The sequence below is a fragment of the Emydura macquarii genome, unplaced genomic scaffold (genome assembly GCF_026122565.2).
Source record: "Emydura macquarii macquarii isolate MOO-44397 ecotype Brisbane River unplaced genomic scaffold, CSIRO-AGI_Emac_v2 contig_2207, whole genome shotgun sequence".
Lineage (NCBI taxonomy): Eukaryota > Metazoa > Chordata > Testudines > Chelidae > Emydura > Emydura macquarii.
Genome location: NW_027132344.1, coordinates 3220312 through 3364490, shown reverse-complemented (window position 1 = coordinate 3364490; position 144179 = coordinate 3220312). Strand labels below are relative to the sequence as shown.

The 144179-nt window shown below is 40.4% G+C and overlaps 1 protein-coding gene across 2 annotated transcripts; it reads left to right on the top strand.

Annotated features, from left to right (window-relative positions):
- Positions 1-74141: 74141 nt before the first annotated feature.
- Positions 74142-143924, top strand: INPP4A (inositol polyphosphate-4-phosphatase type I A). Of its 2 annotated transcripts, XM_067559995.1 has the most exons (24): positions 74142-74205; positions 76353-76570; positions 77586-77630; positions 79575-79693; positions 79809-79925; positions 81751-81830; positions 83838-83949; positions 85129-85219; positions 85859-86006; positions 92420-92550; positions 95914-96018; positions 97126-97234; positions 103208-103391; positions 104811-105029; positions 107548-107815; positions 113333-113365; positions 118606-118778; positions 121566-121689; positions 122535-122661; positions 124183-124323; positions 124898-124995; positions 126365-126477; positions 127108-127262; positions 140488-143924. In XM_067559995.1, the coding sequence occupies exons 2-24, from the start codon at positions 76465-76467 to the stop codon at positions 140618-140620; spliced, it is 2931 nt and encodes a 976-aa protein (XP_067416096.1). In that variant the 5' UTR covers positions 74142-74205; positions 76353-76464; the 3' UTR covers positions 140621-143924. The 2 variants fall into 2 exon arrangements, with proteins under 2 accessions (XP_067416096.1, XP_067416095.1); XM_067559994.1 differs by lacking the exon at positions 113333-113365.
- Positions 143925-144179: the final 255 nt, after the last annotated feature.

The window sequence follows — 144179 nt, the reverse complement described above, 5'->3', positions numbered from 1 at the left end:
CTATCTGTAAAATGGGAACAATAGCACTTCCCTGCATCACAGGGCTGTTGTGGTTAAAGATAGTGAGATGCTCAGACACAAAGGTAATGGGGACTGTGTAAGTACCAAAGATAAGTAGAATTCAGGGAAGATCCAACTAGTGTGACAGTGAATGAAAACCACAAATTGCCTCACTTTAAAGTGAAGGACTGTTGTAGGTATTCTCATTGGCCTGGGCAGGCGGAACTAAACCAAGTTTACAGGTAGAGCTATCCTCATGGTTTTACTGCAGAGTTAGAATGGTCTGATGGCTAAATGAATAGTAAGGAGCTTTTCAGCATTTCCTCTAACTTGCCTCATAGGATTGAATTGACAGAAAACCTAATGGATAAGGGCTATGTATAATAATGGCATTTAGAGGTGGAAAAGACTTTTAAAGTAACCTAATCCCAGCTCCTGCCAGGGTTGGATTGTTTCCCTGCACTGTATATTCTTACTGTTTTGTGTCATTCAACTGTAAGCATCCCAGATAATGAGGCCTCCATCATTTTGGGAAACAAAAATAAGGTAGTGATTGAGCCACTTACATACATTGTTTTAATCATGGGAAAATATTAAAATGGATTGTTTTAATGTGAAGTTTTTTAAATGGTTTGTCTTTACTCTGAAGTACTATCTTTTATTTATATTGCTATTTTCTTATCCTCCTGTTGTCTGATCTGTTTCAGTTGAGTGCTGAATGGCTGGGCCTAAAGTTGGCCTTCCTGTGGACAAATATACATGGCACCTGAGGATTTCTGGGAATCACATTAACAATGCAGAGGTGACACTTTTTGTCTAGTGAAGTCAGTGTTAGGGTTTTGTTTTTTTTTCCCTTAAAACTTGCCTAATTTTGGAAAAAATCCCAAATGATCTAAAGTCAATTATGTTTTGAATGTCAATCTTTAGATTAATCATAAAGAAATTAGTATTCTTTATTAACATTTTTAATAAGCTTTCCCTCCCCAGGCTTGTACAGGGCTGGATTTTGATACCCTCTTATCCAAACTGCATAGTCCCTTATTCTGTGAACAGAGCCCATTGATTTCAGTGGGACTGATTTGAGAAATAAGTTACTAACTACTCATAATGAGTAAGAATGGCAGATTCTGGTCCACTTTTAGTAACAGAAATTTTACCAAATGAACTGACTGAATCATGAATTTCTTTTTAAGAGGGGAACTAATAGACTTGAGAGATAGCGAGAGAGAGAAAAACCTGTTCTTTAATAATTTTGACTCATCGTTTTAAATTTTTTTACTAGCCAACACACATTTAGGGCCCAATCATGTCACCCTTTTCTCTCTTTAGTCAATGAGACTGCTTGCCTGGTAAGGTACTGACCAGTATGGGTAAGCGTAGCAGAACTGGACCCTTAAATATGTGTTAATAAGGTGTTATTAGGCAGATAGTAGCACAATTTAACCTGCCCTAAATTTACAACAGAATGCAAATAAGTTTGAATGGAATTGCTTATTGGAAAGAAAACTGGAAAGCCATTTATGTACTCTTTGAAAAATATTGTTTTTAAAAACAGGGCCTGGTATTCTGTGGTGTGTATTGTACAAATTTAAGTGTGGTGTTTTGGTTGATATTAATAAATATTTTTTTAAACTGTGATGGTGAACCAAAGAGACGAGTACGTTAGATACTACGTGACCCATGAAAAGACAAAGCAAAATATCATAACATTTGGTTCATTTTTTTCCAGTTTGATTGACACAATGCAGCAAGTGTACTTAAGGCGAACAAATGAGTATTTATGTATACCTTTTCTAGCATGAACAATGGTGCATTCTCTGGCATACGAAAAACCTACCAATCAATGTATAACACAAAATAGCATAAGATTTACAAGTCCTATATTGTGAGCACACAGGAAGCTTAACTCACAGAATGTATAGTGTTCACTGAATGAACAGAACTGGTGCATGTAAACAATTCACGAGAGCCTAGCATTGTTCAACAGTGCATGGAATTGTGATGTTCAAAACCCACAATAGCATGTCTTTGACTCAAAATGAATTCACTCTTGGGGTTGACTTTCACTTTTGTTAGGATTCACAGATGAATATAGCTTTTCAATTGAAATAGTTGTATAAGTGCTGAAGATTGGTCAGAAAAGATGCATTGGACACATCAGTCAGAGACAGAGGTAGAGAGACAATTGTAGATAAAAATAAACATGCTTTGTTTTGATCTTTGCGTGTATCACAAACACTTAAGGAAGTGTAATTTCATCTAAAGCAAGCTAGAACACAATTATTTATTCAAGGCAGCTGGGAAGATCAGGCATGGTTTTCAGAGATGCTGCCTCTGTTATTCAAAGCTACAATTTGAGGTTACCAACATCTCCAAATCCATTCTATTAAGTCTTTAGGATAGGGACAAAGTCTTTCCATTGGCTTTAATGGGAACTAGATCAGCCCTAACAGAGGAAATTAATAAAAAGGCAGATTTGGTATAGACACATTGTATGATGCTAATTGGAAAAGTTTCATAGTGTTTAATACATTATTAAGATCTTATTGACTGTCTAGACAAAACATGGATAGATATTAACATTAAAGAACATGGAAATGGGTAGATACATATGGGCCAAGCAGATGCCATATGGCCAGCACCTGTTAGACTTGCAATCAGGTATGTTCTGGGGAACTCTACCCCTCCTCTGGGCAATCTTCACACTCAGCTAATGCATTCATTGCCTTTCAACTCCATACACTGAAACTACAGCGGAGTCTGTCAGTTCATCTGGCTAATACTGTCTTTGTTGCCATGAGGTTTATTTTTGCTTGTCTTGATTTAGCTTAATTTTCAACTCTCAGTGACTGCCTCTCATAAATAAACTATTTGCTTCATCTGCTCAGAACAAAGCATAAGAAAAAAAAATCATCTTGCCAAAACCAAAATTATGAAATTTGAATGATAATTTAGGTTGCTAAGAAAAATATATCTAACAATTGTTACATTAGGTTCATGAACAGGTTTAAACATATTTCAGGGTTTACTTCAGCTTCAGAGGTTCTATTCTTATAACTGATGCTTGTTTTCAGCCAAATGCAGATTGAAAATTATTGTTGATGTTAGTAATAAAACATATTATGTTATGTTCCAGTAACACCTAAGGGCCCCGATTGGGGAACAGGGCTCCATTGTTAGGCACTCAACATACGCATATAATAATAATAATAATAATTCCAGAGGGGTAGCTGTGTTAGTCTGTATACAGCAAAGACAACGAGAGTTCTGTGGCACTTTAAAGACTAACAAATTTAATATTTGTAGACATAAGCTTTTGAGAGACTTAGCTCTCTTCTTCAGATGCAGTAATACAGAAAATAGGTAACACAGAGGTAACTTATAGGTATCCAGGTGCATTGAGAACAATGGGAGAGGTGGAGTCCGGTACTTAAGACCTAATGACGACCATAATAATAATAATAATAATAATTTTAATAGTATAATTAATAAAGACAGCGCCTTTCCCAAAAAACTTACTACCTACATGAGTGTACATTTAACATAAAATAATTAGTTTACAACTAAGGAATGAAAAAGCCCAATATACTTTGACTGTGCTTACCATGGACTAATGTAGGAATCCTAACAAGAGGAGAACCCATGCAGACAGCACCTGCTCTGGTAGGGTGGAAGTAGCAGACACTTGTTTCCACGACTGTTGTGTATCTATACTCAGTGTCTGGCTTGCATGGTGGGTGTAAGGAAGTTATTACTCTTCTTTGCTCCCTTGTGTGGGTGCGCAGCCCAAGTCACAATCTAACCCTTAGTATTAAAGTTCTTTTTAAAAGCACTTTTGACCAACAAGTTATGTGGACATTTTATAGGTCTGCCAAAGCCTTCTGGAAAGCTTTGAAAAATGTTATCTTTTTGTATCATTTAAAAATGTGCTGATAATTTACAAAGACAGGTAGGATGCCAGGGTATTTTAAACTTTTATGTTACAAAAATAGAGTTTAAAAAAACCTTTTCTTTACTCCTCTTCCACAGTTTTTGTTTCTTTTTATTACCAGAGGCCTGCATAGGAACAGGATTATTGAGTCTGACTCACTATTGAATTTTTAAAGGAGTACAATGAGTGGCAAAGGTACAAATGATACACGGGAGCTAAGTAGACAGAAAATATGTCAAGACTTGAAATGCAGCAAAGACAAAGCTATCTGTTCCTGCTGCTTATTGCCCGCTTAGAATCAGTGACTGTTTCACAGGAACAGGTTAGTTGTCACAGGATTGATTTTAGATAGGCAATGAGCTGCAGGAGCAAATAAGTTTTGTGTGAGATGCATTCCATGTCATGATATATTTTCTGTCCATACTGCACCCTTGTATCATTTGTATCTTTGTTACACACTATATATTCCTTTTACAATTCAGTGAAGTTGCTCTTGAAGTGGGATGGACTTTCCTGGTATGTTAATAGAGAGTATAAAAAGGAAATGGACGATTAGGTCACTTAAAGTACTTCTCTCTAAGATCTGTGTACAGTGTGTTCTGGCTTATTGTAACTGTTGTCTCTTTTCAGTGTAGCTTTGAATTCTTTTGGGGGAAAATATATTTAAAAGGTGAGTCATAGCAAGGAGACAACCCATGTAGCCCTGAAAGGTGACCCCTTCCTGGCAATGGATATCAGCCCTTTCTCAGTCCCCATAGCAGTCAGCCTCTTTGTAACTTTTAACAGAGTTGATCAGAAGGTGCTGCTGACACAGCTGTGTGACATACCTAAAATTAAATGGCACACCAGTACAATAACTCCAGTCATTTATCCCCATCAAGCCCCAAGGTGTGGTGATAGGTAACTACCGCTCTACCTCAAGAACGCTTACGTGAAGAGCTCCTCAAGGATCTGTCTGCAGCTCCTCCTTTTCAGTGTCTACAACTGATCACTTGGAGAGGTTAGATTCAACAGACTCCATAGCCAACAATACTCCCAGCTATATAATTAATTTTCCACAGAAGCAACACCATCACAAGTATATCACAGTGTCCACAAGGAACAATCACTTGAAGGAAAAGCACTTGACTGAAACTGAACCAAAGGACTGATGGTCTTGTTCCTAAGACACTGAATCTGGACGCTGGGAATCTGGTTTAAATGCCTGGCTTTTCTACATACTTCCTGTATGGCCTTGAGCAAGTCACTCAGAAACCTCTCAGTTTCTGAGTTCCCAGCCAGTTCCTTCTAGTTATTCTTTCTTCCTTTTAGTTATTCCCCAGTGAAAGCCTATTTTAAGCAGGGAGATGTGAAGAATAATCCATGTGTTCTGCTAGGGACTTCACTGTGCAGATTTCATTAGTTTAGTAACTGCGTAGATACTACAATGGTAGGTCATACTACAGAAGGTCATTAGATTGTGTAATTCTGAAAGATAAAAGGAGAAGGATAATTAACTCAGTCTATATTATGTGGAAGTGCCTTTTACACAAAATCTCTCATTGGAGGCAGCTCAGTTTTACTATGCCACTTGTAGATTCCATTTGAATTCATGTTTCATAGAGGCCTGGTAGTTACTTATCAGACTTCAATAGCTTGCGTTCCAGTGCAAACAGTATATCTGAGCGTGCTGTGCTGCATTGTCTAGACTCAAATGTGCCATTTCAGTTGGAAAAAGAAAGCCATCGAGCTGGCTATGGGCTCCCAGGGATTCACTTTCAGAATAAATCCAAAAAACAGGGCAGGGATTTACAGCTTTTCCAGGACTGTACTCATCCCTCAGGATAATAGTGGTTCTAGGGGGGGAAACCATTCCAAATCAAATTGTTTTTCATAAGGCATCAGCTGCTCTAAAACTCCTTGTTTATGCCAAGCTAATGGCCACACCTTCAAGAGTCCAATGACTCTTTAATGCGTATTGATATGGAGGCCACATGATTTATATCTATAGTGCCATAGAAATGTCCTTCCATGGAGTACTTGGTGCACTGTGCATCTGAAGGCATAAAGGAGAAAAGTATATAACATGGAGATCGTTAATGTTTGTGTCTATGGCACTGCAGTGAACAACTATATTGGAACACAAGTTACTTTGATTGTTGTGAGATACGCTAGAACTAAAGTGCCTGTGTATTCTGAGCTGTTTTAAACACATCCTTGTGTTTAGAGACTCCTGTGTCAGTCTAATTAGCATGTTGAACTTGTGATCTTTAAATCACTCTACAAGATAGGAGTTCTACTTTGTTACTAAGCAAACTTGTCTTGTGTTATCTGGGGGTGAGAGAGGGAGAAATTTCATCTTTGCAGGAGCATGTCTTGCCAGGAGATCTGAATGAAGGTCAGGGTTTTCAGCAGGACTGAAGGACCCTCCTCTCCTGTTACTGTGATTGTTGGCCAAAGAACTGGGAAGCAGTCCTGCAGGAAGAAGGGAGAGAGGATGAGCTTACTGTACTGTGGTCTGGCATCCAGGGGGGATATTAGATGTAACTTTTCTTCAAATGTCTCATCCAGCTAAGTAACTTCTGTGACAAAAGTGCTTTTCACTTGTCGAACTAAACAGTGAAAAACAATTGGCTTCTTAAGAGCAACCGCAACAGAGTTTCAGTGAAATAAATTTGATTTCTTTGTTTTGTTTCATCCTTTTTAACTTTTTGCTAGTGGTTCCATAAAATGATTCCCCTACAACCACACGTAAATCTGAGTTTTAATTCTAGCATTCATTAATTTGCACCCTAGCCTAACAGAAAGCAGAGGTGATGAGACCCATTCTGGGAGAGGGGAGTGTTTGTGCTATCCTATTAACCCCCACTGGCTGTTTTGATTGCGGCATCTTGAGGATGGTGTTAGGTCTGGTCTCTGCTGCTCACAGCTATGCCATGAGGGACAAAAGCATTGCTGTTGGAGATCTCTTGGTATTCTTTATTGAGAAGCAGTAATCTTAGTCGCAGGACAAGAGAACAAGTTTCAAGGGAGGGGAAAATATAGCTTGTAATGAACATGATAGGTCAACAATTCCTTCTGTGGTTTACTTGTAATTGTCAGAGGATGGGGAAGGGTAGCAGTGGACAAAGGCTCGTGTCATTTTCTTCTGTCCCCCCTCCCTTCCCCCCCAACTGTATGTTTAAAACAAAAAGGAGGAGAAAAGGGAACGCTTTCAGACACTATTTAAGCTTTCCTTATTTCCTTGACATAGTTCCCTCCTTCCTCCCCATCCCCATATTGTAGCATATGCTGCTCTCTTTAGGTGTTCAGATGCCCTATACTCAGATATGTTTGCAGTTACTCTGGGATAATCATAATCTATCTCATTCTGTACATTCAACATACAAAGCAAGTGTAATTGTAGATGCTCTTTCTGATCAAAGACCAGGTTTCCACAAAAGGGAGCCTGTGAAAACTAACACCACTGCTCGCTGCTACCAGATGTTCAAATAGCTACATTGGTGAAATGGGTTCGATTCAGTTCTTTGTGTGCATAGGGGGAGGATAGTAATAGTGAACTGAAATTCAGTGTATTAAACATGTTAGTGTGTTGATGTGGTTGAATGTCGTGTGTTTAGTGGAGTGTTGCTTATAGATGAGTATTGTGTTGGACGTTAATGTTTCTTTATTTCATGATTTCCTTGCTTTTTAGTGTTTTAGTGTTTATTGTAAGGAAATGCACTGTTTTCTTGGTCATACTAGCTCTTAGTCTTTGCTTGTGGTTTTTGCTCTTGAGTGTTGCTTCTTCAGTGAGTAGCCTCAGTGAAAGTCTATTTGTCTGGGTGATATCCAGTCAGATGTTTACTGAGTTTGGGGGAAGATCTCCTGATGTAAATGCTTTGACAGAAACCAAATGCCTTTTTTTCTAAACTGTCTAGGATGTTTATATAAAAGGACTGATACACAGGTCTGCAAATTTTAATGGCACCATTATCTTGTCCAGCAGGTTCTGCTTTAAAGAATAGTCATCCTACCAAGAAAAGATAAATCCAAAAATGAAAGGTTTTGATGACACTGTTCTAGTTGTCCCATAGTTATGTGTTACTTTATGCTATTGAGCTGCAGGCTTCCCAAAAGAACGTGTCTGTGTATGTTTTGAAGGAGGATTGTGGCAGTACGATGATGGCCCTGATGTAAAATGCCAGCTCAGATATAGAATAATAGAATATATGGATTGGAAGGGACTTCAGGAGGTCATCTAGTCCAACCCCCTGCTCATAGCAGAACCAACCCCAACTAAATCATCCCAGCCAGGGCTTTGTCAAGCTGCCCCTTAAAAACCTCCTAGGATGGAGATTCCACCACCTCCTTAGGTAACCCATTCCAGTGCTTCACCACCTTCCTAATGAAAAAGATTTTCCTAATATCCAGCCTAGACCTCCCCCACTGCAACTTGAGACTATTGCTCCTAGTTCTGTCATCTACTACCATTGAGAACAGCCTAGCTCCATCCTCCCTGGAACCCCCTTTCAGGTAGTTAAAGGCTGCTATCAAATCCCCCCTCATTCTTCTCTTCTGCAGACTAAACAAATCTGGTTCCTCAGCCTCTCCTCATAAGTCATGTGCTCCAGCCCCCTAATAATTTTTGTTGCCCTCCGCTGGACTCACTCCAGTTTGTCTACATCCTATCTGTAGTGGGGGAGCCCAGAACTGGACACAGTATTCCAAATGTGGCCTCACCAGTGCCAAATAGAGGGGAATAATCACTTCCCTCGATCTGCTGGCAGTGCAGCCCAATATGCCATTAGCCTTCTTGGCAATAAGGGCACACTGTTGACTCATATCCAGCTGCTTGTCTACTGTTACCCCGAGGTCCTTTTCTTCAGAGCTGCTGACTAGCTAGTTGGTCCCCAGTCTGTAGCTGTGCATGGGATTCTTCCATCCTAAGTGCAGGACTCTGCACTTGTCCTTGTTGAACCTCATCAGATTTTTTTGGCCCAATCCTCCAATTTGTCTAGGGCCTTGTCTATACTTGAAAAATAAGTTGACATATTTATGTCGACTTTCAGCCAGTAGCGGTGGCTGATGTCCACACGGCTCTCCTTGCGTCGATGGAGAGTGTTTTCACCAGGAGCGCTTCCACCGACCTAAGGGGCAGTGTGGGGGGAGCTGAGAGAACCATATCTCAGTTTTCTGCCAGGAGTCCACAGGCTCCCTGTGGGCTGTCCCCCAACCCCACTCCTGATCCCAGCCGGGAGCTAGGGCAGCGTGCGGAGACTTCTCCGCACCCTCACCCCCACTCTTGGGAGCTGGCTGCAGCCTTGTGTCCCGCTCGATCACGGCTCTGAGATGGGAGCGGGCTCCAGCAGCCCTTTTCTGGGTTCGCTGGTATGCCTGAGTCTCGGGCTTGCAGCCGGGGCGGCAGTTGCCGAGTGTCCCGGCTCGGAGTTGGGCGGCAGCAGTCCGTGCCCTGGCTCATAGCCGGGGGGGAAGTCTCCTGCGGCTTGCCCGCATCCTGACTCACAGCCGGGAGCCTGGTGGCTGCCGCTGGCAGCTTTCCAGTGTCCCGGCCTCCCAGTGGGGTGGCAGCAACCTGCGTCCTGTCTGTGGGGGCAGCCTTCCGGGCCCTAGCTTGGAGCCCGGCAGCAGCTCTCTAGGGGAACAGTGAAATTGACATGTATGACAGCCCCTACACCGCTCTAAGGGGACACAATGTCTATGTTGACACTGTGTCGCACTAGCTTTGCTGCCAAAAGTCCTACGCCTCTTGTAGAGATCATTTCATTCTGTCGGAAAAACAGGGCAGTTTCGTTGGCAGGGAGGTGCCTGTAGTGTGTACGCTAGCACTGTTTTGTCGACAAAAGCTGACTTTTGTTGACAAAACTCTCTACTGTAGATCATGCCTAGGTCACTCTGTATCCTATCCCTATCCTCCAGCGTATCTCCCACTCCCCCAGCTTAGAGTCATCTGCCGACTTGCTGAGGGGGCAATCCACCCCATCCTCCAGATTATTAATGAAGATGTTGAACAAAACCGGCTCCAGCACAGTAATAGATTGGTAGCTAAGGTGTAAAAGGGGAAGAGCAGTGTGTTTTGGAAATTTGGACCTCATTGTTATTTGTATGCAGCTGGTGCCTTTTTAAAAAAATGTACTTTCCAGGGCGAAATTCACCAGAGTAAGGCCCTCCTTGCTGCTTAAGTCCTGCATTGAGGCAGCGCAGGTGACGCACAGTTCAAGGGCCTCTGCTCTTCTAGAGTGCTGTGGAAAGTCTCTCTGTGCCAGCACCATGCAGAAAGCATGGAGGGCAGTGATGGGGGCAGGCCATAGCAGGGATCATGGGATTTGCCCATTCATGGATCCTGTCACCCCAACACCCATACAGATAGCCAGAGTGGCTGGAGTATAGGAGTGGGGGGTGCATGAGCAGCACCATAGCCCCATTTCTTGGTTCCAGGCTGGGGAGGAAAAATTGCCTATAGATTTTATGGTGATTGATGCATTAGAACAGTGCCCAACCTTTTTGGCTCGAGGACCACAGCTATTATTTTTACAATCCTGAAGGGGCACCAGTCTCCGCCAGCAGCCCCCCCTACCCCTGCAGCCAGATGAAAGGAGTTCAGTGAGGACCTCCTCACTGATCTCCCATCCCCCTGGCTGCAGCAGGGAAACCGCACATGTCCTGTAGCCCTGTGCACTCCACCTGGGTCCCTAGACAGTGGCTCCCTTCTACAGCCAGGGGGATGGGAGATCAGTGTTCCCTTCCCTCTGGCTCCAGTAGGGATCCAAGCAGAGCACTTTTGCTCTCTGCTGGAGCCAGTGGAGGGGAGCGCTGATCTCCCTTCTCTCTGGCTGCAGCACCTATGGACCCAGGTGGGGCACTTTGTTCCCTCCTACAGCCAGGGGAGGGGAGTGCTGATCTCCCATCCCCTTGACTGTAGCAAGGAGTCTGCACCGGTCTTGTAGCCCCGCGGGAACACGCTCCGCCTGGGTCTTTAGGCAGCGGCTCCCTTCTGCAGCCAGCAGGAGGGGGCGGCGGGCCACTTTGAAAGACCCCATGGACCACAGGTTGGGAACCACTGCATTAGAAATATATAGATAAATCCAATGATTTTCACACCCCCTAAATCTGCTTTCCCCTTGGCACCTTGCTATGTAGATACATGGTGGATTGGGCTTTATGTAGATGAGGGAAATTCACCCTAATTAAATTTTCTGTGTTTAGAAAATTCTTGTGGGCTACTTGAATTTTTACCCCCCATCTTCTCTGTTACTGGTCTGGCCTCACAGTTTTGTGTTGAGACTTTGCCAGGATTATACATTCAGTAGCTGTAGTATTGTTACTGTATGTATTGTGAATGTGTAGACGTTTGCACAGTTTGGCAAGGTTTGCACAACAATGTTTTGTATTCAAAATAAAGATAATGTTTCTGGTGAGGAAAGAAGTGGAATCATGAATTTGCAGTTAACTAACTCACTCTGCTGAATTGATGTAGTAAATGAATGCAGTGGGAATTGAAGCTGTTCACACATCTTGTGAAAGAAACAGCATAGAGCTAGGTCAGGCTGTGTGTGTGTATATGTGCTTGCATGTATGTGAGAAACACTGAAACTTAAACTCCTCCTGCAGCTCTGCATCTGCTGTGAGTCGCTGATATGACTCACGCTGTCCGTTTTCACATTAGCTACAATTCAGATGGAGCAGCTCTGGCAGTAAAAGAAGCAGGCTGATATTGATTACCTGCTGCAGGAGACAATTGTGCCAAGATATTTTTGCAGGCATGGCCGAAAGTCGGGAGGCTCTGCTGAGCAGGATCAGTTTGTGTTCGTAATTTTTTTTTAAAAAGGTAAGAATGCCTGTTGTTCATTAGAGGGAGAGAGATGGGAAAAGGGAGACGAAAGCTTGCGAAGGTTGAGTTTCATACGCATAGCTTTTCCTCAGAAGATGCTGATCCTTGCAGCCTTATTTGCAAAGCATTGTCTCTGTTGCTTGAAATGGCATAGAGAGAATCCTATGGCTAACGGGTGGTGCGTGCTCTGCAAAACAAAATAATGATACACTCATTCACTAGTGCATCCTATGTTATGTAATGCATGGCAGCCATGTTAAAGATAGAGGACCTCTTTCAAAGGAGCAGAGCTGTTATATATTAGGGCAGTGAGAGTTATTACAAAGTACTCTCTCCGTTATTTGGAAAGCACTACAGTTCAAGTTCATGCATTAAAACCAGATTTGCTGACTTCTGAATTCCTGCAGTTCCAGAATCAATAAAGGCCTTGCAAGGATCACTATAACAACTATTTACATTTCAGATCACATCATTAGTTTACCCTGCATGTTAAAGTTGTGCATATATGCTGCTGGGTGTGATCTGTACTTTACTGCCTCAATGTAAAGAGTGCTTAGATTAATTTAAAATAATATCACCAGCTGCTGCTTTTTCTCTTTCCCTTTTTTATACCCCCAAATAACACACATTTACCATATACACTGCTCTAATTGTGGTTATTTGCAAAGAATAGTGCATGTTATAGCTGAGGTTAGTCCTGCTTTGAGCAAGGGGTTGGACTAGATGACCTCCTGAGGTCCCTTCCAACTCTAATATTCTATGATTCTATGTGCTAGTCCTCAGCCTCAGAAGCTTGACTTTCTTTAGCTCAAATATGTCAGGTGATGAAAGTAGTGGGTTTTTTAAGTTGGCATTCATTATAAGGACTACAGTTTTTGTTTCATACCAAAATTGCTAATAATCCTCACGTGGAATCCTACTAAATCCTGAGTCTTGGCTGTACTCCTCATAACAGGTTACTGTATTTCATCAGTGTTGGTCTGAAATATAGTGTCCATCCTTTCAGAAGTCCTCCTGTTAATCTTTCCTTTTCAGCTACAGTCGTGTTCAACTTCGTTTTATGCTTTTGGCATATTTCTTTATATATTTTAGATTTAGAAGGCTGTTGTCTGTTAGGTTGCACTTTACAATGAAGTTGGTAATTGCTCTTGATAATCTACTGCAGCCTGATCATCTGTTGTGTTATGCTGTTAATCTCAGAAAGAAGATGGTTTAGAAAGATAGCCACTTGCTAGCTCACTTTTGACTACAGGAGAACTGCATTAATCTCCATACTTTATAATTTGTACAAAAGTGACACATGGTCCTAATTTCTCAAAGATTTACTAGCAGAGGAGGTGCCATAATGAGGTCTTACTCCACTAAGACACACTTATTTTTACAGATGATACCATGCCTTGTTTGCTTGTGTATTAGGAAATGTTACAATTAAAAACACCGTAAATTACAATTTTCAAAATTGTGCTACATTATCCTTGTTTCTTACTGATTGATTGCTTACTTTGCAAATTTACAAAATTTACTGATTCACGTTTTTCTGTCATTGCTGTGAATTAATGAGGTTCTAATTTGTTTTCTATCATTTTATGAAGGTGAACCTAACACATTTCTGACTGAAATAAGGAAAACATTCCTCAGACTTCTCCACATTTTTGGAGGGGGTATGTGCACGTATATATGTGCACTTAGTTTTGATGAGTATGTTAATGTGTATTCTATATAGTTCCAATCTGTAAACTAAGTAAGAAAAAAATGTAGTATCCTTTTTTAAGGACTTCAGTGGGAGTTGTACAGTATTTTCAATACTGCAACTGAGATTGAAATTATTAGCGGTTAACATTTTCAAAACAAATGTAATGTACATATTTAGTATAAATGACGATAGTGGCCCTGAATTGCAGCCTCTCTTCACCCTACTTTTCTTGCTTTCTGTGACCGTAGAAGAGCCCCTTTCCAGTGCCACAGAGTCCTATGTTAACTCTAGGGCTGTTGGTTATCTTGTGGCTCTCTCTAATGGATTTGTTTTAATACCCCTAAAAGGACATCGATTTAAAAAGAACGAAGCTTAAAAAAACCAAACAGCCGCCGCGCCCCGCCCCCCCCCCCCCCCCGGGGATACTTGGACAGTTTGGGCTGGATTCACAAAAGGATTTAGGTATCTAACTGCCACTTTAAGTGCCTATATCCCAGAATCAGACACCACTGGGATTTACAGTCCTTCTATTCAGCTATTGCTGAGCCCTCTAGGGACCTAAACACACTTGGGCTACGTTTACACTGACGGCGGCAAAATCGCTGCCACCAGATCGATCTTTCAGGATCGATTGAGCGGTCAGTGAGACCTGCTCAATCGATCAGGAAGTCGACTGAGTAAGTCCACCCCCTCAAGTAGCATAGCGCTGAGTCGACGGGAGCGCTGTTCCTGTCGGCTCAGCACAGTGAGAACAGCGCGCAGAAGGGAAGCTGAGCAGTCGACGTCAGTTACGCAAACTACTCTGCATAGTTTGCGTAACTCCCGTCGACTGCCACCAAATGGCGCGGTCAGTGTGAACCAGCCCTAGGTGTCTACATTTTTGCAGTAGAAGTTCCCTAGGTGTCCGTTCTGCCTCTGCACATGCTCGCTGCAGCCCAATACCAACACCAGGGCTTCAAATGTCTAATCCCCAGAGCGATTCACAAACCTCCTAACTGACGAGTGGGCACCAATCCAGTCAGCATGTTCAGAGCTCACCTGCTGCATTGGGCCCCCATAGGTGAGCTTACACACACTGGCTGGGCGTGTGTGTCAGAGGAAGAGGAGGTCCCACCTCCCTTGTAACTTTTAGCCAAGTGGTTAGGATACCTGGGAAGTGGGGGGACCCCCAGTTCAAGTTCCCCCTCTGCCTGAAGAGGAGAAAAGAAGCGATAGGTTACTGCTCAAATACTAAGTGAGTGCCTTAACTACTGAGCTATGGGATATTCTGAGCTGGGGCTCCCTCAGTATCGCCTGTTGAAGCTATTGCATTGTGGATAAGTAATTTGAAAAGTAATTGGAGCAGGGGGGAGTGGGTCCTGAGTCTCCCACTTCTCAGGTGAGTATTCTAACCACCATGCTAAAGAGTCATTTTCATGTGCATGTGCTCCCCCTCCACCCCACAACTCTTCAGTTATTTATTTCCAAGTGCTGCTTCTTCCCATCACTGGGGGGAAATACTTTGCACAGAAAACATGGGTGTTGCCTTGGGAGTAAACTGAAAAACCAGGAGAGGAGCAAGGAGAAAACACAAGCACCTCAAACCAAACTTAAATTCCTGAATTCTTCGACACCTGAAATTCTGAGAAGTGCTGTCTGTTTATCCCCTATACTAGCTCTCCCAGGTACTTTGGAACACCCATAATCATGCCCAGGCTTTCTAAAGAGACTGGTTCAGACCTTTGAGGAACATTAGCCCAGTTACTGAAATGAAATTACTATTCCCCTCCTCCCCCAAAATGGGGGGAAGTGATTGATGTGCTTTAGAAACACATTTTCTGTGATACATGACTTTTTGAAAACAGTGTCTCTGCAGTCACTAGATAAAACTAAAAATAGTCCTGTGGCTCAAAACAGCTGTGCTATTTTTGTTTTTAATTCAAAATTGTTGGTGTGTATGTGAGATGGGGGAGTTTGTTTAGTAGCTTTAGACACACTTTTTTTAGGAGGGGTGAGAGGGAAACAACTGGAAATTGGGTGTTCATAATGGAAATGAAATTCTTGGATTGAGCAGGCCAGCCTGTATGGTGCTGTTTGTAATTCTGAACCATTTCATTTGTAAAAATCTAATTTTCTTTCTAATTGACTAATTAGTCATGGTGCCAAACTGTAGAAAACCAAATTAACTGCTTTACAGTAACTTATTTTGTGGAGAGTCAGAAGTATTTGCTTTGTTTCTACAGTTTTTCCTGGTCTCCTGATAAAGCTGCCTGTTTGGATTAGAGCTGTTCCCTGGGCTTTAAAAGAAGGGGGAGGGGGGCAAAGAGCCAGTAAAGCTTGGTCTCCCTTTGCTCCCCTGGGGTATCCTGGTAGGTCATCACTGCCCTAAGGCTCCTTTGTGCTGGCATAGTGGAAAGGGACCATAAAACAGGTCATAAAACAGCAGCATAAGTTAGGGGCCTTTCTGCCACGTACTGAACTAGTTCTGCCATCTTTGTGCTTCCTCTCCATAAGTCCCCTGCGTAGGAGGTGTTCTGGAGGAGGGGGAGAAGGGGAAAGAGAAGGAAGTGGGGGGATGGAAGAAAGCATTGCTAGGGCAAAACCTATGCCTATTCCCTGACTGAACAAGGCTCACAGTGCCCTGGGAACAGGGAGTACAAGCTTGGTCACCTCTCAAGGACTGAGCTGCTGCTGACCTCGCCTTCCATAGCCACCTCAGAGCCAGCACAGGGATGAATTTGGCTCAGTGCACTCTCTTTAAGTGAGATTGGGACTTCAGTTCATGACTACTTGTTTCTGTGCTGAATGATCCCTACCGTCAGGTAGAATGCAGAAGTCTGGGATTCACTCAGTTTTCATTTTAGTTTTGCACTTCATCTTTTAAAGTAGCAGAGCACCTCTTGCGTTTGTTCTTCAGGCTTCAAAGGATGGCAGTGAAGTGGTAAAGTACAAAGTCATATCTCAGTGGTTCCCAACCTTTTCGTTTTGAGGGCCACACATATCATTTTTACAGCTCTGAAGGGCCACCAGTCTATCAACTCATAAAAAACGTATTGATGAATATATACCATAAAGGACTACAAATCGCTACATATTTAAAGTAAACATTTTGATGCTATTGTGCTCATTTTTACAGTCACTATTTTACACCTACAAATTACTCACAGTATGTCACACACTCACAGACAAAGCACTAGTGTAGATGAGTGACTGTCACTACACATTGAAACAAATGGCCTGGCAGCTAAGTTACAGTGGGTGGCCTGCTAAATGCAGGCCAAACCGTAAGGCACTACAGCTAGACAGAAGGAGTTCAGTGAGGATGCTGCCTCCTTGCTGATCTCCCGTCCCCCTGGCTGCAGCAGGGAAACTGCAAGCATCCTGTAGCCCCCTGTGCTCCAACTGGGTCCCTAGGCAGTGGCTCCCTTCTGCAGCCAGGGGGACGGGAGATCAGTACTCCCCTCCCTCTGGCTCAAGCAGGAACCACAGCGGTATGGACTCAGGCAGAGAGCTTTTCCGTTCTCCCTGCAACAGCCAGGGGGAGGGGAGTGCTGATCTCCTGTCCCCTTAGCTGCAGCAAGGAGCCTGCACCAGTCTTGTAGCCCCATGGAAATGTGATCCGCCTGGGTCCTTAGGCAGCGGATCCCTTCAACCAGCAGGAGGAGAGCAGCAGGCCACTTTGAAAGACCCTGTGGGCCACAGGTTGGGAACCACTGTCATATCTGATTGGGAGTGACCTTGTGTGCGTAACTTTAACCAAAAAAAAAAAAAAAAGTCACTTAATCCTTAATTCAGATTCTCTTCTGGTTAGTATTTAGCAATGCCACAGAGTTGATCGTAGAAATGTTACAGGTAAAAGTGAACTAAGGAATTTAAGAACTTTCATGAATTAGTTGGGCAATGACTCAGATTAGAAAATATCCCTGGTTATCAGAATGACTTATCAACACCCGGGACTTAGATGGCATTAAATAGTCTGCAACTAGAGTAAATTCCCATGTGACAGATGACAAATATATTTTAATCCTGAGCTTCTTAAACTATAACATGGTCCAAAAGATTTCTTCTGTCACGTTTCAGGCTCTAGGGATCTGACTTTAATCCCAGAAGTCATATTTTCACTAGCAGCAATGGTTCATAATGGTGTATATGCTAGGAAAGTTAGTAATTGTTTACCTGTGTTGGCGCAGCTACATTGGTAGATATGTTCTTGTGGAAGGCGCAGAGATTTTCACTACTGTTGTTGTTGTACAGAGAAAAATGTATACAGAAAAATGATTACTGTTTTCCCAGTGCAGATGCAGTAAGGTGACATGTAATTTAGACTCTCAGGTATGCAATACTTTCAAAAAAAAAACAAATGACAAAACCAGATGGAGTTCTAAAAACTACTGTTCAAGGAAATTGTGCTATCAGTTTAAATAGTAAATGGACAGTGGTATGTATGGAAAGTGGCCAGTGTTAGAATTTGTAATACTGTATGAGTAATATCTGTACCAAAAGGGTATTTCCTCTGCTTCCTTGAGCTAGATGTCATTGTGGAGAGGCAAATTAAGTGACGTTTCAGAACTAACTGGGTACAGAAATTATAACTTCTGTTTATAGAGCTCATCTTTACCCGAAGAATCCCAAAGTGCTTTACAGACTTTGACTGATCATGCAAACGATTTATATACAATATATCTATATATCTCTCTCCAACGCTAAAGGAAACAGTGAAATGCAGTGGCTGTCTAAAAGCATATGTAACGCTACAATTTGAGTGAAGAATTCCATACCCAACTGAAGCTCCAGAAAGATGAGATCTTTAGTAGGGGGCACATAATTAGAGTTTCTAGGCACTGGGTATTGTACTGACTATGATGGAAGTAAGCCACCTATTAAATCACAAACATCATTTCTTGAAGCACTTAGGGGGGTCTAGGTCCTGGTTGTTGCTTAGCTAATAAGAATTTTTGTAATTGAACAGTGAAGCATGAGGAGCACGTGCATATGGTTTAGTTGGCTGAGAGCAAAAAATGACAACGCCAAGTACACTGAGGAGCAGAGTGGCAAAAACCACTGCTAAGCATAGAAGTAATAAATGCCCAACCAAAGGGAACATTTAATGAAAGTGGCGGGTCGATGTTTTGTACAGCATGTAATATTGCTGTAGATTAGAAGCGAAAAGGAAGCTGTGACAAACATATAGAAAGTGCTTTGCATAAACATAAGGCATAAGACCTTGAATCGGGTCTGGGTGTGAAAGCTGAACTACAAAAGACAGTGAGCGAGCTATTTACTGTAAAGACCGAAGAACAGATGCATCGTAGGACAGAAGTTTACTGACTTACAGAGACTTTCTGCATCATTAACATTCCACTATATCTTCTAGACAACCCTGCTATGAAAAGCTATCTGGAAAGCTCCGTGAAAAACATTGGTGTTATACCTACTTCGGATCATCTCCGAAGAACATGCCAAAAATTTTTGAAAGACATGTAAGTGACCTGAAAGAACTGCTGAATCAATGTTTTGGAATTAGCCTTGTAGGAAATGAAACAACTGATGCTGAAGGGTGCTACAGAGTGAATATCCTGGCAGTGCCCTGTTTGTCTTTTACAGACATTTCAAGCTGACAAGGGGAAGATAGTTTGGAAATGAAGTCTTTGCTAATAGATTGTGTATGTTTGGAGACTCTTAACTTTAAAACTGTGAGTGATACAGTGGTGGAAACAATTCAGAAATAGGGATTTCCTTTTGATAAAGTCACTATTGTCACTAAGAGTGCTGATATATGAACAAAACCTGGGAACGAAGCCTCAAAGTGCTTTTTCTGAATGCACTGCACATAACATGCACTGCACATCTTCTCAGCTTAGTGGGTGATACCTGGAGAGAAACATTTGTGAAAGTAAATGAAATTGTCATTGTAAATGAACTTGTCATTGCTATAAACGTGTATTCACTGCCTGCCCTACCAGCAAAGCACGGTTCTGTCAATTGTTGCAGGAAAAAGGCAAAGTGCCTGCAATTCCACCTACCCTGTTAATCACCCAGTGGAACAGCTGGTTTGCAGATGTCCATTTTCATACCAGCCAACTGCTGAATTATATGGATTTTTTTTTTTTTAATGGAACGAGTGGGAGTGAAGCTGTAGTTCATCTGTTGCAGATGTGGCCTCTTTAAGTAAATCAACGGAAATAAAAACAGATATTGTAGCAATTGAAGTGTTTGCACTAAAAATAATGGCAACTCTCATAGCTTATGAAAAACCAGAAATCAGATCACATAAGGTGGCAAGTGATTTGACCGATCTTGCTAGTTGGACAAAGTCCTTCAGTGGCACAACTGACCACCTGCTGGCCAAGAAAGCCCTTTGTGAAAACAGCGATAAAATCAAAACCTATGTGACTGTTCTAAACGATTTTGTCAATCTGCTGCTGTTTTTTTTTTTTAAAGCCTGCCGCGTTTTTGATCCCAATCAGGCCAAACTTCTTGATCTTGCATCACTAAACGTATCTGAGTCTATTCCTATGTTTGAAGACAATGAGTTGGCAAAAGCCGAGTTTTGTAGCTACAGCAGTGCCGTTTCTGAAATGAAGTGCCTTGACATTCTGGAATTGTGGTGCAACTTCAAAGATTGCTTTCCAAGTCTGGCCGTAATAGTGCTGAGGTGTTTATCAGTGCCCGATAACAGTGTGAACTGTGAGAGATTATTTTTGTCTTACAAAGATGTCTTACAAGATGACAGACGCTCAGTCAAAGATGACAAGCTGGCGATGTACAACATGCTGTTTCAGAATCGTGGAAAGCTTTGTTAGTAAATGACCATTTTACACTCTAACAATTTATCTTGTCCGTATTCAACATTATATGAGGTTTAAATAGGCCATTTAAAAGTTCTGTATTGATGTAGTGAAAACTGCATTACTGTGTGCACATTTCTGTGACTTTCTTGTTTATTTCCCACATCCTGTCTGTGATTTTGAATAAAAATACCCATGATAAAATCTTAGCCTTAGACATCATGTGCACTTCATATATGATGAGTTGTGGAGGTGTGTAAGTACTTACTGGAAGGAGCTACCATGACTGTGCATTTTCTTTCATCCCAAAATATACAAAAGGGGAGCTGAAATGAATTTTACTGCAGCTGAAGTACAAGTACTGTATTTAATGCAAGTGCGAATGAAATCATTCCGTGGGAGTTGGACCAAGAAAATGTTTTCGCTCCTTTTTCTAAATGCATGTTTTTGTGTACAGGAGCCACATGAATATTGATTGTTAACATTAGTAGGGATGTGCATGGGCAAGTTACAGATCATAGAAATCATAGAAAAGTAGGACTGGAAGGGACCTTGATAGGTCATCTAGTCCATGCACTGGGGCAGGACTAAGTATTATCTATTCTAGATCATCCCTGACAAGTGTTTGTTTAACCTCCAATGATAGAGATTCCACAACCTCCCTAGGTAATTTGTTCCAGTGCTTCACTACCCTGACACTTTGGAAGTTTTTCTTAATGTCTAACCAATATCTCCATTGTCTTGTCCTCCGTGATTAAGGAGAACAATTTATCACCTTCCTCTTTATAACAAGATGATCATTCAGTAAAATTAAAAATTCCCAGGAAAATAATTTAAAAAACCCCATTTTTTACTGCCTATTTTAAAAATGGGCTCCGGTTCTGAAACGATAAAGAGAATGGGGACAGAGCACGGTAACAATATCCTGCCTCCCTTCAGCTGCTGATCACAGACAGCGTTATAACCTAACCAAACCGGAGTTATAACCTAGGGAAGAAAAGCATTGTCCAAATTTGTAGGCTGATTAATGAAAACACAAGCACTTAAAATGTATTAGCAGGAAACTCCCTGTGGGGTAGATTGTAACTTTACAGTCCACCCTGAGTAAGGGTCAGTGTGTAGCTACACTGCTTGAGGAGCCGACCAGGGAAAGAATAATGATTCATACAGTGACAATTTCTCCCTTACATCCCCATTACTTGGGGCTACTTCACCCATTTTCATAGAGCACTTTACTCTCCACTGTGTGGCCAGCCAGCTGTTCTGGCTGATGATAAAGGGGGTAGGGTGGAGCCAAGGTTCTTCCCCCTCTTTGCTCACAGGCTGGCATGTCCGGAGGGTAGTGCCAGTTCTCCCACCCTGTGGCTGGAGTAAGAATATGAGCAGGAGCAGGCCACTAAGGGGAGCCGTACTGCACCACTCACTAAGGGCTGGAATAAACTAGCTTGTTGTCAGGGTACAAAAGGGAACAAAACCACCCACAGTATCATGGGTTGTTTCAGACTTTCTTCAGTGGTGTTTACACAATTTATTACAAAGAAAAGTGATTACTTGCATGCTCCTTCCAGGAGAGAGACTGGCTTTTGTTGCATCTGATCTGTGGGATGTGGCATGAGTGAGTGGCTGAGGGAAAGAGGAAGAAGTGGAGAATATTCAGTAGAAATACTCACTCCCACAATAGTAAATGTACCTCTTTGTGCCTGTCTTTGGGGGGATTCATCAGCAGTGGGTGGTGTCACATGCCACATGTGCTGCAATATCTAATGGCATATGCAAGACTTGCTGGCCATTGCAGCTCAGAACTGTGCTTTTGTCTGTTTGCACAATAGCTTTAATGGTTATGTGAGCAGTTTATTTCTCTCCCAGACCTTCAGTGAGGGGCTTGGAGAGTCTGCAGTCATGTCAGCTGGGGAATCTTAAGAAATCTGCATCACAATATATTTCGCACAGTGAGGGACTTGAACGGCTCTCAAAATTTGGCAGCAAGCACTGGACTTTTATCTATCTTCCTAAGTAGAGTGCAAGCCAATTTCCATAGACTTTTAATTTAACCAGTAGGACACATCAGGGCATGAAGAAACTTTTAATGTGTCACTGTCTTCTTCTTAATGTAGAAGGCCAAAGGCAGAATGTCTTCAAAAAGTCATAGGTCTGGGTGTAATATGAGACAGCATGTTCATACTCTGCCATGTCATATTGCTATTGCAAAGCAATTTAATTATAAATAATACAATATGGTGTCAATCAGGAGAGATTTCCTCGAGGCTCAGTGGCCAACTAGATTCTACTTCCTGCTGTAAATTACATTGGACTACTCTGGCTTAATAATAGGAAAGCCCCAAATGAATGGAAAAATAAGCAGTGAAGGTTGTCTTCTAAATTGGTCACAGCTGGAATTAAAGCACAGTGGAATTGGACTTAGATTTTGTTTTTTAATTGTATCCATGCTGTAATTGTGTCACAAGATGGGGGCACCCATGCAGGTGCTCAGAAAATGCAGTTTAATAATAATAAATAATAAAATGTTATCTTTGAGTACAATTCAGAATAGGAGATATCCTACGGTTGACTACAACTAGCTACGACATTTTTAAACATAACTTGCCCTTTCTACGCTAAGTGAAAAATCCTGTTTAAAATAGAGTTAGCCAACACATTTCTAAACATGACAATTTTTTTCTAGTCTAGATGTAACTTGAGTGAAATTTAAGGTTCATGTGCTCAGCTAGATGCATTTAGTGTCCTTCTTTTGTTGGAACAATGTGTAAACATTAACTCGTCCTCACAACCCTCTTGTGAGGTAGGTAAGTTGCATTATCCCCATTTTGCGGTTGGTAAGATGAGCCAGAGAAATTAACTGATTTGAGCAGGGCCACAGAGCTAGTTATTGGCATAGCTGGGGTTAAAATTCAGGAGTTCCTAGCTCCCGGTCTTGTGGTCTGTCCACTGGATCTTACTGCCAGTCTTACAATACCATACTGTCATTGGCTGGATAATAGTCTGCATTAGTTGCAAGTGTAATTTGGCTCAACTTGTCTTTGTTTACCAATAAAGCAAGTGGAGTTATATGTTAAATGTACTATACTCCTTTATTTAAAACCCTATTCATTATTGGAAGAGTCTGGCCGGAGAAAAATGTTAGACAGCACATTTTATGCCATTTAGAAATGTAATGAATGTTTAGATTCAGTGCATTCCATTATCCCCTTTGTATCCCACACTCCTTATTTCTAAATGAAGTCAGTAGTGACTTGTCTACTTTAAGTGTTGGTGACATATAAAATGTCCTGCAGCTAAGCTGTGGCACTGTCCATTAGAGGATTATAATTTGGCATCTTAATTTTTGGAGCACCTATTCCTATGACTGTAGCTAACTGTGACTTTCAGTCTCTCCTTTATAAATAACTATTTTAGTATATAGGAACTGTCTGTCTTGATAGGAAAAATACCAAACCTCATCCTACCCAGCCTGTTCTCACTGTGGGGAAAGAGAAAAAAAATAAGAATATTTGTATTTATTTTAGATTTTTAAAAGTATAAAAGGCAGCTGATTGACCCTCTAGGCATTTGTGATTGATGTAACTAACAAAAACAAAATCAATTAATATTAGCAGGTCACCCCACTGGATCTTCCTGACCAAACTTGACCACCACCAATACTCCTCACCCCTGCGTAAACTTCTGCCATCATCAAGAGCCTTTCTTTCCAAAAGCTAGAGTTAGTTAAAAATCTCTTGCAGTGTGACCTGAAGGTCAGATAAGGTTAGAAGTAAGAAATTAAGTTCTAGACAATCCTGCCTGCCCCTTTGACAGAGAAAGAAAACTCAGGTCTTTGTATAGGCCACCCATGTGGACAGCTACCATTCTGTAAAAGCCACTTTGATACCATGATGATGACTACAACATAAATTCCTACATAATAGGCTGTGTTTATAAACAGTAACACAAAGTGGTTAATACTTTTTAGTTGGAGTTTCACATAAAGCCAGTGATGTTAATTGTTTTTATGTATGAGTCTTCCCCAAACGTAACAAACGTTTAAGAGCTTGATGTTTATCAGAGGCCGCTGGTGGGTTTTATCGAATTGATGTCCTAAGTTGTTTAAAATGTTTTTTTCAAAATGGCTAAATTTTGCTTGAGAAATGCCCACTGAGTATGTGTACCTATTACCTTCATAACCTTATGTGCAGCTGTGACACTGAGCCAGCGAGAGTTAAGCAACCAGCAGGCTGAGTGACCCAGAATCAACCTTTAAGGACATACTACAAAAGTACTGAAATGGTAAACAGGGCTGTTTCTTGTAAGAATGTTAGCAAAGCCATGCTAAGTAAACTAAGAAGTTGAAATGTAAACCTCTATTCGGGAATTAGAAATACATCCTAATTGTATTTGTCTGTGTTTAACTATATCTTATTAGAAGTTTAACAAGCTGATCTAATTAGCTTGTAACTTCTGTTCCTGTCTGTAATGTTTCATTACTGTATTCTATTGATTCAGAGATCAAAAAGGAATATTAAAATTGAGCTGGAACTGGCAGTGTAATAATATTATTGTCTTCCTTTCTCTTTGAAATTTGTGACTCCACATTGTAAAACTGCCTGTGAACTGCTTGAATGGCTAATTGCCTTATATGCAGGTCATTACTGGTGTGTGCCTAGGAAACAGGGATTTACTTCAGAGTAGCAAAGTGCATTACCTGTTTTTCATCCAAGGAATGCTTGCTCTCATGTCTGGTGTCAAGAAGCTATCATAGCTTGTTAGAGAACTATAAAGGAAACTTCGGGCCTGATCCTATTTTATTTCAAATCTGCTTAAACTTTATCAGGGGAAGTTCTAAGCCTTAAGGATTGAGGTTTCCAGTTTGACTTTAGATTATCCCTGCAAATTCCCATGGAAGAATTTGAACCAACTCTGCACATGGACTGCCTATTGAACTATAACCTATGAAACTGATTCTAGAAGGACTTTTATAAATCAGCAGCTCACCATCTCTGCTATGAAACTGACTTAAGAACTTTAGGTAATAAGAAATAGTTCTAAGCATATATTTGGGTAAGATCTGAAATATTCATTGACTTGGTGAGTAACGAGTCTGATCTCTTGGGATTGGTAGAACTTTATATATAGTGAATAAGATTTTAAGTAATCCTCACCATATAGACTTGGCTGTCTGGGTGGGAGCCAAAGGCTGGATTGTTAAAAGGGAACTGTATTTTAGCTTCTTGGTAACCAGTAAGGTATTAGAGAAGCTGTTTTGTTACTGGCTCTGTGAATCTAATTATCAGAATAAACCACCAGTTCTTCTTAGAATGGTGGTCCTTATATGGATTCCAGATGTGGGTGCGCATGCACGCCATGTGCCAGAGCTGCAACTGTTTGTAGTTGTGTCTGTTGATCTGCACGTGCTTGGGTTGCATGGTGTGTCCGAGACTTTAAGAAGCTGGGTCAATACTGCTCTAGTTCCCTCTTGCCATCGCATGGCCAGAGTCGGAACTCCTGTTACTTAGTGCTCTAAGCTTGCTAAGAGAACTTTGTCCATCTTTTCCTGCCTGTAGAGGATGTGGTTGGTCTCTCTTGGTAGTCTCGGAAGGAGGCCACGACCCCTTGCTGTCATACCTGTGTGGGCAAACTTTATACCGGGGATTAGCTCTCCACCATCTTTAGCCCGGGCCCTCAAGCAGGGCGGGGCGAGCAAGCAGTCTATAGCCCAGGCCCTCGGTCAGGGTGGGGCAGGCAAAGTAAGCAGTCCCTAGCCCTGGTCAGGGCGAGCAAGGAGTCTATAGCTCAGGCCCTCAGGCAGGGCGAGCAAGTGAGCAGTCTATAGCCCAGGCCCTTCAGACAGGGCAGGGCAGACAAATAGTCTATGGGCCTCCGAGGCTTTACAGGTTGGGATGAGGCAACCACCCCAGAGGTGGTGTGGGAAGTGGGGAGGGGAACACAGACCCACTTGACTCCACTGCATCCCAGCCCAGGGCCCTATCAGTGACAGAATACTCTGTCACTGAGTCAGCGGGGATCCAGCTAAAACTCACTCACAACAGCTCAAATGCGAGCGAAGCCAGACCTAAGTCAGCTACCCCTGGGCTACTTCCTCCACCCCTGTGCCCAGGTACCTGCAGCCAAGAGTCATTGTCAGCTTCCCCGGGGTATATTGCCAGCAGTAGTCCCACCAAGCCCTCGCCGTCTGGGTTGTCCACCGGCTCCAGTGGGTCCACAGGATAAGCACGTTCCTTTCCAGTTCCTCTCTGCAGCAGCAGGCTGGACACGTCCTTCTTCAGCGGCTGCGTCCTGTCTGAGCTGTAGGTCCTGCCCTTTATACTTCTGGTTCCTGTCAGGTCTCTGCCCCTCTGCTTCTGGAGTGGTGGGTGTGGCTTCTCTGGCTCCACCCTCCCGGGGCTGAGTGGCAGTCCCTCCCTGTCTGTCTCCCTCACTATACTGCCCTTTTGTGCATATTTTTTCTAGTTGTATATAGTTACCACCATTGTTAGTTAGTTAATTTTCCCTGTAGGACTTCTTCCCCACGCGGGGCACTCTCCTCCTGCCAGGGATTATGTCCCAGAAAGCCGGCTTCAAAAGCTATGCTTCGTGCCTATGCTCCTTCTCTGTGAGCGACGAGCACCAGTGTTGCATCTATTGTCTCGGCAAAGCATGTGTTGTCGCCCGCTGTTTGCTTGTTCCTGTCTCAGACTTGTGAAGCTAGAGAGCTTAGCCTCCTCAAACATCTGACAGAGGAGGCTATGCAGCCACGTGCGCAATCTGCTCTGGGTCTGATGGATCTGCCAGCGTGGCGCCCATCACCACCGGTGAGCGCTCCCCTGGTCCCTTCCCATGCACCGGCACCCACGGTACTTCCACAACCGCCAAAGCCTCACCATGAGCATAAGAAGCACGGACATGGGCACAGGACAGCTACCCAACAGGGACCGCATCTAAACACAGTGTTGCCTGCCTGAGCCACGTGTCGACCCAGCTCTTTGTCTCCTAAGAAGCCTCATACGGAGCATAAATCCAAGCACCACTGCGAACCGCTGGCACCGCCTCCAGCCATGGCCCACTGGTCTGCCACCTTTACCTCTGGCACCGTTGATGCCTCCAGCCTCCTCCAGACTCTCATGGATGTTGAGTTGCCTGTCTCCCCTGATGCCCACGCCCAAGCTGATGCTGTCTTGAGGGTCCCATCTCTTGTGGATGAACCTCTCCTGTTGGCTCCTTTAGGCCCTGTTCTGCTCCACCTTGCACCAACGGCCCCGCCTCTGCTGGACCTGTCCTTGGAGTCTGAGTGATCCTCTGAGCCAGGCCCCTCATTCTTCCCTGTACAGTCCTATAGCCTGGATCCTCATTTGACAACCACTGTACCTGTTGTACAGCCCTTCCACCAAGGTGTGGTTCCAATACCCCTGGGACTTGCCAGTGCGTGGGAACCCGTATGCCTGGCCATTCTCTGCCCGCACGCCCCACTATCTGTTTACAATGAACCTCAGGACATCGCCGGTACCACCAGTTCTCACTGGAGCCTTCTCATCTCCAGACAAAGCACTCATTTCGCCTTCCCTTTCCCCTCCGGATGGCCATTGCCAGTATCATGACTTGCTTCGGTGCATGGTGGATACTCTCAACCTCCAGGTGGAAGACCAGTTCCTGGATATCCTGCAACCACCTGGGCTATCGTGCACTACCCTTCCTATTCATGAGGCCATCCTCCAACCGGCTCAGTTGGTCTGGCACACCCTGGCTTCCTGTGCCCTTACCCCAAAGTGTGCCGAAATTTGTTCCCTCGAAGGGTAGGGACTTCCTCTATACCTCTCTGCCCCCCAACTCGCTCGTGATCCACGGGGCGACCAAACGCGCCTAACAGCAACACTTCAAGGCCGCCCTTCCAGACTGGCAGGCCAAAAAACTGGGCCTTCTGGTGTGCGAGGTTTATTCCTCCATGGGTCTCCACATTGCCAACTACTAGGCCCTCCTGGCGAAGTACGATCTTTTCTCATGCTCCAAGTTGACAGAGTTTCAGGCCTTCCTCCTGGCAGAAAAGCAGCATGATTTCCAGGCGCTGCTGGACAAGGGCAAGCCGGTTGCCAAGATGGCCCTCTAAGCCCTGGTCGAGCCATTGATATCGCATCTCACTCCCTAGCATCCGGTGTGGTGCTCTTCTGGGACTCCTGGCTCCAATCCTCCAGCTTTCCTAAGGAGCTCCAGACCACCCTAGAGGAGAGGGAGGGCAAACTACCTGCCCTGTGGTGGGTGGAACCAGAACAGCCACATCCTCCCCACTGGAAGCAGAAGGGCAAGACAGGAAATATAAAGGAAGAGCTCAGTTAGGCTAGAGCTACCAGAGGAGAAGGGCGTCTCCCTGCCAGTGCTGGAGCTGGATCCTGAGCGCTACAGCCTCAAGGCTGAGGAGGAGCTGCTGGAGCAGCTTGCCATCTGGGCTGCCGAGGAACTGCTGGGGCAGCTGCTAGCCGTCTACTCCGAGGAGACCGACGACCTTGAAAGCACGGTACCCTATGATGAAGTGCTAGGAAGTAGCTCAGGGAAAGCAGACGATAGTCTGATTGTGTTGTGTCCTGATACTTGGTCAGTGTGCTTTGGTTGGGACCCCGCTGACCCAGTGGCAGAACCTTCTGCCCCTGTTAGGGCCCTGGGTTGGACGCAACCCCCTGCCTCCTCTGATGCCCCTCCCTGGGGTTGGCAACTACCCCACTGTAGGTCAGGAGGAATGAGGGCCTGGGGCCACAGACTGCTGAGCTGCCCTGCCCTGCCTAAGGGCCTGGGCCATAGACTGCCTGTCAGCTCTGCCCTGACCTGCCAGAGGGCCAGGGGTGATAGACTGTGTACTTGCCTGGCTGAGGGCTGGAGCCCCAAAACAGCTAATTCCCCATTTTGAGCCTGTCTTTTAGGTGCAACAGCGAGGGGGACAGAGAGAGGTGGCCCTGACGTCCTACACTACCCCTGTGCTCACCTTCATTGAGGCACACCTGGACACTTTTGCGGGCTGAGCTTTTCTCTCAACGGACCATTTGGCTACGCTCGCCTCTCTCATTGCACAGCTACGTTGCACCCCGTGTCTGCTTATCTGCCAGTGCCTCTTCCTCCTTAGCCACATGGCAGCCGCACCTCTGTGACACCATATGCCCGCCTGCATATGCACTGCCTCCAGCTGTGGCTCCAGTCAGTCTACAAACTGCAGTTGGTGGATCATCTGGGCAAGCCAGTCCTGCTCCTCCTCCCATCCCCCCCCATTCCTGGTTTCCCTCACATGGTGGACAAACCCATCCTGAGTCCTGGCCAGCCTTCTGTTTGCTCCTCTCACTCCCCACACCACTCTCACCACAGACATCTCGCTCATTCGGTGGAGCACGCATTTGGAGGGCCATATTGCTCAGGGCATCTGGATGCCCAGGGAGGCACAGATGCATATCAACATCTCGAATTGTGGGCCATCTGCCTTGCCTGTTGGCTGTTCCTGCCTCTTATCAGATCCCGGCATGTTCAACTGCTCTCCAACAACATAACGGCAATTGTGCATCTCAACAAGCTGGGGGGTGCCCTCTCCTCCTTCCTTTGTACGGGGGATTTTAACTCTGGAACTGATGCCTCAGGCACAGAGTTACCCTTCATGCTGTGCATCTCCCAGGCACCAGCAACTCTCTGGCGGACACTCTCAGGAGATCCTTCTATGCAAATCATGAATAGGAGCTGCACGACCCCACGCTCCTCTGTCTTTTGCCACTGGAGCACACCGCACTGGGACCTCTTCATGACCACTGCAAACCACAAACTTCCTCTCTTCTGCTCTATAGGAGCCCTCAGGCTGGGCTCCCAGGGTGACACACTTCTCCTGCCCTGGACCACCAAACTCCCTGTGCTCCTGCAAGTCCTGTGCAAGGTGCGGTGAGATCAAGCAATGATCATCCTAGTGGCTCCCCTTTTGGCCCCACCAATATTGGTTCATCTCTCTGCTTGCCCCTGGCTGCCTCCCCAACCTCCTGGATCTCCTCACACAGGCACACAGCCATCTGCAGCGCCCCAACCTGAGCCCGCTTCATCTGATGGCTTGGTATTTGGATGGAGCTTGCATGTAGACAGGACGTGTGCCACACCAGTGCATGATGTCCTCATGCACAGCAGGCAACCATCTACAAGGCCTGCTGCCAAGCAAAATGGTGGCACTTCACCACTTTGGCACACCTCCATCACTACCCTCTGGACTCCACCTCTATTCCCATCCTCCTTGACTACCTTCTCCACCTTATGCTGTCAGGCCTTGCCCCTTCCTCCATCCATGTCCATCTGGCAGCATTCAGTGCCATCCTCCCTCCTTTGGACAGTTTTTCTGCTTTCACTCACCTGACCACCACCTGCTTCCTTTGTGGCCTACTCAATGCCTTCCTGTCGGTGCGGAAGCCTACCTCATCTTCGGACCTTCATCTTGTCCTTTCTGCCTTCACACGGCCGCCCTTCGAACCCCTGCAACCTTCTTTCTCACCCACCTCTCTATGAAGGTGATCTATTTAGTGGCCATCATCTCTGTGAGGTGGGTTAGCAAGCTGGTGGCCATAATGAACAATCCAACCTTTGCCGTCTTCCACAAAGACACAGTCTCCCTCTGACTGCACCCCAAATTTCTCCCCAAGGTGGCCACTCAGTTTCTCCTCAACCAGCCTATCCACCTTCTAATTTTCTACCCCAAGCCATACACCTTTCCCAGAGAGCACACGTTGTCTTTTCTCGATTATGGCCGGTGCCTGACCTTTTATCTTCAACACACCCACACCTTCCAGGTGAGACTCATCCTTGCCATTGCAGAGTGCTGCTGGGGCCACACCCTCTCCTCGCAAAGCCTCTCAAAATGGATCTCCCAGTGCATCGAGGAATGCCTCGCTTTCTCTCACGTTCCTCTGCCTCCTGGAGTCACGGCCCACTCCACGCAGGAACATGTCACCACGTTGGCTTTCCTCATGGATGTACTGTGGCAAGACATTTGTAGAGCGGCCACATGGTCCTCCATCCACAACTTTTAACACTCACTGCTCCATCACCCCAGCAGCGGCGGTGGATGCGGTGGTTGGCCGTGCCTCCTCCAGACTGTGACTTCCTGTGAATGCTTGCACCCACCTCCACGGTGAACACTGCTTGCTACACACCTACATCTGGCAACCATATAGGGACCATCACTCGAGGAAGAAAAGGAAGTTACTTACCCTAATGTGAGGTTCTTTGAGATGTGTGGTCCCTATTTGGATTCGAATACCTGCCCTCCATCCCCTCTGCTGCAGGCTCTCTTGTTTGCTGGTAAGAGGGACCTGGAGCGGCGTCGACCTGCACAGCCTCTTAAAGCCTCAGCTGCACCACATGGCCGATGCACAACGCATGTGCGGTCAACGAGTGCTATTACAAACAGTTCTGGCTCTAGTGCCTGGCGAGCATGCTCACCCACTTCTGGAATCCAAATAGGGACCGCACATCTTGAAGAATCTCCAGTTACAGAAAGAAACCTCCTTTCTGGGGGATCATCTTCTCTATTCTTTGCAGTTAGCCCTGATTGAGCATTCTCAGTGTGCATAGTATAAAATAGTATACATAGCAACACAGTATAAAAATGTATTTACAATGCAATAGTGCTGCAATATGGCTCCAATATTTCAGCTGAAATATCTTAGCTGTTATTGTCCTGAAGATAAAAGATGTCAAATTGAAGAATTTTTTCTGTTCTTCAAATAAAATGTTTTAATTCATAAAATGATTTTCTGGTTCCTTCACAGGCAGTTAAGACTTTTGGCATTTATTATTCTGGATATGGGGAGGCAGGGAAAGATGTCAAGCTGTGATAACAAAGGTGCTAATCTGACTCCCCCATATTCTACATTCAGTATGATGCAGCATTAGTGCGATAATGCCTTACTTAGTTTTTATTCTGCGAAGTTCTTGCCAATGTATGACACTCACACCACTGATTCCAGTGGGACTTTATAACAGATTATTATATTGCACAATCGCTTGCTTAGGAATAGAGTCTCCATTTAAAGGGAAGCGACTGTACTTCAGCAAAGTGGGATGAATGCCCTGCTTATCAGGCTAGTTAGTTTCCTCTGAAGCTGCTGCCTCTGGGTCTGTCTCCAGCTCCACTGTGATGTCCCAGCATACATCATGCTGCGATGTCATTGCTATTAGGGAATCAACACTGATGCAGGAGCCAGCCCACATAGGCTCAGGTAAATTCCTGTTCCTTTTTGACAGGGCAGAGTTTCTAGTTTCTCATGCCGTGTATGAAAGACCGACAATATTTATCTGAGACTCAATGTTGAGCTGACTCTATGCTCAAGGCAGTTCCTTCATTGCTATATCATCATAGTATGGTGCATGCTGGGTAGTCACAGTGGAAATGGAACCAGAGGCTGTTAAGGACCTGCCTTTCCTGTTATGTGGTTTGCAGATCTATAGGAAAGTGTGGCATTAAAGTTGAATGGGTCTCTTGGACAGATGAATTATGGGATTTCATTAAGGATTTGTTAGAGGAGTTCCTGATTATGCGTCTTGAATATCGATTTATAAGATACGAGCTTTAACATTTCTACTGTTTAGGTGATTCAGCGGTAATTAGTTTCAGTGTGAACAGACACAGGAACATATTTTGTAAAAGTGCTCTTCCTTTGCAGTCTGAATAGGTCTGGGGATTGGCAGTGGGAAACTGTATCTTTTTTTACCTCCTGGCTTGATTCCAGCTTGGTCTGTGGTGAATTACAGTTGTTTCAACCCCAAACAGTTTGGTGGTCTATGCAAAATGAGTCAATAGGCCCAATTCAGTTGCTAGTTGTCTTTACTATGGAGCCCCTTTCAATATGGGGAACCCACTTCTGAGGAGGGACCCTGGGGCCATGGTGAGTCACTGGAGCTGTGGATCCGCCGAAACTGTGCTGACAGTGAGCAGGCAGGGAAACTGGGGATATGAACCTGCAGCAGAGGCACTGGGCTGGCTCACTGCCTGGATGGCCCAGGCCTGTTGCAGCTGCCAAGCACGTGTGGGTTAATGTGCAGACCTAACCTCAATGGAATGATGTCGGTGCATCCGTACAAGAACATCCTCCTACCTGAGATGTAGGGTATGTCTACCCAGCAAAAAATCCTGTCGCAGAAAGTCTTGGAGCCTGGGTCAACTGACTCAGGCTCACGGGGCTCATGCTATGAGGCTAAATATAGGTGTGTAGATGTTCCTGGTTGGGCTGGAGCCCGGGTTCCGAAATTCAGTGGGGGTGGAAGGTCTCAGAGCCTGGACTCCAGCCTGAGTGAGAATATCTAAGCAGCTATTTTTAGCCCCATAGCATAAGCCTTGGTCAGTTGACCCAGGCTCTGGGACCATGGTTTGTTTTTGGCTTTTTTGTGGGGTGAAAGTACTCTTCAGTATTCTTGCTGAATTTAATAGTGATTTAAAAGCATTTTTAGTAGATACTAGTAACTGAAAGCCTGTGCTGTCGCACAGTATAATCCGTAAAGTTGTGTGTAAAATCTGAAAATATGTGAGAACTTAAAAATTGGTCAGGAGCAGACTGCAAAACCCAGTGATGACTGAACCTGGTGATGGACTCATTTAAGGTCAGAAGGGACCATCGTGATTATGTAGTCTGACCACCTGCACATTGCAGGCTACAGAACCTCACTCACCCACTCCTGTAATAGACCCCCAACCTCTGGCTGAGTTACTGAAGTCCTCAAATCATGGTTTAAAGACTTCAAATTACAAAGAGTCCACAGTTTGCAGTAGTTTTAAACCGGCAAGTGACCCATGCCGCAGAGGAAGATGAAAAACCCCCAAGGTCTCCGCCAATCTGACCCAGGGGAAAATTCCTTCCTAACACCAAATATGGCGATTAGTTAGACCCTGAGCATGTGGGCCAGACCCTCCAGGCAGATACCTGGGAAAGAATTCTCTATTGTAACTCAGAACCCCCTCCCCGTTTAGTGTCCCATTGGGGATTTTTTGCTAATGGCAGTCACTGATCGACCACATGCCATCATAGGCAGTCTCATCGTACCATCCCCTCCATAAACTTATGAAGCTCTGTCTTCAGGCCAGTTAGGTTTTTTGCCCCCATGGCTCCCTTTGGAAGACTGTCCCAGAACATCACTCCTCTGACAGCTAGAAACCTTCAGCTTTGATATTCTGCAAAAGGTGCTCTCGACCATGCATGCAGTTGTTTCCATTGCTTCACAATGACTCAACGGACATTCTGTGATATTTGGGGCTATTGGTTGTGTTGCATGGATGGTTGTGTTGATTTGTGTCTAGTTGGGATTGTGCTGGGAGATTTATGTTTTCTGCAGGTGAAAGTAGGGCACGCAGATGTGATAATTTGGCCATATAATCCACCATCTGTGCACTCTCCTTTATATGACTGATTAAATTGTTGCATACAAATTAGCTGTGAAGTATGGTGGTGATTGGTTGAGTTACCTCTGATATCACAGTGGTATAGGACTCTTGGCATGGCATAGAGACCATACCCTACTGTAGCTGTACATCACACTGTTGTGATTCACAAAGTCAAGAGGGAGGGCTAAGAATGTAACAATTTGATGGTGACAGATTGCAAAATCTGGTGGTGATTCAGCCTGGTGATATTCTTATCAAAAAGAGCCCTCATCTTGTAGCTGTTTTCATTGCTTCACACTCACTCTATAGATATATTAGGCTTCAGAGTGACACGCAGAGTGGCATTCCTGGAATCTTGTTGTTTAGATATGTATTCTATTTTCACTAATATTTTATAGAATAAGGGAAACATGAACCACAGTCTCTAAGCATAAGACTTTACAATAACAACACGTGGCTTCTGAAATTTCTCTTGCACTTTGTATCTTAACAGTCTTTCTTTACTCAAAATTGGTCCCCACTCCAGATTCCTTCTCCAGTTATTGAGACATGAAGTTATAAAAGAAAAAAAGTCATCTTTGGTTCAGTTTTTTTTAAAGGGAATGATAAGTTTGTGGTCTTGACCATATATTTATTTCATTTTAAAGTTATTTTCCATATTCTTCTTCTATTATTATGGTTCCACACAGAGATTCTTTTTCTTATTATCTTTCAGGTTTTATTTAAAAAGGACCAATTGCGTCTGGATGCCTATGCTGGATTTTAACAGCTGAAGATGGAGTAAGGTAACGTAACATCATTTTAGTGGTTACTACTATGGTGAGTGTTTTAGGGGTGCTGAATAACAAAATTTTAAAGATTAATTGAAGGGAAAAAGATAAATACATTGCATCCCACGAATTCTAGGTTTTACTTTCAATGGCATTCTCGTGGTGTAGACAATCTATGCTATTTAATGCTCTGGATAATTCTTCATCCTTACCAAAGGTTTTGTTGTGTTTGAAAATCTGCAGGAGTTAAAATAAAAAAACCAAACCAGTCCTCATTGGAAGACCAAAGTTTGCAATCTAGTTCCCTTGAAAGAGCCTCCAGCCTGCTAAGCGCTCTCCTTTCCCTCCCTTCAGTGCTCTTTACCATCTCTTCCATCTTCCATCATCATCTCTGCAAGACATTCTGCTCCAACACTTGTTCTGTCTTTGCCTACTTCCCCACGCTGCCGCAGCCTGCTCACTATGATAAGCACAGGGATAGTCTTAGTGCATGGGTGCTCAAACTGTGTTCCTTGGACCACCTGTGTGTTGGCAGAGCTGGTTGAGGTGGTCCACAGAATGAAACAGTCTCAGAATCAAATGATGAGAAATTGAGGAGTTGGAGGGAAGGCAGATTCATTATTATTATTATTAATATTAAGAGTAGCACCTAGAGGCACCACACAAGAGAGGGATGCCTCATTGTGCTAAGCACTGTATAAACACACCATAAGAGACAGTCCCTGCCCTACCAGAGCTTACGATATAAATCACACAGCAGACCAGTGGTAGAGGTTTGAACAGAACCCAGGTCTCCTGACTCCTAATTTAGTGCTTTATGCACTAGAGCAGTGATTCACAACCTTTCCAGACTATTGTACCCCTTTCAGGAGTCTGATTTGTCTTGCATACCCCCAAGTTTCACCTCACTTAAAAACTACTTGATTACAAAACCAGAAAGAAAAATACAGAAGTTTCACAGCACACTATTACTGAAAAATTGTTTACTTTCTCATTTTTACCATATAATTATAAAATAAATCAATTAAAATATAAATATTGTACTTAACTTTCAGTGTGTCAAATATAGAGTAGTATAAACAAGTCTCGTTATCTGTATGAAATTTTAGTTTGTACTGACTTCGTTGGTGCTTTTTATGTAGCCTCTTGTAAAACCAGGCAAATATCTAGGTGAGTAGATGTACCCCCTGGAAGACCTCTGCGTACACATACTCCTGGTTGAGAACCACTGGGCTAGAGGATGGCAGAGCACCCTGTTATGGAGTTCTGCACAGCATGAATAAGTTGGAGAACTGCTTTGCCTAGAGGGAGCTGTGCTCAGTAATGGCTTCCCTGTAGTTTCCCTCCCCATCTCGTGCTGAGCAATAGGGTGGGCTCTTCTGTAGGTGGGGGAGAAGGCTTATTTAGCAGTTCAAACTGCACCTTCTGCAGCAGTCAGTGAATCCACTATTTCCTCCCATAACTGGTCTGCCTGTATCAGAAAGATGTCCTGATACAGACTGTTGGGGCAATGATCTGAAAGCCCAGAGAGGCGACTTATTAGTGATGTACTTAAATCTGGGCTCCAAATAGCTAGTGAATATTTTGAGTTCGGGAATTTAACAAATGCAGATACAATGCACAACTGGATGCTCCATAGGCTTATATATAATTTTTTTCCCTATAGTATATCCAGAACAGTTCAACGAAAAATATTTTGGGAATTTGCATGGATATGTAAGTCTTTCTGGGTCTTAAAAGGGGGTCTTTGTGGTGGTATTTGCCAGTAGCAGGAAGCATTGCCAGACTCCTTAGCTTAGTACTACAGCTGTATGTGAATTAAAATGAATTGCAGTAAAACAAGTTATTCGTTTCATCTTTACTTCCTCTTCTAATCATTGTCTGACAACCTCTACGTTAAAAGGCCTGGAGCCATCCTGCACTACCATCCAGTTCAGCAGTGCTTCTTACTGATGAAATTAGAACAGAGCATCACAGCCGTCTATAGTCCCTCTTGGGACCCCTTTACACCCTGTCATAGAAGTGTATAAGAAAATGGGAACAATAGCAGAATCAACTGCATTTGGGACATATCTGTGGGGATAACATATTGTCCTAATGAAGTGTTTCTCTCAGCTAAGGCCCTGATCCTACAACGAGGTCCACACAGGCAGGTCCTTGCATCTATCTGAAGTTCATTGCCGGATCAGAGCCAAAGGGAAGAGGCCTTTTAAATATAAGTTTGAAAAGACTTTGAAATGCAAAAATAGAATAGTACTTGTGTGACACACTGCATCCCCATGTGCATCCTTATGGTGTGATTGTGCATCGTTTAATGCAAAGTATGTCATGTAAGATGTTTTTGGGATGCTCCTGGCATACTGAACATTATTGTTATAGTAATATGTCTGTTGCAATGTCATATGTATGGTTATGAGGCTTTGCTATGTAACGTTCCCAAAGGTGTGTTTCATAGCTTGAAGCAAATTCAGTCAAAACCCTCTAAGGGCAGAGAGGCAGTTCGTACCTCACTAAGGCATGCACAAAGCAAACCAGTTCTTCCAGGAACAGTGGACTAGCCTAAGCGTCGATAAGGGACACTCACTGACTCAAGTATGGAGGGAGCCATACAAGGACATTGATTGTCACTTGACGCTGGAAGTGGGGGTGAGGCCCCAGCGGGGGGCAAAGGAACATGTTAAAAAGGGGAGACATTTTGCTGTTCTTGCTCTCTTCTTCCATCTCCATCTGCAACCACCACCAAGGAACTGATGTACTGACTCAGGGGAGAGCCTGGCTGGGGGCAGACCACCTAGCCTGCAGTGAGAATCATCTAAGACTAAGGTTAAGCTTAGTTTAGAATGCGGTTTGCCTTTTATTTACTTTTGATCCTCTGACTTATAATCACATAAAATCTTTCTGTCCTTAATGAATTTGTTTTTGTTTTACCTAAAGCAGTGAATGTGGTTTAAGATGTGATAGAGGCTCCATTTGAAGTGACAAAGTTGGTGCATATCAATTTCTTTGATAAATTGACAAACCAATGAGGGTGCAGTGGGTAGCACTGAACATTGTAAGATGGCAGTTCCCAGGGTTGCATCTGGGACTGGGGGTGTTTGCTGGGGTCATACCAGTGCATAACCCCAAGAGTGGCTGGCCAGAAGCACTCACTCACTTAGCTGGGAGCAGCTTGCTGCTGTAGGCTGTGCGTGGGCTGACCTAGGAGTGGGGGGGGGAGGTGTCGCACAGCAGAACATGGTAAGATGGGCTACAAGAATGAGGGATTTGGGGTGAAACAGCAATACACCAGTGCAGATTGCAGAGGGGAACATCACACTTTGGTGTTTGGTTTTTCTTTTCATCTTTATTTAGCAGCTTTTGCATTAGAAGATCGGAGCTCAGAATTTTACACATATTTAGCACTACTTAACACTTTGAGTAATGTCTCCATGACACATTCCAGCTAAGCAGAATTCATGCCAATACTGTCCCCGTTATGAAGCAGTCTTTGCCTTTTGCTAAATCAGTTTTTTGGGAGATGCCTCAGTAAAGCATCTGCCTTCATAAAGCACATCTTGATGTAACTGGAGAACAGTACAATGTAATCAAAGGAAAGGGTGGGAGAGTAAGTAATTCACTCGGGGTGAAATCCTGGACCTGCTGAAGCCAGTGGGGCCAGGATTTTGCCCTAGATTTTGTAAATAGAACAGCAGGAATCTTTAAAACATTTTTGTCAACTATTTCAATACATCTTGAAGATTTCTAAATATAATACACACATAATGCCAATTGTTATTGCAGGTTATACATTTTTGACAAACCATATTTAATAGTTTGTTCCTGTTCCCATGTTTTCCTATCTCTTCTTCCTCCCAGTACAAAGGGCAACATATATTGAAAACACAGAACAGAGTATACATGTGCATACACCAAAGTTAAATGTACAGTGAGCATGACTAAGTAGGTTTTTAATCCTTTTTTGTGTAACTCTTGCCTTGTCCAAGAACCTATAAAACGCTAGTACATTTCAGCTTTGTTTCTGAAGCATACAAAGGTGTACCACATGGAAAATGCATTGTAACTTAATAACCCCATCTCTGATGGGATTTTAAAGAATAAAAAACCTTTTGATGCCAACAATTCAAGTGAATCAAACAAGTTGGACAATGTTATAGGTGCATTAGTACTCTAGGTATATCTCATAGAATGAAGTAATCATACTAAATAGGACACATAATAGAGTATGAGGAGCATGAAATAATATTTAAAAGAAAAGGAACATAGATGAAAAATAATCTGGCAAAACACAAACTAGACAAAAATCTGGAAAAAAAGTGTTGGTTACAGCTGTTCTCTCTCTCTCTCTCACACTCATACACCCACCCACCCACCCACCCACACAAATCAGTGCGCTCTAGCTAATATACCTATTGTTCAACCTCAGGGGAGTGATGGATGAGCTATCCAGAGTGCAGCGGGCAACAGAAATTAGAAAATGTTAATGTGTCTAAAAAGTAGTTGTTGCATTAATTAAAGAGAGGAAGCAAAATTGCATAGAGTTGCTCTGAAGCCAGTTAGCAAGATGGAATGATTGAGGTAGGAATATTCTCCCAAAAGCAAGAGCACTAGAAAAAAGATGGGAGGGATTGCATGAAACATGTCAGACCTTATTACAGAGCTATTATGTAATTTCAATGCCCAGAACTTGCCTACACCTAAGCATCTAAATCTGTATTTGGGCACCTACAGAAAATGGGCAGATATTCAGAGGTATTGAGAACCTGCAGTTCCCATTGACTTCATTGAAATCTGGAGATGCTCAGTGCCTGTGAACATCAGATCACTTTTATCTAGGTACCTAAATGTAGATTTAGATGCATAGCTTTAGGCACCCAAATTTGAAAACGTTGGCCACACCCTTGTTAGCTCTAAGATATTTGCATGCACAGTACATGATTTGCATGCGTAAGTGCAGTAACTGCATGTGTGGTTGGTACATGGTCTGAGGCACTTGACTTTATAATAATACATCCCGATAGGTTATTTCCATCTAACTCTTACGATGGTAGTCAAGCTAGTCAACCAGTATTTTAGCAGTAGTGAGAGATCTGAAAGGATGAATGTTATTACCCAAGAGCAGTGGTCCCCAAACTTTTTCTGTCACATTGCCCCTTACTTGTAATGGAATCTATTGGCGGCTCCTCCCACTCCCCCCGGAACTTCAGTCAGGAGCCAGAGCAGCAGCCAGGGTTGTGGTCGGGAGCTGGGGCCGGGAGCAGAGCTGCAACTCTGGAGCTGTGGGGCTGGAGCTAAGACTGGGGCCAGAGCGAAGCTGGGTGGTGCTTCCTCCCTGCCTCCCGTGGGGACTGGCCTAGACCCCCCCCCCCCCCCCCCCGAATGTTCCTCCAGTCCCAAACTAATGGGCTCCAGACCCTTGCCAGGGAGAGGGAACTCCTATTTCCTCTCCTGGGTCTCTCCCCCTCTCTTCTTCCCCCCTCCTGTTTTGCCAGCCATCACATTTCCAGGTATTCTGAAACGCACTCTGAAATCCATGCTATTGTTACACAGATACCTGCTGGCATTATTTCCAAGTTAGGAACATTAATTTACTCATTATGGCACGTCTGCTTTCTGAAGACACTGTTCTGGTTGTCATTATGCCTGACAAAAATCAGATAAAATTACGGCTGCAGCTGGTCACACATCTCTTATCCAGGTTAATGCCAACATTATCCCTATTAGCTCAGCCATCAGAACGGTCACATAATTCAATAGCCTTTTAGATTTCTGGATTCTAAAACTAGGAACACAGAAGGCTGTTCCCACTCTACCCGTGCTGTCAACTTTTGATCTATGTGCATAGACTTGACAAAGTTGGCCCCATTTTTCATAAATAAATTCAGAAATTGCATTGGTCATAAAGTGTGGGTTTTTTCCCTTCCCTTGTTTTTTTCATACAATTCCAAAGCCACAAATGAAAGAAAAACTGTCCAGGTTTAATTCAATTTCTAATGACAAAAATGTTTAGATTTTTCATTTTTTCCTTTTGTGTGTCATTTTAATGCATTCTTTTACCCTGATAGTATGAGGAAGTCTGTGGAAATCCATATAACTTTGTCTACTAAGCTCCTAGGAGTCCTCATAAATCTGTTGTGTACTTCTATTTTCATGATTCCCTTTTACTTTTTCCCATAAGGTTAGATCTAGTAGTTTGATCTTTAGATTTATAGGTGCTTCTCCAGTGGCTATTTGTAGCACACACACTGGTGGTGTTATCATTGTGCCACATGCCAATCGTGGAGCTTGAGTCTGGAGCAGTTCCAAATTTCTAAGAGTTGTTTATGAGGCTGAATCAAAGCCTGGCATCCATAGTCTTAAGCTGGTTTTATATATCATCATGAATATCTTTTTATCTGCCTCCCATTTGTTTCCATAACACTTTTAAGTAAGTTCATCCTTCTTTGTATGATACTATCTTTTGAAATTCATTTATTACATTACACTATTCTAAGGAACATAAACTTTTAAACTATTTGAATTTTTTTGCCATAAAGAAATAAGTCCCATTCCTCTCTAATTTTCTTCTTTGTTAAAAGCATTTCTTTTTTGTTTTTGCAAGTGAGAATTTAAATCCCCAATCATTTCCCCACTTGGAAATTCTCGAGTGCCTCATTTGTCTTTTCCATGGCTACTTTAAGTCTTTTATGCTTCGTCCATACAGCACAGCCGTCTACAAAACAGAAAATACCTATTCCCATCTGCAAACTTTCAGGGAGGTCATTTATCATAATGTGAAACAAAATAAGGCTGATAATACTCTCTTGTGAAGTTCTGTTTGTAAGCTTTTAGGTTTTTGATAAAGCTGTTCCCACTTTGACTTGTATAGTTTGTCACTTAAAAAGTCCCTGGTGCACGAAAACATTCTCCCTTCCATTCCAATTTTGTCTAATTTATATAAGAAGCCTTCCCTCCATAGCATGTCATATGCTTTTTCAGTGCCCAGGAAGATTCTTATCATAAAGTTCTTAGTCCTTATGCTTCTTTGTAGCCTGTTTCTAATCTCACTACATGGTCAACTGTGCATCTTCCTTTTCTGAAACCACTTTGTAGTTGTAATGTAATATTTCTCCAAGTATTCACTAGTCTTACATTTTATCATTTTCCCCCCACACGTGATGTGAGAGCAATAGGCATGAGGGCTTGTATGTACCGTACCTGGTTTCTTAATTGGTATCACCAGTGCTTGTTTCTGTTATATTGGAGTGGACCTTTTGCCCATATATCATTGTATAACCTCAAGATAATCTTTAGACTCCCTTCTGACAAGTGTTGAAGCATTTTATTACTTATATTATCTTTACCTAGAGCTGTATTTTTCCCTTTTACTAATGGCTGCAATAATCTCCTGCATACTAAAATTTTTGTTTAACACATGATCAGTATATTCTCTCCAGCCATTTCACAGCTAGTTCACAGACCTAGATAGATCGCTGGGGATTGTGCATCCTTCATCTCTAGCAGACGAACCACTTGCTTCTGCACGCACTGCACATCGTAGGAAGCCAAGGGAGACAGCACATGCCCTACTGACCCCAAGGGCTCCGCTCTTTCTTGAGCAACAGTTGGACTTGGAGTGGTCATCGGAACTGGGTTTGTCCTTCTCACCGGCACATAGCCCACAATACCAACTCCAGATGTACTTACCATCATATGACCTCCAGCGGAGCAGTGTCTCTGGTACCCGAGTGGGCCATTGCCACAAAGATCCAACATGCCTGGCCCTTCTGGCATCATTGGGATCCCTATTGTGGCTGTGACCCATCTGTGCCTAGGGTAGCCACCTGAAAATGCCAAGGTCAGGGCAGGCTGCAAAAGGAGAGCAGATTCTCCCAGCACTGGTGGGTGACACTGAAGTCAGACATCCCGACCAGCCACAAACAGTGCTTCTGATTCCCCACACTGGTTACCAAGAAGCCAAAACAAAAATATACACAGCCCCCTTTACTGCATTTCAGTCTCCGGCTCCCAGTCAGCCACTAGATCCAGTAAAGAGACCAGTTATTTAAACTCTATGCTCTTTACCCCAAAGGCTCAGCCACAGTATCAGATCAATATAAGTTCGGATCTTACCCAAAATACCACGCTGCCAGCCAATCCTTTAGTAACTAAAACTAAAGGTTTATTATAAAAAGAAACAAACAAACTATAAGAGAAATGGTAAAGGATTAAAGCAATCAGATACATACAAATGATTTGAAAGTCCATATATATCAGGTTTCTAGAAGAATTGTGGAGTTTGCAGGCTTGTATAGTCCCTCTGGTATACATCCAGTATCTGGATGGGTCTCAGTCCTTTGTTTCAGAGCTTCAGTAGATGAGTTGATCCAGAGGTAGGTGATGACTGAAAGACAGACTAAAGACAAAATGGATCTTGGGCATTTGCCATTTGTGTCATCTGGCTTTTGCCTTGCTGCTTGTGGAATTTCACAGGAACCAAAACGGAGTCCAGAGTCACATGAGTAAGTCCTGGTGACTCATCAGGTATATCCCTGGCTTCTCCCCCTGGGCCCCTTGTACCTGTGAATTTCTCAATGGGCCATTAAGCAGGCTATTGCTGCAGCCATCCTTTCTGGGGTGTGGCCCAGACACAGCACAATTTGAAATACAGATATAGCAAACATATCCATAACTTCCATTACACATGTAACACATGAACATAAACATTATCATTTTACTTAGCACATTATAGCCTTTCTAACAGTACCTGACATGACATATCTCATATGAATTATTATGATTTTAACATACTGATGTTAAACAATATAGTAAATGCCCCCCCCCCCCCAATCCAGCCAGCGTGACACCCCCAACATGAGATTGGTGTAGAAGGGAGTAATCAAAGCTCCTGAATACACCTCAAGGGCCTCTTTAAACCAGCCAGTGTCACAGTGGACACGCAGCACTCCCCTGCAACGTAGGCCCCCCTTGGAGTATGCTCCCTCTGTCTATGAGGACCCACAGGGCACTGTTGTGCCCGCAGAACCAGTGGTACCGACTGGGGCATCGTCATCTCCAGATGAGGCGCTTATTCCTCCTGTCCTCTTCCCACCAGACAATCAGGGGCAACACCAGGACCTCCTACGCGGAATGGCGATGGCCCTCAGTCTCACAGCAGAGGATGTGAAAGACCCCCAGGATGAGTTCTTGGGTATTTTACAGCCTGCAGGTCCATCATGGATAGAGCTCCTGATTCATAAGGCAATCCTTCAACTAGCCCAGACAATGTGGCATGCTCTAGTATCCTTCACCCCACCACCTAAGTGTGCGGAGAGGCGCTATTTTTGTCATAGCCAAGGATACAGACTTTCTTTTCATTCACCCACCACCTAACGTTCTAGTAGCACAGATGGCTATGCAACACACCAGACAGCAACATTTCCACACCATTCCTCCAGATTGAGCAGCCAAGAAGCCTGAACTCATTGGGCAGAAGGTATATTCCTCAGGTTTGCAGTTCCGCATTGCCAGCTATCAAGCCATACTGGCAAAGTACAACTTCAGGTCATATTCAGAGTTGGTGGAGTTCCAAGCCTCCCTTCCGGAGGACAGACAAACTGAGTTTAAATCCCTCATTGACAAGAGCAAGTTGGTGGCTAAGGTTGCCCTCCAGGCAGTAGTCAATACAGTGGACATAGTGGCGCATTCCCTCGCCTCGGAGGTGGTACTCAGAAGAGACTCATGGCTCCAGACATTGGGATTCCCCAAGGAGGTCCAAACCACTCTGGAGGACCTCCCATTCGACAACCAAAAGTTATTCAGTGATAAAACCGATGAGAGTCTGCACTCTCTTAATGACTCCTGAGCCACCCTGTGACCTCTGTGATCTGTCCCCCGCTCACTACCAGAACTGGCTGTCTTTCCGGCTGCGATACCCCACCAGGCCCACCTACCAATCCTACTCGCCGTGCCAAATGCCAGTGGGCTCAATGGCCTAGATTCTCTGCTGCCGCTACCTCCCTAATTATGTAACTACAGCGCAGCCCACGCACATGCCTCCGTCACTGTCTTTCACTCCTGGACATATGGCAGTGTGCACTGCAATCATGCCATACGACCGCCTTCACATGAGATGCCTTCAATTACAGCTTTGCTTGGTGTACGACCCATAAAGGGACCATTTCAACAAATGGCCCTCCTTCCTCCTACAGTACCTATCTTGGTGGTGCGATCCATCCAAAGTGATGGCGGGCACCCTCTTCAACTCCCCAATACCCCGCACCACTCACCACAGATGCTTCCCTCGTAGGCTTCAGCGCCTATGTACAGGTCCTTACGGCACATGGCCTCTAGTCCCCCAGACAAGCACACATGCACATCAACATCCTTGGAACTACGGGCAGTCCAACGTGTCTGTCAGACACTTCTTCCCTTCGTGAAATCCAGACACATACAACTTCTCTCGGACAACATGACCACAGTTGTCTTCATCAACAAACAGTTCAGGGCCAGGTCACCCTGTCGAGAGCGGTACGGCAGTGAAACTGGTGCCTAAGAAACCACGTCATACTGCACGTGACCCACTTACCAGGGACAGACAATGACCTTGCAGACACCCTCAGCCGCTCCTTTCACTGCAACCACAAGCAGGAACTGCATGACCCGGCTCTTCAATTCATCTTCCAGCGATGGGGCACACCACAATGGGATCTCTTCATGACAGCCACCAACCACAAACTCCCCCTCTTCTCGGGGGTGGGACTGGAATCGAGATAGGGACCACACCTCTTGAAGAACCATCAGTTACAGTAAGTAACTTCTCTTTTTGTAGATGGCCAGATCAGCTGCTGCTATAATTCCTATTATTGCCTTGTTATAGAATTCTCTAGGTTGTCACTTGTACAGTTACTGCATAATATTCATCACATTTAATCTTGAAAATGCCCTATTCAGCTTTTCTAGAATTCCAGGTAGGAACTCTTTTTGCCTTTTTGACATTTCTTCAGCCTTGATACTCAGAAAAACTTAGGGAAGTAATCACTTCCCAGTCCATCTTCATGAATTTCCCATGTGCCTTTACTAGTTATATTATTCTTGCAATTCCCAGATCCAAAACAGAAAAGGATCCATCCACTGAATTAAATCTGCTAGGTGCTCCTGTATTCAATAGTACCAGTTTATGCATACCAATAAATTGTTCTAAGCATTTACCAGTTAGGTCAGTTTTCTCACTTCCCCTCAGCTCATTGTAACCATTAAAGTCTCCACAAATTATGAATTTTTTTTACATTATTAACTAATTTTTCTACTTCTAAAATAACTAATTTTTACATGTATTATAAATATTATAAATCCGTATATGTGTTTTTGTTTTGCGTGGGAATCTCAGTAGCATTAGATTCAAAACTTAGTTTCTGCGCATCTATTGTAAAGTAGCTAAGTCCCTCTTTTATAAATATACAGAAACACACACACCTCAGGAGCCCCTTGATCCCTCCAGAATATATCATATCCTGGTAAATTGAACACAAGTTTACTTATGAGCCATGTTTCTTGCATACACATTACATCAGGCTTTTTTCTATTTCAAGGATGGCTTTCTTAAATTCCTGTCCATTTTTTATTAAACTATGCACATTCCAGCCAAAGATCTTCAATACCATGTTATTTAAGCTGTATTATTGCCTTCATTTAAAATTGCATGCATGCGGTCTAATCAAGAGGTTGTCTATCTTTAGATATTTTTCTGCTGCTTTTGCTATGATTTTAATCCTTTCCGCTTTTTCTGTGTCTGCAAGGTGAAGTTTATTACCTCTATAATGAATGGTATAAAGTTCTCTTCACTTGCAATCAGTAGATCATCTCTCATTCCCTTTATTCTCCTCTCTGAGTAGAGATGTGTTCTGCTGTCCATCTACATCTTTTCTCTTGTGTGTTTTTCTTTTTCTAATTTCTGCAGTGGTTACCTTTTGATAGCCTCCATATATGATACTTTTGACTTTTTTTTTATTATTATTATTTTTTTTATTTCTCTAACTCATTCTGCTACTGCACATCCTTTATATGCTGCACTGTGTTTCCCCCCCGTATTTGCTGCCTTTAAGATCTGTTTCTTCTACATAGTTTTCATATAAATGATTTCCTCCACATTTACTGCACCTCATTGTTCCCTTCCAAATGGCTGCCATATGTCCAAACCTTTAACAATTCACAGCGCCTGTCCTCCTCCTCCCTCCCCCCAATTTAGCTCCTTATACAGCCTAGCTCCACTTCCTCTGGGCAAGAGGCAATTAATCAGTCGCCTCCCAGGTGCAGAGCACAACTAATTAAGTATTTAACCCCATCACCTGCAAGCCTAGGGAAAGCCCAATCACTGGAGAGAAGCCTCTAATGACATGGAGGGGGTGCAGTGGATGACAGAGAGAAAGAAGAGAAAGAGGATTGGGAAGGAAAGATCAGAAGCATAATTTAAATGCCTTGAGTATGAGGGTGTGATCAGGATAAACTTGTTTGTATATTCCTTTATGACGCTGATCTGAGTCTCTTTTGACAAAATCTTTAACTTGCAATGCGTTCTGCAAAGTTCTGCATTGTGTTCAGCATGAAAAGTCTATGAGAGATTTCCTAAAATTAAATACAACTCTTCTATTAAGGAATTAAAATTATTTGGATCCCTCTTCTATCCTCATTTAAATTTGCTTCAGTGGAAGTCACTTGATTTTTTAATTTCCATTGTTCATTTTCAGTGTAAAAATACTGCAATAATTGGGTTACAAAGTTTCCAGAACCCATTTATTTTACTCCTATTTTATCTATAGGTCATATACATACATTCTGCAATGGGATCGCTACTGTCATTACAATACTAAATGTTTAATTGCAGCATATTGAAGGATCGAAACTTAATCCAAATCTATCTACAGACCACCTTCACAGTCCAATGTCTATGAAAATACTTGTTGGAAGCTGTTTAAATGTAAGGGTTTCTACTGCACTTTTCAAACCCACCCATGATTGTATTTTTCTAGCAAGAGATTTCTGCTTATTTTGGTTTTAGAACATGCCTTCTAGTAGCATGGCTGTTGAGTATTAAAGACCTGAACTAGATTTTTCAAATTTGAGTGCCCAACTCATATTTAGACATTTCACTAAGTGATTTGATTTCTGAGGGGTGCTGAGCACCTGCAACTCACAATGAAGTCATTGACAGTTGCCAGTGTTCGCTCTCTCTGAAATTCAGGCCTCTTAAAAATCTCAGGCCAGAAAAGAACTTCAACATGTATTTAAGTCCCATTGACTTCAGTAGGATTTAAGCATGTGCTTAAAGTTAAGCATGTAGTTATGTGCTGTCCTGAACTGGAGCTTACTGAGGTACCTCCATAGTATTATGGATTTAGGTAGTTAACTTCTGGCACCCAAGTTTGAAAATTGTAGCTGTTTTGGGGTTTTTTTTTCCAGTGGGGATCTCACACCACCCTCCTTTTGTGCATATGTAACTTTGTACATACAAAAACTAGCACATGCACGTTTCAAGCTCTAACACCCACAGCACAGTTTATTAGTGTTTGAAAAATGTGTGCCTGAGGCTTGGTCTATGCTACCAACTTATGTTGGTATAACTCCGTTGCTCAGATGTATGGAAATTCCTGAACAATGTAGTTATACTTACCTAACTCCTGGTGCAGACAGTGCTGTGTCGATAGGAGGGCTTCTCCCATTGACATAGGTGCCGCCTCTCAGAAAGGTGGAATACCTACGCTGACGAAAGAAGCTCTCCCATTGATGTAAGTAGTGTCTTCACAAAGCGCTGCTGTAAGTGTAGACATTCTCTGTGTGTTTCCATGTGCAATGTTGCATGCACAGAAAGGTCACCTCTTAACAAGCAAGTCCTGATTGTTTGAAAGAGGCAATGAATTCAGATGCTGCTATCCCAAATATCACTTCTCAGAAAGGTGATTGCTGTCAGATGGAGGTTCACAAATGCCAACTTGAGTCAAAAACTGTTATTTCAAATTTTCTGAAAAATGTGATCGAGCACAATGATTTTTGTGTGAGTTCTGGAAGTTTCTGTTGTGGGTCATTCTATATCTAATATAGAAGTACTCTATTAGGATAAACTTGTGGTGAGACATGATTTGCCAGATAAAATGAAACAAACTTATTGTGAACATTTTCTCCAATAAGTTTTTTTTCTCAGAGTTGTAGATAAGGAAGAAATTCTGCCTCTAATCAACTACATTTGTCAGTTCTTGATTTGTATTATTCACTGGGTACCATCTGTGTGCTCAGCACTGTTCAGAATATGCCAGAAAATGTAATCCCTGAGCCAATGTGTATACAATGTGTAATCCTGGATAAGATGGCTCAGATATTTAAGTATGAAGTATATAGTTATTGAGCACATGTTACTATCTATGAATGGAGGAACTGACGGCAATAGAAGTTTTATCTGATTAAGAACTGGAAGATTTGGCCCTCCAACTTTTTTTTCAAGAGGAAGAGCTGCCCAGAGCTCCATGCCTGTTTATTTTCCTTTCCTGCTTGCAGTAGCCCTGATATACCTCAGAAGACTCAATTTTTTTCTCAACTTTAAAATGTGGAATTTTCTTGGTGTTTGGTTTTAAATATTCTCCTCTGCGAACTGCAGCTCAATCACTGTAGCGTTGTATTTTAGAGCCTTCTGGAATGTAACTAGCCTGTAAACAGAAGTGAAAGCAGTATTGCCATTTCTCATGAGTCTCATGATGATTATGTTTTCCTTAAAGCACCAGCTCCTGGAGTCAAGTGGATATGTGATGATTTCAGCCTTCATTCTTAAAGAAAAAGTAAGTTTCTAGTTTGGTGAGCCTGACTTATGATTTTTGAGCATTTGGGGTTGGCAATACTGTGAAAGTGACTTGAAAGTGTCAGTTTCACTCCTGTTTAAAATCAGTTTCTAGTCTATTATTTGTAGTATGGTAACACCCTTAGAGCCCCCAGCAGGTGCAGTGTAAACTCATAGGGCTTGCCCTTGTAGAATGTTTCCAAAAGTTAAATGATCTGTTCCAAGCTTGGTGAATTGCAAAAAATAAGTAGCCTAAATGATAGAAAGTTATCTAGATTTTTCTACAGTTGTTTCAATTGTTGTATTCAAGAGTAAGAATATACATTAACATTTTAAACCTAACCAGTGTCTTTTAAGTGACTTGACACAAGATGTCAGAACATGTTAATATTAGAGCTAAATGGGTCTAATATTTATTTAATCGTGTTTCTTTATATAGGAATTAGATACAGTGCTCCTGTCAGCTAATTTCTAAGTTATCTGAAAAAAAAAAAACCCTAGCGTTTTCAGGTGCCTAAGTAGCCGGTGGAATCACAGTTAAAGTTGTCCCTTCCCTCTCGCCCCAAAATCTGATATGGGGCCCCTGAACAGCTCCTTTCAGAATCTGCCAAAGCTGTCCCTTGATTAGCTGAAGTGATTACTGCAGAACAAGATAAGGCACTTGCTGTTGTCTTTACTCCTTTTCTTCTTAACCATCCCTCTGTGTGGAGCTGGAAATGCTTCCAGCCAAGGAAGTGAGAGCAGGACTAACCATGACATCCAGCTGTCCTGCATGACCGTGTGGCGCAGTCTTCTTTGATCGCAGGCTTGGACCCAAATTTTGACATTTTGTTGTTTTGTTTTATATTTTGTTTAAAGTTCTTTAAAAATATACTGCAAACATTTAAAGCAACTGACTATAAGAATAGGTTTAATTTGTATTTAGTAGTATTTTTGCAAAAACTTTACGTCAATTTGTAGAGGTGGATCAATAGCATTTAAAAGGGGTAAAAGGTTAAAAATGGTCTCTTCATACAAAGAACATTTTTGCATCCTAGAAAATGCAAACAAGTGTCTGAATTGGTGCCTGCTTGTCTGTGGCTTTTTAAAGCATGGGAAATATTGACTGTTAGAAGAGATGCCGATCGTATCTCATTGCATGATATGTGATATGTATTAACACCATGTCATAGCGACTGGCACTTTACAAAATGCCTAAAGTGGGTAGTTGGATGTACTTTAACTGAATCAATTGGAACACAAATTCATCTGTTGTTTACTGCCCATAAAAATGAAGCGTGATTGAATAGATGCACTGCTGATGTGTCTTGTTTAAGCATACTCTTTACCAGTGGGGTAGGATGAATGGGAAAGGAATATGATCTTTTCATATCAGCCAATAACAGAAAATTCCAAATATATTACTTTAAACTGTAGGAACAAGGATCATGGAGAGAGATCTTCTTTTCAGTCACTGGATTAATATAGCCCTTTTGTAGTCAGATTAGATAAAAAGAGATCTAGCACCTTATTAATTTATTAACTCCATATTCCTTGTTGGTCTCTCACATTTTTATCACAGTTTTGAGATGTCAATCAACCACAGCACCTAGGGACCCTGGCAGAGCGCTTTGCTCTCTGCTGGAGCTGGGGGAGGGGAGCACTGATTTCTCTTCCCTCTGACTCCAGAAGGGACCCCGGTGCCTATGGACCTAGGTGGAGCACTTTGCCATGTTCCCTGCATCAGCGAGGGAGAAGGGAGCACTGATCTCCCATCCCCTTGGCTGCAGCAAGGAGCCTGCACTGGTCTTTTAGCCCCGCGGAAACATGCTCCGCCTGGGTCTTTAGGCAGCAGCTCCCTTCTGCAGCCCGTGGGAGGGGAGCTGCAGGCCACTTTGAAAGCCCCCGGGGGCCACTTTGGGCCCCCGGGCCACAGGTTGGGAACCAGTAATCTAGACTATCCCTGACAGGTGTTTGTCTAACATGCTCTTAAAAATCTCCTATGATGAAGATTCCACAGCCTCCCTAGGCAATTTATTCCAGTGCTTAACTGCCCTGACAATTAGGAAGTCGTTCTTAATGTCCAGCCTAAACCGCCCTTGCTGCAAGTTAAGCCCATTGCTTCTTGTCCTATCCTCAGAGGTTAAAGAGAACTATTTTTCTCCTTCCTCCTTGTAACAATCTTTTATGTATTTGAAAACTGTTATCATGTCCCTGCTCAGTCTTCTTTTCGCCAGACTAAAGAAATCCAGTTTTTTCAATCTTCCCTCATAGGTCATGTTTTCTAAACCTTTAATCATTTTTGTTGCTCTTTTTTGGACTTTGTCCAATTTGTTCACATCTTCCCTGAAATGGAGCGTCCAGAACTGGACACAGTACTCCAGTTGCGGACTAATCAGCATGGAGTAGAGTAGAAGAATTACTTCTTGTGTCTTCCTTACTCCTGCTAGTACATCCCAGAATGATGATTGCTTTTTTTGCAACAATGTTATACTGTTGACTCATATTTAGCTTGTGGTCCTCTATAGTTTGACCCTCAGATCCCTTTCAGCAGTACTCCTTCCTAGGCAGTCATTTCCTGTTTTGTATATGTGCAACTGATCATTCCTTCCTAAGTGGAGTACTTTGCATTTGTCCTTATTGAATTTCATCCTTTTTATTTCAGATCATTTCTCCAGTTTGTCCAGATCATTTTGAATGTTAATCCTATCTTCCAAAGCACTTGCAACTCCTCCAATGCTTGGTATTGCCTGCAAATTTTGTAAGTGTAGTCTCTATGCCATTATTTAAATAATTGATGAAGATATTGAACGGAACCAGACCCAGAACTGATTCCTGCAGGACCCCACTCAGTATGCCCTTCCAGCTTGACTGGGACCTACTGATAACTACTCTCTGGGAATGGTTTTCCAACCAGTTATGCACCCAGCTTATTATAGCTCCATCTAGGTTGTATTTCCCTAGTCCAGTGGTTCTTAACCTTTCCAAACTACTGTACCCCTGAAGCCTGAGTCCCACCCCCACGGGGCTGAGGCATGTAACTTAGTTTCATGGCGCCCCTGTGGCTCCAGGCAATTGCCTTTCTTGCCACCCCCAATACCAGCTCTGCACTTGCGACCCCTCTAAAACCCCAGGTTAAGAAACACTGCCCTAGTCTGTTTATGAGATGGTCATGTGAGACAGTATCACAAGCCTTACTAAAGTCAAGATATACCATGTCTACCACTTCCCCATTACCACAAGGCTTGTTACCCTATCAAAGAAAGCCATCAGGTTGGTTTCACATGATTTGTTCTTGGCAAATCCATTCTGACTGTTACTTATCACCTTGTTATCTTCTAGGTGTTTGCAAACTGATGCTTATGTATTAGCTCCATTATCTTTCTGGGTACTGAAGTTAAACTCACTGGTCTGTAATTCCCCAGGTTGTCTTTATTCCCATTTTTATAGATGGGCATTATATTTGCAATTTCCAGTTATCTGGAATCTCTCCCGTTTTCCATGACTTTTTTCAGATACTCACTATTGGCTCAGATATCTCCTCAGTCAGCTCCTTGAGTATTGCAGGATGTATTTCATCAGGCCCTGGTGACTTGAAGAGATCTAACTTGTAATTTTTAACTTGTTCTTTCCCTATTTTAGTCTCTGATCCTACCTAGTTTTCATTGACATTCACTATGATAGACATTGAATTGCTCCTAACCTTTTTGGTGAAAACTGAAACAAAAAAGTCATTTAGCACTTCTGCCATTTCCACATTTTCTGTTAATGTTTCCCCCCCCCTTACTGAGTAATGGGCCTATCCTGTCCTTGGTCTTCCTCTTGCTTCTAATGTATTTCTAGAATGTTTTCTTGTTAGCCATTATGTCTCTAGCTAATTTAATCTTGTTTTGTGCCTTGGCCTTTCTAATTTTGTCCCTACATACTTATGTTAGTAGTTTATATTCATTCTTTGTAATTTAACGTAGTTTCCACTTTATTTTGGCTTAGGGCCCCACCTTTCTTTTCTTTTTCTTTTCCTCTCTCTCTCTGTGTCTCTCCCCTCCCAGTCTCCCAATATGTTCTACAAGCAATTCAGTAGCCAGAAAATATTTAAAAAAAACCTAGCACTTAATGCCTGCAAAACTTCTGTTACTCAGGTGTGTGAAAAAGCACCCCCCTAAGTGACATAAGTTTTGCCAGCATGAGCACCTGTGTGGACAGCGCTATGTCGGCGGGAGACACTCTACTGCCAACATAGCTACCGCCGCTTCTTTAGCATTTTTTTTTTCTTTTATGATGTTAGCATGAGAGCGCTCTCCCACCAGCATAATGCGGCTACACAAGCACTTATGTCGACAAAATTTATTTTGCTCGGGGGGGGTGTTTTTCACCCCTGAGTGACAAAAGTTTTGTCGACACAAGTGCTGGTGTAGACAAGGCTTATGGATACTTGGTGAGTTTTCCAAGCCCATGAAGTCTTTGAGGTTGTAAAAATCTTTGGAAGAAAGCTCTGGAGAGAGTGATATGTCTTTTCTTTTTCTCTTGATAATTAATGATTACATAACTATACTAAGTGTTTATTGTTCTGTTGTGGAAACAAGTACATGATGATCTCAGAGTCCTTCTGTGAAATGCCACAGTAAAGTAGAAACACTGTTTATGGACTGAATTGTCAGTAGCTTGGAAGAAAAATGTTCTGTTAGGACGGCAGTGCTGAGAATGAGAATCAAAGATGATGCAGGAGTAATTTTTCAGGTTTGTTTGTTAAAGGACTATTGTCATCCTACATTTACTAGTTTTAAATAATGTATATTTAGGATCTCTGTCCCAGGAACAGTTTGTCTGTATTGTTTGTTTTTAATTTTGCTCCACATTTTTTGTTTCTGGCCAGTAAAGATAGTCTGTTATTTCTGAAACCTGTGTAAACAACAGCCTGAGAGTGTGCACATGTAGTACCGCTGTCCTCCAAGTTTGGGCTGCTGCCAGGGACAGGGCTTCTCTAGCAAGACAAGAGGAGCTGTTGCTCCTAAGGATGCAATGGAGGATGAGATGTTCAGGCCTAAGGAACCTCCTTCTGTGAGGTCTGCAGGAAGAGTACTGTAGTTGGACTGGGAGACTGCGGGGAGAGAGAAACAAAGGAAACGCTGGAGGTTTTGTTGACATAGCTATGTTGCTAGGGGCTGTGTGGCTTTTTCACACCCCTGACCAACATAGCTATGCCAATATACATTTTAATTGTAGACCGTACCTAAAAGGAGATTTTGGAGTAAGTGTGTCTAAGATTGGGCCCTTAATGAATGGGGAAAATAGATAAGGACAAAACCGCACACACACTTATTGAGATTTGCTTTCTTTGCCAGAAAGCTGGTTCCTTTTTCTCTTCCCCCGGAGGCCCTGTCCAGATTGGGAAAAAGATTTTAATAAAAAATATCTCACATGTTTTAAGTGCTGTTTATATGGGTCTTAGCATCTAGAGTAGATTTTTTTAGTATGTTTATTTGTACGTAAGCTCATCATGCTAAACACAACTTATAGTAGGTACTAATATTTTTTAAATAGCAGTTAAAAACCACCTTTTTTCTCATCTACATAGGGCCTAACAATTCTTGAACTCTCTACTGGATTGTTCATGTTGCAAAATGGAAGGTTGCTGTGTCCCATTAGGGTTGTTCTCCTATAGTATTTTTTTTTACATAGTAAATTTTCTAATTAGGTATATCTTGTATAATGTAGAAAATAAAAATGAAGAGTGCTAAGTTATTTTTGGTACTTTATAGACAAATTTGAGAGACTGAGAGAACATTATGTCCCTAGTCAAATGTTTTCCATGAAACTTCTTTCTTTGAAAACTAAAAATATGGCCATTTTGAGAGAATTATGACTAATATTGTTCTGTGACATCCATATAGAAAATCTTAGTGTGACTCTTGCTATACTTCTCCCTATAGGATGCATAGAACCCAAGAAGGGCTAGTCTAAAACGTGATGTAGCCTTAACATTTTTGAGGACTTAGTTTCTAAGAAAGTATTTTTAAAATATATTCTTCTACAGTGTACACTATCATGGGCAGGAGGCGATTGCGGACTTTAATTGTTTCATGTTAATATAGGTAAACAAAAAGGGACTATAAAGAGGGCCTATTCACTGTTAATATGAAACTATTTTTAGTGGGACATTTGAACATAAGTACTTAAGAATGGCCATACTGTGTCAGAGCAATGGTCCATCTAGCCCAGTAACCAATCTTCAAACAGGGGCCAATTTCAGGTGCTTCAGAGGGAATGAACACAACAGGGCAAATAGTAAGTGATCCATCCCCTGTCATCCAGTCCCAGCACCTGGCAGTCAGAGAGTAGGCAAACACCCAGAACATGGGGTTGCATCCTTAACCAGCTTTCCTAAAAGCCATTGATGGACCTATCCTCTGTGAACTTACCTAATTCTTTTTTGAACCCAGTTGTATTTTTGGCGTTCATAACATCCCCTGTCAGCGAGTTCCACAGGTTGACTGTGCATTGTATGAAGAAGTACTTCCTTTTGTTTGTTTTAAGCCTGCTGCCTATTAATTTTCTTGGGTGGCCCCTGGTTCTTGTGTTATGAGAAATAGTAAATAACACTTCCTTGTTCACTTTCTCCACACCTTTCATGGTTTTATAGACCTTTTATCATATCCCCCCTGAGTTGTCTCTTTTCCAAGATGAATAATCCCAGTCTTTTTAATCTCCCCTCATATGGAAGCTGTTCTATACCCTTAATCATTTTTGTTGCCTTTCTCTGTACCTTTTCCAATTCTAATGTATCTTTTTTTGAGATGGGACGACCAGAACTGTACACTATATTCAAGATGTGGGCATACCATAAATTTATATAGTGGTTTTATGATATTTTCTGTCTTATTGTCTCTCCCTTTCCTAACATTGTTAACCTTTTTGACTGCCACTGAATATTGAGCAGGTATTTTCAGAGAACTATTCACGATTCCAAGATCACTTTTTTGAGTGGTAACAGCTAATTGAGATCCCATCATTTTGTATGTATAGTATGTTTTCCCATGTACATTACTTTGCATTTATCAACACTGAATTTCATCTGCATTTTGTTGCTCAGTCACCCAGTTTTGTGAGATTCCTTTGTAGCTTTTCACTGTCTGCTCTGGATTTAACTATATTGAGTAATTTTGTGTCTGCAAATTTTGCCAACTCACGATTTGCCCCTTTTTCCAGATCATTTATGAATATGTTGCGAGAGATTTTTGGGATTCTTTTTGTTCTAGTTCTTTCAATATACAATCGTAGGCCATTTTACAAGAATATTATTGTGGTTGTGTTCAGAGACTAGTAATAGTAGGAGAAGGAAACAAGATTTCTGTTGCAGGAGTAAATTACAATTGTGTGAAAGAAAAGATCTGCACTAAAATTGCATTAAAAATAATGTCAAATTACTAACTCCAGTGCTATTGCAATAAACCATTTGTAATCTCTTAAAACACTGTATTTTATTCTTTTAGCTCCTTGTGGGCTTTTGTTTGTTGTTCCTGTTATAATCAAATCCAAAAATTACAATTTTAATGGTGGAGGAGGTATGTGTATAGAAACATAGGAAAGACATACAATGCCAGGTCAGACCACAGATCCATTCTGTTTAACACCTTGTTCTCTAGCAATGGCTAGTACCTAGTGCTTCTGAACAAAGCAAACCCTTCCCCGTGGCCAAGTTTACACTGCTGACTCTGGAAAGATATACAAATATCTTTATTTACTTGGAACTAGAGCTGGTTAGAAAATAGGATTTTTATTTTTTTTTTTTTTGTTAAAAATGTTGATTTGTTGAAACTGAAACCATGTAAAACAGGGTCGGGTGCAATGAATTTCCCTGTTTAACAAAAAGTGGAGGAGAAAAAACTTTTGAAATAGTTTAACTGTTTTGATTTGACATTTTCTAAACAAAAATTTCCTATTTTCTGGTTCAAAATGACTTTTTCTTTCAATATTTGAGCTAATTAGACTGAAAAAGATATTTTCAAATATTCCAAATTAAAACACCTTGAAATGGTCAAAAAGGAAACGTTTTGATTTGCCCAAAAATGATAAAGAAATGTTTTTTTGGTTTGCAAATATTTGAGATTTTAATTTAGCATTTTGATTCGAGACAGGAAAAAATTTTAACTCAAAAATATTTGCAGGATGGGAAAAACATTTCCTACTCAGCTCTCCTTGAAAGGTCACACCATGTTAATGGAGTTCTTATTGAGATTTTGTTTCCTTTTGAAAAGCCCCCAAACAGCAGAAGAGCAAGGGAGTCTTCCCTGTGTAAGTTTCTGCATCTAAGTTGCAGGCTTTTCAGGGTGATTTAAATTTGTTATAGGTGGAAGAAGTTATAGGTGGTGAGATTTTGTTTTTGTTTGTTTGTTTTAAGCTGCCACCACCACCATATGGGCCAATGGCTACCCAAGCAGTAGTTTTTAACATTAAAATATTTATCATTGCTCCCTCTCTTGCCTTCTTACTTCATATTTTTGGATTATGAATGGAGAAAACAATTAGTTTGTAATCTATTGACTAGTATAGTATAAAACGCTTTTAGGTCATTCAGCAGGTTGAATTGTTTGCCAGGCCAAGGGTGAGATCGTAGACAATAAGTCTAAAACCCGTAAATAATCATTGAAAAGTAATTCTGAGATGCTTTTACACTGGTCTTTTGTAAATGTTTCTGATATGTGTAATGCTTAGTAATAGCTTGAAAGCTGACATTTCAGCACTGGCTGAGTTGCCATTTACACTCTCAGTATTATACAATTTCTTTTCCATCCTGGGGTTTCTTTTGTGACTCAACTATGAAATCCAAACAATATGGTTTGGCATTTTCCAACATTCGTGAAGAAAAGCTGTTTATGTCTGAGCCATAAGCATTACAATTCAGATTTGTTTTGCATAGTGCCTTGCCTATATTCATCCCCAGATGCTTTGACGAAGTTAAATAATAGTTGCAAAGTTAAATAAAACTGTCACTCTCCCTCCACCTTTATTTTAAATACCCAGGAAAGGGAGAAAAGAGATAGTTACAGATATTTGAAAACAGATGGAGAGTAAATGGGGTGATTCCAGAAGGTACTGCTTAGGGGAGAAAGCACTCTATGGGAATATCGACGCAGCAACTGGGAGCATGCTTCCCAGCAAGGATAGAGAGACTCCCACTAGCTCTGCCTGCTTGAACTAGCATGCTAAAAATATCACCTGATGCCCCCTGGGTGTGTGGCTACCCCAAGCCACTGAGACCAGACAGCTATTTTTAGCACGCTAGCTAGCTAGCGCATTTCAGTATACCCGCACTGGAAAGCAGATACCCAGCTGCAGTGTAGACATACCCAGAGAAATAGTGATTGGAAATCTGGAAGGGCTAGATGAGGAAGAGGGAGTAAATACGAGAGTTTGAATCAAATTCCTTAACATCTTCTAATCTATTCTAGGTAGATCCTTTATACTGTAGATATCATCATAGTATCCGGCACAGATGACAGGAGGTACAAATCTATGGAAGATTTTACAAAAAGGAGGGCAGTTTTGACAGGCTCTTGGGAGGGGAGCCATTGGAATTGTTTGAGAATAAGTTTGCGATGTGGTGGTGCATCTCTATTTGAAGCTAGAGAGCTGCTCCACACACTTGAGCCTTTGGGAATCAAGGAACCAGAAGTGGGAGGCATTTCACTTTTTGGCATCTAACAATCATCCATCCTATAGACCATCTTGAGTTATCTGAGGTATGTTATCTGCAAGTATAGAACACTTTGGATGGCTTTTTAAATATAAACACATTCATGTTAATGAAATCAGAATTATTATTTAATTGTATGTTTTGTGTTATTTTGTGGGATGCCATCATCTTAAAAATCTACTATAGTCACTCAAAAAAAATAGTTACTACTGCTGCTAATCCGCTCTCTTCCTAATTTTTATGCTTTTGGAGTCATATTTTCCTATTTAAAACATGTTTTCCTCATGTTCCTGGATGAAAGACCCACTCAAACAAAACTGTTAGACTGATTGCACATTTAACAACACTGAGTAGAAAGTAAATAAACTGGAAGAATAGAGAAAATTTTGGTTTTCTCTAATGTGGTTAATTTATAATTTATTTTAGGGTTTGTCTTCACAGGAATATTGACTGGCATAGCTGTCACTGAATAATTATACCACTATAGTTATGCCAATATAATTCCTTTGCGTGGATGTTCTATTCCAGGAAAAAAAGTGAATTAGTGGACTTTGTTCCAAAATAAAGTCACTTTTATTTTAGAATAGTGTGTGCACAGAGGGGAGTTATACTGGCATAGCTATAGTGGCATAAAAATTGCCAGTCAACTTCTCTGTGTAGAGAAGCCCTTAAGTGTTGTTTGAAATAATGGTACAGAAATGAAGTGTGATTTTTAAATTGGCATATTCCATTAAGAACACTTCTGGTCAATAATCATGCTTTATCAAATTTGTTTGTTGATATTTTTCAGCTTTATGGAGAAATGTAGCTAATGGTAATCCAGATTATGTTTATAACTAATGTTATTGAATACTTTGATCTTTTACTGTAGTACAATGGAGGCCCGGCCAGGCATCAAACAACAAGAATTTTCTGTTTCTTCCTCTGCCAATGTAAAGGAAAGTTAGTTTATACTCACACTTTATTTTAAAGCTGTGCTTTCACCCTCCTCATAACTACCATGCAGGTTCTTGGTTTTCACTAATATAAATCTTTGATTTCACTTTATATTTTAAAGGCACTTAATAGGAGCATCACAGGATAAGAAAAGACCATTCTATAGCCAGCTGCGTCCTTCACTAGAAGTAGGATGTTGTAATTCAATATAATAATTTTAAAATATCTAGTACAAGATGAATAAAATGTTTTCTGTCCTGAATTTGTTTTCCCTAAAAATAACCAAAATTAAACATTTAAATGTGAAAGTTAAAAAATCCTGTTTGTGAAGCTGCCTGAGAAGTGCCAACGGCCAGGTACATATGGCCTAAACCTCAGAAGGAGTGAAGAACACAAATGTAGCAGGTAGTAAAATGCTAACTCCTACAGTGTACCCTTGTTTATAATCTGCCAGATTGGGTAGGGAAAAATTAGTCAAAGAGCATGGGCCAAACCCTATCCTCATTTACAACAGAGTGACTCTTGAGCATGGCTAGGCTAGATTAATAAGGTGTGTTTTATAGCTGTTTAGGTAGGCCCTACAGCTGAGCACTCCCAGTTAGTACATTTTAAAACATGACTGTCTATGTTAGGAGCTAAGTGGTGTTAGCTAACCATTTTAATGTGCCATTCACTTCCCCAGTCCAGATAAGACCCTGGAATAGCTCCAACTAGGTCCTTGAGAGACCACTGAGACTTACATTGTTGTAATGAGAGCCAAATTTGATCCTAAATCTTTTTTTTCTGGCTACAAAAATTGAAAGTGATCTACTATAAAGTTACTACTCATTTATCTAAACTTCAAACGGGCTTCATCCATTCTCATTACACACATCCCTGTGTTTGAAGTCTGCCAATGATTAGCTTCCAAAAGGTCAGAACTAGATTCAATAAACATCTCATTCCAGAATGTAAGCCTCCTTCAAGTGCTAATACTAGCACTTATGGGAAAGATTGGTTGCCTCAGGGTATTGCTGATGAGCTATAGTCTTTCAGCTGTGGATCACCAGCTTGAATCCAGCCCAGCTCAGCAGAGAGTAAAAGTTGTTCCCATCCAATGGATATATTTGCGGCCCCTATATGAAGATAAGTTTCATGGATCTCATTAACAGCTCCTACATCACACCCACCACTGTGAAGTCTTTGGGGCAAGATCTGTCTCTTATCATATGTGTGTACAATAGCTAATACAATTTAGCTCCATGCTCCACCGAGTCCTCTAGTGCAGGGTTTCTCAACCCATGGGTTGCAACCCAAAACTGGGTTGCTAGAATACATCGAAGAGTCGTGGGGCTGGCTGGGTTCAGCTCCCCGCTCTGGGTGTTGTGACCTGGTGTACTGGATTCCAGCACTGTTCAGATCTGGCCCAGCCACCCTCCCATCATGATTACCAGGGGCCGGGCCGGCCAAATTTGATTGAGTGGCACTGCAACTCCATGCACCAGGTCACAAAACCTTTCTCACAAATGTGGCCTGGCTGTCCCCGGAAGTTGCAATGCCCAGAGCGGGGAGCTGAGCCCAACCAGCCCCGTGGGACATGAGCCGAGAGAGAGCAATTGGTTTCACATTTTCCAGAAAGAACCCTCCTCCCCCGCTCCGATGTGCTCCCCTGATCCACAGCCAGGCAACACCCTGTCTTCCAAACTCCCATTATACCTCCCTGTCTGGACCCATGTACTCTTCCTATCAGCCAGGCGACTCCCCCTCTGTCAAATCATCCATCTGGGCCCCTTCTGCCTCCAAACTCCTTCCTCCAGCCCCTCATTTTACTCCAGGACTCCAAATCCTCCCACCCCTTTACCCTCTGCCTCCCATGGGTTGTATGTCTTTCGGGGAGTTGTTGGCTTGCCACCCCCTCTCCCCATATCCTTCCCCCAATTCCTGTCCCATTTCTCCCAGAACCCCAATTCCTTCTTCAGTACACTCCCAGATTCACCCCCCGGCTCCCTAAATTCACCTCATTCCTGGCCTTTCTCCTATGAGCCATGAGGAGGGCTGTGTGTGTTTTAGGATTATCTCGGCTCTCTGCCTCTTTCTCCAGTTAACGGCTAAGGAAACCTTCCATCAGCAACATCTGGTCAGAGAATCTGAAATATTAGTTGGAGCCCTCCCTTTCAGTGGACCTCTGTGGGGAGGAGGAGGAATTGAGTCTGGGGGCATGTCCACATGGATTTCTGGGTTACAGCAGGCCATCAAGGTTTACAGATGGGTCCTGAGTCCAAAAACGGTTGAAAAGCACGGCTCAACAGTGAACTTATGCTACATGGGCCAACACCTTATTAACTAAATTTGTGAAAGTTAACAACACACTCAGTGTATGTCTCTCTCACACTCGCACGCATGTGGGAGAAGTTAAAATCAGGAGACAAACCAAAAAACAAAAATTAGTTGTTTTAGTGTAATAATTTTTGAGACAGTCTCATGATTTTTTGGGGGGCGTGATTCATGATTTTTTAAGGTGAATGGTTGGCAACGTTGGAGAGGACTTCTCTAGCCTCTGCTAAAAAAAGAAAATCTTAGATGCCAACTGAGCATTCTCAGCAATGACTTTTTATCACTGATAACACTATTATCAAATCAATTTTTTTAATAATTGGTCACAGACGTGAACCTCATTAAGCCTCATTTACATTGCCCAGTTTCAAAATATAGCTGTTTTCACTTTTTTTTTTATTTAAGTTGGAAAAATGATTATCATTATTATATTTTCCCTTACAAAAGTCAAAAATCCCCAGAAGGGACTTTGTTCACACTTTCCAAAAACAAATTCACCTTTAGATAGACACCAAACATGGAAAATTTCAGAATGAAAGGTGAAAGTTTTGGAAAGTTATGAGCATATGAAAACAGAAGGTTATAACTGAAACTATTTTGCAGTCTTAGCTACAGTGATTATGTGACTCCTATAACACTTACAACAGGCTATTATAGGAATTGAATCATGCCCTGCTGAGTTAGTCAGCTTTCTAGATAGTTCTATCACTTTACAGTTTAGTCTTCATAGAAGTGGGTATCTCATTTTTAGAAAAAAATCAAACACTTCAACCTCTACAAGGTTGTTTAATCCCCTTTCATCAGGCAATGACATAAAATAAAATGGGTTTATGATATTTGGCATAACAATATCTCATTTGCCACAGATGCGTGTAATTGGGTTATGTGGTGGCTGTGTGCGGGGAATCACTTCATGTTTTAGTGTATACAAATATATTATGCTAAGTGCATAGAATATCACACCGTGATCAGAGGCTAGTTCTTAAAGCACACTATGTCTATCATTCTTTAATTTAGGGGTTCTCAAATTGTGGGTCTGTAAGGACTTCTTATGCAATGTCTGCTTACAGGACTGAGTTCAGTGAAACCGTGGGAGCCTGTACATAGCAGTATTGCCAACCCTAAACTGTTCAAAAATTGTTAGACCATGGAAATATAATACTAATGGGATTGGCAATTCCTGGTTAAAAATGCTGCTTAAAATGTACACCAAGTTCTGGTCTCCACTTTAATAAAATGACTTGTTGCTGATAACGGTTGTCAGCAAACAGTGCAGCAGAACACCAAAGACAAAGATCAAGCTATGTTTGATATCAGGTTTCAGCAGTGGGTCACCCTTCTACTGCAGACCAGGCCAAAATTCACACACACAATGTGCCCCTGTGTTCTCCTCCTTGCTTCAGAGGAAAGTTGGTCACTGAATTCTGCTTCCTCCTGTATTTTAATTTTTTTTGAAAGGGGAAGGGAGTGACACCGAGGGTAAATTTATACTGTTGCTAGGACCAGGCCTCCCCCCTCAGATAGATAGACTCATGCTACTGGAGATCGAACTAGCATGCTAAAAATAGCTGTGTGGACAGTGTGCCTCTGGCAGCGACTTGGACTAGGTGCTGAAGAACAGTGGTTTGTTTTGTTTGTTTGTTTGTTTTTATGGGTGCATGGGTGGGAGGGGGAGGGCCATGAATTTTGGAAAACAGTGATAGAGAGGCCCTAGACTCAAGAAGTTTGAAAGCCGTAGCCCTTATGTATAGGACTGTTAATTTTTCTCTCTGGACTTTTGACTGAATTGTTTATCTGTCTGGCTCTTAAGTGAATTAGTGCACTAGGCAAATAATATAATATACACACACACTAAATCACTCCCCCTCCTCTTGAATAAACCACTCTAATCTGCAGTATCTCAAAGAATAAGGAGGAATAAACTTTAGAGAGAACTACCACACAGCTTTATCCTTTTACAGGCATTCAGATGTTTTTCTTTGATTTCACACAGTAAACTCTGTAGATACTAATTCAAAAGACTCTTGCTATCCCTTACAAGCTTTCTTATCTAACGTAATCCTTTTCCATTATTTTACAGGGAAAGCACCTTCACACCCACTACAGTACATATATTTTCTACAATAGATGCCTTGTGTAAAATCACACCTTATCAAATAGATATAGTTCTTCATTTTGGCCAAATCCAAAGCTTACAATTTATTCTGAAAGCTTCCATAATGGAAGGGGAAAAAATCCATATGGGAAGACTGGTAAGAAAACAATATTCATACAGGAAATATGTGGAGTCCAGACTCAGTTATATTGGAGAACTATTTAAACAAAACATGTTAAATGTTTTTCTGACGTTTGGTTTGATTCCATCTTGAGAGCTCCCATTACTTCAAGTAATGCAGTTTTAAATTCCTCCTATTCCTTAGCATTCCTTGTGTGTCATTTATTTCCTACTTACTTAGTCCATGTCTTTGGCATTACCGTCTGCTGCTTCAGCCTTTGATATTTTTTTTTAAACCCAAAATCCAAACAGAGATGGTCTGATATTTTTTCAAAGTATTTATTAAATCGCCCAAGTCTATGGATATGTTACTTTTTCTTACTGATGTCTTTAAAGTCAAGGATTGATATAGGAAATTAAACTACCTGGCAGTGGTGGTAGAAGCTAAGTTTGCAATTGCCAAAGGCTGTAACAATGTTTTAGTAAATAGCCCTCTCTCTCCTGAAATAAATCAAGTTGTTTTTTTCAGCAGTATATTACCACATTGTAGTTTATTTTACAATAAAACCTATGCTGGCGTGGGTAGCAAATTACATTGCTGTTTATTTTTCTGTCAAAAATATAACTGCCTGTGAACCATCTAGCTGTGGTCTATAGTTTTTATTCTTTCTCTCCAGGTTATACTCTTGATTTCCAGCTGTGGCTACTGCAGCTAATTTTGAGTAACACACTGGCTAAATTGTGTCATACTCCCTTCTAGTGGATGGTTCACATAGAGGATAAGAGCCTATGACTAGCACTTGCTAATAGAGTTACTAGTTTAGGTCAAGTAGTTTAGGACTGAATTTTTGGTGCTTGAGGTCTTGGATTCAATCTCTGACGGTGACCTGTAGTGGGGGTTGTTAAATTTGCAGTGCTTTGAAAAGAGTTACATGGCTGTTCTGGCGTGGCTAGAAAATGAAAGTATTTGCTCTTATGGCAAAGAGCTCTTTGAACTCCCTGATTTATAACAGAGAAGCTCAGATCCAAACAGTCTCTTCCATGATTCCCATTCCCACAGACCTTTCATCAGAGCTCTATTAAACACATTCAAACTGAGGCGTGGCCTCAGGCATGCTCAGCAGCGTACCTGGCCCTGCTCCCAAGGCATTACTTATGGCGTACAGATAAGAAGCTCAGTCCTATCGCTCTGCTCTGACCCCTCTCCCATTTGTTGAGGGGCAGCTCAGTTCTCTTCACTTCACTCCCATGCAGCCCTTCCAGCCCACCTTTTCTTCGCAACTGTGCCTGATGTCATTCAGCTTCCATTGTGTCCTTGTCTGGCAGTCAGGAAACCTGATGCTTTCACTTGCTCAGATAGCACTTGCTACTTGTCCCAGGCTTCTGGTCAGTAATACTTTTCCCAGGCTAGTATTGGCTATGCCAGAAATTCTTGGTATTTTTCTGGAAACCCAGTGGCCTTCTAGCCCCCCATCGAGTATTCAGGGGAGAAAAGCAGGCTTGATCCCATTCGCCACTTGCAACTTTCTGGGGCATTATCTCCTACTTTCTTTATCTCTGGAGGGGTCAGTCCCCTGCTTCTTACCTCTCTCCATTACCTGCCCAATAAGATCCTGAAAGGGTAAACTGGTGAAAACAGTGTACTTTTCTTTCCTGATCACATAATCTCAGTGGAGGAAAATGCTCTCCTCCCCTCCTCTCTGCCTGTGAGCCCACTACCTCTCTGCGTGCAGGCACCACCAGCGACACCTAAGAGAAACTGAGTCAATAGATCTTTGTGGACTGTCACCAGCTATCTGCTTACCTGGTCTGCATTGTGCCATCTTGTGGTGGGAGGCTGGCCTTGTAGCAAAGAAACAAGCAAATCCTCATGTGGCAATTGGCACGGTCTGCCAGAACTGTGAATAGCCAGGATGAGTTTGCCAAACCTAGGATGATGTCATCCAAATCAGGACTCCATGCATACTGTTTGAATGTCGCCTGAACAGATTTTACAGCAAAATATACTTTGAAATTAACAAAATACTAAATTTGCAATTGCAGCTCTCTTTATATCTCAACACATATATCTGTTAATTTGCCAGAAATTATAAATGAAAGCAACAAAAGGGTAACAGACCTCTGGAACCAAAACAATTATTTCACCAGAAAGACATCAGCATAACCCTAGATCAGTGATGATATTAGGTACTAATACACACAATGCCTGCATCATATTTGAAATATTTGTAGTAAAATATTTTTTTTATCCTAAGTACTATTATATTAATATTCTTGTACTTATGAGTTGTTCTTAAATGGCTAGTCTAAGAATATTGTTTCAGCAGTGTATGTATTTTATGCTATATATAACAAACATTTATTTCATTATGTTTTGTATGTGTGGGGGTTTTTATTGAAACTTGTTAAACTTAAGTACCAATTAAAAGGTGACAGAAAAAATGCATTTACATATTTATATTAGTGCCATAAAATAGTTTTATTACACTGCATAAATCCCAGTAATAACAATTGTGGAATATAGCTCCTTTTTTTAGTGTTAATTTTTTTTTTAAACTAATTAATTGCTTCATTTTCAGGGTCAATTAGTTACAGGAGGATGAAACCCATAGAGAAATCACATATTTTAAGCTTGTCCTCCAGCATATTTATGTATATTCATTTTTTAGACATTTAAAAAATAAATGTAGAATCATTGTAAGACCCAGAAATGCCATGTAAAATGGACAAAACTAGTGAGACACTCTAACATACCTATGTGCCGATTCAGCAGTCTGTCCCTCCATTCAGCAAACCTCAGTACTGGGCTAAACCCTGGGTTTACTTTCCCATGTCCCTAGTGCAGGGTCTCATTGCAGAGTCATGGCCTTACTGTATACTAGCAAGACAAGGCAGAACCTGGAGATAAATACATTAAACATATGTGCAAAATTAAGAGATTAGTATCAACATATAACTGATATCATGATTGTTGGATTATTTTGTGATCAGAATAAAATGGTTTTAATAAATATGGTTCATTAGTATATTGAGTGGTTAAAAAGAATCTGTTATGGATGGATAGATTGATTTTTGCTGTAAATCACACTTGCATTTCAACAAAATGAGCGTCAAATTTCTGATTTACAAATATATTTTTATTAATTTTAGTGCTTTTTCTCTGTATTTTCTCCTGTCTCCCCCTTATCTCATTCCCCTTGTTTGTTTGAAATGGGAGGCAATTTGAGTGCCTTCCACATAAAATCAATAACAATAATGAAATCCTTAGTGGACTTCATGAAGCATATGGCTTGCCTCCTTTTTATGGAGTAATAACTCTGTGGTTTATTTTGGTTGGTTGGTTTGTCAGTTTGTTTGTTACAGGTTTTATTTGTTTGTTTTGGTAATTGTTGTCTTCCTTACTATGGTGGAAAGGCTTTTTGAACAGGAACATTTTGCAGTGTTTCCTAAAGTCAGTCAGACTCTAAAAGTTTGTTCACTAGCTGGATGGATCCCCTCAACTGAGAATGTTTTGTTACCAACTCTCCTGCAGTTTGTCCTGGGCTTCATGTGCTGTGCTTTGGATCACAGGAGCACAAGTGTCTTGGCAGTTCATAGATCAGAATTTGGTTTTTTATGTAGCTGGGTCTTATTCCATGAATTGCTTTGAAGATTAGGAGGAAGGCCTGAGACTGGCATCTGAAATTGACCTGGAGTCAGCAGAGAGACTTGAACATAGCCTGATGTGCGTGTAGCAGCCTACACCAAGGAGGAAGCGGGCATTTCTCTTTCTTGAATGATACAAGTTGAAGTTGTATACAACAATAGATTTCCGAAAGAGGTCCTAGATGGCCCGATAGCCCAGGGTTGTAAATCATAGAGAAATGGTTCCACGAAGCAGAAACTGCATCTGAATGTAGCCTCCATATTTCATGGGAAGAGGGTAAAGATTCATTTAAATGATAAATACATTTGTAAGCTGAAAACTGACTTGTTTTTGTTTTTAATAAAATGGTTGGTTGTTGAATTTTAACTATATTGTAGCAAGACTTCTGGTTTTAATGGCATTGTTCTCTCTAGTTGATAAAGCTGTATAGAAATTCTACAAAACAGAACATAGCCATGCTTTTTGTTCTTTCTAGTTATTGCATACAAATCTCTCTGCTTAACAAGCTATTTATTTCTGTAATTAATACTTGCTTTCAGATGTAGGCGTACATATTTTGTATTAATGGAGATAGAACTAAAGAAACGGGAATATTGTGATCATGAGTAAATTAAATCAATGAGAGAAAAAAAATTTAAAAAGAGAATCTGCTGATTATATTTCAGTTGTGAATATATATACAAATTGTTTTCATTTACACAAGGAGCTGACTAATTAAATCGCCTAAATTGCCATTTCCAGTTAAATGCTCCCAAATATCACAGCATGATTAAAATTAGCTTCTAGATAATTGAGTTTCTTGAAACTTCTAACAACTTTTGGGGGAGGATCAAGAAGAAAAACTGAGTGATTTATAGGCTATATATATAAGTAAGTGGAGGGGGGTATGGGAAAAGGAAGAAAACCTCTTCCTGTAGTTGAAATGGCACTTAGTCTAAATGTCAGTGAAAGCATATATTGGGGGATTTCCACACCGCATGAATGTATTTTTATTCATTTACTGTAATGCACTTCCTGCCCTCCAGCACCGGAGCTTCTTGCCACCCACAAGCACTCAATTTTAGCATAATCCCAGGGTAAGTTTTAAAGAGTGAGAATGGTTGGTACCTGCTCGGGCACTATTTGGGGTGACATTTTTGGTTCATGGGACTTAAAACTCTTTTCAAAGAGGGTGTCATTGAGCTAATTAGCAGTAGATGAGGGGTTCCCTTGATAATACACAAAGGACCGATGTCTCAGTTAGGATAAAGCATCTTTGTGTTGCGCAAGTTGTGCAAAAAGGCTGGAATCTGGCCACAGTTGGTGGGTGAGAATTCTCTTAGTGCGGAGGTACTCTCAGCTGGCTTAAAGCCACCTAACTGGCTCTTGTGCCAACTGCCCTACAGGTGGTCAAAGTGTGGGTCTGAATGCTTGCTTTTACAAGCTACTTTGACAGTGCCTTTCATTGACTCGTTGCAAATTGGTGAAATGGTCTCTGAGCACGGGAGTCTTTTTCCCAGGAAGCGATTTGAAAGAGCCTTTTAGCTGGAATTACTCTTCCGATTTTCCGAAGTACGTTGGACAGAAACAGGTTCTCTAGTCTGACTTGACAGTGTGGCAATGGAAGCATTCATGAAGTCCAGACAGTTGTGAAAATTACTGTAGTTCAGTCCTCACCACGACCTCCACCACTCCATAACTCCTTCATGGAAATGATGATAAATCCCTTACATTCCTCACAACCGCTAGGAATTTTTCAGAATTATTTTGTTCATTCTTGGTTGGTCCACAAGTGCACTTGATATGTAACGCTTTGGTCATAATGTGGTGATCTGCAGTGATTTGGCTGGACAAAGCTATTGGTAGACAGTGCATTGAGTGCTTGCACCCATCTGTAAGAGTTCAGGCCTCAGTGATAGGCTATTAATGGTTATGAGATTCTCTTTTGTTTTCTTCATGAATGTAAGTCAGTGGCAGAGATCCTTTTTTTTTTTTTTTAAACTGTCGCTGCCCCTCCCGCAACGCTGCCATGTAGCTCTGTGGCCAGAGCATGTGCAATGGCATAGAAACAGAGGGTTGAGGGAAAGTAGGGTTTCTTATTTGATTTCAGTTTTTACTATATGTGGAGCGGTCTCCTTCTCCTGCCTATGTGTGAATTTTGGTTACCCCTGTCGGCGGGAGCTAGGGGCTAAGAAAGAAGAGGGAGTTTCAGGATGAAAAGGGATTGGTCTTTGCTGTTTTGTGTGCTGTTTCATAGGCATGGTTTAGTCAGCTATTTTCCAGAAGGTTGTGAAGACCAGAGCAGACTAAACAACTGTGAGTGATTTATACTTGCAAAGCAGTTGAGAAGGAAATGAGGACATTAATTTTTGTTTGTGAAGGTCAGAATTTGGGGCACACAGATAACCTGCATTTGCTCAAGATCATTCAGACTGTTGGAATGCTTATCACGGCTCTGGAGTTGATGCTCTTAAGTCTTAACCTATGGCACATGCAAGGATACAACTAAGCAGGGAGGGGGCCCTTTGCTCCCCGGGCAGATCATCCTTGGTGGGTGTAGTAGGGTGCTTGATATGGCATCTGGGAAAGATCGGCTTTTTGGAGTCTGTGTACTCTGTTAGTAGGCAGAGGTAGTCAGAATTGTTCATATGACGGAATGCAATCTCCATCACAAGCCTTAAGCCTAGCGAACACTCCAGCACAGAACACTACCGTGGCAGGCCGTTAAAGTGCTCTTTCGAAGCCACCCTCACCCATGCAGCTCCACACTAGGCTCTTGTAATCGCTCTTGTGTCTGGCTGTTGAAAGCCAGCAGACAGCTGCTCTACCTTCCACCTGTCAGATGCTTTTCCTCCATTGCCTCACAGATATTGTGCAAGACCCAGCAAGCAGCTATACCCATGGGATATGTTTTTCACTGAGGTCCAATCTAGGGATCACCAGCGTCCCTTCAGTCTACCAAAAGCTCATTCAACAGTCATTCTGCTCTTGATGAGCTGCTGGTTGAATCTTTCCTTGGTGCTATTGAGGTGGCTAAGCCGAGGAGCAAGGGGTAGGCTGAATCCCGCAGAATCACTATTGGCATTTCAATAATGCAAGTGGTAATCGACGCATTAGGAAAGAATGTCTCGCCCCACTCTCTCCCCCACTTGCAGTTTTCTGAATAGTCCTGTGTTCTTAAAGATGCAAGCATCCATGCACCTTCCCTGACCAGCCCACATTGTTATTGGTGAAACATCCCCGGTGATCCGTCGGTCTTTGCATAACCATAGAAAATTAGCCCATATATTGATGCACTCTGTGGCAAGATGGCTGGTGCCAAAATAGGGGTATATATGCTGCCTCTCACCCTGCAAGTTGGGAATCTTATTGCTGCAAATCTATCCGCTATGTCCTGCACATTGCATAGCAGGAGGCTATTAATGACCCTACACACTTGTATGGCAGCGGTCCCCACTGGATTTCGCATCTTCAAAATTATTTCCCACTGACCTGTAGCAATCTGGCATTGCTTCCAGAGTGCAAGTGTCACTTGCTTTTGTACAGTCATTTCATCCCTCACTCTGGTGTTCATGCACTGGAGGGCTGGGACAAGCTTGGCACACAAATCCAGGAATGTGGCTTTTCGTGTCTGAAAATTCTGCAGCCTCTGCTCATCATCCCAAGCCTACATTATGATGTGATACCACCAGTCAGTGCTTGTTTCTGGGGCCCAGAAGTGGCACTCCACCATCTGCAGCTGCTCCATGAATGCCACCAACAAACATATTGCTTTTTGCTATGTTCCTCAGCACACTGTCCTCAAAGAAATCCTCATATCCCTGGTTGTTGCAGTATTTCCAGCAGGTCTGCAAATACAGGTGAATTGTGTGTCCTGTATTTGAACATTCATGGGAATAGTGCAGAGCTCTATGCTTCTGTCAGAGATGACCGAGACCAAAAAGTGCCATGTGGGTTTGTGGGATTTTTTTTAAAAAGGTGCAAAAATTATGTGATGGATGGTATGATGAGATGGAGAAAGTTGTATGCTGGGAACTTGACCCCTAGCTGCCAAAGATCCCTAAACGAGTCATTTCTATCCTACATTGCAAAAATTTCCAAAAGGCATTTTGCTGGACAGCTGCGCATGGCACACTGGGTCTGCCTCTTGTGCATTCATTGCCACGAAACAAGCGTCCCTAGTGATTATGTGCAGCACTGAAGCAAGCAGCCAAACATGCACGCCTCTGAGTGGTTATACAAACTTCGGTGGCTGTACGCCGACGTAACCACAATTTGCATCAACCACAATGTGTAGTGTAGACATGGCCTGCTTGGACACTAGTAAAAGCAGAGGATTTAGAGGGAGGGTTTTCCAGTCCACTTTCATCATAGTGTACCCTTTACAAGATGTCTTAACAAGTATGGTGGGGCAGAGGCAATGTGTGGGGGGACATGCGGGGTCATGTGTCCCTCCCCCTGATTTGCTGCTTGGTTTGTACTGAACATGCTCAGTAACATGGCTGAAGCTGGCTGCCCTCACTGTGACCACCAGGTCGTCTCTGTGGTGAGAGTTTCATACTCCTTTGGGTTCAAAGTGATCTAGTTCCCTCTTCTCCTTTTTAGGGCCTTAAATTTACTTAGTAGAAACTGAACCACTAACAAATATAAACCTCCAGTTATCCATGATGTATTGATAAATAATTTCCTTTCTCTTTCTTTTCATGATGCTTGTTGCCAGCCATCACAAAGTATTGTAGAAGTTGTGGGTTTGATTCCAGACTTAGCTATAGAAAAGCAAGAATAGTAGGGAAAAATAAAAATAAAAACCCACCTCTCCCATTCTGCCAGTTAGATGGTTACAGTATAGTTCTAGACTTTTGTGTAAACAGGTTAGCATATTTTTCTTTCTGTTGTCCCATCCACTCATCAGCTGCTGACTTGAAAATCAGTTCCCCTTTAGTGTTAGCTTATTACTTTTTGTTTCTGTTATGACTGGCTGTTGCCCTTACTAATTTTGTGTGGAAGTAAGTTGTCTATCAAACTTACATGCTTTTGCTAAATCTTCTAGAAAATATATTACACAGCAAAACTGTCACAAAAAGGAAGCACATATGTAGCACTCTAGGAATAAGGGAATGGGATACAATTAGGAGTACAAATGCAATTGTTTGATAAAATACCACTTTGAAATGGTGTAAGTCTTCATAAAACTGTCAGTGCATACATTTATAAATACGCCTGTGTTTATTTTTAGATGATAACTTGGACCTGACTTTAAGAAATGCAAAACCATGCTCTCTCACAGGAGGAAAACAGCCCTCAGTGAGTATGCTCAGTATGAATTGTCACCTATGAAATAAAAATGTATCACCAAGTGGATCTTTTAAAATTGTTTAATTTGTAAATTCGATGAATAATCAAGCGCCCGTAAGCTTTCTGAAAATGATCATGCTTGATACCATTTTAAACAGGAGTTCTTTAGCTTGAAAACGAAGATAATTTGTCTTCTTTCAATTTTGAAGATTGATCCCTTTTAAGGGAGCCAACAGTTGCAGAGATTTTGCCTGGAGAAGTGCTGCACAGACTCCCTTACCTCCTATCCAAGCTTTTTCTTGACCTACTGTCATGGGAACATATTAGTTATCTGCAAAATTAAATTATTTGTATGATTTGTTCTTTTATGGCACTGTGCCCAGATCCCTTCGTATACAATCTTTTGGCAATATTACATTCCATTACAAAACTTAGGTTAATAGAGTTAGTCACCATTAAGGGATCGTATTATGTAAAGTAGTAGTCAGCTAAAATCTAATATTCAAAGGAAAACAAATTGGTGGGGAGCGTGAGCATTTGGAAGCTGTCAAAGAGTTATGACAGAATTCCTACTTGAGCAAATCTTGTGAGATTAAATACTCTTCTGGGAAGACTGGCTCTTCACTAACCATCATAAGAATTAGAAGAATTGGAAAACTATCTGCTTCAATTGCTGACTGTCATGCAATATGGTAAGAGTATAGGTGTGATGTATGCTAACACTTTTGGGGATGAAGCATGCAAGTCTCTCATCTTTTGGTTTTCCTGGTTAATCAGTTTTCCTTTTTTCACTTGGAATTGATTTACATTACTCCATTGATTTATAGGCATTTTCATTTGATGCATAAATTCTTGTGTGAGAGAAAAGCTATTAATTCTGAATTGAATTAGAGGATGGCCCATCTGCTAGTTTTGGGAGCAGATAATCAACATTTTCTCCTCTCCATCCACCACAAAGTGAATTTCCTGTTTTAAAATTTTAGTTAATTCTATGCTCACACATATTGGCCTTATTATTTGTCTCATTGCTTTGGTGTCCAGAGTGGTTGAAAGGTTTTATGATAGAATGAAGTGTTATGGAGGCATTAGAAGCAAGAATCATGCATATGTGGTCACAGTCACTGCATTTCCATTTTTTATATTTTTCTTTTTGCTCTTCCTAAATGGAAGGAATTGGCACAACACCACTGTGAAATAGATACAAAAGTTTCATATCTGTGATGTTAATGTAGCTGAGGAAGGGAGGAAACCTTTAAATTAATCAACGTAACCAAACCAAGCATACTTTAGGACATACTTTTTTCTCCTTGCCTGTACTGATCCACACCTCTTTCTTTCTGGCACCATTGGGGAAGACGATCACAGCTCCCTTGGGTTTATCTTGTCTATTGTGCACTGTGAATGTTGGCATTATTTTTTATAAATTAGTGGTCTCTTTTATATCATATTGCAAGGAGTTCAACAGCTTCATTGTGCACAAAAATGTTTTCTCTTTCATTTTAAAATTATTTGCCGTTGGAATGTGACTTGCTATAAAAATGTAATGATTATTAATATTGTTAATAAATTGTCTGATGGTAATGAGGTTTATTCACAATTAACCTTACAAACAACAGGATACAATGCTGCAATGTAAAATATCCCAGACCTGTCATCTTTTTAAGTATACCTCTTTTAATGGGGGTTGATTCTAAAACGAAAGAGTTTGTTGACTGCTAACCACAGCATTTTCTGTCTTCTTTGTTATATTCTGCTGGCCATTCTCCCTCTGACTTTATTTATAGTTTCATTTCTACAGAGAGAAGCTTGATCTGTCAAATTTACTCTCACTCCCCAAGGGTTATGAGGACCACCAAACTTCATTAAAGATGTAATAATTTAACCTAACACAGTAGCTGCCCTCTTCCCTTTGTCTAATAGGTATCTCTTGAGCCAGATCTCTGACAGAAAGCCTTTTTTGCAAATTGTACAATATTAGTAGATAGTTTTCATTAAAAATCCTATAGAAGCATGAATTATGTGAATTAAGTTATCTTGCATTTTTTCAGCATTTAGCTTTCCATTTGAGTTACTTAAGGTAATTTTAAATCTATATTGTTGCCACTGTTAAAATGAGTTGACAGTGGTCATTTTGTTTTTGTTTTGGTTATGCTTAGCACGGTGATATTAGAGGAATAGCGACTGGAGACAATCTGCTGCACTCTGATACTTCAGCAAGACAAATCACTAACGTCTAGCAGTAAGAAGGGACGTGTTCTTCATGACAAAATGACAGCAAGAGAACACAGCCCCCGCCATGGTGCAAAATCCCGCAGTGTGCAACGGGCCTCCACTATTGACGTTGCCTCTGACATGCTAGGTTTGTCTCTTGCAGGTAAGCACCTTTTCATCACCTTGTGCCCACATGTTCCTTTCAGACATACTGACGTTATTTTTTCAAAAAATTTTTATTTGTTGTAAGTTTTAGTTTAGTTTATTTGTTTATCCTCAGTGCATGCAATGGAGGGATTTTCCTGATATTCAGATACCAGTAGGCTACTCTTTAAAAACTGATTTTGCTCTATTTTATATAGGCAAGGATTTAGAAGTGGGGGAGGAGAAGGATAGATTAGACTGGATACTGGCATACATGATCATTGAACAAGCCAAAGGAAAACAAAGCTGCAAAACAACGGAGGAAGAGAGGAAGTGTGTGTGTGTGTGTGTGTGTGTGTGTGTGTGTGTGTGTGCACGAACTGTCTGGGTAACCTTCACTTTAGGCATTGGGTAAAATTCTCAACAGCTTCGAAGTGTATTCAGGCCTGGCCTACACTTGAATATTATCCCAATATAACTATGTTGGTTAGGGATGTGATTTTTTTTTTAAACTCATATGATTATACTGGTAGAAGCCCTAGTGTGGATGCAGTTAACCAATATAAAGGTGCCTTATAGCGGTATAGCTAATTCCCCTTCCTGTTAGGGAATAGCTATACTGGTGTAAGTACGTTCATACCTGCTTCCACCTAGGGGAGTTATACCATTTTACTTATCCTGATATCTTTTAAGTGGTTCAACTTTCTAGTATAGATGAGGCTTATTCATTCAGTCTCTCTTTCAATGAGATTTAGAATCCTAAGTATCTGTCACTTTTGAAAATGGAACTTAGGCATTTAAAAATCCATAAACATTGCCTTAAGTATTTTTATCAAATGGCATAGTATCTGTTTGAATTTGTGGCATTTTAGGTTTTGAAAATGTAACAGAAACATTTTAAGGTAGTTTTTCAAGCTTCATTGAATAAAAAAAAAGTCAGCATAAAATTTTCTATAAAATATAACTTCTTCCCTAAAAATTTTCCCTTCTCTAACTGTAACTTGAACTCAAGTACTAATTTTTCTGCTCTACAGGAAACATCCAGGATCCAGATGAGCCAATTTTAGAGTTCAGCTTAGGTAGGTAGTTTTTATGACTCTTAAAAACCATTTTTGGTTTTAATGGGATTTGCTGTTGATTTTTTATTTTTTTTTACCTTGTTAATATGGAAAGGGCTACCATTTAAACAAGTTTTGAGAGGGATGTGCACTTGCATTTGTATGGAGCTTCCCCTGCTTTCTGTAAAAAGGTCTTGCTATATAGTATGGTAGACTGTTAATGAACAAACAATGCTATACTTTTGAAAGTTTATAGTTAAAACTTCTTCAGGTCCTTTTAGATTTAATGGATCTGATATTGAGATTATCACTTCAGTCTCATTTTATCACTCTGAACCTTTAAAAAAAATTTCACACCTGCATAAATGGATGAGGAATATTTTAGGACAGAATGTTTTCCAATGGTTATCCATTATCAATAATACATTCTTTCCCACAGTTAAGTGGTTAATATGGGTCCCATAAGTGTCCTGGTTTCTAACATAGTTAAAAATGTGACTGATTGAATGACTTTGGGCAAATCATTTGACCTCTTTGTACATCAGTTAATCCGGAAGACTAGGAGATATGTAGCTTCTCAAAGAAAATACAAAAGTTCTGTTTGTGGAGCACTTTCCTGGCTGATTAACTGATTTACAAAAGTTTGAAATCTGAAAGTTTGAAAGTTATGATCTGACAGTGGGTTTTAAGTGAAAATTGGAAACCAGTAATAGGTATGTTTAATACTGGATCTGAATCCGCCATTGTCATTCCAAAAAATTTGAATTACTTTTTTTCCACTTTTTTTACGGTTTCAGCTACTCTCTGATAACTGAGCAAAGAAAATAGAAAAGTAGTCAGCCCTGCAACGCTATTTAGGTTGCATCAAGAGTTTGCCTAGCACAGTCAAATTTTAGAATTAACGCTATACATCCATTCCACCAAACTTCAGTCATAATTTGGACCATGATGCAGAAAATCTAGGCATAATGATATCTGCAGTGTTGTTGTAGCCATGTTGGTCCCAGGATATTAGAGACACAAGGTGAGTGAGATAATATCTCTTAGTGGATCAGTTTCTGTTGGTGAGAAAGATAAGCTTTTGAATTTGTACAGTGCTCTGCTTCAGGTCCTGAAGAAGACCTCTATGTAAACTGAAAAGCTTGTCTCTCTCCCCAACATAAGTTGGTCCAGTAAAAGATATTACCTTACCACCTTGTCTCTCTAGGCATAATGATGGCATTCCAACTGGAAATAACATGGATTTTCAGCCTTAATACTAAAGTTCTATTTAATTATATGTAGAAGGCAATCACATAAACATTTTTGGAAGGAGATTCCTCTTCCATGTCCCCCTCCCCAGAAGTTAAAATAATTGAAGTACAATAATTTTTTAGGAGAAATAAAATGCCCTCTTGTTTTGCTGGACCATCTACTTCTGTTTACAATGTAGATACATGGTTGGTATTCAAGCACTCCCAATGATATCCCTTGAGAAAATACTATTGAGCAAAGAGTCCATCAGAATGCAGGCTTATTTCATGCACACCGTGCCCAACAATTTTCCACTGGAGAAATACCCTCTTGCACCGTTATGAACAGTGGTGCCTGAGGGGAAGGACGGGTGAGGGTGAGGGTGATGATTCCATCACCAACTTCCCACAATGGTTCCCCTAGGAGAGACTAGCTTTAAATTGCAGCCCTCCCAGTTTTGTGCATATTATATCTTTGTGTGTAAAAACACCCACATTTGCATATGCATATGCATAGTGGGTAATTGCTGACTACCTGACCTTCATGTGCAATTGCTGTTCGCATGCACAAATGTGGGTATCATACCTAGGCACAAAATAGAAGCATACTGAAAATTTGGCCTTTCATGGTTTTCCCACTTTTTGTATAATACATGTTTATGAGAACTATAGAATTCTGGAACAAAATCAGGAAGGCCATGACTCTAAAAATTGTATTCTTAAACCTCTGAAGTTTGCAGTGAGCTGCTCACACCATCGCTAGATCGAAAACCAAATAGTTTTGTAGCAGTGAGTGTCACTACACCTCCTCAGGCATTCTGGACAAAGCATGCACAGACAGAGATTATTGAGGTAAGTAGTGGTGTATTACTGCTCTTAATTTAAGGTTGAAGCCAGTATAACAGTATATTTTTTCAACATTTATCACATTGCATTAATATTACCTCTTTTTTGTTTATTATTATAGGGAACAAATAATCCTATCTTTCTAAGTAGTATTGCCTTTTTTCAAGACTCTCTTATCAATCAAATGACGCAAATCAAACTTTCTGTGTACGATGTCAAAGATAGATCTCAGGGAACAGTAAGTGCACTTGTGTATTCCTGCATAATCATCCTTCCGTCGTTTCTGTTGCTCTAAAGTAAACTAAAGTGCTGGATTTTTATCTCATGTATGATGAAAACTTTCCTTACGTTGGGGCCCTCTGCAAAGCTCTTAATTTGGTGTATCCTACACGTTTAAGTGAAAGTTGCCATCTTTGTTTTCTCTGTTCCTTTACAGTTCTGTGTTCCAAATTAGAATGATAAAGTCTCTATTGGCCTCAAATTGGAGTTGTGTGAAATTTGTTTTTTAAATGTTGAATATTTTTATGTGAAAATGTTTGCAGTTTGTCTTTGTGTAATTCCACAAACCCCAAATTTTGCTTCATAATATTTTTTCTGTACAGCTGTTCATTGAAAACAAGGAAAAAACCCAGGAATCTGCATGCAAAGCCATTTTCCCCCAGTTGGGCCCTATTTTAGCCATTTTTTTCTAAAAAATGAGCCTACTTTCAAGTTTTTGATGAAAAGTGGGGGTGGGGTGAAGTTCCATGATTTCTGAGTACTTTTTCATTTCAGTATGAATGTTGTGCACCCTCTGTCCCAAAAATACTTAGCATTGCCACTTTATCATTGTTTAGCAGCATATAGAGTTTCACATCAAAATCCCTGCAACCTTTTGACACCTCAGTCTTGCATTTCGGAAATTCCTGAATTGCAAAATGGAAGGTTGTTTCTGAAGCAAAAATATGAGAAGATGTTTTCAGGAAAGCAACCATGCAATCTGCTTTATGACATATGGATACTCTGGATCAGCCCCTGAATTTATATGCTTGAGGCATTGGATTAATTCTCTGTTTGCATGTCACCTCAGTAATGGACAGCCTGAAAGGAATGTTATGATTGATGCTCACCCTCTGATGTGTCTGTTACCCACCAATAAAGTAAAGTCCAAGAAAATCTAATAACTTTGACTCAACTCATCCCCTTCTGCAGAAAAAAAGAGCAAGAGAAGGTTCTGGAGGAGGGAATTTTCACATGGATTCACTCAGAAATCCTCTTCCCTCCTGCCCCCGTGTTGCCCCATTGAGAGGGTAGGGTTTTCTTCCCCACAGAAAAAGCCATAGATTCAGGCCTCAAACCTAACACCTTGGGCCTGCAGGAGGCCAGGCCCAGCTGCCTTCAGACCCTTTGCCTCTGCACTGGCTCAGGCCCCCATTGCTTGCCATCCCATGACTCCCTGGCACTGTGGCTCCATCAGAGCTAGGACTCCCCCTCATTGTGGCTGCCTCAGGGTCTCAGTGAGGAGGCTCTGCAGAATAGATAATACAGTCTGAGGTTGTAGTGTCTTTGCTGAGGAATCTTTGGGGGTCAGTAGGAGGATGATGTGTCTCCCTGATCAACCTGAGTCCTACCCAATCCTCCATCTTGCCCACAGGCATCTGGGGGTAGGCACGGTCAGGACATTTGTTGTTATTTCCTAGATGGAAATACTGAGCCTGTTCTCTGACCCATTAACATAGAGGGTGACGGGCACCCCCATACCTGTTCTATACAAGACCGCAGACATTTCCATGACATTTGGTCCGTCTTGTGTGTGTTGGGAGACTCCTTTCCTTCAACCCCAGTGAAAGAGAAGGTCTTGTTTTCCTTAAGGGAAAAATCCCCAAGGTAGTGAGGTTTTTTTTTTTTTTTTTTTATGCTTTCTGGATGTGGTTGGGTAGTTTGTATATTTGTTGTTCAAGCTTGTATTTTGTTCTTAAATTTGTATTTATAAATGTAGTGTTTAATCATTGTACGCTACTTGTGCTTATGGACAGGTGTTTTATGATTTTAAATTTCCATACTAATAATGTTCCTCTTTTCAGATGTATTTATTGGGTTCTGGAGTGTTCACTGTAAAGGAATTACTTCAGGAGAAGAACCATAGATTGCATTTAACACTAAGGTTTGTATTGCAGTATCCTTCCATTAGAAACCAACATTCTTAACCCTGAGATTAGTAGGGCCTGTGAGCATGTTGTGTTTTTGATTTTTAATTAAAAATAAGTGTTCAAAGTGCAAGGGCTCTACTAATGAAAATCAGTTATTATATTGGGTGATGTCTAAAACAGGTAGAACACAAGAATCTTTTCAAACATTGGAATTGATTTTTGGTGGCAAAGCATGCAGGGAACAAGGAATGAGAATGCTGTAATTGTTTGTTGGGAGTTGTCTTTAATTCCACAAGTTGAAAGTGTACCCGTAAGTGTAATTTTTTTTCCTCACAGTACACACACACTGGCAAAACTATACTGATACCTAGGGCATGTGAGAGTGAGTGAGATAGAGACCCTGGAAAACCAGAAGCTTGTCTTATTTACATGGGATATCTTAGCTACTGAGCTGTCTGTAAGCTCAAAAGCATGTCTCTCTCATCTTTTATTGGATCAATTTTTTTTTGATATTACCTCACTCACCTTGTTTCTCTACTTATCTATGTAAAGTATTTATATGGTCTCCATTTCTGTAGTATCTGAGCATCTCACAGACTTCAGTGTGTTTGTTCTTACAATACTCTAGCTATAGGAAGAACCAGTCTGAAAGCAGTGCAGATATCTTTAATATTATTTAAAAAATAATTCAGAGTTGATTAATGTTGAAAAGCTTCAGGGGACGACTGTGTCTTGAAGGGAACTGTAGCTTGGTGCCAAAGAACCAGGAGACTATTCCACCCCGACGGGTCAGCATGGAAATCTGAAATCAAGTGTTGGAGAAATTAGGCAGGAGGGGCTTGTGCAGAATGAAGGGAGCAGGATGAAGTTAGGAGGAACTGAGCTCAAATATGTAAATGTAGGTGGTATTGTTAGGGAGGATTAAAGGTGAAGATGAGAATCTTGAACATGATGTGGAAGGCGAAGGAAAACCAGTGAAGGAATCTGTGTAGGGGATCCACATGGTCAGAGAGAGACTGGAGATTGAATGTCCTGGAAGGGATTGGTGGGAGAAACGTAGATGAGGTTGCATAAGTGAATGGGAGAGATGACTAAGGCATAGACAAGGCTTTTAATAGTAGGGACCAAAGGAGATGGACTGATCTCCCCTTCCTCCCCCCCGGCCACGTGATATGTTATAAAGGAAGAATCAACAGGATTTGGCAACAGAGCATGTGCAAGAAGGCAGTAAGGAGCTGAGTCAGAAAAGACACAGATTGCAACAAAATAGGCTTTTTAGTCACAGCTATGGAAAAGAGAGGGTTTGGGGAAGAGGAATCTGGTGGCAGGACTTTTCAGAGTTCTATGTAGGCTATATCACGAGTAATCAATGAATTAGGCATTCTTCTCTCATTATTGAATTGAAACCAAACAGTCTGATTGTTTGGGAGAGGGTGGGTGAGTGTGTCTCTCTCTTCCCCTTATCACACTACCCTTAAAAAATGTAATTAGAATGCAGAGCAATATCTGTTCAATCTTTTCCCTTTCAAAACTTGACCCCACAAGTGCCTTGCTATATGTGTGTTTATATCTGTTTTTGTAGTCTCTTGTGTACTTTTTTCATTTTACTTTCTAGCACTGTTTGTAACAGTTATTTGTTTAAATCACCGTTACACATTGTTAAATGCAAATGACAGCTATAAAATATCATTAAGAATCTATCTTAAACTGACAAAATAAAGACTATTCTACTACTATCCTCTTAACTCTCTCCCATTTTGCTTAGGCATTGCACCATATATGGTACAGTAAGATCACATAAGGCTAGGAGACCCTTTGCAGAATGAGATGAATGTCTTCCTAATGGTGTCATTTAATATCTGGCATGTAAAGTAGGTTTACTAGTACCTACATGTTATACGTTTCCTAATTTAAAATGTTCAGTAAGTTCACAGATCATTATGCTGTGTGTAGTAGTAATTGATCTATTGACAAACAGATCCCTTTGCAAAAAAAACAACAACTCAAAGTGTTTGTTGCAGGTCTGCTGAAAGTGATCGTGTTGGTAACATCACAGTTATAGGATGGCAAATGGAAGAAAAAACGGACCAAAAACCTCCTGTAACAAGATCTCCTGACACCATTAATGGGAGGGTGAGTGTGAGCGTTGTATCATCTTCAGATAGGTGTAGGATTACTGAAGACAATGTTATAGATAATGTTATATCTGCAAACTGCCTCCTCCTCTGCCCAGTCACTTACTAATTCTACTTAGCGTTTATAGTCCTTTACATTTTAAAAACATTGCACAAATATTAGGTGGCTAATCTGTAACAAACAGTTTAATGCTGATGAAATACTTGAGGCAAACCCTATAATATACCCTTTTTTTGTAATGCTGTGAGTTCTTGCCATGTGTTTGTCTTTAAAAGTTCTAAGCAAATCTTAGATTCCTGTAATGGTGGTGACATGGGAATGTATCCGTAGAACTAGACAGGGCAGTTCTTCTATCTTCTCGTAATTACACTGGCTTGTATTATTGCATGCCTTAAAAAACAAACAAACCAAAAACAAACCCCAACACCTATTGTTCATGATGCGTGTCTATGGTAAGTAGATGATTTTACAAGAAATTCAATGATGTGCACCTGTGACTCTGAAGGCAGTATGAAACAAACCCATAAACTAGATGATTGGAAACCGTCAGAGAAAATGACATTTCCAGAAGTTCCAAATGGGCAGCTTGTGAAGTAGAAATATGTGGTCAAATAGTTTAAAAGAACAAACCACACTGTTATCTGAAATCTGTATCTTTTCTGATAGTAACACTGTGTTTTCTATTGAGCAGATATTTATAGTTGCCTGTCTGCTTAGAGAACATGTTTAGTGCTGCACACTCTGTGTTGTGAATACATCTGAAGTCATATAATCTGTATACCTGTATTGTGTTCAGAATATGGGATTATCATAATTATTTATTAGGCCAGATCTTCAGCTGGGCGGTAAATTGATGTAGACAATGGAGCTATGCCAATTTACAGCATCTGAGGATCCAGCCCATAATTTTTACAGCACTCAGAAGTGTGCCAGCACTTTGCAGTACAAATAAAATAACTGGGTCCCTTTTCTGAAGAGCTGACCACTAGATGGTTTTAGTATTTCAGCTTGCAATCAGGATAGTGATTGTCCATGATAAACACATTTGGAATATTTATTTTAAACATTCCCTGTTTTGAATATTACCTTTATGTCTTTATGTTGAGTCTCACCAGTTTAGCTTGACTTGGTGTTGAGGTTTTACATTGTATGGATTTTACTATTTATGTCTTTTAGACTGTGCTGCCAGTTGATGAAAGTTTAACAGAATCTTTAGGAATCAGATCCAAATATGCCTCATTAAGGAAAGATGTGTTACTAAAATCAGGTAAGCAGCTAACTGGGCAGATATCGATAGACCACCTACAATCAGATTAATATATTTGCACTGTGTGTATTGACAGTTCTTACTATACTTAGCGTGTTTACAGTATTGATGAGAGCTAATCTCTTGTTGCCTCCATCATAGCTCCAGTTCAGCAAAGCACTCAAGCATGTGTTTGAAGCTGAATAGGGATTGGCTGCTGAATTGAGACCCATAAGAATAATTTATTTTGCCACCTGCACTACAGCATTTTGTAGCACAACAATACTTTATGAAGCAAAATATCTTGCATGATGTTTGCCATGACGTTCCTTTACCATGGCCAGTCCCGCCTTCTCCTACAAAACTTATGTATTAGGGGGAAAATTCAATATGTGAAGGAATTCAAAAAGTTAATTGTCCTTTTTTCCTTTAAAAATGTTTGAATACCTTTGGGGTTTTTTCTTTGACTGTGAATAGAAAGTTTCATCCTATAAAAATCATATTTGAAAAAGCTAGATAGGTGGATGAGTTAAATTGGATTTTTACAAGCAGACAATATTGAATCTAGTCAATGTAGCTTAATATAAGGGTGGGCGAGGGAGACTTTGTAAACACTGAACTTAAACCACACACTTACATATTGTGATTTTAATATTTTAGTGTTTGGTGGTGCCATTTGTCGGATGTATCGTTTCCCCACAACTGATGGGAACCACCTGAGAATCTTGGAGCAGATGGCTGAGAGTGTACTGTCACTGCACATCCCCAGACAGTTTGTGAAGCTTCTGCTTGAAGAAGATGCAGCAAGGTCAGGGTGAACAAATTTACGTGTTGTAATACATCAGTGATGTGCATCTCTTGCTGAGTTGCCAGAGTATAAATTGTTACAACAAAGAGACTGCAGCAGAAATAGTGACGACAGCAACTTGGTTGCTGCCCTGTTATTGTTAACAAAGTCAATACCTTCAAGTCACCACTACATTGCCCAAGAACTGTATCTTGCACAAGCCTGATACTTCTCTCACTTTGGAGTGTCTGACACTCCTTTAACTCTGTTGGGCCAGATTCTCAGCAGTTGTAAATCAGCAGAGCTCAGTGGAAGTCAAATGGAGCTGTGACATTTTACACCAGCTCAGGAGCTGACTTAAATCCTTGATTCACACCTGTGTATATGTAGAGGAAGATCTGACCCATAGAGTAACTTAACAGTATGGTCTGGATAAGTGGAAAGTGATAACAGAAGTGGTGTTGTGGAGAGTGTATTATTCCGATGATAATGCGCAGCTCTATAAAAAGCATCTTTGAATGCTGAGGTACATTTTTAATGATAGATGTTCTTAAGTATTTTGGTGCAGCAAGCATTATTTAGTCCAATTGAAAGGTAAAAAGGCTACACAATATGATGTGTCTGTGGGTGTTACTATCTCATACGTACCAGCTGGGATACTGCAATGGTGAGTGGGATATGAATACCGAGATAGATGGAGGGCTTGCTATCATCTTCTCTGGGGGTTCCAGTGAGAGCGTTTTAAGTTACTTTTATAGCTCCCTTGGAGGTCTGCCAGTGAAGGTTACCCACCTGATGCAATGAATACTGCATCCTCCAGGTATCCAGCCAGAGGTCTTTAGATGCACCAGGAATGTGAGTTGGGCCCTTAAGTAGTTATTCCATTGTTGGCAACTAGCGTTCTTTGTGCCCTATAATAGGAGACATTAATATCTACCTGTTTTTATAACTGACTTGGGCTAGTGGGTCTCGGGCTAAGGGGCTGTTTAATTGCAGTGTAGACATTCAGTCTGTGGCTGGAACCCAGGTTCTTGGACCCTGCTTAGTGGTAAGGTCTCAGAGCTTGGGATGTATGCCCAGGGTATGTCTTATACTGCAATTAAATACCCGCTTAGCCTGAGCCCCACTAGCCCAAGTTAGCTGGCACAGGCCAGCTGCAGGTGTCTAACTGCAGTGTAGACCTACCCAAGGTATACAGTGATGATCTTACTGACACTTCTCCAGTGTTCAGTTAAATTAAGGTAATTTAAGACTGGACAAAGCAGTAGAAAATATGCTGTAGTTAACAATGCTGCTATGGCTTGATAAGATTTTTTGAAAGATCCAAACGTGTGCTTCCTACAATGGTGGAGTAAAGTTTCTGTAGATGTCTGTCTGTCTGAGTTCGTTTAGATTGTTTTAATGCTGCTGGGATTTCATTGTATTATTAATGATTTGTTATGGTGCTGAGACCCTTTAGATGGGCATCTTTTAAATAATTATTTCAATCTAAATAGATAAAAATAAATAAATACGGCTCCTGGAAGAGGGACACCTAATAGAGCTTTTCAATCTTTTATCTGTAACCTCATCTGTGACTAGAAGCATATGGTACCCAGAGATAATATGAAAAATAAAAGTTTAATATTCCTAATTTTAAAGAGAAAAAGGAGAATCAGGCTTCCCTTCTGAGCTGTATGCAATGTTTTCAAAATGGGGCAACATATAAACTTCACTCAAAATGTGGATTGTATATGTACTTTCCATTGGCCTGTTTCAGAATTTTTCCTTGAATAATTTATTTAAAAATAAAATTAATAATAATTAATATTGACACCACATATATATTTTAACAAATACTCGTACATCATTGGATTGGATTTCATTGTTTCTTTTCCACTTTCTCCCAATATATCACAAAGTGTGAATTTGTAAAATGAGATACATTCATGGTAATGGTTTAATGTTGCATAGCTTCCTTTAAAGGAGCTTTGATATCAGGGTGATGGACATGGCAAAAAACCTAAATGTAAGCCTAAATGTAACAGAAGAGAATTAGAATGAACAGGGACAAGATACTCCCTTGTATAAGACTGTATGTGCTGTGAAGTAATGAAGTGCTATGATTGTTCTGACCAATTCCAGTTTCATAACAAATACCAGTCATATAAGCTTTTAAACACTGAACTGTATGGCTTAGAGGTGAAAATGACTTTCTGTACTTTAAGAAAAACGGGCTCTTAGATGAAAGGCATTTTTGGCTACCTTTACTCTCCAAAGTATGCAGAATATCAGATGGAAGTTTTCTTATTGAGCCAGTATCTTCTATATTTTTTAATTAATAAATAATTCTCTTTAAGATGAATTATTGTCTGAGGTTTTTTGCAGAAAGAAAATCTCATTATGCATATTTTATAGCATATTTTATTTTCTAAAGTATAATTTGGGCTGAAAAACATATTAATAGTATGTACCCTTAGGATACATTAGATCTAGTCAGGTATTCCTCTCTACTTTCTCTGGACTGACACCTCGAGGAATACTATGCAGCTTTAGATGGCACTCCAATATAGTCGCTCCTGTCTAACATTGAGGTGGCAGCCTAAAATGTACTTGGGTGATAACAATTGCTGCTTGTGGAGAAGCCCTTCACCCTTGGCGCACCCGCTGGTGGACTGGTGCAACATTGCCATTATGTCTCTGCCTCAGTTTCCGTTGGTGGGATTTCCATAAGTCCAGTGAGGCTTATGTGTATTGAGCAGTGCCCCTGTAGTGGTCTAGTTTATTTAAGGCAAAGGTGGACTATTATAAAGATAGGCCTCCACTCCAGCATCTCTAGCAGGAGGTGGAGAAGGCTGAGTTAACCTTAGTCCATCAATCACACTTATGTCCAGGTACCCTACCAGCGAGGCCCTCTTGATCCAGAACCCTCTTCTGGAGCCAAGGCTCTTGTCATTAGCTGGGGAAGGATCTCTCCTCTTGGGTTAAAGTGCCCACAGAAGTCAAACTATGACAACTTTTCCTTGGACCAGCATATCACTGATCTGTAGTTTCTACTGCAACCTGATGAAGCCCTTCCATGAGGGCCAGGTTCCACTGACACTTGTTATTCAGAGCTTCTTCCTTTTGGAGTCACTCCTACGTAGCAGCATTCTTCCTTAGTTTCCTTTCCTAATGAGTTCCCATATCAGGTACCCCCCTGAAAAGCCCTCTCCTTCGGAACTTTCTCTTTCTGTTTTCTGGGGACTGTTCGTCTCCCTAGGGCCCTCTGTTTTCTAGTCCCCTCCCCACTGGAATTAGGTTTCTTTATCATGCCCGGGTGCTTCCCTACCTCCTACTTACTCAGTGAGTGAGTTAGTCCCAGGTGAACCTGAATGGTCTCCTTGCTTATGGAGCCTGTCAGAGGTGGGCTGAGCCCCTGATCCTAAATTCAAACAGCTAACTGGGACCAAACTGAAAAGCCCGGATAATCTCCATTCAAGAATGTTAACGGAACTGGCACATGAAATTACAAGCCCAAGAGCAAAAACGTTTAATGAATCCATAAATTTGGGGGTCAGACCCTGTGACTGGAGAATTGCAAATATAGTACCTATATTTAAGAAAGGGGAAAAAAGTGATGTGGAAAACTACAAGCCCATTAGTTTGACCTCAGTTGTATGCAAGATCTTAGAACAGATTTTGAAAGAGAGAGTATTTAGGAACGTAGAGGGAAATGGAAATAAAATACAACATGGTTTTACAAAAGGTAGATCATGCCAGGTCTGATCTCTTTCTTTGAGAAGATAACCAAAGAGACAAAGGAAATGCAGTAGAGCTAATGTACCAGGATTTCAGTAAAATATTTGATACAGTTCAATAAGGGAAATGATTAGTAAAATTGAAGAAGATGGGGATTAATAGAGGAATCAAAAGATGGGTAAGGACCTCGTTAAAGAGGGAGACTACAATAGATCATGCTGAAAGGTGAACCGTCAGGCTGGAGGGAAGTTACTAGTGGAGTTCCTCAGGGATCGGTCTTGGGACCAATTTTATTTAACTTTTTTGTTAATGACCTTGGCCCAAAAAGTTGGAGTAATAAAATTTCCAGATGACACAAAGTTGGGAGGTATAGCCAATACAGAGGAGGATTGGAATATCATAGAAGAAGATTTGGACAAAATTGAAAGCTGGAGTAATAAAAATGGGATGAAAATATAATAGTGAAAGGTCATGCATTTAGCAGGGCCATTTTAAGACCTTTGTAGGCCCTAGGCACACTTGCCTTCGTAGGCCCCCTAATTTGATTTTAAGCTATTAATAAATAGTTTTTTAAATAAAAATAAAAAATGATATATAAAATTTTTTTTCGTAGGCCCTGAAAGTTTCGTAGGCCTTAGGCACTGTGCCTATTGTGCCTAATGGATAATATGGCCCTGGCATTTGGAGACTAACAACAAGAGCTTTTGCTATAAGCTCGGGTTGTATCAGTTGGAAGCAAGGAAGGTGGAGAAAGATCTGGGTGTATCGATTGATCACAGAATGGCTATGAGCCACCATTGTGATGTGGCTGTGGAAAAGGCTAATGCAATCCTAGGATGCATGAAGCTAGATATTTCCAATAGAGATAGGGGAAATCTTATCATCACAAGGTGCTGGTGAGACCTCATCTGGAATACTGAATGCAGTTCTGGTCTCCCATGTTTAAGAAACTGGAACAGTTTCAAACTGGAACAGGTGCAGAGAAGGGCTACTAGGATGATCAAAGGAATAAAGAATCTGCCTTACAGGAGGAGACTTAAGGAGCTTGGCTTGTTTAGCCTAACAAAATGAAGGATGAGGGAAGATATTATTGCTCTCTATAAATACATCAGAGAGATAAAAACCAGGAAGGGAGAGGAGTTTATTTAAGCTAAGGGCTAATGTTGGCACAAGAGCAAATGGATGTAAATTGGCAGTAATAAGTTTAGGTTTGAAATTAGATGTTTTTAAACCAGCAGAGGAGTGAAGTTCTGGAATAGCTTTCCAAGGGGAGTAGGGGGTGCAAAAAACATAACTTGTTTTAAGACTGAGTTTGATCAATTTTATGGAGGGGATGGTATGCTGAGATTGCATACAATGGCATATAGCCCATCCATGTCTGGAATTAGCAAATATCTCCAATGGCCAGAGATGGGACGCTAGAGTGGGAGGGCTCTGAATTAGTACAAGGAATTCTTTCCCAAGTGTCTCACCCACGTGCTCAGGGTCTAATTGATCGTCATATTTGGGGTTGGGAAGGAATTTTTCCCCCAGGACAGATTGGCCAGAGACCCTGAGTTTTTTTCGCCTAATTGAGGACTTCAATAGCTCATCCATAGACTCCAATAGCTCGGGAATGGAGGTTGTTCATAACTCTGAAATGTTCGTAACTCTGAACAAAATGTTATGCTTGGTCTTTCAAAAGTTTAAAACTGAACATTAAACTTAATACAGCTTTGAAACACTACTATGCAGAAGAAAAATGCTGCTTTCCCTTTATTTTTTTAGTAGTTTGCGTTTAACACAGCACCGTACTGTGTTTGCTTTTTTCTCTCTCTCTGTGGCTGCCTGATTGTGCTCTTCCGGTTCCAAACGAGGTGTGTGGTTGACCCGTCAGTTCGGAACTCTGGCGTTCGTAACGCTGAGGTTCTACTGTACTCACATAGAAGAGCATAAGTCCTCAGCAGATGGCCTAAAGTGTTCGAGTTACTTCCTGAAATGCTAAATATGCATGTTTGTTTGTTTGTCCGTCCCTACTAAAACAACTTGTTTTCTTTGCCTAAACGGTTTCTTTAAATCCAGCAGATATTGATGACATTTCTATTCATGTTTTTCATGGTTTTGTACTGCCAATAATTGTTTTGCAAAATTAGACATAAATTGGGCTAGACCATGACTTCTCGAAGCCACCACTCTGCAGTGGGGTTGGTGAAGAGCTGCACAAACCCAAGAGTAGCACCGTAGAAAATTGTAATTCTTGGTGCTTTGCGGCACAACCTACCTTGGCACTGCTTCTTGCATGTGGGGTGAAGAGGGAAGTAATCTGCTTCCCATCCCAGTGCACTGACCCCACCCTGTTGGTGGGTTCAAGGGGTAGCCATGGCCCAACCTCCTTATCATTATTCCTAGGGGGAGCAGAAGCAAGCAGTTCCTGTTCTTCCCAGAGCAGAATGAAGAGCGGAGGCTTCTTGCTCACCCGTGTGGCCACATAGGGGCCCATATGGGATCTATCCCTTATTGAAAATTCTGGATAAATGGAAAGAAACTAGTCTTATTAATTTTGCTCATTCTGGTGTATTGGGAGGTACGTTTTGAAACATTCCCTTTTGCCTGGAACTCTTCTGATGGAATTCAGAATGCATTGGCTGAGGAGTCTGCTGTATTGATATCACCTGTATTTTTTCTTCTTGTTCAATGTACAACTGAGTTGAAGACATTTATCTTTCTTCTTGTAGGGTTTGTGAACTAGAAGAGCTGGGAGAGCTGTCTCCCTGTTGGGAGAGTCTTCGTCGACAAATAGTTACTCAGTACCAAACAATTATACTAACTTATCAGGAAAACCTAACTGACTTGCATCAATACAAAGGTCAGCAAGATTTATTTTTGATAATATGTTTCAGTTATGCTTCTTACTTTCTTTTTAAGACAAAGATTCAGAACCAAAAATGTTATTTTAGTCTTGGTTTGGTAAAGACAAAATATTTGTACTCTCTATTAAAGTTCTATAGTGATTGTACAAAGAAGCTAATTTATAAATATAGTTATTTGTGGGACTTAACATACAAAAGGGGAGAATGAGTGAGATCTGGAAAAGAAAGTGATCTGTGATTTCTTTAAAAATGAATTAAATTAAATTGTTCTTGTTATTTCTGAAATAGTTTATCATCCCAGGAAATTATTAATTTTATCACCTGAATTCTCTTCTGTGGCACTACTTTCCATTAAACTTCATGTCATTAATTATAAGTAATATGTATACCTAATGATAAGTAGTATATGTATCTGATAATACAAAGTCTGGTGCACTGATTCAGCTTAATCATAAAATGGAACTAACTTTTTGTAGGTGAAGAACTGGCTTCAGAAATCCCCAATACATTTTGACTCCTTATATATTCAGAATTTGAAAATTATTAATAATATATCTTATACATATAATAATATAACATTATTATATAGTTTAGGTTTATATAACATAGCGCTGCTCCTTCGTGCGGGTCGAAGAGGGAGGGAAATAATCTTCTCCCCATCACAGTGCACTGACTCCACTTTGTTGGTGGGTTATGGGGTTGGCCGTTGCCCCATCTCCTTATCCTTTTTCCTAGGGGGAGCAGAAGCAAGCAGTTCCTGTGTTTTTTGGGTTGTTTTTTTTTTTATTCCAAGAATTCCCAAATCTTAGTTTGATAGCTGCTCAGTATTTTTTTTCTATGCTTAGCTGTCTCTAAAGTATTATGGGAATTATTTGATATCTATGTTTTGTCTTTTTTCAGAAGTTTGTCTGTGTGTGTGTAATTATTTCAAAAAACAAATAAAACTAAATGGGAAATGAGGCAGTTTATAACCATATGAGTTATGCACAAATGGAGGAATTATGTAATTGTATTTACCCTAGTAATAGTCCAGCTTTTCATTCAGAATGGGGGAAATGATTGGGTGTATTTTGTTCACTTTTATGCCTTCCTTACTTTTAAGTATTTATGTAGGGCCATTATTATACTCGTATTCTACATCCATAACTCCCTGTTGACATCAGTGGAAGAGAATAGTGTTCATTCATAGTTCCAGGGTGCTGTTTTAACATACAGTGTCTTCACTGATGGTGAAATTCCCCTCTGTACAGAGAGCCAGAATAAAGTTCTAGGCATCACATAAGTCCTATTTTAAAGGGTTAAGTAGTAGTTCCCAACCTTTTTGGCTCGAGGGCCACAAATATAATTTTAACCAACCCTGAAGGGCCACCAGTTTCTGCCAGCAGCCCCTCTCCCTTCCCCCAGTGAAGCCAGAGGGAAGGAGTTCAGGGAGGAGAATCTCCCGTCCCCCTGGCTGCTGCAGGGAAATCGTGTGCTCCACCTGGGTCCCTAGGTAGTGACTCCCTTCTGCAGTCAGGGGGATGGGAGATCAGTGCCTCCCTCCCTCTGGCTCCAGCAGGGATCCCAGAGCCTAGAGACCCAGGCGGAGTGCTTTGCCGTGCTCTCTGCTACAGCCGGGGGGAGGGTAGCACTGATCTCCCATCCTCTTTGCTGCAGGAAGGAGCCTGCACCAGCAACCTGCTCCACCTGGGTACTTAGGCAGCAGCTCCCTTCTGCAGCCAGTGGGAGGGGAGCCACGAGCCACTCTGAAAGACCCTGCCAGCCACGGGTTGGGAACCACTGGGTTAAGGGGTACATAGGCCTCCCTGCACAGGAGAAGAATTTCACCCTGAAAGCATAGGACAGTAGTGACCAATGGTAGGAAGGGTGATCTTCATGAGATATTCCAGTTCAAAAAATTGTGACCAGTCAATGAGAATAAAGCCAAACCCCAGGAAAGTGTACACAAATGCTAATGTTGCAGTGTGCATTCCTCCTCAGCATGTTGGAAGGGCAGGCATGTGTGGAGATGAAAATATGTTACAAAATTAATTACTGAACACAGAACTAGTATTGGTCTGTGCGTAATGGATCATCAGGACCAACAGAGCAATTATCTGTTGTAAACATTAAATTCATCTGTAGCTTTGACACTGTTGCATATTTACCTTTTTGTCTAAGGCCTCCATCAAACAAAGTACCTTAAGCTTCATGATGCTATTGAAATCACTGGGACTTTTCCCATGCTTACAGTCAAGTCTGTGCTTTGCTGAATTGAGTCCAAGGATCCACAATAGTAAGAGAAAACAGTAGTACTAAAACATAAACTTGTTTCGCTAGTCATTTTGGCCCCAGTTCTGCAAGGGACTTAAGCATGTGTTTAAAGTTAGGCACATGCTTAAATAGCTTTCTGAATTGGGGCTGAAGAACATATCTAACTCATCTAACTTCAACTCATTCTTCTTAGATTAATATTTGTACTCCACCAGATCCAGTAGCTAGGGATGATATTTATTATTAATAAATAAAATAATCCATTTACAAGGACCTGGTATGCCTCAACTGTAAACATCTTCCAGTTCAGTTGAATTTTGCAGAACTATACAGTGTATAAACTACTCATAATTGGAGTTGGAGTGAATATAGTGTTAGGGGAGTGAGATGGAGAGCATTAGAAAAGTTGTTTGTTTGCTTATTTCTGATATAAATATTCTAATGGAATTGATTTCTTCAACCCTTCCAAACAGAAGATTTTTAGTATTTTTTTTTTAAAAGAAGACATTCTTCAGGTTCTTCCACTGAATTCTTGTATGCTTTTCCAGCACTTGTGTACAGAATGACCATGCTCCATAAACATACAATGAAGATAATATATTTGACTATGCATTGGTGTGTGTTTAATAGGCCTTTCCACCCCAATATTACTGTGTCTTCCTGTACCAGAGGGTTAGTCACAGGATCTTGAAAGCAGATTTGAAATTAACCATATGTAGTCCCTTCACTTTTGCGATCTTACAGTTTGGCCCTGACTGGCCAATGAATGCCAGAGACTCCAAGGGGGAAATAATGTAACTGGTGCCCTCAGTGAATGTTTTCCTCCCTCTCTGCAGCCCTCTTTGCTGCTGGCACCATCTAGTTCCTCCAGGTGTTGAGGCAGGTGCGTGGCATTGGTTGCTAACAGTATGTGCTTTGCGAACATACTTACAACTAAAAGTCCGCTTGTCAGCAAGTCATACTTTCTGTCAGTGTTACGTCCCAGCTAATGTGCCACAAGTGTTGAAAGAAGCCCGTTCCACTTTTGTTGGTATTTTGACACTGGCAGTTGGTCCTGGTTTTATAGGGCAGATACAGAATAAATATTTTTCTGTTACGTTTCTCAGGTCCCTCATTTAAAGCAAGTAGCTTGAAAGCTGATAAAAAATTAGAATTCGTGCCCACAAATTTACACATACAGAGAATGAGAGTCCAGGATGAAGCAGGATCAGGTACGTCTCTCTCTCTCGTGTCTGTGTGTATGTACACATTATTCTCTCTTTTGGGTTTCCATCATCCACAACTAAGTTTTCCCCAAACCAGTGCAGCTTCAGTGCAGTACAGATAATACTTAAGATTTTAATAGCGGCTACCATCCTTAGATCTCAAAGCATTTTACTAAAGTAGGGTAAGTTTTGTTGCCCCTGTTTTATAGATGGCAAAATCAAAGTGCAAATCAGCTTGTCCAAGGTAATGCAACAGATCGGTATCAGAGCCAGGGAACAGAACCCAAGTCCTCCGCCTTCCATCCCTATGCTTTATCTACTGGATTAAGCTTCTGGATCCCCTTTGGTTTTAACAATGAGAGTCCTGTAGCACCTTAAAGACTAACACATTTCTGCGGGCATAAGCTTTCGTGAGCTGCAACCCACTTCGTCAGATGCATTTCGTGGGTTGCAGCCCACAAAAGCTTATGGCTTCAGAAATTTGTTAGTCTTTAAGGTGCTACAGGACTCGTTGTTTTTGCTGTATACAGACTAACATGGCTACCCCTCTGGAACTTTTCACCTTTGGTTTTAGGAGCCACCAGGATCTTTTCTGGTTGTCCTGACATCAGAGGCCCTCCCTATTATTTCTTTTAGTTTAATTTAATTGTGAGGAGCCATCATGTGCTCAGCACTTTAGACGTGTAAAAAGACACTAACTTGTTTAGGTTGAGCTTGCTTCTTTGTAAAAGACCTAATTTTCTCCTTTCATTTAATGTTCAGCTCCATCCACTTGTTGACCCATGCCTGCCTTGTGTATAGGAGGGATGATAGGCTGACAGATATGAAGGTTAATCCTTCCTCATCTCCAGACATGTGAATGTTGGCTCTGTAGATCTTCCAGAACAAGACACGGGTCCAAGTTTCTAACATGGGTCTTTTACTTTGTAGCATATGGCAGCTCCTCAAGGCTACTAATATAGTTCAAACTTTTTAACACTCAAAATTGGTCTGAAGACTTCAGTCTCTGACAGGCGTATTTGAGCAATTGCCTATAAATAGTTTGAATTTCCACAGATTTAACCAAAGTAAAAATAGTAAACTTTCATCTGTAAGTGTTTTTTATCCATCCAGATCAGAATTACGACATAGTGACCATAGGAGCGCCAGCAGCTCACTGTCAAGGCTTTAAATCAGGGGGTCTACGGAAAAAGCTGCATAAATTTGAAGAGGCAAAGAAACAGTAAGTAGAAGAGTTATTATAAAACTTACCACCTGCCTTTTCTTAATTTCCAGTCTTAGGAAAATCATCACATTCCATGTTTTTGTTGCATCTTCTCTTGGAAGTGCTACCAAATACTATAAAGATTATGCTCTGCTTTTTCAAAGAGGGATAAAGAAAAACAAACAGTTTTTCCATTGTTTTTTTTGTTTTTGTTTTTGTTTGTTTACTGATAGTTCCTTTTCAAATTATTTTTATGGAATATTTAATATTACAGGACAGTTGTTAAACAAGCTAAACTGAACAACTTAAATGTTGAATTTGGTTTAGTTGAGTTTAAGTTCTGTCTGGTTGTGGAGGTACAAAGTATCTTTAGAATCTCTTTAAGTATGTTACATTTGATACTTTCACTCCCTTGAGCTTGCTTCCACAGCACATCTGGGTAGCATTTTCCAGATTAATCAAAGCAAATTTTGTCCTAGGCTATTTCCTAATGTGTGACTCTAGTTAACTGAAGAACTGAGCATTAGCATTTAATTTACCTTCTGAAGTCAGATGAGAAGTTGGCTAAACTAATTTTCTTAGCCTGTATCTTTTACTAATATCCTAAAACCAAAAGTACAACATGCTTAGACATACCCATTCTACGCAGGAATTGTCCACCTCTGACCCTTCCCCTAGAGCTTCAGGACTCCATGCAAAGAGAGATCAGTCAACTTGTTCTACACTCCCTGAGAGGCAGCAGCAGTCCCTCAAGGGCAAGCTTCTTGTTAACAACTTGAATTTAGTTTTGGGGGCACTTGCTCCAGGTTTCTCTATATTCCCCCTATCACCATGCCTAGAGAGGATACATTGATCTCTCCCTTTCTTCCCTGCAGAAGGGATCAGTCACCTCTGTGGTACTATGCCCCCTGCTTCGGATCTCACATTGGCCTCTCTGCGGGGGTTAGCCATTCACACTACAGAACGAGGCAAAATTGAGAAAGCCAGGCCTGCTGAAGGGGAACACGCATGAGGTGTCCCTTCTGGCCTCAAGGGACATCTCTTGCTGTGCAGCGGGAAGCATGCCTCTGAAGCCTGAGTGACAGACCTGCACCTGTTCTGCTTGAGCAAGCACTCTAAAAATAGAGGTGTGGCTGTTGCAGCATAGAGAGTAGCACAGGCTAGCCAACTGGGTAAGGACCCAAGGGATTGGGTGGCTAACCCGTGCCATTGCCAGTGCCACAGTGTCCACGCTGCTGTTTTTAGCATACTAACTTGAGTAGAACTAGCATGGGTCTTTTCTACCCAGGCTGGGAGGCAGAGTCCCAGCAGCAGTGTAGATATGCCCAGGGAGCTTACAAGAGAAAGATAATATGTCTCTGGGCTGCATTATCTCTACTGCAAAACCCCCCTGCAGGGGCTACAGGAGCAGCTGCAGCCAAAAGGAAACTTCTGTAGTGCGGCTTCAAGGAACTGTTAATGGGCCAGCTTGGGAGTCCAAGCTGGTGTGAAGGCACAAGGAGAGAGGGGATGGTCTGGACACCAACCTCATTTCAGTATTTTTGGAGGCTACTGAATCGTAACATCAGTGGCACTAATTTTGGTAATGGATAGGCCTACTAGCAGTGCCAGTTGAAACCTTAGAGTCAGACTAGCACATGTAATGATATTGAGACCAATACTAACAACTGCCTCCTATAAGTGCATCAACACACAGGATATGCCAGAATGGGACCAGAAAAGACTATAAGTCCAATAGGCTAGGCTGAACTTTATGTTGTTGATACCAAAATCTGCTTTCAGAAGCATTCTGTATCTGTCTGCTTAGTTACTTAAAGGGTCCTCATCACTGGGGTATCTAAGCACCTAAACCATTGATGTCTTTTTTCCATCAGATCTATTAAAAACCTCCATTTCCATCCTGCATTTTTCTACTGGGCCTTCACAAAGTTGCAGGTCCTCTGTTCCTGTGTTGGAGAGTAGATTTCCTGATGGCAATATCATTTACCAGAAGGTAGCACAAATTACAGGCCCTTCCTCTGTCGTCCCTAAGTTTCCTTATTCAGTCTATTGAGTATCTCCTATTACAACATTAATTTAGCATACTTTTATCAATTTTGCAATAAGACTTAAGACAATCTCCAAACCATAGAAGAGTAAGCAGGGACAAATACTGTACCTACCAAGATAATCTTAAAATATATTTGATCAGAACATAGAAAATCAAGTACACTCACTGTATTTCATCCTCACAACTTAACCAGGCATCACTGTTGTGGAGCATTCCTTACTCTGATCATTTGGAGGCTTGCAAGCAGAATGAAAAATGAGATGGCCTGGAACTTGAAAAACCCAAATGCATTGACTCAAAAGGGTTTGTCCTATTTGAATAATTCAGGCATCATATCATAAACCTAATGTATAAAACCAGAACCATAAAATTGTTCATAAAACAAGCATCGGGGTTTAATTTTTGGAGAAAGGAGCCAGAAATACTATGAAAAATAAAAGAAATCGGTAACAAAAGTTACCTTCACTTTGGTAAATGCAAAAACTATTTGTATCTCAGGTGTAAGACTGATTGGTCAATCTGCAGTGGCAGAGTCAATTTCTGTAGCCAGTGTTAGTTCTGTGGACTGTATTATATCAACGATAAGGCTAGATAATCATAATGGTCCCTTGTGTCCTTAAAATGTATGCATCTCTGAATGTCATTAGGCCAAGAGTGTCAATAGGAAGATCCCATCATTTGGGTGCCTTATCACATTATATTAAAATCTGTAGAGCATGTTTTGATAACTAAATAAAATGTATTGGGAGTCTAATCTCTCCTTGTTTACATACAGCTCTCATTAGCATTTCTAGGGATGATGTAATCTGAAGAGGAGAATAAAAACCACTATTAATAGGTTAGAAAAACAAGTGGCAGTCAGATGTCCATTTTGTGTGGACTTCTTTGCTGCTATACAAACCAGTATAGCAGAATTTAATTCCATCTTTTTCATGTTCCATGTTATGTACAGATGACGTCTGCTTTTTCTCACTTGTTGGCAAAATTGTTCCTTGTACACTTACAGCACGCAGAGAGAGTAAAACACATTTGCCTGTCATTCTGCAGTATACATATATTTTGCATACAAATTTATTAATCATATGTACATGCCTTGTTGAAAATATTAAACAATTAAAATATTTTCCCAGATTTACTTTGCTTTGTTTTCTGCTTTCAATATTTGCAAACAATCTGCTAATTTTATTTTGGTTTTGTTTTTTTAGCAGTTATGAGGAATGTTGGTGAGTTTTCTTTTTCTGAGAGTTTGTGGAGAGAGTTTTTGTTTTGGGTTTTTTTGGGGCGTGGGGGCAAAGATTGGTGTATTTTTAAATGTGCATTTATTTAATGTCATGCATCATAACACCATTAATTATGCTTTAAGTGACAGTAGATGCTTAGTAGAACATGATATATGAATGAATTTGTCCTTCCAACTGCAACTTTTATTTTGTAATGAACAGCTAACGCCATAACTCTCTCTGATTTTTATGAAGTCAGAAGACTTTGCAAATTACAATAATTCAGGGTATTCATCTGCTCCTCTTTTACTTCTAGTGAAAAATACGTAACAGGGGAAAAGAGACAGCTGCACAGAACAGGTTTTGAACCTTTCACTTTTACTGAAAGAGATAACACACAATTTTAAGCCTTTATGATGACACAGTGGGCCTGGTTTATATTTTTGAAATTTATCTCTGCACTCAAACATTTGTTCCTAACCCTTGTGCAGTTTTTTCCCCTTAATTTTATTCCTACTTTGTTTAGTCCTATAGGGGAATAAGTGAAAGATTATTCAGTAGTTTGATGGTGAAGCAGTGCTGCTGCTCTGAACTAAAGTACTTGGAGTTGATTTGCTGATTATTATTTATTATGAACTTACTTCTTATGGCCTGATCCGAAGCCCACTGAAGTCAATAGAAAGACTTTCATTGACTGCAGTGGGTTTTGTATCAGTCCTTCAGATTAGACCATGTATCTCTTCCGAAATCACCACAGCATGCAGCTTGTTTATTTATCGCTTTATACATCTAGTGACATGCAGCTTGTGGGTTATTTTTTTAAACATTAAGGATAAGGATCTATTGAGCATATAGCTTACAAATGCAGAATGATAGCTGTTCATTTGAAAGAGTGATTGCAGATTGGAAAATGAATACATGTGAACTTCATGCCATAATAGTTTCTTTCCTCTAACCATCCCAGGGAAATGTATTTATTTTTAAATACGAGTCTACTCTGAACATGCTGCATGGCCTTCCTGCCAAATACTTCATCTTTTGCATGTTAACCCTACTATAGTGGAAAGAAATTGCTCAGAGGAATTGTCAGCAATAATACTGGACACTGTGGAGTAGTCTGAATCAATATGCAGTAAAAGTCCTTAAAAAGGAGATTGGTTTCATGTATGGATAGGAGGGTTGGGAATCAGATCTCCTTCTGTTTCCTGCAGAAAGGTGTGTGACTGGAGGAACACAGCTGATGCCTGTTTCAGGGGTTACTTCTGCATTACATCCTTCAAACGTGATACTTACCCTTTTAAAGGAGATTAGACTGGATAATCAGAATGGTCCATTCTAGCCTTAAAATCTATTTATCTATGAAAATGCCTTCAGATTGACTTCTGGGGCAACTGATTTTTATATGTGCCCCATGAGAAGCTCCTGCAGTATCTCACACGCACGCTGTAAAAGTGAATATACATTACTCTAGTTTCCTTGCAAAAGTTTTTAAAAATTAAGATAGGTTCCCTATCAGTGACTTAACTCCTCCCACCCTTTCCCCCAAAACAAACGAATTCAGATTCCTCAGAGAGAGTGATTTGAGGCGATCATACCTGGTAAAATAGGCTCTCTCTTATGTTCAATATGGCTTTGTCCACAAACAACACTGGCATTTACACTAACAATAGGTACTTTTCTGTCCAGTGGCTATAGTGAACCATTAATGGCAGGAAGAAGTGAGTAGAAAGAGAACTAAATTAACAGGTGCCAGTTAAGGCAACTCTGACTTGACACTTCATCCAGAATAGGAAAGGACACTTGTCATGCCCTGAGCAGAGACAAAGGCCTGGTTGTCCCAGGGTATGTCTACACTGCAATAAAACACTTGCAGCTGGTCCATGTCAGCTGACTTGGACTACAGAGGTATAAAATTGCAGTGGAGACAGTCAGGCTCTGGCTGAAACCCCAAGGGGTCCCAGGGGCCATGGGGTCCCAGAACCAGGGCTCCAGCCTGAGCCCAAACATCTACACTGCAATTTTATAGCCCTGCAGCCCAAGTTCCAGAGACTTGAGACTAGAGACTTTATACTGGTATAACTGTTCCACTTGGGATGTGTTTTTCCCCCCAGAATAGTTATAATGGGTCAACCCTAATGTGGATGCAGTTATGCTGATATAAAGATGCAATTTACTGGCGTAGTCTATTCTCCTGCCCATCTAGGAATACGCTATACTGGTGTAAGTGCTTTGGTATCAGCATAACAGTGTCCACACTAGGGTGACTTTAACTCTGTTGGTGTAGTTAAAGTGGTATAGTTGTGTGCCAACAAGGCTAAAGGTCCTAACCTGGCAAGGAGGTATCAGATGTGACTGTGTAAAATGGCTGTGTTTTGGGAAGCGGGAGAGGGAAGCAAACAACCTAACAAAACAGTGGTTCTGCCTCTGTTGGCAAAATTTGCCATACACATTCTCAGAAAATTGTCCCTCTGGTATGTGAGCTGTGAGCACAGTCAATTGCAATAAGTAATTAGTAATTCTGCATCTGAATGTTTTTTCATTAAATACAGAGGCACTCGGGTATAAGTGTTCCTGCTATATCATTTTCCATTGATCTTCCACGGTTAATCGTTAGTTTAGGTAAATTTTGTTGTCTGCAATTCCTTTTCCAGCATGAAGAAGTGTGACTAAAGTGTTTCTACCTTCTGACAGATTGTCTTAAAATCATTTCTTCTTTTTCAGCACTTCAACAAGCTCCCAGTCTATAATATACATACCACAGGACATTATTAGAGCAAAGGAAATTATTGCGCAGATCAACACCCTGAAAACTCAAGTCAGTTACTATGCTGAAAGGCTCTCAAGAGCTGCCAAGGATAGATCAGCTAATGGCCTTGAAAGAACACTTGCCATTTTGGCAGATAAGGTATGAGAACAACAAAACAAAACAAAATCATTAATAAAAGTGAAGTGAGACACATTCTGAACTGCCCCCTTCTTTGTGAGCTCCCTGAAAAATCCAAGTGTGGTCTTTTTTGTGGCCACACCCAGTCCCAATTGTAAGGTAAGTCCAGATGGGATTTTTATTCAGGTTTTCTCTTATCTTCCACTCACTCCTGCCTCCACTTCCTATGGCTGGAGTGGTGAGGACTGAGAGAAGAGTGATACCAACTGGCTTTCTTCCCATCACTTCTGCCATGTGTCCAGTCACAACATCCCAGAGATGAAAATCCTAAATTGACTTTCCTACTTATATCTCTCTAACTCACTGGTTTATTGAGCTCATTTCTGAATAAACTATCATGCTTCAGGAACCTGAAGAAATCTGAACACCACAAGGTGTCTTTGTTATTGTTTTATTTGTATAATAAGGAATACTACTGACATGAACTTGAGACAAATTGTAGTGATGCTGTTCAATTAATACTTGAAATAAAAATGGATTGAACAGGAAATCAGAATGCTCTTGTCCCTGTGAAAAAGTTTCAAATGCATATTTGTAGAGCTCTTTTGTTGTAGTATTGAGTTCTAAGAAATTATAGGTAATAAATAAGCAGTATCCTATGACAGTGTATGCATTCAACTATTAGTTTACTATATACACACTTGGGGTGTCTGTAATCTTTCACATAACGCAAGAATGTATGTGATGAAATTAAAATACAACCAGTTAAAATATACAAAAGAAAATACTTGTATACACAATGTATATCTGATCTGTGGATTCTCTGCTGCTTCAAGGCACATAGTTTAGTAAGTTTAAAAAAAAAATAGGCAGGTGAAAAAGAATAGTATCTGAAGTTATGTTACCTAGGAGAAAGGTACAGGGATCAGCAACCTCATACTACAGAGCTCAAGTCATTTGCCAAAATAAGGAAGAAATTCCCCGCAGGATACAGTATTGCACAGTGAGGGGTGGGTGTTTCGTGCCTTCCTCTGAAGCATCTATCATTAACCACTGACTGAGACAGGGTATTAAACTAGATGCGACATTGCCATACCAGAGGAAACCAGTTTCTGTATACTGTATAAAGATGCCTGAGAATTGTTTTAAGACTGTTTCACTTAACAGAAAATAAAGTGCTGATTCTAGTTAGACACACTAGGAACTGTAGGTATTTGTTAAGTATTCAGCATGTGTAGACCTAAAATGTCAGTACACATTTTTGAAAAGTACACTTCTCATTTTTGCTTCCTTATATGGCCTTTTAAGGCCCTGTTGTAAAATAGTTTTAAAAGGCAGCACAAACTCAATATGAGGGTAGTTTTTTAAATGAAAAATAAGAATGTAGACAAGAATTTAAAAGTGAAAATGTTTTAAAATCCTGTTTTTTATCATTTTTAGACACGGCAGCTTGTCACGGTCTGTGATTGCAAGTTATTGGCAAATTCAATACATGGACTAAATGCTGCAAGGCCAGATTATATAGCCTCAAAAGCATCTCCAACCTCTGGAGAGGGGGAACAAGTGATGCTAAGAAATGATCAAGACACCCTTGTGGCAAGATGGACGGGAAGAAATAGCCGATCTTCTCTGCAGGTGGATTGGCATGAAGAGGAATGGGTAGGTTTGCTGAATGAAGGGATGAGGCTTGCTGATGTCATCTCCTTTTTTCCCTTTTAGTATTCCTTTATTCCCTCGCCCTATGCCTGTTAGCTACTAACCACTGGTCACAGATATCTACAAGTCTTGTTTCAGAGCACATCACTGCATATCTTAGGCCTGGTCTACACTTAAAATTGAGGTTAATGTAGCTATGGCACTCAGGGGTGTGAAACATCCAAACCCCTATGTGCCATAGCTATGCCAACCTAACACCCAGTGCATTCTCCACTAAGTTGACGAAAGACTGCTTTGCTCGATCTAGCTACAGTAGCTTAGCCTACATCCACACTACCACTTATGTCGATATGACTTATGTCGCTCAGAGAGGGTGAATGTTCCACTCCCCTGAGCGACATAAGTTACACCGACATAAGCACCGGTGTGAACAGTGCTATGTTGGTGGGAGAGCTTCTCCTATCGACATAACTACCACCTGTCAGGGAGATGAATTAACTACGTAGGAGCGTCTTCACTTAAGCACTATAGTGGCGCAGGTGCACGGACGCAGTGTTTAAGTATAGACTTGCCCTCAGTCACTTGAGCCACCTGGCTATCTTGAAGTCAGTTCTATGTTGAGAGTCAATTGAATATTCTTTTTAATGAAACAATTAAGAAACATCGTGCAGGGTGTCCCTTTATCTACCTCCACACACAGCAAAAACCAAAAAACCATAAAAAATAAAACTCTCTCAATTATACTCTTATATATTAATTATGAGAAATAGCTTTTCAGAGGCTTTCCTGGTTTTCTTAATCAGAATATTTACGTGACACGTCCGTCTCTGTTTTAATTATGAGCTGCCTTTTAAAACAGGTCCCACCAAGAATTAAATGACTTTTCACATAATGCTGCCAATTTGAATGAGAACTGAGGTGTCCTAATAGTGTAGTGTAGTAGAAAGTGAAACAGAAGTGCTTGCAATCTTAGTTAAAACTGTTGATTAGAATAGTGGTTAAGTCTATGAAATATTGAAAAAAGAAATAATGTCAAAACACATTTCAGAGCTACCTCCAAAATAGACTCTCATAGGGCTGATCCCTTCAGTAGCCTTCAAATGAAATCCATAAAGTTCATTAGGTTACTAATATTGCACTACAGTAACTTGTTTTCTTACTCAGTTACAAGTATATATTTGATACAAGACACATCACAAAACAATGACGTAAACTTTTTCTTCTGTATCTGATGGCTTATTGATTTTACATTACTGCTATAATATTGTTTGTGAGAGAAAAATTATGGATGTGTACGTATATATAAAAAACCTCTATACCACAGTATCATGTATTTTTATATTCAGATATGTACAGTGTGTGGATGTATATAGAGACACCAGCTACATATAAAAATACATGATGATCTGGTATAAAGATTTTATCAGCATAAGTTTGGGATGGCCACATTACTCCAAATGAGTTATACAGGTGATCCCAAATGATTGTCAATAAAATCTTTATACCACAGCCTCTGTTACAGGAAAAACTTTTAGGAATGTTTTAGTTTTAAAATTTGTTACGGGAACTACTTTTTGTATCTCTTCAGTTGTAAATTCAGATACCTTAGTTACTTTGGCTAACTTTTTTAGAAGTAGCCTGTGACTTTGAAAATCAGTTTCTGGGTGCCAGGCTTAGGAGACCTGGAGGCTGATTTTTCAGAGTTACTGATTACCCACAGATCCCATTGACTTCAGCTGAAGTGGCAGGTGTGTGTTCTACACTTCTGAAAATCAGGCCTAAGGTATCTCAAATTGGGCACCAAAATTAGAGGCCATTTTTGAAAATTTTAGCCAATGAGTCCAACTGCAGGATTCAAACAGGAGACACAAAAAAACCCTTTAAAATGAACTAAAATAGCCTTTCTGTACCTAAAAATAGCCTGGCTTTAAAGTATGCTCTCTCTAGCCCTTTTAAGGCTAGAAGTCAGTGCTGGATCCCATTGGGAAGCTGGGGATCTTCCCTTTCTGGTGATACTAAGTTCCATTTCTAGTTATGCAAGAACACAAGGCACTGGAATTGAAAGTAACATTTTTTAGAGATAGAAAAACTCTCACGGGCACAGGACTAAATCTTACCCACTCTGGGCCTCAAGCAGGTGTAACTTTTGAAAAGAAAATTCCACATTTGGCAGAAGGAGGAGGAAACATTTTCCCTGTTAGGTTGATGGCTTAAAAAAATGTATATTTGAAGTCGAAATAATTCCTGGAGAGAGATTAGTGAGCAGATAGATGTCTTAAGAGTCAGAATTGTATGACAGATTCATCACACAACCCTGCAGTTTATCACATGGGTGTCACTTCAATTTATGTAGCTATATTGTGGAGTATGTATGTATAAATTCCAATGGCAAAGGGCAAACACTCCTAAGCAATTGTGGCTAGAACCACAGCAGGCAAAAGATCTCTTTTTTTTTTGCAAATGTACTTGTCATCTAATGCTGGGATCTTTTTAATTGAAAAGGGGATGTTTTTCTTTCAAGGAAAAAGTTTGGTTGAATGTTGACAAAAGTCTGGAGTGCATTATTCAGAGAGTGGACAAACTTCTCCAGAAAGAGCGTTTGCACAGTGATAGCTGTGAAGATGTTTTCCAGTGTGACATCAGCTGTACTAGTAAGAAAGGTAATCGGGATACTCGTGCATACTGGATAAATCCAAAAGGCTTAGATGAGACCTCATCCTCATCTTCATCATCCTCACCACCATCTTCAACCATATCATCCTCTGCATGCCATTCTCACAGAAACACAAGTGCGTATGACAGATTCTGGATCTGCTTTGCTGTATTTTGGTGTGTTTCTTAATCCCTTTTATTCATCTTTCTGTCAAATTCTAAATGTTTTAATTAAACAAGATACTGGACAAAGGGGCCTGGGTGAGTTTGGAGTTGCTAAGCTTTGAAGTGAAATCCTTGCCCCGCTGAAATCAATGGCAAAACTCCCATTGACTCCAGTGGGGTCACAATTTCACCCATGGCATTTTGAGAATTGAGGTTCCAGATTTCAGATGAGTAGAATGAATCTGGAAAACACCATAGCCTGATATACTCAGTATATAGGTCAGGCCTTGTCAGTTATGCACATAGCTATTCTGTTGGTATCAGTTTGCCTGCTGCATCAGGACTATTCCAGTGTACCTTTTAAAAGTCAATATAAAACATGAAAGTGGCCCATGCTCTAGTACAAAGTTAATAGACACGGCTGAGATGCCAGGGTGATGCCAGTGAGAGTGCAGGAAAGGTGGAAGAGAAGTACAGCTGGATGAGAGGTTCCAGAAGAGTGAGCTAAGAACAGATAGGTGCATTGGGTTTTTAAGATGTGTATGATATTTATTCTCAGACTCATGGACTTGATGAGCAGATCAGTATCTCTCAGATGAATGTGGTGACCTGGTGATGACTGAGGACAACATGCTCTTGTTTCTGCCATTTATTTATGAAGGGCAGCAGCATTTAGTGGATTGAGAATATGACTAAGAGCCAGGAACTCCTGAATTCTACATCTGGCTCTGCCACTGATTTGCTAAATGGCCTTGGGCAGGTCACTTAGGGTTATTTTTTCAAGTCTGGGTGCCTTAAAAGTTAGGCTGTTAAATCTGTACTTAGGCATCTAAATCAAAGAGGCCTGAATTTCAGAAGCGCCAAAGTTGTAGTTCCCATTGCAGGCAATGAGACTTTGAAAATCAAGACACTTTGACCTATGTGACTAAATATGGATTTATGTGGCTACATACAGACAGCTTTGTTGGAACGTTTTGGCTGTAATAGTGTCAGTTCACCCATCTGTAAAATGGACGAATGCCTTCATGGGCCCTGGGGGATAGGGAAGGGCAGAGCACACTTACTAGTGGCCTCTGCAATGCTGTTGAAAATGTGTAGTGTGCATTCCCTGTCACCCTTCCACTAGAGCAATTCTCCAGGCTTCTCCTACCCCAACAGACTTACTGACCGCTTGGGGCTGTCAGTATTGTTGGTAGTACTCCTGCTGCACTCCAAATGATGGTTGTCTCCCATGAGGAAGCATGAGGGAAGGAGGGGCTGCTAGCAAGTTTTAACCACCCTGCCACCAGTGTGGTTTTCTGGAGTAGTCATAATATAGGGCCCAATCCAACTACCTGTTCAGTGAGTTCAGTAGCAGTTGGATCAGCCTTCAGTTATAATTGTGAGCTTGTCTGTGTATTAGCATGTATAAACGCACTGAAAATAATGCCTGCAGCTATTTAAAAGTAATGGCATGGTAAGGTTGCCTTAAAATTGGCTCAAGCATTTAAGCAAAGTTATGGTAATATGTGGTATCAAAATAATCAGTCAGATTTGATTTAGCAGAAGCATAAAACATAGGAATGAAAAGGTTATTCTAGTCCGTTCTCTTACCAGTGCAGCTGTAAATTAAATAACACTATTAAAACTATAGATTCAGTTGGTGCTAAATATATTGCAAGTAAATAATGCCTTAAGCGTGTGAGTGAGAGAAATTCTTAAACTTATCCTATTTTGAAGCTCCATTTTAGGTTTACAAATTTCCCAGTCTTTCATAAAATTTCAAAATGACTTTATTTTCATGTCTTGTCTTTTTTTTTTTTTTTAAACACTGTTTTCATGATCATCATTTTCATAGAACAGATTAAGTAGTGTTTGGTCTTAGAAAAGGTGATCTGGGTTTTGAACATCTTCATGTTTCATAGTCTCTGGTATTTCGTGGCTCTTCCTTCCACTGTTTTTGCATGCCTGTGACTTCATGTTCATTCCATGATTAATATTTTTGTACAATAAGGGGGATGTTAACTTAAAAACTAAAAAAATCCTTTGTATTAAAAATTAACTTTTTAACAGCATTTAGTATAGAATTGAATGTCTATTGCATATGATTTGCTGAATGTTCTAGACTGCCATATTTTTTCTAGAATATCCTAACATTTCTGGATATTTTTATTTCTAAGCCAAAATATTAGAATTTTTTGAGTATTTTTTTTTCTGCTTCAACTGTTTGAGCATCAGAAACAACTACATAAGTTGATATTTGCTTAAATAATATGTATGAAGGGAACATGTGAATGTATATACCATTAAGATCTGTGGATTCAATGTAATTTGTAAATATAACTAAATTATTTTGTAGAAAAGACTACTTAGTAGACTGCTTACACGAGTGTATTATAGCAGACAAGATCTGGAAAGTAAACTCCTTTAATTTATTGATCATATTATGTTAAATAGAGAGCATTTTATTAATAATGTATTGCTCTGTTTTAGCGTGATCTAGTAACAAATGTGTGTGGCAATATATTCTGTTGATTCACTCATCGAACCTTTCCTGGCTGTTTATTGGCTGAGAACAGTATCTTGATGAATCAATACATTTCAGTGTGCACCCTTGTGCTCAACTCATTAGGTGTCTCATGTTAATAACTAACACCTTCAGTGTTAACACTCAGAGTACTGAAACCTGAAGCTTTCCAATACACTTTTTGGATTTTTAATTAAAAGAACTAGAGAGAAGCTGGTATAGCTCTGGGTGGAATGTGATCAGAAGTTGTGGCCATGCAGGCAGATTTATGTTAAAACCATTTTAGAACAGCTTTTTTCTTTAAAACTGTTCCTGCAGATTTTAATATTGCTTCACCCACTTCTACTCTGGATCTTAACATTCGTTTCATATGAAAATGAAATTAGATGCATCTCTCTACCGTTTTGTTCCGCAGAAAATATCGGTAGCCATCTGGAACTCTTCCCTACCCTCACCCCAAAAACAACAACAAAAAACCCCTATAGCCTGCTCACTTAAATCATACCATCAGAAATAGCTGAAGTAAATATGCCCTGAAGGTCCATGAACTTGGATGCTGTTAGCCCAAGGAATACAGCAAGTTCTAGAGTTGTGGGCACTCTGCCAGGAATGCTCTGCCCGTGTCTCAGTTGTACAAATCTGTCAACCCGAGTATTGATCCCAGCTATAATATTATGAAGAGAGAAGCAATTTCTGACGTAGCCTGGGACCCCAGCTGTTCCATAGCGGTTGAATTGTACCCAGAAATGAATTGGGAGCCATTGCAAATAAAGTGCCTGATCATGCACTCATCAAAGTCAATTACTAATATCCTTTCAGTTTTCCGGGAGCAGGATGGTTCCCAAAACTGAGTGAAATTATAGCCCCGTTGAAGTCAATAAGAATATTGCCATTGAGTTCAGTGGGACAAGGATTTCACCTATTCTGTTTAAATCTTCAGGCCATGCATGGTTTGGTTTGTTTTTCTGGATGTCAGAAGCAGTTTCCCACGACTAATATCAACAGTGGTGCAGGGCTCAGTCACAAAACTTAGGACCATGGCACCTTTAAAATTCTTCCTGCCAGAGTTGCTAGGCAGCCGGCTGAGGCAGGAGCTGATGCAGGCTGAGGTAGGGGCTGACTAGCGTGGAAACAGACGCAGCTGGAGCAGGTGTAAGGGCTACCAGGAGCATCTGTTGAAACTACTGACAACAGGAGCATTCCCAGCCAGGTAGTGACATTGAGCAGACTAAAGAAACTGCTTCCCTTAGGAGTTTATGTACTTGCCTTAGAATCACCCGAGTGGGTGTTTGCCTGTGGATTGGCTGAACCCTCCTTGAATGGCCTGAGGCCTATTACAAGACCTGCCAGTAATTGCCTCTGATGACTCATCAGTCTTAAGAAGGCCAGGTCTACATTACAGACCTACACCGGTATAACTATATTGCTCAGGGATGTGAATAATTATACTCACCTAATCCCGGTGTAGACAGCACTGTGTTGACAGGAAGGCTTCTCCCATCGACATAGCTACCACTTCTCGGGAAGGTGGATTAACTGCATCGACGGGAGAAGTTCTCCCATTGGCATGGGAGCATCTGCACTAAAGCATTACAGTGGCGCAGCTGTGCTGCTTGAGCACTGTATGTGAAAACAAGCCCTCAGAAGTATCACACTTCCTTGACTGATAGAATACCCGCTGCTCCATAAGTACCTGTAAGGGAAACATATTTAATTTAGTTAACCATTGACCCTGGGCTAGTGATGATTAATCCTAATTTGGTATTAAAGAAACAACTTCCCCCTTTCCCCCTTCTTCCCCCTCCTCCCCCAAAAAAAAAAAAAACAAAAAACAAAAAAAAACCAGTTCTAAACCTGTTGAAAGTGGCATGGTAAAGCACTACTGAAAGTCTTTTCCATGCTTGTTCTAAGGTGAATAGATGTGAAGGGAGACATTGTCTGAAACAGTGCAAGGGGAGACTATCTAGAAAGCCTAAGAAATATTTTAGAAATAAAACGTTGGAATAGACTGAGATAGTCACTTTAAAATATGATTTTTGGGGGATATGCTAATTTCTTTACTGAATATTATGCAGGTTTTATTTATCCAAAGTAGTTCTTCTAACTCAAGTGGTAGTCCTCTGGACTGCTTTTGAATCTGGTATTCTCCTCTATTATCTGCTTCCTTGACCAATAACTCTTGATATAAATGTGACACAAGTTTCAGTTTTGTTAATCTACTAACCTAATATTCAATATGTTGGGTCACATTGTGACTGGGGTTATTAACCTTTGACTATAGTCCTGTCTGAAAGCTCAGTCCTCCCACTGAAGTCAGTGGCAAAACTCCCACAAGCTTCAGAGGGGAGTAGCTTTGGGCTTTTCATCTATGCCCAATACTGGTCAGAACGAACTGATTTATAAATTGTACAACGCAAACTAAATATTGCGAAATAGTAGAGTAGTGATTATATTTACTGTTGCAGTTTGAGTATATTAATGTCACTTTCTGTTAAGTTCTCTGGTACTTTATATTTATTGCTGGTCTTTTGCTGTTCTGTTTTAGCTGCCTTACTGCAAGCTTATTCTACAATTGCACTGAGCCAGTGGTTCTCAAACTATGGTCCATGAATCGGTGGTCTACGGAACATTTGCTGATGGTCCACAGACAGCAAGCTGGTCACATGGTACTGGCTTCTCCTCCCTCTTTTCAACTGCCAAATCAAATTTAAAAAGCAGCTAAAAATGCTTGCCTAATATTATTTTTCCCTGTAAACAAGTGCTGTAGTTGCCACATGATTATTACGTGATCATGTGTATTGGGGAGAGATGTTCCACATAATCAAGCTGGGAGGAGAGGTAGTCCATGAGACAATATCTCTGTTAAGTTGTGGTCCACTCTGTGAAAATGTTTGAGAACCCTGCACTGAGCATTTGAGTTGCTTATGTTGAGACTATGTTGCTGCTCCTTAATCATGCATGTTGCACCTCCATTTCTGTGCAGATTGCAGCCCCCCCCCTGAAGAGTCCAGCTCAGGTATGTGCGTTTTCCATTCATGGCTTCTGCAAATTGCCATTTTTGTTTGTATTTAACAATGGAACAAGTGTTTTGCTGATGAGTTATTTAACACTGCATTGGAAGGATGTGCTAGGAAAAGTATTTTTTCCAGTAAATCCCTATTTACCAAATACAAATATGGTAGGAGAGAACACTAAGGAGGAAGTCATGGAAAACAAAATAGCTACCAGTATCCTTTAACTTCTGTAAACATATATTGTCTCATGCTGAAATCTGATGGGTTATTATTTCCTAAACAGATTTGGAACAGGCTCACTGTAGAGACTGGTAGCTTTACATCTCGATAGATGAGAAATATTCAGTGACATTTCCTTTAGTTTCTCTAGTTGATGAGTTCTAGTAAATTGATTTGAGAAGCTTTAAAGTGGGGCCTGTTCCAAAGGCGATTGAGGTCAATGGGAGTCTGATTATTGATTTCAATGGATAATGCCATTTATTGGGTGCTAAATTTAGTATTCTGAATAGGCATTAGGAAATGGAGCAATCTGATTGGATGATGGAGGGTAATTGCTTTATGGGTAAGCCACAGCATTGTAGGATACTGCAAACCTAACTTTCAGAATGCAAATTTGAAATAGTTTAATTTCATTGTCAGCCTCTTTTCCTCTCGCCTCATTATACCACAGACTTCACAAGTTCTAAATTATTCTGCTTAAATATTGCTACTGTCTGATATTAAACAACTGTGATTTCTCTCTCCCTTTGGAGATCAATTTGGGGATGGGGCAGAGGTTTAATTTCTGACCTGACACAGCATTCACTTCTTCTGGGACAAATAAAATCTTCAAGTAATGAAGACTATGTACTTTAAATTGACCACCAAGCAGATTTCATCTCTTTGCACCACATCTGGAGTATGTAAAAATTCTCCTTCGTTATACACTGTGTATGTGTATCCTTATTTCTTGTTGTAGCCAAGACAACACAGTGATTTTAATCTTCAAAATGCAATACAAACATTATTATTAGCAGTAGTAGTATTAATATCTTGTAACACCCCAGTGAGGTATGTAGCTGAGAAGTATCTGCTTTTTACAGAGGAATAAATTGAAGCAAATTGGTTATGGCCATCAAGTTGAAAACTGGATACCTAAAACTATGTAACTAAGCCCTGATCTACACTATAAAGTTAGGTTGATGCAAGGCAGCTTACGTCGAGACTCTGTAAGCATCTACAGTAAAATTTTGCTCCCGCTGATGTAACTCGCCCTCTACACTGTCTTACTTCCACCTCCATGATAGGCGTAGAGTCAGTGTCAATGTAGTAAGGTCGACGCAGTGTCAGAGTAGACACTGTATTGTTTACATTGACTGTGGCTGGCTTTCAGAAGCCATCCCACAACATCCCACAATGACAGTTAAATCGGTGCAACCACTCCTGGTGAGGAGCTGACTTAAGGAGCAAAATGTAGACATGTACAAGTGATGTAGTTACTGCAGCAACTGCATGCTGACGTAAGTTAGGTTGACTTAATTTTGCAATGTAGACATGCTCTAAAGCTCCAGTTCAGCAAAGCGCTTAAGCATGTATCTAACTCTCATTGAAGTCAGTGTTGTTTAATATGGATGGACTTGAGCACTGCTTTGCTGAATAAGGGTCTAAACACTTAGGTCAGCACCCGAATGAATAAAAGTTAAATGTCAGCTGCAGGTGCTCAGTACTTTGATATATGACCCTACCTTAAGGCACCTATTTTTTTAAATCTTGGCCCTACTGTTTTCTCCTTTTGGCCTCCAGCTTCCTGTCCCAGACTGTCATACAAATGTGATATTTTTCCCCTAAAAGACCCAATGTGCACTAAAGATAGAGAGAGCGGTTACTACTATATTCTTTTTATTGCTGTGGAAAAGGAAGATATGAACTTTAAAAAAACACACACAAAATACTTTTGCCCAGTACACCTCTGTGTGTGCACATTAACTTATATAGACTTTCCAGGGACAAAAGAAATAGGACATGCACACAGTAGTCCTGAGAGGAGCTACTATATGACTTAATAGATCACTTCAGTATCTAATATCTGTGCTCCGTGTCCCGTCATCAAAGCCTCTCAACTATAAAAGCTTTTTCTCTTCCTCCTTTATGCAGTGTTTTTCTGCCTTGGCTGCATTCTTTTTATCTCATTATTTCCATAGGCTCTTCCCTATGGAAAGCAAAATGTACCTGGAGGTCTTTTCCATTCAGGCCTTCCTCCTGGCTTCCTAACAGCAATAAGAAAAATAGAGAAGACATATGGAGCCAAATCCAGATCTCCTTTACCAGGCAAGACTGCCATTGACTTCCATGGGAGCTGTCTCTGAATGAGGACTCTCAGATTTGGCCTTCAGTCTGAAGCGATTTTTTAACATAAGTTAGAAATTTTGATAAAAGGGAGTGTTTACAAACAAAATAAACAAATGGCAACTTTGAATTTTTTGGACCAGATCTTCAGCTGCTGTAAATCAGTATAATGGCCCCTCCCCTGCTCCACGCCTCCCATGGACTTGAAAGCTATTATTGACTACAGTGATTTATCCTAGCTATGGATTTGCCTATCACCAGCTCAGGCACCTCCTGAGCACCCCTTTGTGACCTGGGGTCACGCTTATGGGCCTTCATGTTCACACATCCTTTTTGTCCATTCACAATTCCCCTTCTTGGGGTCTAGATTTATTCAGATAAAATAAACTAAAAAGTAAAACTCAGAGCTCCAAAACAAAATCCATCCATTTTAATCTCGTGAGGTCATTCCCAGGCCTTTCCTCTTGTAGTGTCAGTCCCATATCGCAGGACTTTCCGCTGGCACCTGCTCACTCCTAGCAGGCTGTGATCTCCCTGAGCATCTGCGCTTTGCAGCCTCCTGCTGCTCTTTATAGGGAAAACACCTGATCCATACCCAGTTGTGGCTCCTTAGTAATCGGAATTGGTTGACCCCAACCCTCCAGCCCTTCCTGAGCAAGCCACCCTGTTAATTGCCCATAGAGTCCATGTCGCCATTAAAGTGTTCTGGTGATTTCATAAAACGTAAGAGCAGAGCTCAAGTGGATTGTGTTGTCCCAACAGAATTAAAGTATTTGATGGTGTTTCAAAACGTTTGATCTGTTTTATAGAATGTATAGTTGGAACAATAAAATCCTGTTAAGAATATTGTTAATGAAAAAATAAACAAAAACCTGACTGAGGAAAGTGAATGTATGAATATTATAGACAATTTATTTTAAAACTGCCACTGGACTGTCCAGTCCTGATGTGAGTCTGTCTGTTATTCCTTTCCTCTTTGTTTATAGTCAGTTGCTGCTGCTGCTGCTGTCAGATTTCTTTAATTTACATGTGTGGCATCTCTCCTATCAAATTAGGGGGAAAAGCAATGTCACACTTGTTAAATGACAAAATTTGAATTTTAGTATTGATGTTCCAAACCATAAATAAAATATACCAGTAGAGGAAAGGTTAGCTCACTCCCACAGACCCATGAGATCCCACGTTACATGAGATCGCACGTTACAGCTGAACCTTGGGAAAAAAATCCAAGAATTGCATTATCTTTGTGGATTCTGTTTTTATAATGCTTCTGATTTACAGTTTGATTAAAACAGGTATCCATGTTTTTAAAATGGATTTGTTGACAAAAACATATAATAATTTTGAATTTTAACTCCCCCTGGATTATTTAAAAAGTGAAATATTTTCATGTGTTGGAAAGGTTGCATTCGCAAAGATATTTTCCGTTCTTTTTATCCTTTTATACAAAGCTCTGTAAAACAAATAAAGAGAATCATTGTCTTTAAAATCATCTGTATTTTGCTTTCTGAGAGTTCACAGTTTCAGATTAGGGTATTTGATTATTTTGGAAAAACTGTATCATAGAGAATAAAAGATAAGCTGTAATTCTTTCAATTAGCTTTTTTGAACTTTCCTGCTATTAAAGTAAGAAAACTATATCCAGTGGAACAGAGCCAAATAACTTCCCTTCACTCAGTTTATTAGATTATCTATCTGTCGTTAAAAGCACAGCACTGCTGGACTTGTCAGTTATGATATTTCGGTTAGCAAGTTTCCATAACTTCCCTCTTTGGATGGTTATTAGGGAAATGTATATTGTTGTTGGCTTTTAACCATAGACATCAATTGAAGTCCTCAACAGCTTCCTGTCAGAGGCCTGAAGTGACCCTGTTTTTGCAAGATTGTGATCTGTACATCACCTTGTATGGTACGGCCGGCTAGTCTGGGCTGTACTGCATGTTAAAAATAAAATTGATTTAAATAGCAGCTTTCCATTTTTAAATTTCTATTTTAAAAAAGACCAAAAGCAGAACACCTTTCTACCCTGTCTTGTACTATGGAGAAAAAGTTTTGACACCATGTCTGGTTAACTTTTTTCACAGAATGGTGAAAGTAGGCTTTAAAAAACTGGAGGATAGTTAAGATGGGGGGGCGGGGAAAGGGAGAAGTAGAATAATGGAAAAACTGAACTAATGGGATTTTGTAGTAAACAAGTTTGAGAGGAAGGGTGGTGCAATGGTTAGAGTACTAGCCTGGGACTCTGGAGACCTCAGTTCAGTTCCCTGCTCTGTCACTGGCTTTATATGTGACCTTAGGCAAATCACTTAGTCTTGCTGTGAAATGGGGATAATAAGATTTCCCTACCTCACAGAGGTGTTCTTAGGATAAATACATTGAAGATTGTGAGGTGCTCAGATACTTCAAGTGCTGGGGGCTGTGTAAGTACCACAGATGGATAAAATAGATTTAGGAGAAGCCTTTTTGACACAAAGGGGCAGTAGTGATTAGCTATACAGCATGTCTGTTATAGAATGCAATTTGTCTCTCTCTCCCCCTATATATATAAATATATATCCTTTCATAGTGCTTTACAAATCAGATATTCTGCTGCCTACTCTCTGTAGGCAAATATGGCAGCTATTATATGCTCATGACTATCCACCACCCTAGCCTCACACAGGAGATCCTTCTTTATCATTCTATTGTAATAATAACTCTTTTAAGCACACTACAGTATGGTACTGACTAGCACTGGAAATAAATGGGCCAACCAGGAAAAATAAGCTGCTGTTTGACTATGCTAAATACCTGTTATCAATAGTGTTCTACCTTAAATTGAGACAGAAAGTTTCTTAGGACAATGGCTTTAACATTTTTTTATTTTTCCAAATAAAAGTATTTAAAATGTCTTCTCTTATTTTTTATTTTTAACAAGGTGAATGGAGTGAGGCTCTTTACCCCTTGCTGACAACACTCACAGACTGTGTAGCCATGATGAGTGACAAGGCAAAGAAAGCCATGGTCTTTTTGTTAATGCAAGATAGTGCTCCTACAATAGCTCTATGCCTGGGGCTTCAGTATCGCAGGGATGTTGTCTTCTGCCAAACTGTAAGTAAGGAAGTTGCATGATATGATTACAATTAGACTTGTGGTGGGTTTTTAAGAGTCTGAGAAATGAATGTGGTTAGAACTGATAATGATCTTTTAGACCTACAGTCTTAACAACACTGTAGAAATTAAATGCAGCCTCCCCTCTTGTATACAGTGCTGTTCAGTTATAGCCATAGGGAAATAGTACTGCATATAGGTACATGCTAATAAAATTGTCTGCCATCTCTGTCCTGAATATTCATTAAAAATATTAAAATATATATATATTTTTAAATTATTACAAATTAGACAAAAACACAGTTCTGCAAAAAACAAACAACAAAAGGGATGGAGAGAGAAGAAAACAAGATCAGCAAAAAATTTCTTACTAATCCCCAATAGACTGTTGCCTGCATCGAGCACAAAACTGACAAATATCCTTTTAATGTGTTGTTTACCTTACAGCAGGGTTTCAAGATGTATTAGACATCAGTGGACGGATATGGAGAGGAGGGAACCAACAAGGTGTAAGGCTATATCTACACTGCAGTCAAAAGTGTTATTTGACGTTTCGGTAGGCATACATGCACTCCCTTTAATCTAGCTAGCACAGCTAAAAATAGCAGTGAAGACATGGCTGCATGCACTGTGCAAGCCCTTCTGGACCCTCTGGGTATGTACTCGTGTTGCTAGCATGCAATGCAGCCTTTGCTGCCATGTCTTCACTGTTATCTTTAGCTAGATTAAGCTAGAGTGGCTATGCGTATCTGAGCTGCAGTCACACCTCTGATTGCAGTATAGACATGGCTTTAAGGTAATTCGCTAGAGAGAAGTTGAGCTTATAACCCCAACTGTTTGGAAAGGTGAGGGTGCTGGGATTTCTACTTGAGTGCTGTCACTAGACCCTGCTTGGGGGCCCAGACTTTCATGTCAGCCTCTGATTAGTAGATTCTGATAAATTTGAAGGGCTTCCCACCTGTCTGTTTGCTGAAAGACAGAAGGAGTTTTCACACTCTCTTCTCCCACTTCGTAGCCTCCTGACTGTTGGTTCTTCACTACTTTCTGGCTTCTGCCCTCCTCCCCAGGCTTCCATTTTCCAGGATCTCCTCCCTCCATGAATAACTCCGGTGCCTGTCTCTGCGGTTTCTTCTAGCTTTCCCAAAGGACAGCAGAGTGAAACTGACATTATTACTGTTAGTTTTACTGCTGCCCTTGGGGTTTCGAATAGTAGAAATGAAACCTTGATGGGAGTTAGTCTTTGCTCAGCTGCCGCTTGGCAAAACTCTTAGCAAGCCAGAGCCATAGCCAGAACTGATTTTTTGGCAGGGCCTGTGATTGACACGGGTAGGCACAAGCCTTGTGTCACAAGCGAAAGTTTTACAGAGGCCGATAAAAACGCAGGATGAATTGCTTAAAATCTGATTGGGTGGGCCTGCTTTCAAAATGGGTGGGCCATGGCTCACCGAGCCCCACCTGTAGCTATGTCACTGGCAGGAACAGCAGCACAGGTATTGGAGCAATCTCCCTGCTGACTCAGGTAGATATGTTCAGTTTTGGAAGTCCAAGTATTGGTTCACATTTGCTACAATTGTGAGCCATGACATTTTAAATAAAAGCTTAAATTTTGAGTAATTGATACTTATGTAGCTCCTATTCGCCAGGGAAAGCTGACAACTTGCCACTGGTGAGTGGGCAAGTAGATTATTCTAAGGCCTGTCATGGTCACAGTCTTTGCTTAAACACATCAGTGCTAATTGACATCAATTACAGTGGAGGTTCATTCTGCTAACTCAGTGTATGCCATAGAACAAAACACCCTCAAATTCTCCTTACAGATATTCCTTCTGATTTTAAATTTTTGTGCTCTAGTTACGCTTTGTCTAATGGCTTCAGATCATCAAATTTAATTTTACAGTAACTATTACCTCGTTTAAATATTTCAAACAGCCCTTAGCCATCTTTTTCAGGCTAAATGACCCCAAAGGAATTTCCAAATAGGGATAAATTCAGAGCGTATTTTATAGAAAAAACAATTCATAGTGTGGGCAATTTCTGTAACCCACTTGCCGCTCTTAACAAGATCTGTGTTTTGAATAAGAAATTTTCTCCCTTATAAATCAAACTTATCTCCTTCTGCTTAATTCTGCAGTGAAATCATAATCCTGTGTTAGTGGCATCAATCAGTTGCCTTGGAAATGACTGTGTTGTCACAAACACAGAATAAAGACTTCACTACAATATTAGGGCCTGATCCTAGGAAGTGCTCAGCACCTGCTGCTTCCACTGAAGTCAGCAGGAGTTCTGTGGTTCACAACACAGCCGGGAAATGTTTGCATAATAAAAACAGGGATTGTATCCTTCAATTTTTTTTTAAATATCAGTGGAATAATTTCTGTTATTAATATGAAAACTAAATTTCAGGTTTAAAACTAGCTGTGTCTCTTACACCTGTGATTGAAATTGTTTCCTAAGGAATCTTGGAGATTATTTAATAAATCTTAGATTCTAATACAACTGGTTATGTGAAGAAAACTAGCAGACCTGAAGTCAACAGGAATCCCATCTGTGGAGAGTTTGCAGGATGATGTCAGTGTTCCCCTAAATCTAATAAAATTTCCCATTTTTTATTAATATTTCACTTCAACTGTTAGGATGGAATGTCATTTTTTAAAGGAAAAGAATAGCAGTTTGACAGATGTTACAGCATCTCTTAGATACTATGATGCTTTCATTTTGGATTAGAGAGACATTGTCTAGAGTTATTTACTTTTGTATTTCTTCACTTGTATTTCTTCTTTTCTATAGCTGACAGCTCTTATTTGCGGTTTCATTATCAAGCTGAGGAACTGCCTGCATGATAATGGATTCCTGAGGCAGCTCTACACCATTGGTCTGCTGGCACAATTTGAGAGCCTTTTGAGCACATATGGTAAAGATGGGGCAAGCGGGCAACATAATTTATGAATTGACAGTTTCAGCTTAATATAGGTCACAGTTGCAAAATGAGTGTGTAGGACTTAGAATAATTTGCAGTTCCGCAACAAAAAGGAATTTTTTAACTGAACTCAGCTATTGAAATATGAGCTTTGTATTTCCTTCATTTCATTGGTTTATATTTCATAAAATAAAAGACTTTGGTTACTTTATCATACTAGTTCTTTTTTGGAGAGAAATAGAATTAAACTCCAACCAAGCTAAGAAGAACTACTCGCAAGAAATACAATTTGCACTTCCTTGAACCTCCTTAAATACATATAGAGAGACTGAAGAAGTATTAGTTGTATGACTCTATGAATAAATCCAGTATCCACTTGTTCTACAGTGCAGTATGGAATGAATGCTTTTTGAAATGATGACAAATTTACAAAATACCATAGTTATGGATATGACCAGCCTCTGAAGCACTTACTAACATTATTTATCAATGGAAAAAAATCATAAAGTATATTCAAGGTTGTAGCCATGGATGTGTTTCCATCTTCAATGAGTCATAAAGCCAGTTAAGACCCCAGTCTTGCAATCAGATCAATATTGACCAGTCTTTATCCTTGTGGGAGGCTCAGTGATGTCAAAAGTTTTTAGCATGGATGCAAGGGGCTACCCATGTAGATCCAGTTGAGGGATAAGAGTATCCTAATTTCTTAGCCCACACAATTTCTTCATAATGCTGGTGCACCCCAGTCATATCAAGTGTGTATCTGAGACTGGATAAGAGACAATTGTTTATTCATGGAAGGTAATTATTGCAATCCACTTTTCCTCTCCTTGATTTAGGTGAGGAACTGGCAATGCTGGAGGACATGAATTTGGGAATAATGGATTTGCGGAATGTAACTTTTAAAGTAACTCAGGCTACATCAAATGCATCTGCTGACATGCTGCCAGTCATTACAGGAAATCGGTAAACCGAAACAAACACACACATAAAAACCATAAAAAACCCACAGAGGAGGAGGGGGGCAGTGGGACTTGAAGAAGGGAAGGAGAAAATATACTTGAACCTCAAGTGGAAAATAGCCAGTATCAGGATATATTTTTCAATCTCAACACTTTCAAACAGAAAAGTTTTGAAGCTGGTGTTGATGAATTTTTACTATTGTTTTACTTTACAAACAGCTAACCTGAAAAGTGCATAACAAAATGAAGCCAGAAAGATGACAAAAATATTATCATGTGTAAATATTAAGTTGTCCTGGCTTTTTGTAATCATAATGGTTTCAAGCATTTTGACATCTCAGTTTAAAAAGATCAGAAAATAAAAAGTCTATTTGAATTAACAGCATTATTCTGGTGGGAGCAAAGCATTCACACAGCCAGAACAATACATTGAATCAGACACTTCAACCACCATTTAGTCAGTTAGCCCCCAGTCCTGCTCCTGGCACAATACAGGCAGATCTTTGTACCCATTCAAAGCTCCATTAAAGTCAGCGGAGCTCTGCACAAATGCAGGGATCTGATCTGCCCATGGGGAGCCGGTATCGGGATTGGGGTTGTAGCTAGGGAAGGGCGGGACCCTCACTGAACTGAATGACTTGCTTTACATTTTAGTTCTGATTTTAATTGATGTATTTTTAGTCCAATAAGAGAAGAAAAAATACAGGAAAGATGTTGTTTTAAGCCAGTGCAAGGGCAAAACAAGATATAGGAGTAATTAAATGTAGAAATTTAGCATGTCTTTTTGCTTTCCATTAGACTACAGAGAATGAAGCATCATTTCTAAAACCAAAGTGTAATTTTTGTTAGTTTTGTGCTCAGGGGAAATTTGACCTAAACAGCTCTTTTTTTCCTTCCACATAAGAAAGACTGACTTTTTAATGATATTTTCATAGGCTGTTTAACACAGTGCTTGAAAGCTTTTTCAAGTGTCATTGTGTTCAGAAAAATTACTGCAAAAATTCCATAGTTATTGTTTCACTGACCTCCCTATCAAATTGCTCAGTTTACATATTTCCCACCCTCCAGCCCATAAATGCCAGTCCTGCAAATTCACTCTGGGGCTTGTACGTGAAGTGGGTTCTTCTTGTTTCTATATCATCATCTGCAATAAAGATTTTGAAATCTAAGTTACAAAACTGTTGATGTGAGAGGCACACTAAAATACAACTTGTTCTCCCAGTGCTATGTGAGCTCTGCAGTACTAAATTAAACAAAAACTAGTTTTTGACAGTAAGGTAAGCACATATAATTGCAACACACATGAGCGGAGTGCTGCAGGTTTTTGGTTTTTTAACATGATTTCTTTTCTGACCAGTACCAAGCTTAAAAGCACTAGCATGTCTTTGATTTTGATTGATACCCTGTCAGTAATTTGCTATATGTTCAGCTATTATTCTCTGCAAAAAGAAATGTCACATTTTTAAAAATACAGATCAATAAGTAAATGTCTCAATTGTAATATTTTCCATTTGTTTGTTTGAAGCGATGGATTTAATGTGAGAATTCCTTTGCCAAGCACCTTGTTTGATTCGTTGCCCCGGGAGATTCAGAGCGGCATGTTACTGAGGGTCCAACCTGTTCTCTTCAACGTAGGAATCAACGAGCAGCAAACCCTAGCAGAGAAGTATGTATTCAGTCACAAAAATTCAAGCTTAACCGAAGTTAGATAATCTTTTACCCTATTGGAAATACATTTCTGCGATGATGGTATACATTTGCATTATTGTCATAAAAGAAAATAAATGCTGGATAAATAAAGGCATGTTTCTCAGTCACATGTCTTTGGATCAGTGACTATTGCCACCTCCTTAGTCCTGATCATTGTTATTTTGTACCTTCTTTATCTGTCTCTGGTAAGACAACAGGGCAAAATTTCTCAGCAAACGTTTCAGATGGTATTTACCTAAGCCAAATTAACTTTAAATTTCCAAATAAATGGGCTTTTAATGTTGAAAGATAAAGAAACCAAGATTTTAAGTATTAACTGCCATAGCCTGTGTGTGTATGCACCTATATATAATTTTATTCCTGGAATAAATCTCTTTAGCTTTTTATACTGCGCTCATCATTATCTCAGTAGCAGTTTGGTCTTCCAGGAATTTCACAGGTTGAATCTTTAAGTCACCGTCTCATGCTTAAATATCAGAAGAGAAAAGGTGTCTCTGGGCTTATGTTGTGCTCTTTTCTCATCTTTAAAGGTTTGGAGACACTTCATTACAAGAAATAATTAATATGGAGAGTTTAGTTCGGTTGAATTCCTATTTTGAGCAGTTCAAGGAAGTTTTGCCTGATGATTGTAAGTAATCAGTAATTTATAGCAGGTAGACCTACTGTTTTTCTTTTAAATAGCTGACCAATCTGTATCAAATTAATTGTTTAAATGTTGAAAATACTCCAGCATCAGTGGCACAAAAACAGTGATGAAACTGTGTTGGCATTGCAGAGTTAGATAACGTTCCATAAAATGATTTGAGTAGGGTGACCAGACAGCATGTGTGAAAAATTTGGACAGGGAGTAAGGGGTAATAGGTACCTATATAAGACAAAGCCTGAATTATTCTTGGTTGGAGAGAGGATATGAAGTGTGTTTCTCCTCCATTTCATCCTCTTGGCCCATTGAGAAACATTTGGGGCGACAGCCTGTACACCCTCCCCACAACAGGCAGTCTCTATGTAGGGAGCCAGCAGGGCAGACCAACATAGGAGTGCCTATTCTCACTGTTTGCTGCTGCCTTGTTTGCTGCCTTGTTTGCTGCTGCCTTGCCTTGCCATCTGAAAGAAGAAACATGGTCCAAAAGGTGAACCACATGGTTCACAGCATGTTTATTTTGTCACACGATAATTCTCTTAACTGTATATATCACCTCATTTATCCAGTTGCAGCTTTAGGAAGTTACAATGTGGTTACTACATTAAAAATCTATTTAATAATTGCGGTAAAGTGCCTTGATACTTGTGTACTAAATGATATGTAACATTTGAATTATGAAGAGAGGTGATCATTGAAATTTCCATGGCATTTTGAAGGGCTGTCAGTTTCCTTCATTAGGAGTCTAATCAAAGACCCTAATTAATGTGAGTTCTGTGCTAATTCACAGCATGCTAAGTCCTTCAGGGAGAGTGCCTCACTTCACTCAGTAATGGCTTCTCTGACCAGCTGCGTGATGCTGACAGGAACCTGAAAGTTAATTGGTGCTGTGATGTTGGACATTGAAGGGGGGCCAGAATGTAAAATGAGATCTACAGAGTTTTTGCAGGGACAGGTGCAATCCCCTGTAGCCTCTTGAGGGGGGAAATATGGATGGTTTTATTTATCCTACTGTGCCATATATTAAAACAAATACCACTTTGACACACAGCATATAGGATAGTAAACCAATGCTGTTTTCCTGTGTGATTACTTTGCAGTCGGATTCTGAGTTCTCAGAGACTGAAATCCCCTGAAAATATATGCAGTTTAGTTTAGCTTTAAATGAAGCTTTAATTTGGATTGCTAGTTGTGCTAAGCATCTCAGAGTTGGCTTGGCTGTTGTAAAGCTCTAATGGGTTGAAGAGAAAATGACTGAGGTTCTAGCTAGTACATGTAACCATTCATTTCAGCCCTGAGAAGTTATCGTTGTGTAACCAATGGCCACTAACAAGTAGAAGTTGTTCTTATTTTGTAGGCCTACCTCGATCTCGTAGTCAGACGTGCCTGCCTGAACTGTTAAGGTTTCTGGGACAGAATGTACATGCAAGAAAAAATAAGAATGTTGATATTCTTTGGCAAGCTGCTGAGGTATTTATTATTCTAATTATCACCACACTCTGATAATCTATTTTGTACTGAGACAGTATATATTCCCTTTTCTTCTTTCAAGTTTATTTTTCTAACTTATATTTTCAAATTTCCCAGTTCTCTCGGAAGTAGAGTTTAAGTGGCCCCTACCTCAAGTCTCTAAGGTGGGAAAGGAAAGTATCCACTTTTAAATCCAATAAATTATTTAGATAAGTGTTAGATGGTGTTTTGTTGGAAGATGTCTTTCCACATGGACTCTTGCACCATTCTCCACTGACCTATAGAATAATAGAGACCAGTCTGACAAGCAGATGTCAGACAGAAATCACTAGATTAAAAATGTAAAACACTATCTAAAAATTTTGTCCAAAATTAAAGAGAAATCTTATTCCCATCTTGGAGTAATGTCTTTCCGAAATAACTTTTTCCCACAACACCACTAGCTAAAGGTACAGTGGTTCCATCATGCCGCCTCTAATACTAAGACTTTTGATATCAGAGATCTAAAATGTGAGCTGATTCGAAATGCAATTTGTATTACATGGGTACTGTGGAGGGGGAAAATGAGTGTGTTCTCTTAGCCAGAGTTCCCACAAAGAAGAAATGATTAATTGTATATCCCACTTATAGATATGCCGCAGACTAAACGGTGTTCGATTTACAAGTTGTAAAAGTGCCAAGGACAGGACAGCCATGTCAGTGACCCTAGAGCAGTGTTTGATCCTGCAGCATGAATATGGAATGGCTCCTCAGGTCTTCACCCAGGCACTGGAGTGCATGAGGAGGTAAGAGTGGGACTGCTCACTAGTCACTTATTCCTAATTCAGGATCCGTGTAAACTGCAGATGAGTGGTTGTCTCTTTTTGGAAAAGGATCAGTTCCATCAAAAAATAAAGTAAAATAAACCCTATAGGCTATATATAAGCTGGTTGTCAAATCACACTCAATCTTAAATTCGCTGACCTGTGCAAAGTAAAATTGATTATTGCCAAATTTGCACCAGGTGCTCTTTAAGGGGGCAAAAAACAATTTTAACCTTCGTTTTCAGCAATGTATTGGAAGTGTTCAGAGAAGCACATAAGAGAACACTTCCAAGCAGACTGTCAGTGCTGAGCTACCAGTTGAGCATAGAAGATAGGCGCCTTTGAAAGTTGCATGATTGTGGCATTCCCTTGGCGGCCATTGTGCTGCTCTGTTTTTAATTTAGTTTTTGATCAGGAGGTTTTCTCAGATATGACCTTTCTATTCTTTCTTATGTGAAGGATACGCATCTGCAGGTTTCACTGGTTTTGCTATGCTTACTCCTTAGCAGTGAAACAGTTTGCTCACTGGGCAAATTGTCATTATGAGTGTTTCATGATACAGCAACCAAACTCCATCCAACTGTCAGTGTTCTGTAGTCATATCAATTTAACAGTGTTCTGTATTCTGAAGCAGCAGACGTGTTTGCAGAGTTAAATACTAAAATAATCTGTTTACTGTTGTTCAATGCCTTGTTTCAAGCACTGCTGGAAAACTCCGTATTTCACATACCAAAAGAAAGGATAAGAAATCCAGTTTTAGTCTCTATTGATGTAGTTCAACAATGCTGTTCAGTCTTGTTTTTGACATTCACTCTTACTGAATGTACTGCATTGTGTTGTCTTCTCACCAAATTCTCTAAAGTGTTCAATTCTCTTATCCTTTCTGTATGTTTTTGCTATTTGACCCTTTCTTAATCTTCAGTTGCCTACAAGAAAATGCTTCATGTGATAGCTGCTACAGCCTCTTACTCTGGTAAAAATAATTTTTTTTTAATGATTTCACTCCTAGATTTGATTGGTTGCGAGTAGTCTTTCTTTCTCTCACTTAGATAGTGGATTAATTCATGGTATATATGAAACCTGTGCATTTAGAGACTAGTTATCCCTTGATGTTAGAAATTGAGATATCTTGACACAGTACTTAAATCATAAAAATATTACAAAGTACTACATGGCAGAAATTCTGGACACAATAACAAATAAAAGGCCAATAAAGTCAGACACCTTGAGATCAAAATATGACTGACATCCAAGATATTTGGATCTAATCATCCTCAGCAGTATAATTCCTTTTTGGTGTTGCTAGGTTGGATCTTCTCAGTGGTACTAACCTGCATTAAAGGAAACGTGGAGGGAAATGGATCTGTTTTTTAAAGTGAAATTTTGTATTTAGCCTAAAATGTAGAACAATGCTGTGGGGCTTTTGAGAAGTTAAACAAAGTCGATCTCTTTCCATTATGTTTTAAATACATCAGCAGTACATCTGATGTGTAAAGTATTTTCTACAGCTGTTGTGTATACATGATAATGTATTGTGACAGGGCCAGACCTGAGGGCTATAGAAGGGTGCTGGGAGGCATATATATTAGCCCCAGGCTCAACAAATCCTTATTCCCTGGGTAATTGGGCCAGGGTTTCTCCAGGTCAGTTAGGTCACCTGAAGCCAATTAAGGACCTTTCCACAGCAGTTAAAAGCCTCCATTTCAGGCTGATGGGGGCAGCTGGAAGGGAATTGAGAGAAGGAGCAGAGCTGCTACAGAGCTTGGTACTATTACTCTTGCTGCCACAATACCAGGTACGGGAGCTAAGGAGAAGCCCGTATGGGTGGGGCCGAGGGTCGTAGGCCCAGAGGCCTGAAGGAGGACCCGGTCACTCAGGCAGCTGAGTGAAGGAGTTGAGGTGGGGGAACCTCACCCCAAACGGGAGGATCACAGAGACCGAGAGACTCAAGGTGAAGAAGGTGGAACAACCCTCCTCCCCGGTTCCAGGAAGCAGACCACGAGCAGGGGGGCCACGGACAGGTGACCCAGGGAAGGTAGTAGTTCTCATGGACTAAGTAGTTTGAGGCTCCTTCTCACAGGGTACCTGGGTTGGGGCCCGGGGCAGAGGGCGGAACCGGGCTCTCCCCACCCCACCAGCGTAGCTGAAGAAAGCTGAAGAACCTAGTCTCTTAAATCCCAATTTACTGCTCTGTCTACTAGGCCACACCATCTAAGTGACTCCACAAAGTGCAAGGCAGTGGAGACTCAGACCCTGGATGCCCAACTGTTGGATTGTTAATGTTAATTAAAATGTATTCTCATCTTTCCCACTGACTTTTCTTTGTATATAAAAGCAGAAACATCCAGTCACTTTAACTTGGATGGCCTTGGACAGTAGTTGAGACTAAGACAATAATTAAGGATACCGCATATTTCACTCTTTCAAGAGAGGCAAGACATTTCTTTCTTTTTGCAGTAAAAAAGTTTTAAATGATCTCTCTCAAAATACATAGCTGAGGGTGCAATGCAATGTTTAGTATAACCCCATTTTCACATACTCATAACTTCCTCCTGCCTGTTTAATTTTGGCTAATGCTCCCTGTGCCTGTTCTTAGGCCAAAGGTTAATGTTTTGTAGTTGTTGAAACTTTGAACAAAAGCCATTCAGCTGTTTTTAGTTAGGCGTTCAGGAAAAATATATTTCTCCATTTTAAAAAAATATATATCTTTAGGTCTTTTCTTATGCATATAACGCTAAAAGAGATATCTGAACTCTTTCACATTTCACACATTGCTAATCTCAAGAGGCAGTAGCTAGGTAAATTTATTGATTTTTGAAAAAGTAATGAGATTAATTAAAAAGTCACTTTCAGGCATTCACGGTAAACTGAAAACCTAAGAAAAATTATATTAACTGTTGCTTGCAGTACTGTGAGCTTGGTGAATGCATAATGCCACATGGTTGAACTATTGATTCTACAATTAGCTTTTTCTTATATGCATGGCATGGTGTAATTTATAACCTACAGCCTCAGTGGCTGACAAACTTTTGGCTGGGAGTTAAATTTCAGACTTAGGTCACATGCAAGTGCCAGATTAGTGAGGAACTTTCCTCCTCCATTTCTCCCTTTCCTTTCTAGAGTTATTCTCCCTACGAACATTTCACTTTGTCAAATGAAACATACTATTAGTCACAATTTAGTACATTCCAAAGGTAGCATTTTTTGCTCTTCAGGAGTGTCTGCATGAGCCAGGGATAAGTCTAACTGTCCTGGATGCCAGTAGTATTGGGTTTTATATTACATGAGTTGGTAAAGATGTGACTTGCTATGGCCCGGTCTACCCTAGAAAATTAATTCAGCTTAACTATGTCACTCAGGGATATGAAAAATCCACACCCGTGTGGCGTAGTTAAGATGACCTAACCCCTCAGTGTAGACAGCACTGGGTCGATGGAAGAATTTTTCTGTCAACCTAGCTACTGCCTCTCGGGGCAGTGGATTATCTATGCCAACAGGAGAACCCCTCCTATCAGGGTAGGTAGTGTCTGTGCTGAAGCGCTACAGTGGTACATCTGCAGTGGTACAGCCATGCTACTGTAGCATTTCAAGTGTAGAAAAGCCCTAAGTCTCTTGTGCTTTTGTTCTTCTCTTTTTTCCCATCCTTCTCTTCATTTTCTCTTCTTCGGTTTTCTACCTTGATGTATGTCTTCCTGTCACTTTCAGTGTCTCTTCTTTCCTCCTTCCTTCTTCTTTATCCTCACGTTGTCCTCTCTCTCTCTCCTTCCCCATATTCTGTTTCCTCTCCAAGATCAAAGATCTTTGCCTTGTCCCTCACCCAATCCATTCTGTCTTGCATCTCTTTCCAGCATTGATCACACTTTCCATTCAGCTTTATCTGTCCATTCACTGCCTCCCCTGCTCACACCCAAATCCCTTCATCCGCTCCCCAACCTTCTCTCTCCATTTATTTTGTACCCCAATACATATTGATTCCACCCACTTATCCCAAGTACATTCACTTTTTCATACTCTAATTTCTCATATACACTCCTCCTCAGACCATCACCATTCACCAGCAGGTCAAGCAGGGGAAGTTGCTTTGGGCATGTTCCTTTGCCTGCTCTCTTTCCAGGAGTTAGAGAGACACTAAGATATTCCTCTACCCAACTAATTCCTGCTAACCTGAGGGACCTCCAGGAAGTTTCTGAGATCTTACTAGCTGCCAAAGAGAGTTGAGGTTGCTCAGCACCTTGCACAGAGGTGCTTGTTACCTCCCAGGATCAGGGCCCTTTGCCTTTGTACATTGAAAAAGGACAGTAGTAAGAACAGAACAGTGATTCAAAATGAAGAGCATGGACTGAGAAACCTCAGCTAACCTGGACAGGTGTTCTCTGCTGTTGTCCCTCTTCGCTCAAAAACAACTTGGGCAGTGAAGGTCCATCTTGAGACGATTATTCTGAGACCTGGAGATTCCCCACCACTGCCCATGTCTGCACACGCAAAAATGAAACGCTGCCCAAATGTGTGTTTTGCCCAAATGTGTGTTTTGAAAAGCTTTTTGAAAAGCATTTTGAGAATAAGTAGAATATTTTGAAGCAAAATAACTGATCTGTTGAATTGTAACATACAGGTGAGAGGTTGTTGAATTAATTCACTGCAACTCACACTGAAGTTTGTTTGAAAGGGTCAAATACTATAATGGTTATTCATGTTCAGGTTGCTTTTTGGAGCTCCATTTCTTTGCAGCATGTGGAAGCATGGCAAGGCAGCATGGAATATTGCGTGGCCAATTGAGAGAATGAACATGGAAAACCATTCTTGTTCAACCTACATGTATTTATTTTCAGTAGACTACAGTATTTTTTTCTTATTTTTCTCTCTTTATTCTCTTTCTCTCTCCTTTTATCTGTAATTGTGGTGATTTTTTTGGCATTACTCCACTCTTCCTTTACTCCATGTTTTGATTTTGTTGTGGCTTCTTCCATGTTTTTCCTTTCATTTCTTGGTCACCTTGTTTTTCCATCTCTTTTGATACATTCATTGCATGTCCACCTTCCTTTCTGTTTTATTTTCCCTTCCCTTCTCCCAAACTTCTTCCTTTTCACAGCATTGGAACACGGGAGATAGTCACCCAGAAGAACTTGAGTGGCTTGGTGCCCATCCGAGATTTCAGGCTAGACCCCAGCCTTCTCTACTCTATTCCTTTACTAGCTCTGAGCCCCAATTTACTGATTGTGTGGCTGTTTCTGAGCATAGCATACTTGGTGGCCAGATTACGTTGCAAATGAAGACAAGTTTAAAAAAAACAAAACAAAAATAGATAAAAGTGCTTGAATGTGTATTGCCACCTGATACCTGCTGGACAAAGGAATGTGTCATAGCATTGTCTGCCAATAATTATTATTATGCCTTACAATTTTATGTTTATATTGTACTAAACTGTAAATATACATCAAATTATTTTATCAAGAGGAATTGTATTGAAAGTTTAAACTATTGTTATGCTTTCAGTGCTTGTAACATAGTCTGAAGTTGGCTGTTACCTCGTTACTTTAGCTGGCCTGAAGATCAGTTTCTCTAACCAAATATTTCTCTTGCATTCAGATCTGAGTCTCTCTCATATATACAGTTTTGTGTTACTTGTTTCATGTATTCCAGAGAAAGGAACTCTGTCTGAAAAGAATTTGTATCTTTTTGTATAATCTTTAAGTGTATGCTAACCTTGCCTTTCATTTTTATGAGGTATGAAGAAAAAATTTAAAATAAATAGGTCGGGTTTATAACAGACGTACCTAAATAAATACATCTGACACCTTTCTACTTCCATTTCAAAGTATAATCGCTAAATTACAGTAGTAAACAGTTTGCAGAACCCATAGTCTTGTTCCTTTCTCATGTTTAAATCTATTTCAATAGCATACTGTACCCACTCCAAAAAATAATTAGAATTGCAGTGTACTGTGTGCAATATTATTTCATTATGTTTACAGGTATGCATTTTATAACAGATTTAAGTGAATGACTCACAGAAAAGGAAAGTATGTAGTAAAAAAATGGCTGCTAATGATCCATTATCCATTTATTCCTCCTTGGGGAAAGATGCTCCATTGTTAAACTATAAAAAAGAGAGAATTCTGAAGCAGGATAATACCTTATACATTAACTCTGTCGACATTCAGTATACCATACCAGGCAATAAAAAAGTATATTAGTTAGCTCCCTTAGCATGTGGTTACATTGAACTACAAAGCTAATGCATTTGGGTTTTGTGACAGTGACAACAGACAAAGTGTTACTGTTATTTCTATTCTTAAATATTTTCTAGGTGCTCAGATATTATGGTTATAGAAGCCACATAAGGACTTAGGTAGGTGAATAGATGACAGTGAGTTAATATGTAATTTCTATCATTACTATTGTAATTAGCTCAAATAGACACATAGCAGCATTCAGAAAGCCTAGGTAGATGTAGCATTTATATTAATTTTAATTTTTAGAAGGATTTCTGACAGGTAATAATGCAAGATGAAAAAGCAGGTATGTAATTTTGAGGTTAGAATAGAGTCCTACATTCAGGAAATGTTTAATTTCCTGTTATAACTAAATAAGAAAGTACATAGCCATATTTTTGTTGTGTCTTCACCAAATCAGATTGTACGGTACAATGTCTCCTGGTTTCCATCCCCTCCCACCCCAGATATCCTCTTGTGTTTAAAAAAAAATAGTGAATGTATTGAAATTTATATTCTATTTTTATAAAAAAAAAAACTGGAGTGAGTTTCGGAAAGCTTATTGCTGATTAAATTAAAACCATGGCATGCCAGCAATGGAAAATACAAAGCCGATTGGTGGGAGGTATAAACTACTCTGCCACTGCATCTCAGTCCTAATCTTCACACTCTTCTGATTCCAGCCTTGTTTGTCCCCTGAACAGCCTGCTTTTTGTGCCAAATTCTATGTTTTTATTACGTGAACAAATATCCAGTATTGACAAAGGCCTTGATCCTGCAAAGTGCTGAGCACACTAGCCAAATCCAACAAGTGTGATGTTCCAACTTTGAACATGACTAGTCCCGTTGAATTCTATGGGACAATTCATGTGCTTAAAATTAAGCATGTTTAAATGCTTTGCTGGATGGGGACCAACATGTTCATCGTCTTGCAAAATCTAACTCTAAGTTAAGAAGCCAATTAGTCTCACTTTGGGTGAAACCTGAGGCCTACTTAAATCAATTTGATTTCTTTAGGGCCAAGATTTCATCCTTTGTTTGTGACTTAGCCTATGTTTAAACTCAGGTCTCCAGAGCTGGAAAGCTTAGCGCATGCTGCCCTCATACCCCTACCAGAAAAAATTAATTCTTCACAAAAACTATCACCTAATTAAGTTAAGACTCTGGTTCTTCACTACTGTCTCAATCTTGCACAGTGCCAAGTGCCCTGAACTCCCAGCGAACTCAGTACGAGTTAAGTATGCTCAGCACTTCATGGGAGGACTTAACACTTTGCTCAATCCAAGTCCTTGTGTGGGGTCCCCAATGAGGAGATGACTGTTATGTCATATGAATGAAAGTTTAATAAACACAAGTGCCGTTAGTGGAGATGTATTAACCATCACAAGATCTCCATTCTTTACATTTTAGAATACACTTTGGTAACTTTGGTTGGTGGTATGAAGGGGCAATACTGTACCTTTATAATTCAGCTGGTTACCTTTGGGTAGGAGTTTTTGCATTCATTTAATTAAATGTAGACAGATACTCAGGTAAAGGTGCAATATATTAAATTTAAGGTAAAAATAACCCCGTACATTTAAGGTAAAAATAACAATTAATGTTATGCCTTTGTGGTCACATATCAAAATATATTTTAGATCACATTTAAGATCATATTAAAGGTAGGAATAAAGCCAATAAAATTAAGGAACCTTGATTCCATTTGGTACAGTATTTTGTTACCAACTCATCCAGTTATGCTAGGAATCTCAGTAATGAAATAAGGATTTATGTTCACTATTAGGTCACCTAAAAGAAAGTCACACGTGAATTTAATATTTCTAGTCATCATTGTTTCCACTCAAACAATGACTTCCAAACAATAAGCCACATCCTTAGCTGATGTAAACTGACATAGTTCCATTGAAGTTGATGGAGCTCAGCTGATATACAGCAGCTGAAGATCTGGCACGGGAGATAGACTATTCTATCACATACTATCTTGCCTTCACATTCACGGGAAGTTGTGGGTGGGAGCCCTTGCAATACCATCACTGTGATTCACTTCAGACATGTGCCATAACTGCTCATGATGGGATGAATTCTGAACAGAGCTAAACTTACCAATGAATACCCTAACTTTCTGATTTGTGTCTCATGCTACTGTGACTTTGTGACATTACCCATGGTATAATCCAGACTGTTGACCAGCTGTGTCCCCTTAATTCTCTTGCCTGGAGTACCTTTTACACTGCTTTACTGTCAGAACATCCACTCCTGATCTGCTTAGACAGTACGGGGAAGGCACAATTAGCTGCTTATAAGGCGGCCCATGGCTTTTGTTCTTCCCCACAGAAGCCTCTCTGTACAACTTTCCATCTTCTTCAAAGAATCTCTTGTCATTTTCCCTTCCTGGGACTCCTTCTAGCACACATTTCCTTATGCTTTCTAGAGTGGGATCCATCTTCTGTTCAGCTGTAAAATGCTGGCAGTTAACAATTGAAACAGTCCCTTCAGTCACAGGCGTCACTTCCCCCCACGGTTGATTCTGAGGGTGTGTTGCCTTTCACTGCTCTGTAGGAACCAGCCTCAGCTGGAAGCACACAGCTTCCTCCCTCAGCAATTTCTGAATTTTTAGCACTTCCCAATGGAGTCTCAGTACAATATTCCCATATGCTGCAGGTTACCATATTAACAGCCTTAGCCACATAAAAAAATATCATTCCCAACAAGCATGTCAGTGGGGCTATCATTTACCACCCCCACAAGCAAATCATTTTCCAAATCTTCCTGCTCCACATAAACCAGAGCTAAAGGCACAGGAACCCAAGTTCCTTCTATTAACGCAAGCTCTGCCATTCGGCCAGGCAACTTATTGGACCGAACTGTTTAACCAGAGAACTCTGTGCACCTGTATCTTTCCACCCTAAGCCTTTCCTGCCATTAATTTTGACAACCTTAATGTGCTCCATATCTGGCTTTGTAGGACAAATTTCCACAAAACTTGTCAGGTAAGCTGTAGGTGCCTCTGAGGTTCCTGTATCAGTGGTTTTTATGTTAATGATAGCTGCATTAACATGAATAGGCTGGGGCTTGGTTTCTTTTAGCTTAGGGTATCAATCTCTTAGGTGCTCACTGGAGTTACACTGATAACACCTTCTGGGCTCCTCACCTTTTACAGAATGTTTGTGATAGAAATTATCAGGAAAGGAATTATTCTGGGAAGGTGAGCATCTAGCCTCCCAACCACCCTCCTTTTTCCCAGGGTAAAATGGGAATCCCCTAACCCGCAGGTTTGTACCCCTATCTTTGTGGCTTACGCTCATTAGATGACTGGGCTTGGTGAAAGTTGTCAACCAGAATAGCCATCTCTGTTACAGATTTTACAGACTTATCCCACAGACATTGCTTTATATCATCATTACATAAACTCAAGAAATATTCTTGGTCAAAATTTTCAGTACCTTTTCCCTTTATTGTTTAATCTAATTAAGTCACACATCCTATAAACAAATTCACTATTACTCATGCCAGCACTTCTTTTAAGACTTCTAAATTTTGCCCTATGCACCTCAGGAGTAATTTGGAACCTTTTCTAAACAGTTTCTTTAAACGTAGAATATAGCAAAGCTTCCTCAACTGGCATTTCATTAAACACATTTCAAGCCTTACCAGACAATTTTGCAGTCAGGATGGGGACTCTCAGGGACACATCTTTTCAAAAGTAGCAAAATGCTCCTTGATCCAGTCTGTCTGTTTGTATGAAGGGCATAGTTGGTCTTAGTTGAGAATTCTTTGAGTAGAGGGAATCGCTGGTGTCCCTGGGTACAGTTTCTGTTTCTCTGATATTTTCAGATTGTATTTCCTCTCTTTTTCCTTCTCCTCAGCCTCTGTGCCTTTCAGCGCTATGGTTCACTTATGGAATGCCTCTTCAGCTTCCTTAGCTTGCTTCTGGGTTTCAGCTCCCAGTTCTTTCAGCTCCATGGCTTGCTTATGGTCCTCGGTCTCCTGTTGCCTTAGCTCCATGGCTCGCTTATGAACTGCTTCTTCCAGATCACCAGCTTTCTCTTTCATCTCCAGCTCCTTCATTTTCAGTTTTATGTCTGCTTCTTTTAACTGATGTGGATGATCGTTCTCTTTTTTTTCTGCCTTCAATCTGACCAGCTCTAACTTTGCTTCATTGTTGCTCATTTTTATGCTTTTCTGTTCCTACTTCCCTTTCTCGAAATAAGCAAACAGAAAACAACAAAACGGTAATCTTTCTTCGACTGTTTTCAGCCACCACTCTTGAGCCTAACTTAAAATCACTGCGCCAGTGCTTAAAGTGCAATCTTCACCCATAACAACAAGCTGTGCATATACCCTGCTACTCTCTGCACCACTGTGACATTACCTAGGGTACGTTCTGGACTGTCGAACAGCTGTGTCCCTTTAATTATATAGCTTGAGGTATCTTTTACACTGCTTTGTTGTCAGAACATCCATTCCTGGTCTGCTCACACAGCCTTCAGCATGCAAAGTCACTCCCAGCCAAGTCACTTGAGCATGCTCACCAGTCTCTCATGAATTACATACAGGATGTACCTGCAAATTCTTTGTCCCTGTGTTGTCCCGCAAGAAATGGGCATCTTGTATTGCTTAGTACCCTTCAGAACAGTACAAGCCCATAGGAAGTCCATCATTTCATCAAATTAAAATGATAATGCATCAGCCTTGATATCCCAAATAGAGTTTTCCACACAACCTAATCCAAATACACTGGTTAAGATAAAACAATAAAGTAAATTTATTAACTATAGAAAGATAGATTTTAAGTGATTACAAGTAATGATGCATAAAAGTCAGGATTGGTTATAAAAGAAAACAAAAGGGTAAAATGCCTGCTAACACCTAACTTCACAAGCTAAGTGAACTTAAAAGCAAAAGCTAACCATACACTGCAATAAATTTCACAGGCTGAGTCTCCTTTCAGCCTGGGACCCTTGCCCTTTAAATCAATTCCTGGAGAGTCATTGATGTCACGAGCAGAGAGATAAAGAAGGAGAGAGGTAAATGAGAGGCCACTGTCTTTCTTATTCCACTCTCCCCTCTATGAGGGTGCACCAGTTGGGGGTGCAGTTGATAAGTAATCTCTTGTGGATATGAGGTCTGACCATCCCTGTGATGGAATGTAAATTTCTTATTCACACCTTCCCATTGCTGGAGAATGGCTGTTTAACCAAGTAATAGCTCTTTAACAGCTGGCTGGCGTGTCAGTGTGTCTTTGTCTGGTTTGGGCCTGCTTTTCTAACTTTTGAACATGTTATAACAATGCTATAGAGCAGAATCTTATAACATTACATACAGTGTTGATACACACATTTTACCAGGACAATGATGTTCAACAGATTATGAATTTTCAAATGATACCTTACAAGGCATATTTCTAGTCTTGTAAAAGAGGTGAACGTAATAGTATAGACTGTCAGACACTTAAACTTAATGTTTTATTTACTAATTATTTAAAAAACAATTTGTCCTAGAAAAGGAATGAAACTGAAAGCAAATCCTTCATGGCAGTGTATTTTACACAATACACAGTAATGGCTCCTTTGAAGCAATTCAAGTCCATGATGTGAAAATATATTCAGAAAATTTTCGCAATGTGTCTCACTCTCTTAATTGACTGTAACAACTTTTGCAGTATTTTGTGTAAAGACATAAAATAACAGTGTAACATACATATTGAAATCCATGGCGCAAAAAATAGTTATTGTACATTTGTAGTAGACAGACCTCAAAGTTTAAATAGGGTGGATGAGGAAACAAAGTTAAGAATGTTAAATGCATTTAAAACTGGCAACAAGTAAAATTACAACCAGTTTAATTAACCAAAATCATATAAGCCCAGCAATGAGCATGAGCCAATGTTGGAAGAAGATTTTTTAAAAGTAAACAAAACCCAAACCCACCTTTTAAATGAAGTCCCTATAGTTTACCCAGGGTATCTTACATGCTGCTTTCATCTGTCTTTAAAATAGGAATAATATAGCATTTCAGCCATATGATGGTGTAGTGTACATTTTGCCATCAAGTTAGAGCATTAACCCATTATCGTTATCCATTTTTTATGTTGTGTAGTAGAGAGAGAAGAAAAAATTCTTACAAGAATCTAACTTATAACCTATATTTAAAAAAAAAAGTGCTTCCTCTTTGTAAGACTGTTTTTGGAAAACAAGGATTTTGCATATAATCAAAGGGACTTTTCAGTAGATTTCAGAACCATAGTACATATAGCTAGGGTAGTTTTCATTATAGCACAGAGTCTCCTTGTAGTATGGGACAACTACATAGCAACATTAGGAAAGGTTTGCAATCTAAACTCTGAACAATTTTGTACGATGAAGGTGATGAATGTACATGGAGGCAATCTACAAAACTGCCGTTTCAGGATTTAGATTCCGCTAATACAGTTTGTTGATTTTCAAATTAATTTATGCATGCAACGTTATTTGGAAAATAATTATTTTTGTATTTGTTCTACTCTTTAAGTAAGCTTTGATAATACAGGCATACAGGGAACAATAAAATTATTATAAAAATTCTGTTCAGAGATCAGCAGTTTTTCTTTTTCAACTTAATTTACTAACATTGGCAGAAGTGTATTTCATCAGTCTTTTGGGATCCCATGTGCAAGGAAGTGGCATTTAAACGTCATAGTAAAAGTACCCTGAAATACATGAAACCATCTCAAATATAAAAAGTTTGTTCCATTAGATACACTGCTGCTTTTTAGAAATGCAAAACTAGCAATCAAACATAGCATATGTCCATTCTATGTGCTTCATAGTAGCATTGTTTAATGATCCTCCATTTTTAATATTTGCAATGGCAAATGATCCAAACACCCATTGAAACTAATCAATTTTTTCAGTGCTATGGAATAACCAGTTCATTTCATCTTAGTTTAAGTCTTTTATTTATTTATTTTCCTTTTTACTGCTGTCATTTTTTGTGCTTGTTTTTTTCCCCAGTGAGGGTTGTCGAAGAGAAAATACAATGAAGAATGTTGGATGTCGCAAGTATGCATTTAATTCCCTGCAACTGAAGGCTTTCCCAAAGCATTACAGGCCTCCAGAAGGAACTTATGGAAAAGTTGAAACATAAGCATACTGTGTCTTGTAATTAGTTGTTCCATTAAAACATGGGGATACACTCTAGTTTAATGTATGAATTTGTCATCAAGACCAGATAAACAATTTTTGTACATTTCACTAGATTATATTGAGCATGTTATTTTATTGAATTGGAATCTGTGAAGATTATTCTGACATCTTAGTTTGAGATTAGCTTGATGACTTTCTGCCCATTTAAATAGCCTTCAGTGCATGCAAGATGCACAAATACTGTAGCACTGAATAATTATCTAAATGCAAATAGCTTGGTACCTCCAGGGTGGTCAAGTACTTTATGAATGGCATTTAGGCAGGTGTTTCACATAACATCTTTTTATACTGAGTTGACTTGAGAGTAAGCTTTTCATAATACTTTTTAAAACTGAGAGTAAAACCTTAAAGTTGTAAATAGTAAAGTAATTAGACCCTGGACAGTCTGAGAAGTGTAGAATGCATTGTTACAATTGAACAACAAATATTTAGTTTTTAAAAAAGAACATTGGCACAATAAAAGTCAAGAGCTTAAAATGTTTTACTATATATATAATACTATCTTTCATACACGGAGTTAGTAATGTACAAGACCGGATACTGACATGAAGTCCTATCCTGCTCCAACTTAATCCAAAACTCCCACTGACTTTAGTGGGAACAGGATTGGACCCACAATCACCTTATTTGATTTCAGAAACATTTTAAATTTTTAAAAACAAGGAGAGTCCTGTAGCACCTTAAAGAATAACAAATTCCTGCGGGCATAAGCTTTCGTGGGCTGCAACCCACTTCGTCAGATGCATGAAATGGAAATCACAGGTAGGAGGTATATATATACATCCAAGGGTAAGAAACAACAATGGAGAGGGCAAGTGCTAACAAAGTCAGTTCAGTTAGAATAGATGTGGCCTATTCACAACCGTTGATTAGAGGGTGAGAATGTGTGAACAATGACAATTACTCCTTGTAATGGGATAACCATTCCAAGTCCTGTTCAGACCCAGTCTGATTGTGTCAAGTTTGCATATGAGTTCCAGCTCTGCAGTTCCTCGCTGAAGACTCTCCTTGTTTTGCTGTATACAGACTAACATGGCTACCCGTCTGGAACTTAAATTTTTAAAACACTTGTGTGATTGCACTTGATTAGTTATTAGTGCTTATACATAGTACTATAAAATTCAAATAGTTTTTTTTCCTCCAATTATAGTAATTTAACTTATAGTATAAAAGGCAAATTACTAAATTTCATGGTACTGTGCATTAAAAAGTAACACATTTCTCCAATGGCTTTTTATATTACTTCCAGGTCAATAGTGTTAGTATCTGAATTTGTTTGATGATATTTTCAATACCTGCCAATTCAAAAAAGCTCTATAAATGCCCACCATTGCCCAATCATTCTGTAACAAAAATTTGTTTCTGTTTAGCACTGCACTTTACCCAGCTGAGCTCTGTCAGAATAATGTGCAGGGATTATGATTATTTTAACATATTTCTGATGAATCTGGCAATGTCCTATTTTGATACAAAGTAACTGTTAATGTATTAAAATCTCATACTTTGTTCCATCTCATAACTAAGGTGACCAGATAAGCATCCAGTAAGAAACGTTCAACACATCTCCTTGAAAATAGTCTCTGTAAAGGGTATACATTCTAAAAAAAATAATGTAAACATTAATTTCCAAATTTTATCAGGATTAATCTTCCCCTAGCAACATTTAGCCCAGTACACAATATTCAAGTCCTCCCTCCCCCTTGGATTCTAAGGAAGTAGGTCTTAGAATGAAAAATATGGTCAGTTTGTTCATAACAGAATAGCAAGAACCAGGTATGTATGTGACAGTTTCTTATTTCTTTCTCTGTCTTGGTGTTTGTCTGTGTTCTCACTGGTCTATCAATCATATTCATTCTGCTCCCTTATAAATTTGGGGGTTTTAAGTACCGTAGTTTCCACGTTTTGCTTTTTGCAATTCAACATTTAGCAGTGTGTCATGTTAGACTGTTTTGCTGAACTAGCTTTTTATTATTATTTCAGTCTTTCTAGGAAAACAAAACTGCGAATGTTGTGTAAGATATGCGTATGTCTAGAATTTGCTAAAAAGTATTAAACATCCTGTCCCTCTTTTGAATAATTAATTTATAGCTACAGCAAAAACAATCCTTGGGAACTCCACAGGCTCTGTTTCCCTTAATGAAACAACCTGGTTTTGTTTTTTGAAAACATGTAAAATAAATATATGTCAAAAAAACTTTCAGTAGGGTTCCTTTGGATTTATATTATTCCATTAATTCTGTTAAACTTGCACTCCCTCTTCTGTTATTAAATGCCACATTTATTTTTATGTAATCTATACTCTATAGAGCTTTGAGTTTCTCACTGGTGACATTTAGTTGACCAGTTTATTTCATATATTTTCAATCATGTAGTTAAATATATATATAAAAAAATCTAACATTGTTACACTGGAACTCGGTGTTCAATTTTGAGGGGGAATAATGCAAGAGGGTTGTTACAATTCTTAGAGATGATCACTAGTATTCTGGAGTTCTTAATAATTAAATCCACTCTAAATTATAGTGACCTTTATTTATTTTGTATACACTCCTAATCTGAATGAATTCCAAAACTCTTTATGTGCATGCTTCTTGCTCACCTTTTTAAAGCGGTGGAACACCAAACTTAAGTACTGCATTATTTTGTGGAGAATATTCCAATTTCTATATACTTCATGTAAAGCATCATTGTCTGGCTAATATTTTATATATACAACATAGTTATTACATGCACCTAAATAGGCTTGCTTAAAGGGCATATTGAACAGTAAGATTTTGAGCAGTTCATCTAAAAAGAAAAACTGTGAAACTTTAAAATCATATAGGAACCTTCACATGAGAGTTTAAGCTTTTATGCACAGGAAAGATATTAAGGATTACTGTAAAATGAAATTTCTGTCTAATATTCTTTTTGAGTACATTTTTAAATTATAAAACATACTAAGGTTAAAAAAAATGTTGCCAGGTATGTTCTGTGTATGTTCTGTGAAAGCACCCACAGCACAGTTGCCTTTTGTTTCATTTATATATGTAAAATTATTGTATAATACAATACTGTTTTGTCCCAACACAATTGTATTTGCCAAGCTTTGTGCACTGAAATATTTTTATTTATTTGGTTTTGGGCAGTATTAATATATCATAAACATATGGTTACTGTTTTATATATTCCTAGTTCATCCAATCCATGTATGCTGTAAATGTGCTAGTCTTTAGGATGAAAAACAATAAAAAAACTGACAAGAATATTGAGATGTGACTTATTTTTAAATCCATCAATTTATACTTTCAAGGTCTTAGACTCCAAATTTGACCTGTCTGATAACTTTTATCTAATGGGGAAAGCATTTGGTCTTGAATGGATATATTTTGCACATTTATATGAATAAAATGTAGCTATTCATTTTTAGATCTTGCTAAAACACAATGATGTCTACAATCTTCTATGGTGTACAGTGTAGTTAAACCAGATGCAAATTTGGTCCAGGGTAGACTTCACAG

What these genes read in the sequence shown, in the direction of transcription:
- INPP4A (XM_067559995.1), top strand. Translation starts at nt 76,465, where the DNA reads ATGACAGCAAGAGAACACAGCCCCCGCCATGGTGCAAAATCCCGCAGT. An exon ending in AATTTTAGAGTTCAGCTTAG is followed by an intron (nt 77,631 to 79,574) that starts GTAGGTAGTTTT and finishes AAACCTCTGAAG; the next exon opens with TTTGCAGTGAGCTGCTCACA. An exon ending in GCACTGGAGTGCATGAGGAG is followed by an intron (nt 127,263 to 140,487) that starts GTAAGAGTGGGA and finishes TTTTTTCCCCAG; the next exon opens with TGAGGGTTGTCGAAGAGAAA.